This window comes from Rhinopithecus roxellana, chromosome 8 (genome assembly GCF_007565055.1).
Source record: "Rhinopithecus roxellana isolate Shanxi Qingling chromosome 8, ASM756505v1, whole genome shotgun sequence".
Lineage (NCBI taxonomy): Eukaryota > Metazoa > Chordata > Mammalia > Primates > Cercopithecidae > Rhinopithecus > Rhinopithecus roxellana.
Genome location: NC_044556.1, coordinates 11,053,944 through 11,191,745, shown reverse-complemented (window position 1 = coordinate 11,191,745; position 137,802 = coordinate 11,053,944). Strand labels below are relative to the sequence as shown.

The window sequence follows — 137,802 nt, the reverse complement described above, 5'->3', positions numbered from 1 at the left end:
GCACAGACCCAGGCCTGTCTCCAGAAACACCCCCAGCCCATGGACGCGCACAGCACCCCACAGTTCCACAGTCAAGACACTGCTCCTAGGCCGGGCGCGGTGGCTCAAGCCTGTAATCCCAGCACTTTGGGAGGCCGAGACAGGCGGATCACGAGGTCAGGAGATCGAGACCATCCTGGCTAACACGGTGAAACCCTGTCTCTACTAAAAAATACAAAAAACTAGCCAGGCGAGGTGGCGGGCGCCTGTAGTCCCAGCTACTCGGGAGGCTGAGGCAGGAGAATGGCGTAAACCCGGGAGGCGGAGCTTGCAGTGAGCTGAGATCTGGTCACTGCACTCCAGCCCGGGCGACAGAGCGAGACTCTGTCTCAAAAAGAAAAAAAAAGAGACACTGCTCCTTTTTCCAAACTCGGGAAGCCCTAGGGTACTCAGCCAGTGTGGCGCTGGGAGGTCTCAGCTACAGAGGGCACCGCGTATACTATCTCCACAGCCAACTCTGCTGTGGACGTGGCCTCACTGGGCTGCTGGCCGCCCTGGGCGCAGGCCTGGGCCTCAGCCACCAGCCAGCAGGGCAGGCGACCCACTCCATGGAGCCAGCCTCCCTAGCAGCACAAGGCAGGGCCCAGGCAGCTGACCTCACTTCTGGTGGCCTCGCAGGAGAACCAAACTACAGCACCGCCTCGCTCGCTCCCGCAGAGGCCCCTCCCCTCCTGTCTTCCAGCCCCGTAAAGGAAACCCGACCTCCGCCTCTGCACACTGGAGACCGAGGACGAGCCCTGGCCTCCCTGCGCAGTGACCTGGTGGTGCTGTGGCCGTGCCTGGGCCAGGGGAGCTCTACAGCGGCCCCATCATTTCTGACCTGTCCATTTTCTCTCCGGAAACGATCTATTCACTCGTTATTTCTATGTAACTGAATCAACTTCTAGGAAGAATTACACTAGACTGATCCTAGGCTCAGAACAGCAGACGCCCCCCCCCCCCCCAACGCAAGGATTGAAGACACACGTTTATTCAAAGAGTGAAATTGGAGGAGACGTTGGTTACGGCCCTTAGTTACACAGAAAACAAAGCTCAGGTCTGAGGACCTTGGAGCACAGGCGCTTGGTCTGCAAAGCCGGACTCTGCAGGCACCCAGCGCAGCGCCCAGGCCCGCAGGACAGAGCCATCCCAGGGAACAAAGAAGGAGCTTCCATCTCCCATATCAGGAGTGAGGCCAAGAGCCTGCCCCCACCTACTGAGGGGCCCAGGGCCATCGCATCAGAAGGAACTAGTGGATGTCACGCCCTGTCCCCCCTCAGACAGCCCCCAGCTCCATGCGCCCCCATGCCCGGTCAAAGAGCCCCCACCCATGCTGGCCTCCCCGAGCCTGCACTTGGATGGTCTTCCCTTAAGGCCGCCTCCCCTCCACCCACGTTCAGCTCCACTCCTGCCCTGACCCCATCCGGGGCCCTCTGCTGGCCCTGGCTATAGAGCTTCCAGGAAGGAAGGAAGAACGGAAGGACGGAAGGACGGAAGGACGGAAGGACGGAAGGAAGGAAGGAAGGAAGGAAGGAAGGGAGGAAGGGAGGGAAGGCGGGAAGGTGGGCAGGCGGGCAGGCAGGCCTCCAAAGCTTCCCCACATGAGACTCCAGCACCTGCTCCAGGACAGGGAACAGGGCTGCCCCTGCCAATGCGACTTCTAACTGCAGCCTTGAGCCCCCAGGCCAACCCCGCAAGCACCCAGGGCGTCACCAAACAAGCAGTCGAGAAGCCCCGAGGGCTAGAACCAGGAATCGCTCAGGCTCCACAGGCCCGGCGCCCACCCAAATGCCACCTGTCAGTCCCCAAGACTTTAGGATCAAAGAATGAACTGAAGTGTCCACCGTTAGGGAGGCCGAGGTTCCGGCCGGACGCAAATGAAGCCAAATGCTGAAAACAGACTCTCGAGTCCTCTTTCTACTTCCAGAGTCCGGGGCCCTCTGTGAGCACAGGGCGGGGCTGCACAGGCCCAGGGCAAACAGTCAGCAGCCCCAGGTGGAAACCACGCGATCGGAAAACACAGGAGTGCCAGGACGGGAGGATGGGAGGCAAGGTGCACCTGAGACGCAGAGACACAGAGTCTCCAGCCTCCGTTCCCCGTCCCCCGTCCCCCACAGGAAGTCGTTTCCTGTCTCCTCTCCCCTCCAGCTCAGAGGCTGGGGAGCCCAGAAGCCGACCATCTAGGACACCAGGGCTGGTGCTCCCCCGAGCTGGACAGCGGCCAGGCGCCCATGCGGCTCCCATGTGCTAGCTGCACAAACCTTAAAAAGGGCATCTTGGACCCTGTCTTTGACTGGAGTGGTGGGCGGGGCCGTTTCCTCTGAGCAGTCTCCTTGGCCGCCTGCCTGAAGCCCTAATCTCATTCCCATGGGCAAGTGGCCTGGCATGCCCGCAACCGTCTGTGGCAGCAAACCCCACGCCTGCCCGGGCGGCACAGGCCAGCTTGGCTCAGCTCAGCAGCGCCCCAGTAGAACGAAAGGGACACCTGGAGGCTCTGAGGCTCCACAGGGCAGCAACCAGGGTTAGGGAGCTGGGACAGGCGCCTCCACTTCCTTCATAGCAGCCGCCAGACACCCCAGAAGGGTCCCTTCAAGGCACCTGTCCTGCAGCACAGGGACTGACAGGAAACGCCCCAGGACCTCCCAGTGTGCAGCATGGGTCCCAAGCGTCTTCAACCCCACACTGAACAGGAGTTGCTCTGTCCGGGGCTAAAGGACAGCGTGGCCAGGTGTGGGCCCAGGTCAGCTGAGGGTTCCCTGGCGCTGGAGGGCGATCACCGGGGTCAGGGTACTGCCCCGTCCTCCTACCAGGGCCTGCACCCAGCAGGGACCCTGACACCGCCCCGTGGCAAAATCCCTCCCTGCACCAGAGCCCGCAGGCTTCCATCCTGTCCTGGCTCAGCTTCAATGTCCCGGCCATCGAGCCCCCTAGAACTCCAGAGGAGGGCTGCAGGACCCCCCGATGGAAGCTGAGGGCCACTCCAGCTGGAATGCAACCTCACAAAAGCAAGGAAAAGAGAACTGCCTGCAAGCCAGACACATGGAGGGATTGCTGCAAATGCTTCAGATGAAAGTCCCTCTCCCTCCTCCCACACTGAACAAACAGGTTTTATCTCCAGGAAGATGGGGCAGGCAGCCTGTAAAGACAGCAGTCCACTTGGGAAAAACCGAAACCCGGCCCAGGCACCACCGCAGACTGACCAGAAACCAGAGGGCTCAGGCTGCCACCGCTGTGGGCTCACCCTGCAGGAGGCTCTCGGGGGACAAGCCCTGAAGTCGGGAGCCCCTCAACCCACAATGACCAGCACAATCATTAACCAACCACCCCAGCTAAGCGAGGACCACAGCTCCCTCGGAATCACTGGCCTCCCCAGGACCTTATTCTCCAGGTTCTCACCCCCTTTCCTCACACTTGCTTAGCCCCGGCCTCACCCTCCACGGGGAAGCAGTGCCCCTGCCTTCCAGTCCTGGCTACAAGATTCACAGACACGTGAGATCTGGCACATTCGTTTTTCTCTTGCCCCAAACGCCATCTTTGACAGTTTACTGTTGTTCTGACCAGATGCCATCAAAAGACAATGTCAGCCGGGTCTAGTGGCTCACAACTGTAATCCCAGCACTCTGGGAGGCTAAGGGGAGTGGATCATCTGAGGTCAGGAGTTCCAGACCAGCCTGGCCAACAATGATGAAACTCCACGTTTATTTAAAAAATATACATATATACAAAAATTAGCCGGGCATGGTGGTGGGCACCTGGAATCCTGGCTACTCAGGAGGCAGAGGCAGGAGAATCGCTTGAACCCAGGAGGTGGAGAGTGTGGTGAGCCGAGATCGCACCACTGCACTCCTGCCTGGTGACAAAGCAAGACTCCGTCCCCCCAAAAAAAACAACTCAATGTCAAAAGCAACCGGTAAATGCCCATCCCAGCCACTCACACACACTGGGTCTGTCCAGGTCCCTCCACAGCCAGGTGGCTCTTTTCTTATCCAAACCAAGAGTCTCCCCGGCAGCTACAGCAGGAGGTATCCCGCTTAGCTTAACGGCCTCTTCCCTCTTCCCGCCTCAGGGACTGGAGGTTCCAAACGCAGGTATGGGGCACGCAGAGCCCTCGCTGCTGAGAGCAAGAACTGAACAGCGGCTCAGATTCCAGACCTGAGGGGCGGCCAGCAAACCCAAGCCCCCTGGGGCTCAAACCCTACCACCCAACTCCAGATTCCAGACCAAGCGTAGTGTGCCCCTTAGGAAGAGAAAGGCGCTCTCCAGCCAACGCAGCAGCGCTGGGGGGCGGCCCCCGGGGTCAGCACAAGGTCAGAGGAGCGTCACGGAGAAGCAAAGTGAGAAGTGCCTACCTTTGTACCAACGGCTATATCTGGGACAATGCTGTAGAGAGAGAGAAAGGAGACAATGTTAGCCCGGTGGCCGCTCAGCAGCAGGCGCGCCCGGCTGTCCCGGGGCCAGGAGAGCCCGCAGGTCCCTGCAGCCGCCACCTCCGCGGGGCTCCCTCCGGCTGCGCGAGGCCCCGCTAGAGAAAGCTCAGAAGGGCAGGGAAGTGAGCCGTCCACTTGACTGCAACTTGAAAAGGGGCCACCATTGTCCTGTGGCGCCCCTCCCTCCCAGCAGGACCCTAGGCCCCACCTCTGGACCAGGCTCCACAAGTCCCCAAAGACACACCCCTCGGAAGCCCCGAGGATGCTAGATGCCGCTGAGAGGGTTCAGGGGCTGCTGTGTGCTTCCCAAAGTTGGAAACGCCTGAGAAAGGCTGCAGCCGGCAAACTCACAGGCCTGGGCCAGAGCTTCCGCCCGGAGGGGGGTGGCCCCCCAAGAGGGTGACTCTCATCAGAGTGGAGCCCCATCCACCGAGGGCGGGTGGCGGCCGTGGAAACCGTCAATAAAAATAAAAATTAACAGACCGACCAGAACACAGCCTCAGTTACTGATCAACCCGAGCCCTGCCCGACCCGACTCTCCCTCCTCGGGACACCTCGGGGGAAGGTGGGAAGAAAGCTGGGCTGCCCGAGGCCCTCCCTTCAGCCCCGGCCAGCTCCCGACCCAACAGGGAGCTCCCTACGGCGGCTACGGGGCCACTGCAACTCCCGGCGAGGGCCTGAGTGACTCGGAGCGCGCGTCGGAAGGGCAGTCTCCGGGAGGCGAGTGCGCGGCCCCAAGCCCGCGGCGCCGGGACTGGGAGCGCGGAGCCCCCGTCCCGCCGTCTGCAGGACCCACCTGCCCTGACGCATGCTAAGGGCTCAGACCCACTCTAGGGCTGCGCCTCTTCGCTATGACTCCACGGACTGCACGGACCACGTCCGAACAGACTTTTAAAAGTAACTGGGCCCAAGAAAAGCTTCTCAGGAAGACGGAAAGAATGCGAAGCATCTCCAGCCTCTCCCGCTTCCTATTCCCAGGGAGGGCCTCGCGCAGGAAGCGCTCGGCGGGACACGGCCTTCCTGGAGGGGCTCCCACCCCTCCCGGGGAAGCCCGCCCCGCAAAGCCGCCCGGAAAGGCTGCTGCGGCCAGAGAGCCGGGAAGGCCCCTCCCCATGACGGCGCCCGCGGGGGTCCCTGGAGAGGACTCTCCGACCCCGGGGCGGAGGACAGACCCCCGGGGCGGCCGCCTTTCTCCTGAGATCACCGAAACCCTTGGCCACGGCCCGGGTCGCACGGGGAGCCGGGCGGGGAGCGGAGAGCCTCCAGCCCGCGGCGAGGCACCCGCGCCGGCTTTCCCTCCCGGCGGCCGCCCCAGCCCCGCCTGCGCTTCCGGGGCTGCGCCGGGGGCAGAGTCCGAGCGGCGGGAAAGGCGCGCGCCCCCGACGGCAGCCGCGCACGCGCGCTGGAGCCAACGGGGACGCGCGACGAGCTACGCAGGCGCACGAGGGGCGCGGACGGGAGGCGGGAAGGGCCATCCGGGCGGGCGCGCAAGGGCCGGACGGGAAGAGGGAAGGGCCGCGCGCCGCCGAGGCGGGGCAAAGGCGAAGTGCGGAGCCGCGCTCAGAGGGGGAGGGGCGCGGGAGGCCGCGTGCGCTCAGGACGGGGCGCGCGGGGGCCGGAAACGGGCCGGGCGGGGGACGGGAACGGGGACGCGGCCAGATCCCCGGGAAACCCCTGGCCCGCCCCGAGCCCGCTCCCGCCACGCGGAGAGGAAGGGGAGAGCCCGCCGCCCCCTCCCGCCCGGGCGGCGGCGAGATCGGCCCCGGGGAGGCCGGCGCGGCGGCGGGGACAGGGCTGCAGCGCGGGGAGGGCGGCGGGGCGCGGGGTGAGGTGCGACTCACCCGTCCATGGCACACAGAGCAGACCCGCGGGGGACGGAGTGGAGGCGCCGGAATAGCAGGAACCGACCCAACGGCTCCGAGTTATAGACTCACAAAATGGCGGAGACGCCCGCACACGTCCCCCGCGCGCGCTGCCCATTGGCTCTCGCCGTAGCCCGGGGGCGGGGAGAGCCCCGCGGGCCCCCGCCAGCGGCTCCCAGTGGCCAGAAGGTCGTCCGGGGGCGGGACCCAGAGGAATCGAAGGCGCCAATTGGCGGAGGCGGTCATTCGTCAAGGCCGAAGGCGGAAACGGCCTATGGAGTCGGGGGAGGGAGAGAAAGTGGGAGCACGTGACGGCGTCTGAGCCAGTGAGCAAGCCGCCGTCTGGCGCGTGGCTTTGCGGGAGACGCCATCTTGAGATTGGGTACGTGGCGAGTCAGGCGGAGGGAAGCGTGCTTGGCCCAGGCTGCTGCCATCTTGCAAGTGGGCAGGACCCGCCCGCCTGGGCCATGAGGGCAAAGGGAGTCGCGTCGCCATCTTGGAGTCGGGCAGGAAACCCGCAGGGCTCCATGTTGCTTGTGGGCACATGGCCAAAAAGTCCGATTCAAACTGAGCGTTCACGTCTGGGTGATCGCGCGGGGAGGGAAAGGCTGCGTCGCGTCCCGGACTCGCCAGGGCTGTTTCCACAGTGGCCACAGAGACTGCGGACGCGCCATGATTCAGAGTCACCCCCGACCGTCCTTTGTTCGCCCGGAACAGCGAATCCCGACTGCGGGGATAGGGAAACTGAGTCCCGGGCCCCGCATAGTCCGCGGCCGCCTGCCTACAGCTGGGGAAACTGAGGCCTGGACCTTGAACAGTGGGCGGCCGCCCGCCTACAGCTGGGAAAACTGAGGCCTGGACCTTGTACAGTCCGCCGCCCACGGCCTAAAGCTGGGGAAACGGGGGTCCAGGCCACACACAGTCGACGGCCGCCCCGCCTACAGCTGGGGAAACTGAGGCCCAGACCCTGTACAGTCCGAGGCCGCCCGCCTACAGCTAGGGAAACTGAGGCACAGGCCACACACAGTCCACGGCCGCCCGCTTACAGTTGGGGAAACTGAGGCCCAAGCCCCGTGCAGTCCACAGCCCACCGACCTACAGCTGAGGAAACTGTGGCCTGGACCTTGTATAGTTCGAGGCTGCCACCCTACGGCTGGGGAAACAGGGCCGGGCCCAGCAGGGCCACCGGGAGGTTCCCTGCCTCACGGGCCACCATCCCAGCAGCAAAACACCCCAAACTGTATGTTCCCGGGAGCGCTGATCGCATGAAGAGTCGGACAGAGCTGTAGGGATCCCCGTCAGGGAGGCCAGGTCAGCAGTTTGGGAGCCACCCCAGGGTGAGGGGATGACCCCAGCCCTCCACACCTGGAACCCAAACGGGGCTGTGGTTGAAAGCCTCAGATGGTGGGCATCCGGCTGGCGCAGTTCCCAGCCCGGAGTCCACGCCGCTCCCTAAATAGACTTAGCGGGATTTCGTCCATGCTGAAAAGGGGGTTTTTCATTGGCAGCAACCTACGGAGGGAGAAGACATGACAATTGTCCTTTCCCCAAATCCAAGCGAGCCCAGCGCCCTGCCTCTACAGCGTGTTTCAGGCCGGGGCCTGGCGTGGGCCCAGGAGACTTGGAGCCCCGCCGGGCGTCTGGAGCCAGAGGATTCCAGCCGGGATTAGGGGTGGCCGCTGAGCTCCGTGGCGAGGTCCTTTGGCCTGAACCAGCCGGTCCATGGAGACTCACCAAGAGCCGTCTGCAGCCAATCTGGGAGAAGCCCAGTGTGTTACTGTGGATTTGCTCCCCTGGAGACCCCCATCCTCACACCACCAGAGGAAGCCGCTCCTGTCTGTTCTTGGGGTGCCTGGGATGGGCCCCACCCTAAGAGCAGACAGGCAGGGGCCGGGGGTCTGAGTGGCAGCTGGCAGTGGTAGAGACCAACAGGTTCCAAGCCCCGGTATAACCCATCGGAATTGTGTTAAAACCCACTTCCAATCATGGCCCCACCAGGGCTCCTGTCTTGCTCAAAGTATAAGCCCAAGGCCACCCCTTACCCAGCAAGCCCCACATCACCAGCCACCCGTCCAGTTCCTTTTCTTATTTTTATATTTTTTAAGACAGTGTCTGGCCAGGCTTGGTAGCTCACACCTGTAATCCCAGCACTCTGGGAGGCCAAGGCGGGTGGATCACATCTGAGGCCGGAGTTTAAGACCAGTCTGGCCAACATGGAGAAACCTCGTCTCTACTAAAAATACAAAAATTAGCCGGCCATGGTGGTGCATTCCTGTAATCCCCGCTACTTGGGAGCCTGAGGTAGGAGAATCGCTTGAACCCGGGAGGTGGAGGTTGCAGTGAGCCGAGATCGCGCCGTCGCACCCCAGCCTGGGCAACAAGAGTGAAACTCCATCTCTAAAACACAAAAACGAAAACAAATGCCTGTCATGCCAGCACTTTGGGAGGCCGAGGCAGGCGGATCACGAGGTCAAGAGACTGAGACCATCCTGGCCAACATGGTGAAAGCCCATTTCTACTAAAAATACAAAAATTAGCCGAGGATGGTGGTTCGCGCCTGTAATCCCAGCTGCTGGGGAGACTGAGGCAGGAGAATTACTTGAACGCGGAGGCGGAGGCTGCAGTGAGCCTAGATTACGCCACTGCACTCCAGCCTGGGCAACAGAGTGACACTCTGTCTTAAAAGACAGGTAAAAATAAAAAAGAGTGTATGTCCCAGAATTTAGGGTCTACCTGCCTACTCCAGGATGGTCTCATGTCAAGACACCTAATGGTGCCTTCAAAGACTGTTTTTCCACATGAAGCCTTGTTCGTGCGCGTTCTGGGGTTTAGGATGTGGATGTCTTTCTTGGGGGCCGCCCCTCAGCCCCACCCACCACCTGAAGCTTAGAGGGAGATAGCAGGTACAAGCAGGCCCTTTGTTTTTGTCATGGCGGCCTGGTCCCAGGAACCCCCCCACCACTGCCGCCCCACCCAGGTCACCTGAAACCAGTGTCCTTCCTGAGCTGGCCTGCCAGTAACCATGGCTGAGGGCCCAGCGATTGACAGGTCAGCCGTCGTATCCAGAATGCCAGCACGGGAAGACGCCCAGGGGCTCCCGTGGGCACCTGATTGATGCAGTGAGCAGAGGGCCCAGCCTCTGTCTTTTCTCCTCTCCTGTCTCCCATCCCAGCCCGCAGGCCAGCTGCCTCCTTCATGAATGATTCAGGGTGAGCAGCGGGGAGCAGGCTCACCTTGCCTTTGTGTGAGAATCACGTTGGTTTGCTGGTTACCATTTTGAAAATGATCCTCTGAGGCTGGCAGGAAAAACGGGGGGTGGAGTGAGGACATCTGAGGCCCTCAGAGCCACTGAATCTCAGGCAGAGGGCCTGCCAGGGCCTCAGAGCCACCGAATCTCTCAGACAGAGGGCCTGCCAGGGCCTCAGAGCCACCGAATCTCAGGCAGAGGGGCTGCCGGGGCCTCAGACACCTTTCAGTTCTGATGGGGGAGGGAAGAGCTGTGCCTCAGTTTACTCCTTTGTCAACATGAGTGGCAGGGCCAGGCCAGTCCCTCCTCCCCATGGGCAGTTCCATAGATTTCTTTTTTCTTTTTTTTTTTTGTGGGGGTATGGAATCTTGCTCTGCTGCCCCGGCTGGAGTGCAGTGGTGCCATCTCGGCTCACTGCAACCTCCGCCTCCTCAGTTCAAGTGATTCTCCTGCCTCAGCCTCCTGAGTAGCTGGGATTACAGGCATGCCCACCACACCCGGCTAATTTTTGTATTTTTAGTAGAGGCGGGATTTTTCCATGTTGGCCAGGCTGGTCTTGAACTCCTGACCTCAGGTGATCCTCCCACCTCGGCCTCCCAAAGTGCTGGGATGACAGGCCTGCGCCCCCATGGCCAGCGCCGGTTTATTACGTTAATTACAAAAGTGAGGGCTCAGGGATCCAGGGCACAGCCTCGGACCGGTCTCCTGGCTGGTATCCCAGCCTCTCCTGCCCATTTCCTGGATTTCTGTCGAACGGAGCTTGGAGTGGGGGCTCAGTGAGGCCACCCCAAGCCCTGATGGCCAGGACTCGCAGACAGGAATCCACTGCTTTTCCCTGGCCTCACTGTACTCAATGCAGAACCACTTCCGTCCGTGCTCTCTGCTCTGGAAATCAACTATGGCTCAAGGCCAGTCCCACCCCTCCAAGCTGGGATAGCGGATTGGTATAGGAAGTAGGGATCCTAAGGGGAATGGGGGCTTTCTTCATTTTTTTGAGGCAGGGTCTCATGCTGCCGCCCAGGCTGGAGTGCAGTGGCACAATCTCGGTACCATTGCCCCAACCTCCCCGGCTCCGGTGATCCGGCCGCCTCGGCCTCTCGGTAGCTGGGACTATAGGGCAAGTAGTTCCACCGCGCCTGGCTCATTTTTAAAAACTGTTCTGTAGACACAGAATCTCACCATGTTACCCAGGCTGGTCTCAAACTCCTGGGCTCAAGGGATCCTCCCGCCTCCGCTGCCCATAGTGCTGGGATTACAGGCGTGAGCTGCCACACCCGGCCTGAGGGTTCCTTCAACAAGCCCCTCCAGTCTCTGTTTATCCCCCACCCCAAGAAGGACCCCTGCCTCTGAATTATCAGGGTCACTTCTCAAGAGTCTTCTCATCCCAGGACACCTCCCTATGCCCAGACCTCAGGGAGACCAGCCTCTGCCCACCCCCACCCCCAGCCCTCAGGCCAACAGGAAGAGGCCACAGCCGTTATCTGCCCAGACCTACCCTCCCCACCCCATCCGCCTCTCCCCCAGGCCTGGCACCCAGCCTTTCTGTGCTCCCCTCCCCAGCCTGACCCCCGCCCCGCTCACCCCGGGGAGTTCAGCTAGACCTGGGCCCTCCTTCAAGGTTTTCCTGTTTTAACCCTTTAATCCCGTGCCTAGGAAATATTTTCTTCTCCTTTTCCCAGGGAAACCCACCTCTAGAGAGGTGGAATGAGGTGCCTGAGGCCTCTAAGCCTGTAAGATTGCCCGTGGGTCTGAACTCAGGCAGGGGACTTGCTGGGAACTTCCAAAGAGGGTGCCGAGGCCTGTGGATCACTGAGGTCAGGAATTCAAGATCAGCCTGGTCAATGTGGTGAAACTCCGTCTCCCACTAAAAATACAAAAATTAGCCGGGCATGGTGGTGTGGGTGCCTGTAATCTCAGCAACCCGGGAGACCGAGGTAGGAGAATTGCTTGAACCCAGGAGGCAGACGTTGCAGTGAGCCGAGATTGCGCCACTGCACTCCAGCATGGGTGATGGAGCGAGACTCTGTCTGAAAAAAAAGGGGGGGGCTTGGTTATGTGCCAGCAGTGGGGGCTGTTCCTCAGGACCTCGCCCCCCGGCAATTCCCCTCCTGTGCAGACACCTGGGAGAAGGGGAAACACATGTCCACACAGAAAGGCGTACGTGAACGTTCATCATAGTATTATTCATGGAGGCCAAACGTGGAAACAGCCCGAATTCCCATCAGTGGAAGAAGAGACCAACACTGCCCAGGCCGTTCACCGCGGAACACAACTCAGCTGTGAAAAGGATCCAGGCTCTGACCCAGGCCACAGCTCGGATGCTCCGTGAGAGACGCCGGATGCAGAAGGCCACACAGGTTGGGGTCCCATTTATTTTATTTTATTTTTTTGAGAAGGAGTTTTGTTGGCCGGGTGCGGTGGCTCAAGCCTGTAATCCCAGCACTTTGGGAGGCCGAGACGGGTGGATCACGAAGTCAGGAGATCGAGACCATCCTGGCTAACACGGCGAAACCCCGTCTCTACTAAAAAATACAAAACACTAGCCGGGCGAGTTGGTGGGCGCCTGTAGTCCCAGCTACTTGGGAAGCTGAGGCAGGAGAATGGCGTGAACCCGGGAGGCGGAGCTTGCAGTGAGCTGAGATCTGGCCACTGCACTCCAGCCTGGGCGACAGAGCGAGACTCCGTCTCAAAAAAAAAAAAAAAAAAAAAGAGAAGGAGTTTTGCTACTGCTGCCCAGGCTGGAGTGCAGTGGCGCGATCTCAGCTCACTGCAACCCCCGCCTCCCGAGTTCGATCAATTCTGCCTCAGCCTCCCAAGGAGCTGAGATTGCAGGCACCCGCCACCACGCCCGTCTAATTTTTGTATTTTCTTTTTTTTTTTTTTTGAGACGGAGTCTCGCTCTGTCACCCAGGCTGGAGTGCAGTGGTGCAATCTCGGCTCACTGCAAGCTCCGCCTCCCGGGTTCAAGCGATTCTCCTGCCTCAGCCTCCCGAGTGGCTGGGATTACAGGCGCCCGCCACCACGCCCGGCTAATTTTTGTATTTTTAGTAGAGATGGGGTTTCACCGTGTTAGCCAGGATGGTCTCGATCTCCTGACCTCGTGATCCACCCGCCTCAGCCTCCCAAAGTGCAGGGATTACAGGCATGACCCACCGCACCTGGCCTAATTTTTGTATTTTTAGTAGAGACGGGGTTTCACCATGTTGGCTAGGCTGGTCTCGAACTCTTGACCTCAGGTGATCCGCCCGCCTCAGCCTCCCAGACTGCTGGGATGACAGGCGTGAGCCACTGCGCCGGGCCCCGTGTGATCCCATTTCTATGAAATGGCCAAGCCGGGGGTGGTGGCTCACACCTGTCATCCCAGCCCTTTGGGAAGCCCAGGCAGGAGGATCACCTGAGGCCAGGAGTACAAGGCTGTAGTTAGCTGGAATCCCACCACTGCACTGTATCCCAGGCGACAGAGTGAGAGCCCATCTCAAAAAATTAAATAAAGCCAGGCCCAGTGGCTCACGCCTGTCATCCCAGCACTTTGGAGGCCCAAGGCAGGTGGAAAACCTGAAAACCCCGTCTCTACTAAAAATACAAAAATCAGCCGGGTGTGGTGGCGGCGCCAGTAGTCCCAGCTACTCCGGAGGCTGAGGCAGAAGAACTGCTTGAACCCGGGAGGCGGAGCTTGCAGTGAGCCGAGATGGCGCCACTGCACTCCAGCCTGGGTGACAGAGCGAGACTCTGTCTCAGAAAGAAAAAAAAGGAAAAGATGGGGCCAAGTGTGCAGTGGTTCATGCCTGTAATCCCGTCACGTTGGGAGGCCGAGGCAGGATTGCTTGAAGGCCAGGACTTTGAAACCACCCTGGGCAACATGGCAAAACCCTGGCTCTACAAAAAAAGTCAAAGAATTAGCTGGGCATGGTGGTGCACGGCTGTGGTCTCAGCTACTCGGGAGGCTGAGGCCATAGGCTCACCAGCGCCCAGGAGATGGAGGCTGCAGTGAACCGAGATTTTGCCACTGCACTCCAGCCTGGGCAACAGGGCAAAATCCAGTCTCTAAAACAACAAAAAAAGCAAATAAACAAATAAGGAACGGGGGGCAGGGGGCTTTCTATCAAGTGACCACCCACAGCAGCTTGTGGTTCGGAGGGAGACGCATGGCCTACTAGGTCCCTGCTCCTGCTGGCAACGAGCTGTGTTGGAAGCCGGGGTTGCTAACGACGGACGTGAAACAGGTACAGGACAGGGTGCCGCCGGGAGCTGCAGCCAGCCCTGCAGGAAACAGCCGCAGCCAGAGAGAAAGGCAGGAAGGGCCCGGGAGGGTCAGGAAGGCCTCGCTGAGGAGGCTGAATTTGATCTGAGGGGGAAGGGCCGGCCTCTCGGGAACAAGGGACTGCAGAGGAGAGAGCCACAAAGGCAAACTCCCCGGGCTGGGGTGAACTGAGTTCCCTCAAAGATCTGTCTTTACGCTAACCCCAGGCACCTAGAAATGGGACCTTATGTGGAAATAGGGTTTCCGCGGATGTAATTAGTTAGGATGAGATCATTAGGGTGGGTACCACTGCAGTGACAGGCAACTTCAGGAGACAAGGGAAATGTGGACACAGATGCAGAGGAGACGGCTGTGGGGTGGCAGAGGCAGAATTGGGAGGGGAGCGGCCACACGTCCAGCAGGGTCAGAGGCGGCCATCAGCACCGGGAGCTGGAAGAGGCCGGGAGGGTCCTCGCCTGGAGCCCTGCACACCTTCACTTAAGACTTCCGGCCTCCAGAGGCGAGAGTATATTTGTGATATTTGTGTTGTTTTAAGCCGCGTGGCCTGCGTACCTGGTCCCGGCCCCGGAAGCCCGTTCATCCTGCGGGGACTGAGGCCGGCCCCTCGTGCTGGGGCCTCGCGTGGTGATGAGGACGGGAGACAGACATGGGCTGGAGCGCTGGCCCCCCTCCACGGCCTTGCAAAATTTATTAAAAGGAAGATGTCTTGATACGGAGAGGGAACGTGAGCCGGGCTGTCAGTGATCCAGCGGCCATCTGTTCACCAGCCCGACCACGGGGTCACCGGCCAAACCCGCAGAGCGGGGAGGGCGGCGGGGGCAGTGGGGGCACAGAGGGGATGGCGGGCCCCACTCCATGCTCCCCCGGGAGTGGAGACCCCAGCCTTGCAGGCTGCCGCGCCCGGGGCTTGTTCTGGGGAACACCCTGCCTCCAGCGTCCTCCAGACCTCGGAGTTTTATCCACGGCAGGTGGAAGGTCTGCTCTTTGTAAAAAAAAAATAGTAAAGTCAGGCCGGGTGCGACGGCTCACACCTGTGATCCCAGCACATTGGGCGGCCGAGGCAGGTGGATCCCCTGAGGTCAGGCATTCGAGACCAGCCTGGCCAACCTGGCGAAACCCTGTCTCTACTACAAATAGAAAAATTAGCCAGGCGTGATGGCAGGTGCCTGTAATCCCAGCTGCTTGGGAGGCTGAGGCAGGAGAACCGCTCGAGCCCAGGAGGCAGAGGTTGCAGTGAGCCAGGATCGCACTAATGCAGTCCAGCCTAGACAACAGAGTGAGACTCGGTATCAAATAAATAAATAAAAGCAAAAATACACAAATAAAAACCTGGCAGTGCCCCTGACATTCTGCTTCCCCAGAGGTCAGGACTCCATTGTGAGGGATTGTGGGATCCAGATAGGAAGCTAATTTTGGAGGGAACCAGGCCTAGAAGGAAAAAAGCCCCAGGCAGGCCCAGGATGAAGGAGGAGCAGACACCGTCCTGGCCGCAGCTGCCCCGGGCGTCATTACAGGGAACCCAGGACACCGAAGCCGGGAGCTCCCGCAGGTGACTGCTCAGGCATCAATAGTTGATAGCGGGAAAGGACACTTGATCTCAAATCACCCACAGCCGGCTCGGGTAGCCTGGGGCTGGGCCCTGGGGCTGGGGTGGAGGCTGCATCCCAGGTACCAGTTGGTTCTGGTTTTGCTGGGCCTGTGGGCCATGGGAGCTCAGCTGCTTGTCCAAGGAGGGCTTCAGGGCTAGGCGCCGTGGCTCCCACCTGTGATCCCAACACTTTGGGAGGCTGAGGTGGGCGGATGGTTTGAGTCCAGGAGATTCCGACCAGCCTGGGTGACATAGTGAGACTCCATCTCTATTAAAAATTAAAGGCAAGGCCGGGCGCGGTGGCTCAAGCCTGTAATCCCATCACTTTGGGAGGCCGAGACGGGCGGATCACGAGGTCAGGAGATCGAGACCATCCTGGCTAACACGGTGAAACCCCGTCTCTACTAAAAATACAAAAAAAAACTAGCCGGGCGAGGTGGCGGGCGCCTGTAGTCCCAGCTACTCGGGAGGCTGAGGCAGGAGAATGGCGTAAACCCGGGAGGCGGAGCTTGCAGTGAGCTGAGATCCGGTCACTGCACTCCAGTCCGGGCGAGAGAGCGAGACTCCGCCTCAAAAAACAACAACAACAACAACAACAACAACAACAACAACAACAACAACAACAATGGAAAATTGAACACTTCCAGGCTGGTCGCAGTGGCTCCCTCCTGTAATCCCAGCACACTGTGAGGCCGACGTGGGCAGATGGCTTGAGTCCGTTCAGACCAGCCTGAGCAACAGGGTGAAACTCTGTCTCTAAATAAACAGCAAAAGAAAGATAAAATGAAAACAACAAGAAAAGAATAAAAAAATAAAAAAACAAAGAATACATACATAGCAGAAGCGGGAGGATCACTTGAGGTCAATAGTTCAAGACCAACCTGGACAACATGGTGAAACCCCGTCTCTACTAAAAATACAAAAATTAGCCAGGCGTGGTGGTGCCTGTAATGCCGGCTACTCGGGAGGCTGAGACAAGAGAATCCCTTGAACCGGGGAGGCAGAGGTTGCAGTGAGCTGAGATCGTGCCACTACCCTCCAGCCTCGGTGATAGAGCGAGGTTCTGTCTTCCAGGAAACAAAACAAGACAAAACGTAAACTCATGTATATGGGTATATATTTATTTCGATGTATTTTATTGGGATTATATTTTCTCCTTTATTTTCTTTTTATTCTGAGTTGGCTTAGCTAGGAAACATGCTAATATTCTCTCTCTCTTTTTTTTTTTTTTGAGACGGAGTCTCGCCCTGTTGCCCAGGCTGGAGTACAATGGCTTGATCTCAAGCTCACTGCAACCTCCACCTCTCGGGTTCAAGTGATTCTCCTGCTTCAGCCTACCGAGTAGCTGGGATTACAGGCACACGCCGCCATGCCCAGCTAATTTTTGTATTTTTAGTAGAGATGGGGTTTCTCCATGTTGGCCAGGATGGTCTCGAACTCCTGACCTCGTGATATGCCTGCCTCAGCCTCCCAAAATGCTGGGATCACAGGCGTGAGCCACCGCGCCCCGACAGAAACATGCTAATGTTCTAAATTCTGGTGAAAAATTACTAAGTATAATTGGAAGAAATTCACATAATCCGGGAAGAATATAAAATAAGCCTGCCTCACATCCGTGGCCTGTCTGAGGTATGCAAGCTCCTCCAAGTTTGCTGCATTTGCTTCAGGACTTTTTTCAAAGCCTATTTCCAAGCCCCAGAATCTACAAGGATGATACAAATGTTTCTTTTTTCTTTTCTTTTTTTTTTTTTCCTTTTTTTTTTTTTTTTTTTTTTTTTGGAGACGGAGTCTTGCTTTGTTGCCAGGCTGGAATTCAGTGGCTTGATCTTGGCTCACTGCAACCTCCACCTTCCGGGTTCAAGCAATTCTCCTGCCTCAGTCTCCCAAGTAGCTGGGACTACAGGCGCGCGCCACCACGCCCGGCTAAGTTTTTGTATTTTTAGTACAGACAGGGTTTCACTAGGTTGGCCAGGATGGTCTCGAACTCCTGACCTCCTTATCCGCCCACCTCGGCCTCCCAAGTGCTGGGATTACAAGCGAGAGCCACCAGGCCTGGCCGGAAACATGTTTCTAAAATGTTTTACAAGGTAGCAGCCTAGTGTAACTGTCACACATCTGCTACTGTTCATTTCTTAAGTGGTCCTCAAGACTTTTGTATCCGTTTTTTCCGTGATATGCTTGAAGACTAATTTCACATTTCCCAGACTTGTGTAGACCAACATTTAAAAATAAGAGTTGGGGCGGGCACGGTGGCTCAAGCCTGTAATCCCAGCACTTTGGGAGGCCGAGACGGGCGGATCACGAGGTCAGGAGATCGAGACCATCCTGGCTAATACGGTGAAACCCCGTCTCTACTAGAAAATAACAAAAAACTAGCCGGGCGAGGTGGCGGGCGCCTGTAGTCCCAGCTACTCGGGAGGCTGAGGCAGGAGAATGGCGGGAACCCGGGAGGCGGAGCTTGCAGTGAGCCGAGATCGTACCACTGCACTCCAGCCTGGGCGACAGCACGAGACTCTATCTCAAAAATAATAATAGGCCGGGTGCGGTGACTCATGCCTGTAATCCCAGCACTTTGGGAGGCCGAGACAGGCAGATCACGAGGTCAGGAGATCGACACCCTTCTGGCTAACCCGGTGAAACCCCATCTCTACTAAAAAATACAAAAAACTAGCCAGGCGAGGTGGCGGGTGCCTGTAGTCCCAGCTGCTCGGGAGGCTGAGGCAGGAGAATGGTGTAAACCCGGGAGGCGGAGCTTGCAGTGAGCTGAGATCCGGCCACTGCGCTCTAGCCTGGGTGTCAGAGCGAGACTCTGTCTCAAAAATAAATAAATAAATTAATTAATAATAATAATAATAAATAGGCCAGGCGCAGTGCCTCACGCCTGTAATCCTAGCACTTTGGGAGTCCTAGGCAGGCGGATCACAAGGTCAAGAGAATGAGACCATCCTGGCCAACGGTGAAACCCTGTCTCTACTAAAAAAAATACAAAAAATTAGCCGGGCATTGTGGCGGGCGCCTGTAGTCCCAGCTACTCAGGAGGCTGAGGCAGGAGAATGGCGTGAACCCGGGAGGCGGCGCTTGCAGTGAGCGGAGATCGCGCCACTGCACTCCAGCCTGGGCAACAGAGCGAGACTCCATCTCAAATAATAAAAATAAATAAATAATAAAGTAGAGTTGGCAACAAAGGAGAAATCTAACACCCTCAAACAATCTAGAGGTAACAACTGGAGCCTGGCAAACAAGAAAACGCCAGGGCCAGGCACTGTGGCTCACGCCTGTAGTCCGGCAACCTGGGACGTGGAGGTGGGAGAACCACTTGACCTCAGGAGTTCAAGACCAGCCTGGGCAATGTGGCCAGACCCCATCCTGAATTTGTTTGTTTGTTTGTTTTTTAGATGGATTCTCCCTCTGTTGCCCAGGGGCATGATCTCAACTCACTGCAACCTCTGCTTCCCAGGTTCAAGCGATTCTCCTGCCTCAGCCTCCCGAGTAGCTGGGATTATGTTCGTGCCACCACGCCCGGCTAATTTTTGTATTTTTAGTAGAGATGGGGATAGTCTCGAACTCCTGACCTCAAGTGATCCACCCACTTCAGCTTCCCAAATTGCTGGGATTACAGGAGTGAGCCACTGGGCCTGGCTGCTAATTTTTTTTTTTTTTTTTTTTAATTAGCCAGACGCACTGGTGTATGCCTGTGGTACCAGCTACTCAGGAGGCTGAGGCAGGAGGATCATGTGAGCCCAGGAGGTCAAGGCTGCAGTGAGATGTGATCTTGCCACTGCACTCCAGCCTGGGTGACAGAGCAGGACCCTGTCTCTACAAAAATAAAAACAGACAATGGTTCGGGTGCGGTGGCTCAGGCCTGTAATCCCACCTACTTGGGAAACTCAGGCAGAAGAATCACTTGAACCTGGGAGGCGGAGGTTGTAGTAAGTCAAGATTAGACCACTCTCCTCCAGCCTGGGTGACAGAGTGAGACTGTCTCTCAAAACACAAATGAACAGGCTGGGCGCGGTGGCTCAAGCCTGTAATCCTAGCACTTTGGGAGGCTGAGGGGGCGGATCACAAGGTCAGGAGATGGAGACCATCCTGGCTAACACGGTGAAACCCCGTCTCTACTAAAAATACAAAAAATTAGCCAGGCGTGGTGGCAGGCGCCTGTAGTCCCAGCTACTCGGGAGGCGACGCAGGAGAATGGCGTGAACCCGGGAGGTGGATCTTGCAGTGAGCCAAGATCACGCCACTGCACTCCAGCCTGGGCGACAGAGCCAGACTCCGTCTCAAACAAACAAACAAACAAATCAGCAAACACAGTAAACACATTACAGAGGCTCACGCCTGTAATCCCAGCACTTTGGGAAGCCGAGGCAGGTGGATCACCTGAGGTCAGGAGTTCAAGACCAGCCTGGCCAACATGGTGAAACCCCGTCTCTACTAAAAATACAAAGATTAGCTGGGCATGGTGGTGCACACCTGGAATCCCAGCTACTCAGGAGGCTGAGGCAGGAGAATCGCTTGCAATGAGTGGAGATCGCACCACTGCACTCCAGCCTGGGTGACAGAGGGAGACTCTATCTCAAAAAAACAAACAACAACAATGAATAAATCAAATTTTAAGAAAGAGAAAAAACATCCCAGAAACAGAGGGTGATCACATTTTCCTACAGCCAACACCCTTATTTCTTTAAGAAGGCCACACTTGGCCGGGTGCGGTGGCTCAAGCCTGTAATCCCAGCACTTTGCGAGGCCGAGACGGGCGGATCACGAGGTCAGGAGATCGAGACCATCCTGGCTAACATGGTGAAACCCCGTCTCTACTAAAAAAATACAAAAAACTAGCCGGGTGAGGTGGCGGGGCCTGTAGTCCCAGCTACTCGGGAGGCTGAGGCAGGAGAATGGCGAGAACCCGGGAGGCGGAGCTTGCAGTGAGCTGAAGTGAGCTGAGATCCAGCCACTGCACTCCAGCCCGGGCGGCAGAGCGAGACTCTATCTCAAAAAAAAAAAGAAGGCCACACTTACCGGGCGCAGTGGCTCACACCTGTAATCCCAGCACTTTGGGAGGCCGAAGCGGGCGGATCACGAGGTCAGGAGATCGAGACTATCCTGGCTAACACAGTGAAACCCCGTCTCTACTAAACAAAATACAAAAAACTAGCCGGGCGAGGTGGCGGGCACCTGTAGTCCCAGCTACTCGGGAGGCTGAGGCAGGAGAATGGCGTGAACCTGGGAGGCGGATCTTGCAGTGAGCTGAGATCGCGCCACTGCACTCCAGCCTGGGCGACAGAGCAAGACTCCGTCTCAAAAAAAAAAAAAAAAAAAGGCCACACTGAGGCCAGCGCGGTGGCTCACGCCTGTAATCCCAGCACTTTGGGAGGCCGAGGCGGGTGGATCACTTGAGGTCAGGAGTTCAAGATCCGCTTGGCCAACATGGCGAAATGCTAAAAATGCAAAAATTAGCTGGGCGTGGTGGCACCTGCCTGTAATCCCAACTACTAGGGAGGCTGAGGGAGGAGAATCGCTTGAACCCGACAGGTGGAGGTTGCGGTGAGATGAGATCACGCCACTGCACTCCAGCCTGGGCAACAAGAGCAAAACGCTGTCAAAAAAAAAAAAAAGTAGCCGGGCATAGTGGTATATGCCTGTAGCTGCTTAGGAGATTGAGGCGGGAGGCTCATTTGGGCCAGCGGGGTCGAGGCTGCAGCAAACTATGATTATGTCACTGCCCTCCATCAGAAAGAAAAGGAAGGAAGGAAGGAAGGAAAGAGAGAGAAAGGGGAAAGGGAAAGGGAAAAGGAAAGGGAAAGAAAGGAAAGGAAAGCAAGCCACAGTGATCCTCCCCCACCACCCCAAGCTTCTCCATTGAGCCAACAGGGTTAAAATTCCGGGCATCAGCCGGGTGCAGTGGCTCACGCCTGTCATCCCAGCACTTTGGGAGGCCGAGGGGGCGGAGCACGAGGTCAGGAGTTCAAGACCAGCATGACCAACATGGTGAAACCCCTTCTCTACTAAAGAACACAAAAATTAGCTGGGCGTGGTGGCGGGCGCCTGTAATCCTAGCTACTTGGGAGGCTGAGGCAGGAGAATCGCTTGAACCTGGGAGGCGCAGGTTGCAGTGAGCCGAGATTGCACCACTGCACTCCAACGTGGGTGACAGACTGAGACTCTGTCTCAAAAAAAAAAAAAAAAACCGGGCATCTTCCTAGAGGAAAATTCTAGAATCCATTGGGCCACCGCAGGCCCCATTGCCTTCCATCACGCCTGGTTTTCTGGGCAGCTTCTTTTTTTGTGCTTGTAATAAAATAAGTCCTAACAATAAAAGCAAGCATACCCAGGTGCCCATGTTTATCTCCACGGCACAGCCTCCGGGTTCTGGAATTTTCTTGGTCACTTCCAGATATTGTAGAGAATTCCGGAAGAGCGCCGTGGACAGCCCAGACGTTTTCTTAAATCACCAGATTTCGCCACCAACCTGCAAAGTTGATGGTTTTTTCTCTCCGTGGAACTCTTGTCTCTGAAACCTTCCGCGGGGTTCCCTGTACCCTCAGAGACTGAACAATTCAAAGCCTTCAGGACCCCTGCCCAGAGGCCCCCAAATCCCCTTCAGTGAGGGCTGCGGCCGGCAAGGAAGAGAGCTTGACTGTCACCAAAACAAATTCGGCCGCGTCCTTCAGAAACACCGTCTCATTTTCTCCTGTTCTATCTCACAGCCAAGAAGGAGGGAATAAAACAGAGAAGGAAATAGAGACAGGAGGGCTGGGGGCAGTTTCCATGGTTTCTCCAAGCAAAGTTCCTGCAGGGTTCTCTGGTTTGCAGGGAGAGGCTGGAGGCGCCTGGACGTGGGTCCTTGGGGGACCTCCGATTTCTCAGCAGGTCCAGGGTGGCCCTGGCGGGAGGAGGACCCCGCCCACATTCCTGAGATTCCTTCTCTCCTTCCCACATTGTTTGTTTGTTGACTTTAAATTGGACTTTGCCAGGAATTCCTTTTCCTCTTGGGTTTAGTGGTGAGCAGGAAGGACTTAGCGTATCCCAGAGTCCCCGCAGCCGAGCTACCCGGTATCCCGGCCCGCTTCAATTTCCCTCCCTTGTCCTGCTCGAGGACCCCCAGGCCAGGCACCCACACCACGGGGGGCTGCGGGACCCTGAGCCTCACTCTTGCCGCTGGCCACCCCTGCATCTTTCCCGGGGACTCACGCCGCCTCGAGGCCACTCCCTCTCTCCGGATGGATGTCCAGGCCTCCAGCCAGAGCCCAACTCCCGCCCTTCCCTGCTTTGTCTCCAGGGTTGATGGAGGTCGAAAGACCACATTTCTGCCACTTGCAGGGCAGGCTGGGTCCTGATGGACACTGAGGTCTGGACCCAGACGGTGGCCCAGCCTGAACCCCGGACAGCCTGGAACACAGCCACACAACAGCTTCTAAGACAAAACCGTGGTAGGGGTTAAGGTCACCCTCCCAGGCCGCCTGTCTGGAGACCCGGCCCCCTCTGCCCGCCGACCCTGCACTTTGCCCTGCAGCCCCGGGTATGGCTCACAGAGGCACAGCACAGAGGGAGAGACGGACGGGGACGGGGACTTGTGGCTGTCGCAGCGTCTCACTGCCCCAGCCTTGCTGGCCTTGTCTGTAAAGAGGCGATTCGGCTCCTGGTCTGTGGCGACTGTCTGCTGGCCCAGGGGTGGACGCGACTCTCCTGTGAGACGTTGTTTTTCTGAGACAACGCCTGGCGCGATCTCAACCCCCATTTCCCAGGTTCAAGCGATTCTCCTGCCTCAGCCTCCCGAGTAGCTGGGACTACAGGTGCCCGCCACCACGCCCGGCTAATTTTCTGTATTTTAGTAGAGATGGGATTTCACCATGTTGCCCAGGCTGGTCTCGACCTCCTGGGTCCAGACAGTCCGCCCACCTTGGCCTCCCAAAGTGCTGGGATTACAGGCATGAGACACCGTGGTGTGCCTTTGACCTCCTCCCGGGAGGAAAAGTGGGATTAAGTGGGGATGATGTCTGCCGGCTCTCAGCAGGACCATCTGCCAGCGTCTCCACGCTGTGGACCTGAGATTGTTCTCCGGAAGCTGGGCTCAGCCCTGGATCCTCCACCCGGGCCACTGCCTCTCAAGGCAGCCTCTCCCTGCCCTCGCCCCTCCGCCGCCCCACAGGACAGACCTGGGTATGCAAGGGCCCTGTCAACCTTTGTTTCACGAACAAATAAAATAAATGCCTGAATTCAGGGCCCATCTCGGAGTCAGGCTGTTTTGAACACGTCCCCTTTTTCTTTTTGGGAGACGAAGTTCCCATAACATAGAATTCCAGTGTTGGCAGCCGGGCGCAGTGGCTCACACCTGTCATCCCAGCACTTTGGGAGGCCAAGGTGGGCGGATCACCTAACGTCAGGAGTTCGAGACCAGCCTGGCCAACATGATGAAACCCTGTCTCTACTAAAAATACAAAATTAGCCGGGCATGGTGGCGGGTGCCTGTAATCCTAGCTACTCAGGAGGCTTGAGGCAGGAGAATTGCCTGAACCCAGGAGGCAGAGGTTGCAGTGAGTCAAGATTGCACCACTGCACTCCAGCCTGGGCAACAGAGAGATTCAGTCTCAAGAAAAAAAAAAAAAAAATCCCCCCCGGGCAACACAGGAAGACCCCATCTCTATCAAAAATAAAAGGCTGGGTGCGGTGGCTCACGCCTGTAATCCCAGCACTTTGGGAGGTCGAGGCGGGTGGATCACCTGAGGCCAGGAATTTGAGACCAGCCTGGCCAACATGGCGAAATTCTGTCTTTACTAAAAATACAAAAAAATTAGCCAGGCGTGGTGGCGGGCGCCTGTAATCCCAGCTACTCCGGAGGCTGAGGCAGGAGAATGGCGAGAACCTGGCAGGCGGAGCCTGCAGTGAGCCGAGATCGCGCCACTGCACTCCAGCCTGGGCGACAGAGCGAGACTCCGTCTCAACAAACAAACAAACAAAACCCAACAACAACAAAAAAAAAAAAAAGAAAGAAAAAGGGCCGGGCGCGGTGGCTCAAGCCTGTAATCCCAGCACTTTGGGAGGCCGAGACGGGCGGATCACAAGGTCAGGAGATCGAGACCATCCTGGCTAACACGGTGAAACCCCGTCTCTACTAAAAATACAAAAAACTAGCCGGGCGAGGTGGCGGGCGCCTGTAGTCCCAGCTACTCGGGAGGCTGAGGCAGGAGAATGGCGTGAGCCCGGGAGGCGGAGCTTGCAGTGAGCTGAGATCTGGCCACTGCACTCCAGCCTGGGTGACAGAGCGAGACTCCGTCTCAAAAAAAAAAAAAAAAAAAAAATTTAAAAAAAAAAGAAAGAAAAAAAGAAAAAGAAATGTCCAGGACAGACAGACGAAGCCACAGAGACAGGAAGGGGTGCAAGGGTTCCCCGGGCTGGGGAGGGGACGGGGAGTGACAGATGGTAGATGATGCCTCAACTACAAAGGGTGATGGGAATATCCTGGAATTAGAGGTGCAGGCGGCACAGCAGTGTGGAGGCACCAAATCCCGCTGAATTATTCGCTACAACGCTTAATTCTGTTTTCTTTTTCTTTTTCTTTTCTTTTTTTTTTTTTTCCATGATGGAGTCTTTCTCTGTCACCCAGGCTGGAATGCAATGGCACGATCTCGGCTCACTGCAACGTCTGTCTCCCGGGTCCAAGCGATTCTCCTGCCTCAGCCTCCCGAGTAGCTGGGACTACAGGCTCCCGCCACCTCGCCCGGCTAGTTTTTGAATTTTTAGTAGAGACGGGGTTTCACCGTGTTAGCCAGGATGGTCTCGATCTCCTGACCTCGTGATCCGCCCGTCTCGGCCTCCCAAAGTGCTGGGATTACAGGCTTGGGCCACCGCGCCTGGCCTCTTTATTTTATTTTATTTTATTTTTTTTTATTTTTTTTGAGACGGAGTCTTGCTCTGTCGCCCAGGCTGGAGTGCGGTGGTGCGATCTCGGCTCCCTGCAAGCTTTGCCTCCCGGATTCACGCCATTCTCCTGCCTCAGCCTCCCGAGTAGCTGGGACTACAGGCGCCCGCCACCTTGCCCGGCTAATTTTTTGTATTTTAGTAGAGACGGGGTTTCACCGTGTTAGCCAGGATGGTCTCGATCTCCTGACCTCATGATCCGCCCGTCTCGGCCTCCCAAAGTGCTGGGATTATAGGCTTGAGCCACCGCACCGGCCGATGCTGCTGTTTCTGTCCACGCTGGGCTCTTGTAATCCTGCTGCTGTGGACAGCGTATGCTCGTCTATCGGGAGCCGCTGCCTTCGGTTATCTGGGGTGGGCTCCTCGCAGGGGCACCCTGGGGTTAGACGGCGCCGCCCTCTGGCTTTCCGAAGTGCTGGTCCGTGTTTTCCAGGGCGGCTTCCTGCTTCCCATTCCGTCCCAGCAGCCGGCGTGGCTTCTCCTGTGGACCAAACCCAGGGCGCAGGATTCAAACACGGGGGTGAGGCCTCAGCGTCGACTCAGGGCTCAGGGTGTGCGTTCCTCATCTGAAAACCGTGTGCCCAGGAGGGAATTGGGAAATTTCAGCAAGTTCAGGCAATCCTCCTGGAAGCTGCCTCAGACCCGGTGGGCTGGAAAAACTGGCCTGGGATGTCTCCTGCCCCAGTTTTCTGAGTCTGGAAGTTCCTTTCCCTAAGTTAAGTTCCCGCAGGTCGGCGATGGTTTGTGGGTGGTCGCCTGTGCCTTCTTTGTTTGTTTGTTTGTTTTGATTCGAAGTCTCGCTCTGTCGCCCAGGCTGGAGTGCAGTGGCGCGATCTCGGCTCACCGCAACCTCCGCCTCCCGGGTTCAAGCCATTCTCCTGCCTCAGCCTCCCGAGTAGCTGGACCTACAGGCATGTGCCACCACGCCCGGCTAATGTTTGTGTTTTTAGCAAAGATGGGGTTTTGCCATGTTGGCCAGGATGGTTTCGATCTCCTGACCTCAGGAGATCCCAAAGTGTTGGGCCTCGGCCTCCCAAAGTGCTGGGATTCCAGACGTGAGCCACCACGCCTGGCCACACCCGGCTAATTTTTGTATTTTTACTGGAGAAAGGGTTTTACCGTGTTGGCCAGGCTGGTCTTGAACTCCTGACCCCAGGCGATTCGTCCGCCTCAGCCTCCCAAAGTACTGGGATTACAGGCGTGAGCCACCGCTCCCGGACGTGTTTTTTAATTTTTGAGATGGAGCCTCCCTCTGTCTCTCAGGCTGGAATGCAGTGGTGCAATCTCAGCTCACTGCAACCTCCACCTCCCTGGTTCAACCGAGTCTCCTGCCTCAGCCTTCTGAATACCTGGGATTATAGGCACCCACCACCACACCCGGCTACTTTTAGTATTTTTAGTAGAGATGGGGTTTGACCATGTTGGCCAGGCTGGTCTCCAACTCCCGATCCCAGGAGATCCGCCCGCCTCGGCCTCCGCACGTGCTGCGTTCACAGGCATGAGGCACCGCGCCGGCCTGTCTTCTCCTTTTGTTCATTAGGAATCAGGCTGCCTCGAACACGCGTAGGGACCTGCGTTTTCCTTTCTCTGGGTAGAGACCCCGGCGTGGGATTGTTTTGTCGCAGAGGAACCCCCAGGCTGTTTCCGCAGCCTGACTGGCGGCTTTGACATCCTAGAGAGGCTGCCCGGGGCACGGGGAGAGCAAAAGAGGTGGTACCTTGCAGATACGCCCCCTGGGCGGAATCACTGATCCGGCCAATGACTTATTCAGGACAGCAGCTTGGTGGAGCCAGAACTTTCCATGGATTCCAGTTATCAACAGGGCTGGTGTGAGCACCTGGCTGTCGGGCCGGGTGGCAAGTTTGTCCTATGATTGCTGGAGCCCCGGAGTTGGAAGCTGCAGTGAGCTATGATCACGGCACTGCACTCCAGCCTGGGCGGCAGAGGCAGAGCCCATCTCTATTTTAATGAATTAATTAATTTTTTTTTTTTTTTGAGACGGAGTCTCGCTCTGTCTCCCAGGCTGGAGTGCAGTGGCGCGATCTTGGCTCACTGCAAGCTCCGCCTCCCGGGTTCACGCCATTCTCCTGCCACAGCCTCTTGAGTAGCTGGGACCACAGGCGCCCGCCACCACACCTGGCTAATTTTTTTGTATTTGTAGTAGAGACGGGGTTTCACTGTGTTAGCCAGGATGGTCTCGATCTCCTGACCTCGTGATCTGCCCGCCTCGGCCTCCCAAAGTCCTGGGATGACAGGTGTGAGCCACCGGGCCCGGCCTAATTAATTTATTTTAGTATTTATTTATTTTGAGACAGAGTTTTGCTCTGCCACTCAGACTGAAGTGCAGTGGCGTGATCTCGGGCTCACTGCAACCTCCGCCTCCCAGGTTCAAGATATTTCTCCAGCCTCAGCCTCCTGAGTAGCTGGGATTACAGGTGCCCGCACCCACGACCGGCTAATTTTTATATTTTTAGTAGAGATGGGGTTTTGCCATGTTGACCCCACTGGTCTCGAACTCCTGACCTCAAGTGATCAACCCACCTCGGCCTCCCACAGTGCTTGGATTACAGGTGTGAGCCACCACACGCGATGTATTTATTTATTTATTTGAGACAATGTCTCGTTCTGTTGCCCAGGTTGGAGTGCGGTGGTGCAATCACAGTTCACTGCAGCCTCGACCTCCCAGGCTCAAGCAATCCTCTCACCTTGGCCTCCCGAGTAGCTGGGACCACGGGCACCTGCCACCACGCCGGGCTAATTTTTGGGTTTTTCGTGACAGGGTTTTGCTATGTTTCCCAAGCTGGTCTTGAACTCCTGACCTCAGGCGATCCTCCCACTCCAGCCTCCCAAAGTGTTGGGATTCCAGGCATGAGCCACCACTTCTGGCCCCCTAGTTTCCATTATTTTGAGACCCCCCCCAAATATTTAATTCCCAGAGAAGCGGTGACCCCCTGTGGACACACACTGCTGGCTGCCCTTCCAGCACTGACTGACCCCAGGGAAGGCTTGGGAGGCCCCAGATGTGGATCCCGGACAGGGGACTTGGGCAGCCCCCAGCTCAGGCCACCAGTGTGGTCTGGGGGATACAATCCTCACTCTGTACCGCTCTGCCACACGCATGAGTCACCTGCCCAGGCAGCACCCAGAGTGGACAAAACATAGGCCTCCCCTTCTCCAGTACCATCTGTTTGGCTTAGCAGGAAACAGGGTTTGCAACCTCAAATTGAGGGTTCCAGGCCAAACCCGCAGATTTGCTCAGAAATATCCTAACATGGCCGGGCACAGTGGCTCATGCCTGTAATTCCAGCACTTTGGAAGGCCAAGGCAGACGGATCTCTTGAGGTTAGGAGTTCAAGACCAGCCTGGGCCACCTTGGTGAAACCTGGTCTCTACTAATACATACAAAACATTAGCTGAGCGTGGTGGTGTCCACCTGCAATCCCAGCTATTTGGGAGGCTGAGGCAGGAGAATCACTCGAACCCGGGAGAAGTCATCCCACTGCACTCCAACCTGGGTGACACAGCGAGATTCCATCTCAAAAAAATAAATAAATAAATAAATTGCATTTTATTTTAAACAAATGAGTTTGTCCAAAGACACCATTAAGAGACTCAAAAGGGGCTGGGTGCGGTGGCTCACGCCTGTAATCCCAGCACTTTGGGAGGCCGAGGCTGGCAGATCATGAGGTCAGGAGTTCAAGACCATCCTGGCCAACATGATGAAAGCCCGTCTCTACTAAAAATACAAAAATTAGCCGGGTGTGGTGGTGGGTGTCTCAAAAAAAAAAAAAAAAAAAGACTGAAAGGGTAAGTGCTAGACAGGGAGAAGGTACTAGCTAGCAGTGCATAATGCAATCAAGGACTCAGGTCCAGAATATATAAAGAACTCCCACAAATCAACAAGAAAAGAAACAAACCAATTTTTTTTTTTTTGAGACAGAGTCTCATTCTGTCACCCAGGCTGGAGTGCAGTGGTGTGATCTCAGCTCACTGCACCCTCTGCCTCCCAGGTTCAAGCGATTCCCCTGACTCAGCCTCCTGAGTAGCTGGGACTAAAGGCGCCCGTTACCAAACCCGACTAATTTTTTTTTTTTTTTTTGAGATGGAGTCTCGTTCTGTTGCCCAGGCTGGAGTGCAATGGTAGGATCTCGGTTCACTGCATGCTCCGCCTCCCAGGTTCAGGCCATTCTCCTGCCTCAGCCTCCCGAGTGACTGGGACTACAGGCGCCAACCACCACACCCGGCTAATTTTTTGTATTTTTTTAGTAGAGACGGGGTTTCGCAGTGTTAGCCAGCATGGTCTCGATCTCCTGACCTCGTGATCCGCCTGCCTCGGCCTCCCAAAGTGCTGGGATTACAGGCGTGAGCCACCGCGCCCGGCCTTATTTTTTATTTTTATTTTTTGAGATGGAGTTTTGCTCTTGTTGTCCAGGCTGGAGTGCAGTGGCACGATCTTGGCTCACAGCAACCTCCGCCTCCCAGGTTCAAGCGATTCTCCTGCCTCAGCCTCCTGAGTAGCTGGGATTACAGGCATGTGCCATTGCACCCGGCCATAATGTTTTTATTTTTAGTAGAGATGGGGTTTCACCATGTTGGCCAGGCTGGTCTCAAACTCCTCACCTCAGGTGATCCGCCTGCCTTGGCTTCCCAAAGTGCTGGGATTATAGGCCTGAGCCACCTGTGAATTTATTGAGGGTGTCGGGAAATACCAGCCACAGACGAGGATGCCTTGGTCACCTACTCAGGCTAGGATCACCCGCCCCCTCTCCAGGTGAGAGGCTGAGCACAGAGAGGTGGAGAAACTTGCGCATAGCACCGAGGCCATCAGGGGACAGCCTGAGCTCTAACCTGTGCCCAGGGACCCCGGAGCTGGTCTCTCCCTGGCAGATCCCCAGAGCCAGTGCCAGTCCCCAAGCTCCTCAGGACTGTCCCCCCCCCAGCTGGCCATGCCTCACTGCTCCCCATCAGCTGCCGGCTGCCAGGCAGGAAACCAGAGCTCTGTTCTCAGATGGGGCGGGAGGCTGAGGCCAGGTGGATGGAGCACCCAGCCTTTCACTCCCAGGCAGCCCCTTTGCTCCATCCCTTCATCCAGCCAGCATTTGGTCCACACCTGCTGTGTGCAGGACTGGGGCTGGGCAAACCCTCTGGTGGCCTCATTTTGCCATGGGGTTGGTGTCCTGGGGACCCTGATGGGGGGACCCTCCTGCTTCCTTCCCTGTGATTGGGGGACCCTCCTGTTTCCCTGTGATTGGGGACCCTCCTGCTTCCCTGTGATTGAGGGAACCCTCCTGCTTCCCTGTGATTGGGGGGACCCTCCTGCTTCCTTCCCTGTGATTGGGGGGCCTCCTGTTTCCCTGTGATTGGGAGGGACCCTCCTGCTTCCCTGTGATTGGGGGGGACCCTCCTGCTTCCCTGTGATTGGGGGGACCCTCCTGCTTCCTTCCCTGTGATTGGGGGGCCTCCTGTTTCCCTGTGATTGGGGGGGGACCCTCCTGCTTCCCTGTGATTGGGGGGGACCCTCCTGCTTCCCTGTGATTGGGGGGGACTCTCCTGCATCCCTGTGATTGGGGGGGCCCTGCTGCTTCCCTGTGATTGGGGGACCCTCCTGCTTCCCTGTGATTGGGGGACTCTCCTGCTTCCCTGTGATTGGGGAACCCTCCTGCTTCCCTGTGATTGGGGGGACCCTCCTGCTTCCTTCCCTGTGATTGGGGGGCCTCCTGTTTCCCTGTGATTGGGGGGGGACCCTCCTGCTTCCCTGTGATTGGGGGGGACCCTCCTGCTTCCCTGTGATTGGGGGGCCTCCTGCTTCCCTGTGATTGGGGGACCCTCCTGCTTCCCTGTGATTGGGGGACCTCCTGCTTCCCTGTGATTGGGGGGCCTCCTGCTTCCCTGTGATTGGGGGGGACCCTCCTGCTTCCCTGTGATTGGGGGGGACTCTCCTGCTTCCCTGTGATTGGGGGACCCTCCTGCTTCCCTGTGATTGGGGGACCCTCCTGCTTCCCTGTGATTGGGGGGGACCCTCCTGCTTCCCTGTGATTGGGGAACCTTCCTGCTTCCCTGTGACTGGGGGACTCTCCTGCTTCCCTGTGATTGGGGGACCCTCCTGCTTCCCTGTGATTGGGGGGCCTCCTGCTTCCCTGTGATTGGGGGGGACCCTCCTGCTTCCCTGTGATTGGGGGACCCTCCTGCTTACCTGTGATTGGGGGACCCTCCTGCTTCCCTGTGATTGGGGGGGACCCTCCTGCTTCCCTGTGATTGGGGAACCCTCCTGCTTCCCTGTGACTGGGGGACTCTCCTGCTTCCCTGTGATTGGGGGACCCTCCTGCTTCCCTGTGATTGGGGGGCCTCCTGCTTCCCTGTGATTGGGGGAGACCCTCCTGCTTCCCTGTGATTGGGGGACCCTCCTGCTTCCCTGTGATTGGGGGACCCTCCTGCTTCCCTGTGATTGGGGGGGACCCTCCTGCTTCCCTGTGATTGGGGGGGACCCTCCTGCTTCCCTGTGATTGGGGGGACCCTCCTGCTTCCCTGTGATTGGGGAACCCTCCTGCTTCCCTGTGACTGGGGGACTCTCCTGCTTCCCTGTGATTGGGGGACCCTCCTGCTTCCCTGTGATTGGGGGGCCTCCTGCTTCCCTGTGATTGGGGGAGACCCTCCTGCTTCCCTGTGATTGGGGGACCCTCCTGCTTCCCTGTGATTGGGGGACCCTCCTGCTTCCCTGTGATTGGGGGGGACCCTCCTGCTTCCCTGTGATTGGGGGGGACCCTCCTGCTTCCCTGTGATTGGGGGGACCCTCCTGCTTCCCTGTGATTAGGGGGAACCCTCCTGCTTCCCTGTGATTGGGGGACCCTCCTGCTTCCCTGTGATTGGGGGGGACCCTCCTGCTTCCCTGTGATTGGGGGACTCTCCTGCTTCCCTGTGATTGGGGGACCCTCCTGCTTCCCTGTGATTGGGGGGCCTCCTGCTTCCCTGTGATTGGGGGACCCTCCTGCTTCCCTGTGATTGGGGGACCCTCCTGCTTCCCTGTGATTGGGGGACCCTCCTGCTTCCCTGTGATTGGGGGGACCCTCCTGCTTCCCTGTGATTGGGGGGACCCTCCTGCTTCCCTGTGATTGGGGGAGGCCCTCCTGCTTCCCTGTGATTGGGGGGGACCCTCCTGCTTCCCTGTGATTGGGGGGACCCTCCTGCTTCCCTGTGATTGGGGGACCCTCCTGCTTCCCTGTGATTGGGGGGGACCCTCCTGCTTCCCTGTGATTGGGGGGAACCCTCCTGCTTCCCTGTGATTGGGGGACCCTCCTGCTTCCCTGTGATTGGGGGACTCTCCTGCTTCCCTGTGATTGGGAGGGTCCCCTGCTTCCCTGTGATTGGGAGGGTCCCCTGCTTCCCTGTGATTGGGGGACCCTCCTGCTTCCCTGTGATTGGGGGGCCCTCCTGCTTCCCTGTGATTGGGGGCCCCTCCTGCTTCCCTGTGATTGGGAGGGTCCCCTGCTTCCCTGTGATTGGGGGGGGGCCTCCTGCTTCCCTGTGATTGGGGGGCCTCCTGCTTCCCTGTGATTGGGGGACTCTCCTGCTTCCCTGTGATTGGGAGGGTCCCCTGCTTCCCTGTGATTGGGAGGGTCCCCTGCTTCCCTGTGATTGGGGGGCCCTCCTGCTTCCCTGTGATTGGGAGGGTCCCCTGCTTCCCTGTGATTTGGAGGGTCCCCTGCTTCCCTGTGATCGGGGGACCCTCCTGCTTCCCTGTGATTGGGGGGCCCTCCTGCTTCCCTGCACAGCCTGAAGTGTGAATCTAGGCCCCAAGGGCCCCTTCTCTGGTTGAGACCCCATCAGCTGCGTAACCCAGGTTCCTCAGGTGGCTCCCTCGGGGCCTCAGTTTGATGGTCTGTGAAATGGGAATAATGAAAATTTTTTGCTGGGTGCAGTGACTCACACCTATAATCACAGCACAGGTGGGCGGATCACTTGAGGTCAGGAGTTCGAGACCAGCCTGGCCAACATGGCAAAACCCTGTCCCTACTAAAAATACAAAAATTAGCCGGGCGTGGTGGCAGGCGCCTGTAATCCCAGCTACTCGGGAGACTGAGGCAGGAGAGTCGCTTGAACCCGGGAGGCGGAGGTTGCAGTGAGCCGAGATTGTACTGTCGTACTCCAGCCTGGGCAACAGAGCAAGACTCCATCTCAAAAAAAAAAAAAAAAAAAAAACCATGATTTTATTCCTCCCCTGAACACACTAAATAGAGATGGGGTCTCTCTACGTTGGCCAGGCTGGTCTCCAACTCCTGAGCTCAAGTGAGCCTCCTGCCTCAGCCTCCAAAAGTGCTGGGTTCACAGGCTTGAGCCACCGAGCCCTGCCCAGTTATTTATTTAGCCATATTCACTGAGCAAGAGCTGTGTGATGAGGGAGAGTTCACGGAAGCCTTGAAGGAAGTGAAGAAAGGAACCCGGTGGGCACCTGGGGAAGGGGGACCAGGCAGAGGACACAGCCGTGCAAAGGCCCTGGGGCAGGACCCTGCCTGGGGAGGAAAGGCCCTGGGGCAGGACCCCGCCTGGCAAGTTGGAGGAACAGGGAGGAGGCCCGAGTGGTTGCAGCAGAGAAGGAGGGGGAGACAGGGAGGAGGGAGAGAAGACAGGGGACTGGGCAGAGGAGCAGAGCCCTGTGGGCTGCACGGAGGACTGGGCTTCTACCCAGAGGGAGATGGGAGCGATGGAGGACTGTAGGCAGAGCAGGGATACCCCTCGTCAGCCTCACAGGCACCTCTGGCTGCTGTGGAAGAGCCACTGCGCTCAGCTACTTCTGGCTATTTTTTCTTTTTTTTTTTTTTGAGATGGAGTCTCACTCTGTCACCCTGCTGGAGTGCGGTGGCGGGATCTCAGCTCACTGAAACCTCCACCTCCTCCCGTGTTCAAGCGATTCTTCTGCCTCAGCCTCCTGAGTAGCTGGGACTACAGGCGCCCGCCACCACGCCCGGCTAATCTTTTGTATTTTTAGTAGAGACGGGGTAGTCAGGATGGTCTCAATCTCCTGACCTCGTGATCCGCCTGCCTCAGCCTCCCAAAATGCCAGGATTACAGGCATGAGCTGCTGCGCCAGGCCCTGACCAACTATTTAGATGTTGAAAATCGAGCCTGCAGGGCTGGGTGCGGCAGCTCACACCTGTAATCCCAGCACTTTGGGAGGATGAGGCAGGAGAATCACTTGAGGAGTTCAAGCCCAGCCTGGGAAACATGGTGAGAACTCCATCTCTACAAATAATTTAAAAAAAAAAATGGAGTCTTGCTCAGTTGCCCAGGCTGGAGTGCAGTGGTGCAGTCTCAGCTCACTGCAACCTCCACCTCCCAGGTTCAAGCGAGTCTCCTGCCTCAGCTTCCTCAGTGGCTGGGATTACAGGTGACTGCCACCACATCCCGGGTAATTTTTTTTTTTTTTTTTAGTAGAGACGGGATTTTGCCATGTTGACCAGGTTGGTCTTGAACTCCTGACCTCAGGTGATCCGCCTGCCTCAGCCTCTCGAAGTGCTGGGATTACAGGCGTGAACCACCGCGCCCGGCCCTGTCCAAGCTTTCAAGGAGCAGGAAGCAAACCCCATCCCGTTACAGGAATGAGGACTTGAGAGCAGCAGGCACGTTTTCTCCCTGGCCGGGCGAGGGCTGCGGCTGCATCCTTGGTGTTTGCCGCCCTCTGGTGGCAGCGTGCATTGGCTCCTCTCCAGCTCACACCAGAAAGTCACATGGAAGTGGCTCTTAATTTACTTGGTCAACAACAACCAGAACCAACATTCATTCTTATTCCTCACTGATTTTTGCCAGGTGTCCGGTGACCCTGATGACGTCCCCCAGGGCAGGGATGTCAGCGTGACGACTTCACTTACAGATAAGGACACGGAGGCTGGGAGAGGGGTAGGCCTTGTCCAGGGTCCCTCAGGGCCATGTGGCAGAGCTGGGACTCTGTCCTGGGCTTGAAGCCTGAGCTGCCAACACTGAAGGAACCTGGGGATGCTGTATGACGCCTGGAACAAGCTGAGCCTGAAGCTGGCCCTACATTGATGTCTCAGTTATGGGAACCCATAAAGCCTGGTTTTGCCAAAGTCAGTCTGAGTTGCGTTTGCTGTGTCCTCTCCTAAATCAATCTTTCTTTCTTTCTTTCTTTTTTCTTTCTTTCTTTCTTTCTTTTTCTTTCTTTTTTTTTTTTTTTGTGAGACCAAGTCTTGCTCTGTTGCCCAGGCTGGAGTGTAGTGGCGCAATCTCAGCTCGCTGCAACCTCCATCACCCGGGTTCAAGCGATTCTCAGCCTCTTGAGTAGCTGGGACTAGGCACACGCTACCAAGCCTGGCTAATTTTATGTATTTTTATTACTTATTTATTTATTTATTTATTTATTTTTATTTTTATTTTTATTTTTATTTATTTTTTTATTTTTTTTGAGATGGAGTCTCGCTCTGTCGCCCGGGCTGGAGAGCAGTTTTGAGATGGAGTCTCGCTCTGTCGCCCGGGCTGGAGAGCAGTTTTGAGATGGAGTCTGGCTTTTGTTGGCCAGCCTGGAGTGCAATGGTGCAATCTCAGCTCATTACAACCTCCGCCTCCTGGGTTCAAGCGATTCTCCTGCCTCTGCCTCCCGAGTAGCTGGGAATACAGGCGCCTGCCATCGCGCCCGGCTAATTTTTTGTGTTTAGTAGAGACAGGGTTTCACCATGTTGGTCAGGCTGGTCTCGAACTCCTGACCTCTAGGTGATCCACCTCCTGCCTCAGCCTCCCAAAATGCTGGGATTACAGGTGTGAGCTATCATGCCCGGCCCCTGCAGGGTTAATTAAAATGGAGTTGAGGCCAGGTGCGGTGACTCACGCCTGTAACCCCAGCACTTTGGGAGGCTGAGGCGGGTGGATCATCTGAGGTCTGGAGATCCAGACCATCCTGCTCAACACGGTGAAACCCCGTCTCTACCAAAACTACAAAAATTAGCCGGACGTGGTGGCGGGTGCCTGTCATCCCAGCTACTCCGGAGGTTGAGGCAGGAGAATGGCATGAACTCAGGAGGCGGAGGTTGCAGTGAGCAGAGATTGCGCCACTGCACTCCAGCCTGGGCGACAGCGTGAGACTCTGTCTCAAAAAACAAACAAACAGAAAAGAGAATTCTGCTCCCTTTCCCAGCATATCATGATACATGGAGCCGGGAGGAAACCAGGAAAGAATATGAACTCCCTCCTGCTAGCGGTGAGCGCCAGCAGACAGTTATACCCGCCCCACAGGCCTGCTGTGATTGCTGTGACGTCCCAGGCCTTCCAGACACGCTCTCCCGCCCCTGGGAATTTCCCTAGGAATTCATCTAACCTCTCACAGAATACCTTCCGGAATGTGTCTGCTCAGCAGGCAGAATTCTGTCTGATTTTCCAAGAGGCTGACTCATTTCAGGAATTAAACTAAATCTGTTTTTTTTTTTTTTTTTTTGAGACGGAGCCACTGCGCCTGGCCTAAATCTGTTTTTTTTTTTTTTTTTTTTTTTTTTTTTTTTTTTTTTTTTTTTTTGAGACAAGTCTTGCTCTGTCACCCAGGCTGCAGTACAGTGGTGCGATCTCGGCTCACTGCAACCTCCGCCTCTCAGGTTCGAGCGATTCTCCTGCCTCAGCCTCCGGAGTAGCTGGGATTACAGGCGCCCGCCACCAAGCCCGGCTAATTTTTGTATTTTTAGTAGGGACAGAGACGGGGAGACAGATATGGAGAGAGAGGCCTCAACACCAGAGACAGACAGACAGAGAGGAGACAGAAAGGGCCGGGGACCTGGCGTTGGGTCTGGAGGGTAGATTGTGGCCTCTGATCCAGAGTTGTCACTTCCTGCAACGAAGCAGGCAGTTCTTCTCGAACCCAGCACCTGGGGGCAGCGAGGGGCGTTACAGGATCGGGGAGATCCTGCCGAGCCCCTGAGAGCTGGGGCCGCTGTGGGACCATCTCGCCGGCAGGACAATGGGCAGGGTGAGCTGAGGTGTCCAACTGGGAGCAGCCCTTGGTGACGTGGTGTCTGGCAACAGACCACAGCCAGGGCCAGGGACATTGGAGATGGGGACATCGGCCGCGCACAGAGCCTTGCCCTTTGGTCTCGGCAGGGGGCTTGTGCAGGGCACAACCTGTGCAACAGTCCTGGGCAGACCTGAGCAGAGGTGACTGAAGGGTCACGGAGAAGGGGGATGTCGAGATCTTCTGTAGTGCGCAGAACAACGGCCCCAAAGACATCCCTGTCCTAATCCCTGGGACCTGTGGCCGTGTTGCCTCTCACGGCAGAAGCACCTGCAGCTGGGACTGAGTGATGGACCCTGAGACGGGAGAGCATCCTGGGTGACCTGGAGGCCCAGTGTCCTCACAGGGCCCTCACAAGAGGAGGTAGGAAGGTGAGCCTGAGAGAGACAGAAAGAGGGTGCCTTTTTTGGGGGGGACAGAGTCTCACTCTGTCACACAGGCTGGAGTACAGTGGCACCATCTCGGCTCACTGCAACCTCCGCCTCCTGGGTTGGAGCGATTCTCCTGCCTCAGCCTCCTGAGTAGCTGGGATTACAGGTGTGCACCACCACGCCCAGCTAATTTTTGTATTTTTAGTGGAGATGGGGTTTGGCCATGTTGGCCAGGCTGGTCTTGAACTCCTGACCTCAGGGGATCCACCCGACTCGGCCTCCCAGAATGCTGGGATTCAGGTGTGAGCCACTGGACCTGGCCTTTTGTTTTGTTTTTGAGATGGAGTTTCCTTCTTGTTGCCCAGACTGGAGTGCAATGGCGTGATCTCAGCTCACTGCAACCGCCGCCTCCCCAGTTCAAGCGATTCTCCTGCCTCAGCCTCCCAAATAGCTGGGATTACAGGCATGTGCCACCACACCCAGCTAATTTTTTGTATTTTTGGTAGAGCTCAGGTGATCCCCCCGCCTCGGCCTCCCAAAGTGTTGGGTTTACAGGCGTGAGCACCGCGCCCGGCCCTGTCTGCTGTTTTAAGTCATTAAGTGGGTGATTTGTTACAGTGACCAGTGTACTGAGGCTCACACATCCTCAGAGCACAGGGACAGAGGGACATATCATGGGGCATCGGGGGAAGATGGGCTGGCAGATGATGGAGAAACTGATGGGACTCACCCAAGGCTGTGCGTGAGGCCCTCCCCTTCTGCAGGCCCCACGTTCAGTTTTGGGGGCTGGAATAGACTTGCCCTGACATGAAAGAAGTCACCAACTATGGGCACCCAGGCTCCCTCTATGGACACATAATCTGCCTCCTCCATCAGACTGGGGTCTCCCTGAGGGCAGGTGCCTCCTCCATCAGACTGGGGTCTCCCTGAGGGCAGATGCCTCCTCCATTAGACTGGGGTCTCCCTGAGAGCAGATGCCTCCTCCATTAGACTGTGACCCCTCTGTGGGCAGATGCCTCCTCTGTCAGACTGGAGTCTCCCTAAGGGTAAATGCCTCCTCCATCAGACTGTGGCCCCTCTGTGGTTAGATGCCTCCTCCATCAGCCTAGGGTCTCCCTGAAGACAGGGGCTCTCTCTCCTCCCTCAGTCTCTGCTCTGCCCAGACCTAGCCCCTCTGCCCCCTTCCCCAGCCTCCCCACTGCCCAGCTATTTCGGTTCCACATCTGCCTGCCTGGGCCCGGCGTGGGCCGCCTTAAAGATGGATTCTTAAAATACTCACCGCACGGTTTTCCCTGAGGCAGTGCAATGGGCACTGAGCAGCCAAGGAGGGGCCGCTGGCCTGGGTGTAATTAACACCCGCTGCTCCCAGCAGGGCTGGGGGAGCCTGGGGGCCGAGGACTGCTTTGGGGGGTGTCTGAGGACACACCCCTGCCATCAGGCACCGAATCCGACGTCAATGGTCCCCACGTGCTGAGAGCTTTACATAAATTAGCTCCTCCTACTGCCCAGGAGCCTGGTCCTTTCCTTACCCTGTGTGTCAGAGGGAAACTGAGGCATGGGGCAGTGAGAGGATTCCCCCACCCAAGGCCACACAGCAGGCAGCAGAGCCAGGACTCGGGCCCAGCGTCCACACCTCTGACCAGTAGGATCTGGCTTCCCTAGATGTGAGCCTGGTATACATGCAGAGCCAAATTAATGACCCTCCAGCCTCCTCTGAGACCAGAGCAGTGAGGGATTCAGCAAATGCTTAATAAGCACCCTGGGTACTGCTAGGGACCTGGTGAGACGGGGCTGGAGGAGCTGGGCTGGTGAGGTTGGGCCCGGGGCCTGCTGTTGCTAAAGGTGCCTCTCCATGATCAACTGTCAATCACCGAACAAGCATCAGCTAAGCACCTACTGCATGCGGATGCTGGGAACCCCCATGGGAACCTGACAGCCCTACAGGCTCACGGCCTAGCCGGATGGAACCTAATGTCGCCAAGAAAATGAAACAGGCGAGGCCCAGGGGGCTTTGTCCACACCAGGCAGGGGCCGAGGCAAGCAGCTCACTCCAGGTTTATTCCATGGCAGTTTGGGGGTGTGGGACGAAGGCCCCCCCTCCAGCCCCTAAATTGGGCCTTTTTTTCTCCCAGGTGACGGAGACCATCCTCATGGGATCCCGTCGATGTCAGAGCTCTGTGCCCACCAGGTGTGGCTGGGTACACCAAGGTGAAGGATTTGAGGGCTGCACAGGGGCCCCCAGCACTGGGAGTTCGGCCTCCTCCCTCAGACTGGATGGTTTCCCAGGGTTGGAAAGGGGCAGGTCTCCTCCCACAGACCCGCAGCTGCTCACGGTGCTGTGATCTGTGCCTCCCTCTTTGACTGGTCCCTCCGCCCTCAGACTAGCAGAAACGAATTAAGCCCGAAAGTGGAGGAGTGGGTCTCCTTTCTTAGACCCAGAGCATTTGGCACAGTCTCAGAAGCAGAAAGAATCGGCAGGGGTACCATTTCATCCCCAAAAGCATTAGACCCCAAAGACAGAAACATTTCTAAAGGAAGATAGACATGGAAACGAAAAACCCTCCAGTCCCCAATGCGCCCGTGGCGGGATTGTTGGCAGATGAGCTGTGGTTCTCGGATCCTGGATCTAGGACCCATTTCCTAGGGTGGGGGCTTGGCGATGGTCTTGGCAGTTCCCACAAGGGTCAGGGCAGGGCAGGGGGTGGGCGCCCCATCCCGAGGCTCAGTCATCCTCCTCACTGGTGTAGATGCGGGATTCCCAGCGCTCTGCCATGGCGTTCTTGTGACGGGTCACCCGTATGGCTCCCAGGACCTGCAAAAAGGAGGCATGAATTCCCCAGACCCAGGTCCTAGCCACACCCCCAAGACATCTCCTCCAACTGCCAATTCATTAGAGAGGCCTAGAACAGGGGTAAAGTAGGATCCCCTCCTCTGTTTCAGACCCTCTACTCCTAGTAATATGACCAAAGAATATGCCAACTCATGCTGAGCTCCAGGGCAGGAAAAATGTCTGTATTTTGCTTTTTTTTTTTTTTTGAGACGGAGTCTCGCTCTGTCGCCCAGGCTGGAGTGCAGTGGCATGATCTCGGCTCACTGCAAGCTCCGCCTCCCAGGTTCACGCTATTCTCCTGCCTCAGCCTCCCGAGTAGCTGGGACTACAGGCGCCCGCCACCACGCCCAGTTAACTTTTTGTATTTTTAGTAGAGATGGGATTTCACTGTGTTAGCCAGGATGGTCTCGATCTCCTGACCTCGTGATCCGCCTGCCTCAGCCTCCCAAAGTGCTGAGATTACAGGCGTGAGCCACTGCCCCTGGCCAATGTATTTGGCATTTTGGATTCAGCTCAAAGAGGGGTCGGGCATGGTGGCTCATGCCTATAATCCCAGAAATTTGGTGGGCTGAGGTGGGAGGATCCCTTGAATGCAGGAATTCGAGACCAGCCCGGGCAACCTAGTGAGACTCTGTCTGTACAAAAAAATTAAAAATAAACTATCTGGGTGTGGTGGCACATTCCTATGACCCTACTTGGGAGGCTGAGGTGGGAGGATTGCTTGAGCCCAGAAGGTCAAGGCTGCAGTGAGCTGGGATCACATCATAGCACTCCAGCCTGGGTGACAGAGTGAGAGCCTGTCTCAAAATAAATAAATAAATAAATAAAAATTTAATAAAGTAAAGGAAAAGAAAAAGGAGGGCCACACACGTGTGCCATAAACCGACTGGGGGGCTCGGCTTGAACAGTCTCAGATGCATCTCTCCCGCAAAGAAAGTGCCTTTGGCCGGGCGCGGTGGCTCACTCCCGTAATCCCAGCACTTTGGGAGGTGGAGGCAGGAGAATCACCTCAGGTCAGGAGTTCAAGACCATCCTGGCCAACATGGTGAAACCCCATCTCTGCTAAAAATACAAAAATTAGCTGGGTGTGGTGGCAGGTGCCTGTAGTCCCAGCTACTTGGGAGGCTGAAGCAGGAGAATTGCTTGAACCTGAGAGGCAGAGGTCGCAGTGAGCTGAGGTCACTCCACTGCAGTCCAGCGTCGACGACACAGCAAGACTCTGTCCCTCCACCCCCCTCAAAAAATTGCCTTTGTTTGGAGTCTAACCTCACAAACCTTTACCACGTGGTGGAGAGGTGGTGTGTCAACCCTCTTCTCCTAATCCATGCCCATGGCAGACATTACAAGCAGATCACAGCAAAATCCACCTCGAGCAGACACTACCAATTGAGAAGACACCCAATACGATCCCCACACCTGGAGGAAGGGGCTACCACCATTGACCACTGACCTCTGCGTGCAGGGCCACAGATGTGGGGGAAAGACTTGAGTCTTCGTGCCCAGGAGCATACTCACCTCTGAGTTAATACCGTCCGAGGGGTCGATGCCAGCGTACTGCAGGAAAGGAACACAAGTCAGCCCCGGCCTTTCTGCCCTGCCCTGTGCAGAGTCCACCCAGAGCTCCCGCACAGCCCTCTTTGTCACCATTTGCAGAAGGGTGGAAGGCATCCCCTGTCCTCAGTGTTCTCAACACGTGTCCCATGGTCACTCAGACTCACAGCAATCCCCCTCGCTGTTCCCCTCAGTGCAGCCTCTGTCCAACATTCATGATTTTTTTTTTTTTTTTTTTTTTGAGACGGAGTCTCGCTCTGTCACCCAGGCTGGAGTGCTGTGGCCGGATCTCAGCTCACTGCAAGCTCCGCCTCCTGGGTTCACGCCATTCTCCTGCCTCAGCCTCCCAAGTAGCTGGGACTACAGGCGCCCGCCACCTCGCCTGGCTAATTTTTTTATTTTTTAGTAGAGACGGGGTTTCACCAGGTTAGCCAGGATGGTCTCGATCTCCTGACCTCGTGATCCGCCCGTCTCGGGCTCCCAAAGTGCTGGGATTACAGGCTTGAGCCACCGTGCCCGGCCTCATGATTTTATTTATTTATTTATTTGTTTGTTTATTTATTTATTTATTTATTTTGGGTCTGAGTCTTGCTTTGTCACCAGGCTGGAGTGCAGTGGCACGATCTCGGCTCACTGCAGCCTCCACCTCCCGGGTGGAGCCTCCCTAGTAGCCTCCCTTTAGCCGGGCGTGGTGGTGGGCGCCTGTAATCCCAGCTACATGGGAGGCCGAGGCAGGAGAGTTGCTTGAACCCGGGAGGCGGAGCTTGCAGTGAGCCGAGATCACACCACTGCACTCCAGCCTGGGTGACAGAGCGAGACTCCATCTCAAAAAAAAAAAAAAAACCATAATATTCCTCACGGCATTAAATATTCCTCATGTCATGAAAAGCGACGCGAGGAATATTTTCTTTTTTTTTTCGAGACAGAGTCTCACTGTCACCCGGGCTGGAGTGCAGTGGCACCATCTCGGCTCACCACAAGCTCCACCTCTCAGGTTCACGCCATTCTCCTGCCTCAGCCTCCCTAACAGCTGGGACTACAGGCGCCCACCACCACGCCCGGCTAATGTTTTGTATTTTTAGTAGAGATGGAGTTTCACTGTGTTAGCCAGGATGGTCTTGAACTCCTGACCTTGTGATCCACCCGCCTCAGCCTCCCAAAGTGCTGCATTACAGGCGTGAGCCACCGTGCCCGGCCGAGGAATATTTCATATTGACAAAAGGAGCTCTCATCCAAGAGGATAAACATATATGAACAATTTTGGGTCTAACAATAAGGTTCGAAATTCATAAAGTGAAACTCCTAAGGCAAAGCTCTGTGGCCTGTAGGTCCTGGAGTCAAGCCTGGGTTCATGAGCTGCCTAACCCTGGGCATGTGAGACCACCAGGGCACCAACAGTGGGGTTCACTGGAAGCCCCGAGCCAGCGTATGACAGGCACATCCCTCCTTCTCTCCTTCTCCCTCCCTCCATCCCTTCCTCACTTTGTTCCTTCCCTACTTCCATCCCTCCCTCCCTCCCTCCTGCCTTCTCTTCCCCGTTTTTTCTTTTCTTTTCTTTTTTTTCTCTTTTTTTCAAGACAGAGTCTCGCTCTGTTGCCCAGGCGGGAGTGCAGGGGCACAATCTCAGCTCACTGCAAGCTCTGCCTTCCGGGTTTATGCCATTTTCCCGCCTCAGCCTCCCGAGTAGCTGGGACTACAGGCGCCCGCCACCTCGCCCGGCTAGTTTTTTGTATTTTTAGTAGAGACGGGGTTTCACCATATTAGCCAGGATGATCTTGATCTCCTGACCTCATGATCCGCCCGCCTCGGCCTCCCAAAGTGCTGGGATTACAGGTGTGAGCCACTGTGCCCAGCCTCTCTCTCTCTTTCTTAGAAGTAAATATCAGGCCGGGTGCGGTGGCTCAAGCCTGTAATCCCAGCACTTTGGGAGGCCGAGATGGGCGGATCACGAGGTCAGGAGATCGAGACCATCCTGGCGAACACGGGGAAACCCCGTCTCTACTAAAAAATACAAAAAACTAGCTGGGCGAGGTGGCGGGCGCCTGTAGTCCCAGCTACTCGGGAGGCTGAGGTGGGAGAATGGCGTAAACCCGGGAGGCGGAGCTTGCAGTGAGCTGAGATCCGGCCACTGCACTCCAGCCTGGGTGACAGAGCGAGACTCCATCTCAAAAAAAAAGAAAAAAGAAGTAGCCGGGCGCGGTGGCTCAAGCCTGTAATCCCAGCACTTTGGGAGGCCGAGACGGGCGGATCACGAGGTCAGGAGATCGAGACCATCCTGGCTAATACGGTGAAACCCCGTCTCTACTAAAAAATACAAAAAACTAGCCGGGCGACGAGGCGGGCGCCTGTAGTCCCAGCTACTCGGGAGGCTGAGACAGGAGAATGGCGTGAACCCGGGAGGCGGAGCTTGCAGTGAGCTGAGATCCGGCCACTGCACTCCAGCCTGGGTGACAGAGCGAGACTCCATCTCAAAAAAAAAAAAAAAAAAAAAAAAAAAAAAAAAAAAAAAAAAAAAAAAAAAAAAAAAAAAGAAGTAAATATCTGTGACCAGGTGCAGCGGCTCACGCATGTAATCCCAGCACCTTGGGAGGCCCAAGTGGGCAGGCCACTTGAGGTCAGGAGTTCGAGACCAGCCTGGCTAACATGGTGAAACCACATCTCTACTAAAAATACAAAAAAAATTAGCCAGGCGCGGTGGTGCATGCCTGTAATCCCAGCTACTCGGGAGGCTGAGGCAGAAGAATCACTTCAACCTGGGAGGCGGAGGTTGCAGTGAGCCAAGATCATGCCACTGCACTCCAGCCTGGGCGACAGAGCGAGACTCCATCTCAAAATTAAAAAAAAAAAAAAAAAAAAGAAACTAATGCTGGTGATGATGACAAATTGCCACTGTCCTCTTCCTCCAAGCAGAGCTGGTCCTTTGGTCTTTGATCCTGGAGATGACCTCCTGATGGGGATAAAGACGCCAGCTTATATGGCCTCTCCAAGCAGAAGCCCAGAGATAGGAGGGCATCCAGTTTATCATCTTTTACCTGACATCTGCAGGAGACTGAGGAACGGCCAGGGGTGGGGGCAGTAAGGGAGACAGTGCTTGAACCCAGGTCAGGCTTGAGTCCTGCTCGAACCTCCCGTGGCCCTAATAGGGGCTGTCTGATCTCAGCCTGGCCTCTGCAGAGACAGGTTCCAGACTCACCCATTGTTCCTTCTTTCTCTGCCCAGGAGAAGCACTGTCCACTGAATCTTCCGCCGTCCACGCCAGGCTTGAGTGCAGGCGGATGGGGCTGAAGAAGGGAGACTCAGACACGGAGTAACTGCCTGTGATGCCTGTGGGGGGCAGGGAGGGCAGAACACGAGAACATTTGTCAGACCTCTGCTCGGGAGACAGAGTCTCTAGCCAGCAGCGAAGGAGACAGGTGTATGCACAGACAGAGCAGATGACTAGCTGGGAAACTGACAGATTGACCAAAGTAGCCAGTCAGGAGAAATTGGATGCACAGATGTGCTGACATGCAAGGTGAAAAACATTTAAGGTGACACAAGGAATATTTCATATTGATAAAAAGGTGCAATTGTCCAAGAGGATAAACATATATGAACAGGCCAGGTGTGGTGGCTCACGCTTGTAATCCCAGCACTTTGGCAGGCCAAGGCAGGGTGGATCGTCTGAGGTCAGGAGTTCGAGACCAGGCTGGCCAACATGGAGAAACCCCGTCTCTACTAAAAATACAAAAACTAGCCGGGCGCGGTGGCACATGCCTGTAATCCCAGCTACTAGGGAGGCTGAGGCAGGAGAATCACTTGAACCCGGGAGGCGGAGGTTGCAGTGAGCTGAGATCGCACCACTGCACTCCAGCCTGGGTGACAGAGTGAGACTCCATCCCGAAACAAAACAAAGCAAACCACGAAACATATATGAACATTTATGCGCCTAACAACAAGGCATCCAAATCCATAAAGCAAAAGCCCTAAGATAAAGTTGACACTTCTCTCCAAAATCTACATTTTTAATAGACAGACAGACAAACCAGCAGACTGAGGGGATGAACAGTCAGGAGGTGTTGTCTCCCCAACCCCAGCCCTTCCTGACAGCCTCAAACTCCACCTCCCCACCCTCCCCTGCTCCAGCCTCTGCTGCCCTGAGCCAAGCAGCCAGTCCCTGGAGCCCCTTCTCACCAGATGCCTGGGAGGAGCTCCTGGAGTTCTGGTCAGAGTTCTCATCTGGTGTTGGGGAGAAGACCTCTGGGAAGAGAGCATTCCTCCGCTCCTCTGCCACCTCTCGCTCCCGGCGCAGGACACTCTCCCTCTCCCTTTCCAGCAGGTCAGATGACTGGGACTTCTGCAGCCTGAAGGCCGGGGCCCCAGCCACCTCCCAGCCCCAGCCATGGGGAACTTGGGCCTGCTGGGGCTCGTCTGGGGCCCTGAACTGCAGAGGACGCAGGCGGAAGTACTCCCACCTCACGACACCCCTGTTGGCTTGCAGGGATTCCCGAGGAGTCTTTGATGGCTCCTGCTTTGTGCTCAGGGGTTTTCCGGAGGATTCTGAGAGATGCCTCGGGGACATCGTGGCCTTTGGTGAAGTTGTAGCCTTGGCCTCCACTGTGGAGAGGCTGCTGGGCTTGCCAAATGCTCCGAAGGCCGAGAATTCTAGCTGGGGGTTCCCGGGGCTCAGGTACGGCTGGTAGGCATCAGGTGGGATACGGTTTACCTTCCTCAGTTCTGGAGCTGGGTCAGCCGCACGGGCATCTGGGGCCGGACCGAGGATGGAGTCTGAGCTGAGGGCTCTCCGGAGTCCAGGCTGGGGATCCTCCGAGACCCAGTCGGGTGTGGACACCCGGCCCACCTGCAGGCCCTCCCGTCGGTGGTCTTCCTCGCGCTGTGTCTCCTGTACCATGTCCCGCTGCACGTAGAGGGACGGGCGCCCTCTCTCCCGCCGTGGGGTTGTGATCAGGCTCACCTTGGTCAGCAGTGGCCTGGCAGGGATTTCCACCAGCTCCTGGTGGTCAGATCCCCGCCGAAGCCCCCTCTGCTTTCGCAGGTCTGCCTCACGCTCCTGAGCCAGTCGGATCTCCCGCTCGATGGGCGTCTCCTTGGGAGTCTCCGGGGACTCCACTGGGGCCAGGGAGCCAGGGTCATCCACATCTTGGACACTGGCCCAGGTGGGCACGACACGAACCTTGTTCTCTTCCCTGACCACCCCCTTCACCTGGGGCTTGATGGGGACTACATGCCCGTTGGCCAAGTGGGGCTTGTCGAAGGCCTTGGGGGCCTGGCTGACCCCTGGGGATATGCCTGCAGGGGCCCCCCTGGCCAGGGAACTATGAGGGACCTCCTTGTTCGCCTGCTCCAGACTCAGGAACTGCTGTCTTGCTGCCAGGAAGTCAATCTGCTCCCTGTCAACTGTGTTCTCCTCCAGGGGCGTGGACCGAGGTGGGCCAGGGGTCCTGGGGTCTCCGTGGTCAGGGGCGCCCTGGAGCGTGGCCACGGTGCCACTCTTCCTGACTGCCTGGCCCTGGATGATGGCCCAGCGCTCCCGCTCCAGGTCGCATTGCCTCCTGGGGACAGTGTACCCAGCATCCAGGTGGTACATCTTCATCTCCTCGTCCTCCTCGTCCTCTGCGTGGAGGGCCCATGTTGAGCGTCCCTGGTGGGCATCCCTGGCACCCAGGCGGTAAACCTTCAAACCCTCATCCTCCCCGTCCTCCGAGTGGAGTCCCCGTGGGGACGGCTGGCCAGGGTAGGCACGCACGCTGTAGGTCACCCCCAGCCTCCCCACGTCCTGCTGGGCCTTGTGGTCAGTGGACCATGTCTGCGGCTCATTCTGGCCCCAGCCGCTGGCCTCAGGGCCTGTGCACACCAGATGGTATGTGTAGCTGGTGTCTCCATCCAGCACCAGGCCGGTGGCACCATGTGTCTGCGGGATGCCCAGGATGGGGTATCTGGTCACGCGGTCCATCTCCTCCAGGGTCTTGGCCTCTACCTTCCCGTGGGCTGGAGACCTCTGGGCTCACTGAGGGAGGAGAAGGAAATGATGGCCATCAAGTCAGAGCACCTGGGGAGAGGAACAGTTTCCAGTCCCCCAAAGGGCAAAGTGTCCATCAAATGGCCTTTGTGATTGGTTTAGGGGTGGGTGACACAGTTCAGCCAGTCGCAGCCGCCCATCCTCTAACGTCTGTGATTGGCTCAGGGATGAGGAAGTAAACCAGCCTGGCCAATCAGAGCACCCCATCCTCTGGCCTCTGTGATTGGTTCAAGGATGAATAAATGACTCCTCCTGACCAATCAGAGCAGCCCACCCTCTGGCCTCTGTGATTGGTTCCAAGATGGGTAAGTCACCTAGTCCAGCCAGTGAGAGCGTTTCACCCTCTGGCCTCTGTAATTGGCTCAGAGATGAGCATGTGACCCAGTCTAGCCAATGACATGAGACCCTGAGACTTTACACTTAATGCGGAAGATGGGACCCTGTTCCCGCTGGTCTTGTTAGGCTGATGGGATGAGACAGTGAATTGCTGGGGGCAGAAGTGCCCCCCAACGGGTGCAGCTTGCTTCAGAGCAAGCCCAACACCAACAAAGCATCCTGAAGACTTTTAAGCTCCCTGATTCCGACCGTACCTGAATCTCTGAACGCCCCTGTTACTACCCCAACAACTCGCATTACATGTATCTAACATTTGCAGCCCAATAAAATCAGGGTGCCCTGCCCACCTTATCTCCCAGACACACACCCCTGCCATGTGGAGTCCAGCTCAGCCTTGAGTTTTTGTTTTGTTTTGTTTTTTGTTTTTGAGAAGCGGTCTCGCTCTGTCACCCAGGCTGGAGTGCAGTGGTGCCATCCCGGCTCACTGCAACCTCCACCTTCTGGGTTCAAATGATTCTCCTGCCTCAGCCTCCGAAGTAGCTGGGACGAAAGGCGCCCGCCACCACACCTGGCTAATTTTTGTATTTTTAGTAGAGATGGGGTTTCACCATGTTGACCAGGCTGGTCTTGAACTCCTGACCTTGTGATCCGCCTGCCTTGGCCTCCTAAAGTGTTGGGATTACAGGCGTGAGCCACCGCACCCAGCCTTTTTAATTTTTATTTATTATTTTATTTAGAGATCGAGTTTTGCTCTTGTTGCCAGGCTGGAGTGCAGTGGCACGATCTTGGCTCACTGCAACCTCCACTGGGATTACAGGCGTCTGCCACCGTGCTTGGCCAATTGTTTTTTTTTTTTTTTTTTGGATTTTCAGTAGAGACGGGGTTTGGTCACGCTGGCCAGGCTGGTCTTGAACACCCGACCTCAGGTGATCCACCCGCCTCGGCCTCCCAAAATGCTGGGATTACAGGCGTGAGCCACTGTGCTGGACTGATTTTTATTTTTATTTATTTATTTTTGAGGTGACGTCTTGCCTTGTCACCCAGGCTGGAGTGCAGTGGCACGATTTCAACTCACTGCAACCTTTGCCTCCTAGGTTCAACCAATTCTCCTACCTCAGCCTCCTGAGGAGCTGGGATTACAGGTGCCTGCCACCACACCCAGCTAATTTTTGTATTTTGAGTAGAGATGAGGTCTCAGCATGTTGACCAGGCTAGTCTTGAACTGCTGACCTCAGGTGATCCACCCTCCTCGGCCTCCCAAAGTGCCGGGATTACAGGCATAAACTATGGTGCCTGGCCTGATTTTTATTTATTTATTATTTATTTATTTATTATTTTTAAAGACAGGGTCTCCCTCTGTTGCACAGGCTGGAGTGCAGTGGCACAATGTCGGCTCACTGCAACCTCTGCTTCCCAGGTTCAAGCAATTCTCGAGCCTCAGCCTCCTGAGTAGCTGGGATTACAGGTGCCCACCTCCATGCCTGGCTAATTTTTTGTATTTTTAGTAAAGACAGGGTTTCACCATGTTGGCCAGGCTGGTCTTGAACTCCTGACCTCAGGTGATCCTCCTGCCTCAGCCTTCCAAAGTGCTGGGATGACAGGCGTGAGCCACCGCGGCTGGCCTCAGCCTGGATCTTTGAAGCCTCCCTGGGCTGTGCCATGTTTATCTGCGTCTCCTGTGCACAGACCCTTTCCATCCTGAGCTCACTCTGAGACTCCTGGTGCGGGATTTTTCGTCTGACAATTACAGATGGTCCCTTGCTGAGGGATGTCAAATGGAGAAACCGAGGCCCAGAGAGGGGAAGGACTGAGAGCAACTCCAGTTTCCCGGCTCCCACATCCTGGTTCTCCACCCTGCCCTGCCCAGCTGGACACCTCGTCCCATCTGAGACAACAACCCCGCCTGGGTCTTGTCGCCATAAAGCCAGGATGGGCAAAGGAATGCCGTGGACCTTGTCCTGCTGGGCCCAGGTGGGGCCGTGGAGCCTGCGGGTGACACCCTGACCAGTGCCCTCAGGCTCTCGGCCCTCTCCGAAGCGTCCAGGTTGCTGTGGGGCTCAGTTCCAGGAGCCTTCCCGAAGGTCACACACTGCTCGCACGTTTCTGTGGCTCCTGGCATCTGCAGGGCACAGTTCTCACACTCTGCTCCTGGCCTTAGCACAAAACCCCAAATTCTATGGGCACCTCCACCCCAAACCAGACCCTCCTCTTGTACCCCAAACCAGGCCCTCTTCCTCCACCCCAAACCAGGCCCTCTTCCTCCACCCCAAACCTCACCCTCCTCCTCCACCTGCAGCTCTCTCTGCCTCGAGGCCGCCTGTTTCTGCTTCTCCACAGCTTCCTCTGCTGAAGCCCACAGACATCTCCTCCAGGAAGTAACCCAGATTGCCCCTCCCTCAGAGCCATCATCTGAGCACCTCCTTCATGTACCGAGCACCCATCTTAGGCATCGTCTTTTTTTGAGACGGAGTCTCACTCACTCTGCTGACCAGGCTGGAGTGCAGTGATGTGATCTCGGCTCACTGCAACCTCCTCCTCCCAGGTTCAAGCAATTCTCCTGCTGCAGCCTCCTGAGTAGCTGGGACTACAGGCGCCCGCCACCGCACCCGGCTTTTTAGTCGATATGGGTTTCACCATATTGGCCAGGTTGGTCTCGAACTCCTGACCTCAGGTGATTTGCCTGCCTCGGCCTCCCAAAGTGCAGGGATTACAGGCGTGAGCCACCACGTCCAGCAGGCATCGTCTTTTATAGTTGAGGAAAGGAAGGCTCACTTGAGGACACAGGGACCTCAAACGCTTGAGCTTCTCCTGACTTAAAAAAGCACTGTTGGCCAGGCACAGCAGCTCACGCCTGTAAACCTAGCACTTTGGGAGGCCGAGGTGGGTGGATCACCTGAGGTCAGGAGTTTGAGACCTGGCTGACCAACTTGGTGAATTTTAGTCTCTACTAAAAATACAAAAAATTATCTGGGCATGGTGGCGGTGGCACTGGTAATCCCAGCTACTTGGCAGGCTGAGGTGGGAGAATCACTTGAACTTGGGAGGCGGAGATTGCAGTGAGCCGAGATTGTGCCACTGCACTCTAGCCTGGGCAACAGAGCAAGACCCTGTCTCAAAAGTAAAACAAACAAACCCCCCAAAAGCAGGACTGTTGCTCCCAGGCCCACCAAGGCTATTATTTTGATCGGCTGCCTTTATACCAACCAGCAGCATTTTTTTTTTAAGAGACGGGGCAGCCGAGGCGCAGTGGCTCACACCTGTAATCCCAGCACTTTGGGAGGCTGAGGTGGGTGGATCATGAGGTCAGGAGATCGGACCATCCTGGCCAACATGGTGAAACCCCATCTCCACTAAGAATACAAAAATCAGGGGCCGGGCGCGGTGGCTCAAGCCTGTAATCCCAGCACTTTGGGAGGCCGAGACGGGCGAATCACAAGGTCAGGAGATCGAGACCATCCTGGCTAACCTGGTGAAACCCCGTCTCTACTAAAAAATACAAAAAACTAGCTGGGCGAGGTGGCGGGCGCCTGTAGTCCCAGCTACTCGGGAGGCTGAGGCAGGAGAGTGGCATGAACCCGAAAGCCGGAGCTTGCAGTGAGCCGAGATCTGGCCACTGCACTCCAGTTTGGGCGACAGAGCAAGACTCCATCTCAAAAAAAAAAAAAAAAAAAAAAAAGAATACAAAAATCAGCCGGGCGTGGTGGCGGGCGCCTGTAGTCCCAGCTACTCGGGAGGCTGAGGCAGGAAAATGGCATGAAACCAGGAGGTGGAGCTTGCAGTGAGCTGAGATGCACCACTGCCCTCCAGCCTGGGCGACAGAGTGAGACTCCGTCTCAAAAAAAAAGAGACAGGGGCTTGCTATGTCGCCCAGGCTGGGGTGCAGTGGCATAATCTTGGCTCACTACAGCCTTGACCCCCCTGGGCTCAAGCAGTCCTCCTGCGTCAACCTCCCTAATAGCTGGGACCACAGGCATACGCCACCATGCGTGGCTCGTGTTTTAATTTTTTGTAAAGATGGGAGTCTCACTATGTTGCCCTGGCTGGTCTGGAACTCCTGGGCTCAAGTGGTCCTCCCGCCTCGGCCTCCCAAAGTTTGCTGGGATTACAGGTGTGAGCTACCGTGCCCAGCCCCTCAATGTAGTTCTAAAAAGAAAAACTCAGCCCCTCTCTGAACTGGAAAGTGGCATCAAACAGCATAAAGTGGAAGATTGTGGGGAGCTGTGTTTTAACCAACACGTAATGTGTCATGCAATCTTCCACGCGTATCAAATGTCAGAAACGAAAATAGGGGAAACATTGAAAACCAGGCAGCATTGGTGAATAAATCCCACACAAACAGAACTGGGCTTTCCTCCCAAAGCGTGACGCACAGACGGCTCCCCTGACCTGAGGCCTCCTCCCCCATGGACACCGCCTGCCCAGCTCCCTGAAGGCCTTGCCTTCTCCCACCCGAAACTCAGCCCAGGCCTCGCCCTCTCCTGCTGTGGTCACAGGTCAGGATACTTCCTGCAGCCCAGAGTCTGGAATACAGTAGGCGCCTAATACTGACTGAGCAAACACCACTCACCCCAGCTGCTCAGACATGGGGGTCAGGCTCACTGTGGAATGCAGACCGGCCCCATCATGCCCTTCTGGCCCTGAAGGGCTGGGCAGGTCCATGCCCTGCACCCTGGGGCTCCCCGGGGAGGGCGGGTGCAGGAATGTTTGCCGAGTGAGTGGACAGAGGTTTACACAGCGGGATTTATAACCCACATCAGACGTCAACTCTGGGAGAAAGGGAGCCGTCCGCCCAGCCTCAAGCAGGTGCTGGGTCTTCTGGTGGGGTGGGGTGGGGATGAAGGCACGGCATCCTCCGCTCATTCCTCCCCAGTGATTCACTGAAGCCAGCGGGTGGGGCCTGGGTTCCGGCTCTTGGGTTCGAGGCTACTGGGTCCACTCCCCTGCTGCCTGTGCCTCCGTGCCACCCCCCCTCCTTTTTTCTGAGACAGAGTCTTGCTGTGTCACCCAGGCTGGAGTGCAGTGACGCGATCTCCGTTCACTACAACCTCCGCCTCCCGGGTTCACGCCATTCTCCTGCCTCAGCCTCTCCAGTAGCTGGGACTACAGGTGCCCGCCAGCACGCCCTGCTAATTTTTGTATTTTTAGTAGAGACGGTTTTATCGTGTCGGCCAAAAAACCCCAGGATCCACGGTGGCTCTCATGGCTGGCATTCCCCGCTGGAAAGCCCTTGGGGAGCGGCGCTGCCCCTCCGGGGGAAAAGCCCCAGGACGGAAGATGGCCCCTGCAAGGCCCCGCGGTGGTCAAGGACCTCGGCGTCCTGTGACTCCTCCTGCAACACCTTGGAACTGTTTTTGACTCCGGTTTTCAAGAGAGGGAGCTGAGACCCAGAGAGGAGAACCTGCTCATCTGAGGTCACACAGTGATGACACAGCAAGTGTCTGAAGCCAGTTTTCAGACTTTGCTCCAAATCACCTCCTCCTACAGGAAGCCCCCTGAGTTGCTCCTCCCAGCCCCACCCTGTACCCTGTTGATACCAGAATGAAACTGGGTTTATGGACCCTGGTGCCGCACCTCCTTCCTCATCAGCCAGTTGGCCTCCACTCGAGGGGCAAAGGTTCCCTTGCGGGGCCAGGACTCAGGCAAGGAGGCCATGCAGCAGGGAGGGGCCGGCTCCTCTTTCCCATCCCTCAGGGTTGTAGTCATCCCTGACTCATCTCGGCTCCTTGGGCTCCTGGGCGGAGCTCCACGGCAGACGCTGGGCTGAGTCCCTGCTGGCCGCCCGGGATTCCAGGCTAGAACCTTGCCCCCACTCAAGGACCCAGGCCAAGTCCCCAGCCTCAGCCTGAGGCTGCTTCCACCTGCACTCAGCCACCCCTCCTCCGTGTCCCCAAACCAGCCCCCAGTCCCACGGGGGGTGTTTACTGCCCAGAGCCTTCCAGTCAGGGGCCCGGGAGGACAGATAAGCATCTCTCCAGAAGCCTCTGGAATTCCATAGAGGGGCCCCTTTGACCTCTGACCATGAGGGTGCCAACTCGGCCCCTCCCTCGGAGGGTTCTGGGGTTCGGGGTTCAAAAGCCCCAGCAGAGTTCAGGGACAAGGGCCTCTGCTCTCCCAGTGGGTGCCCTTGAGGCCCCAGAGCACCTGGCGGGGGGGAGCAGAGGGAAGGCGACCCAGGGGGGCTGCAGGGGCGATGACCTCTCTGGACCCCAGGTGCCCCCAGGAAAGCAGATCCTGCCCACAGACACACGACGCCCCCACGCCAAATGTGGGTCCAACCACCTCACACAGGACCCCCGCCCGGCCTGGCTCGGGGCGCCCCCAGGCTCACCCTCTGGCTCCTGGCTCCACAGCCTGCAGCCTCAGTTCTGGCGCCTGGATGGGCACAGAGGCCTCCCAGCTCCGCCCTGCCCGCCGGGTTGCCAGGGGACAGAGGCACCACCCAGGGAAGGCAGGTGTGCCCCTCCCCCCAGCCCCACCTGAGCTCAGGAAACGAAGTCCAGAGTAGGAGGAGGGAGAAAGACGATACCAGTCTGGGCGAGGGCGGGTACCGTGCCCGCTGCCGGCTGCCCTTTCACCCCCAGGGCCTCCACGCGGCCCCGAGGAGCCAGAACTCAGCCGAGACCTCCCTTAGCTGCCTGGTCCTCCCGCTGCTTCTCAGCACCGCTCAGAGACGGTCAGCAGGTGCCCAGGATCACACAGCAGCTCAGCGGCAACAACGGCCTGTGTCTCCTGGGGGGTCGGAGGGGCTGAGTCCCAATCCCATCCGTGCCTTCCGGCCCAGCCCACCCCTTGGGGCAACTCCCCTAGACGGCCTCCTTCTTGCATAACCCAGGCTTGGCAGACTCTGGAGGCAGACTCTCCGTGTGGTCTGGGTTCTGATCCCACCTGACCTCTCTTAACCCTGTTTTCTCCTCTGGGACATGGGGGAACATCACGTCCAGGCTCCCTCACGGCTGCTGGGGGAATTCCCCAGGCCCCATCCACATAAAAAACTGTATGAGGGGGCCAGGCGCGGTGGCTCACACCTGTAATCCCAGCACTTTGGGAGGCCGAGGCGGGCGGATCACCTGAGGTCAGGAGTTCGAAGCCAGCCTGGCCAACATGGTGAAACCCTGTCTCTACTAAAAATACAAAAATTAGCGGGGCGTGGTGGCGTGCGTCTATAGTCTCAGCTACTCAGGAGGCCGAGGCAGGAGAATCGCTTGAGGAGGTGGAGGTTGCAGTGAGCCGAGATCAAGCCACTGCACTCCAGCCTGGGCAATAGAGTGAAACTCCAACTCCAAAAAAAAAAAAAAAAAAAAAAAAAAGAACCGCACGAGGCCATCAAAAGATGCAGGCCCCCCTGAAAGATGGGGACGCGGAGCTCTCAAGGTGCCCGTGGTCCTCCTGGATTCTTGATCAAGGCGCAGTGGCCTTGCTGGGACTGTGGGGAGCCCAGCATCTGTGGGGAAGTCAGGCCACTGGGCCTAGTGCCGTCTATGAGGGCGGTAAACACAGCCGAGGGGATGGGGGACTCAGTTCCCCAGCCTGGGGCTCTGTCCTGACCTACCCGCTGGCTGCTTGTGGAGCCGCTCTGAACCTCAGTCTCTTCTTCCAGTAAAAAGGCCCCAGCTCTCAATCCAGCAGGGCTGCTGGATGGGGGCGCCTTTTTTGTTTTGTTTTGTTTTGAGATGGACTGTCGCTCTTGTCGCCCAGGCTGGAGTGCAGTGGCCCGATCTCGGCTCACTGCAACCTCCCCTGTTCAAGCAATTCTCCTGTCTCAGCCTCAGGAGATTACAGGCACCCGCCCCCACATGCAGCTAATTTTGTATTTTTAGTAGAGACGGGGTTTTGCCATATTGGCCAGGCTAGTCTCGAACTCCTGGCCTCAGGTGATCCACCCGCCTTTGTCTCCCAAAGTGCTGGGATTACAGGTGTGAGCCACCGCGCCCGGCCAGGATGGGGGTGTTTAAGGACAGATCTGGATAAAGAACCCACCCCAAAGGATAGCGTGGCACCTAACGCTGCTGGGTGTGTGAAAGCCCAGGGTGTGCGGCCTCCCACCGCCGCCCCCCACCACCGCCTCCCACGACCCCTTCATGTCCTTTCCTCCCTGGCTTGTAGATAGGGAAACTGAGGCACAGAACGCGTAAAATCGCGTCCCAGGAACCGCCCGAGGTTAGGCTGCAATTGGAACCTGAGTTCCCTCATTGATGCCCTCCACCACACTCACCACCTCATTGGGGAAAACTGAGGCCTCAACAGGGTGGAGGCTGGCAGAGGCTGGATCCCCCATGAGCTGGGGGCACTGTGGAGACGTCCCACACCCAGGCTGAGGCTGGCCTCCCCCTCAGGGATCCGAAGGCCTATTTTATTTTATTTGAGACCAAGTCTCGCTCTGTCGCCCAGGCTGGAGCGCAGTGGCGTGATCTCAGCTCACTGCAGCCTCTGCCTCCTGGGTTCAAGCGATTCTCCTGCCTTAGCCTCCCGGGTAGCTGGGACTACAGGTGCCCACCACCACGCCCGGCTAATTTTTGTATTCTTAGTAGAGATGGGGTTTCAATATGTGGCCAGGATGGTCTCGATCTCTTGACCTTGTGATCTGCCCACCACGGCCTCCCAAAGTACTGGGATTGCAGGTGTGAGCCACCGCGCCCGGCCATGAAGGATCTTTTACAGATAGAGAAATTAAGGCCCAGAGGAGGAGGCAGGGACTTCTCCAAGACCTCAGCGTAAGACAGAGTGGGGCTGGGGTGGGGGACACCTTCCCCTGAGCACGACACTGGTCTCTACAGACAACTCCTCCCCAGGCCTCCTGTGTATTTCCCAGGGGCCGGCTTCTCTGCAGAGCTTGTAGGTGTCCAGGGGACCCTCTGTCATCACCCAGGGGCTGTAAGCCCAGTAAAGGGAGGAACCAAAGGACAGGACGGGGCGGCCGCAGAACCCAAGGGCTCCCCGGGAAGCCAGGCCTGCCCCCCAACAGCAGCCCCTTACCGCCAGGCCTTACCTGCACAGTGGGGATTCCAACTCCTCCCACTACCCCTCGGCGCCCAGGGGCAGCCCAGCAGGTGAGCAGGTGCAGGCAGGTCAAGCCAGCTCACAGGAACCCTGCTCAGCCTCCCCTTTATAGCTCTATGGCCGGCAGGCCCCACCCCCCGCCTGGTCACGCCTTCCTCGCCCGGTTGAAAGCCAAGAACTCCAGGAACTGGGGCTGTTCACGCTGTTTATTTGCTTCTCTGGGAAAATCAAGAACATCGGGGACCTCGTCACACACCGAAAGCAGAGGGGGCAGCAAGGGCACTTCAGCGAAGGCTCGCGGCTCGAGGGACTCCGGCAGACTCGAGGGAGGAGGAGGGGGTCCCACGGCGGACGCCCAGGTCACCCCCGAGAGGGCCTCTCCTCCCAGCCACCCAGGGGCAGAGCGGAGGCAGGGACCCAGGCTCCCATCCGAGGCGGCCCCTGTACCTGGAGGCGGCCTGAGCACTGGGCACCAGGCTGGAGGCCCCTGGGGGAGGGACCAAGTTGCGGCCCTGGTTGTCCAAAGCCCACGCGTGAGAAGGTGTCTGTGAGAATGTGCACGAATGTGCCTCTGGGGACGTGTGTGGCTGCCCCCAGGAGGGAGGCCCCTTGCCACTTCCAGTAAGAGGGGGCTGGGGGCAGGCTCACATTGGTCTGGGTGGCAAATGAGGGTCTCCTGCTCCAACCAAGAGGCTTCCTGTCCCAGGCTGTGTCCCGCTCTCCACTGCCCAGCAGAGCTGGCAAGTGGGGCCTGATCTCTGGGGTGTGGTTGGGAAGACCCAGGACCCTGGTCCAAGCAGGTTGGAGAAGAGGCCGGGGGCGGCCCCTGGGGTCCCCAAATTAGCACCAGGAGGAAGGAGGGCCCAGCGGGGGCGGGAGCTCAGGACAAGGAGTGGCTCCCTCGGTCCCTGCCCCATGCAGGGGACAGGTCAATGACCCCTGGTTCGCCCCCTCTAGAAGACAGCCCAGGGTTTGCCGGCCCCTCCCGGGTGGGGGCATGTCCCTGGGTTCCCCCTCCCCCAGACTCCACTGTCCACGGGTTGGGCCCATACAGGGCATGGGGGACACAGCGGAGGGGCCTGTCCTCCACCGAACACTTTGAGCCCCCAAAGAGGCACGGCCTCACCCCAACTGCCTGAGATTGGGGGGCCAGCGCCTTGGCTAGGGAACCCCGTGGAGCCCCACTTCCCGCCCCCGGCTCCCGGGGCCCTCTCTGGCAGGGTGTCCCCTCAGAGAAAGGCACAGGCGGGAGGCCCAGAGGGTGGCAGGCTGGCCTGGGCCACGTGGAGGCCGCGGGTCCCACCCGCCAGGACCCCGGTGGGCGCGAGCCGCGTCTGTGAAGCTGCCGTGACATGGGGGGTCCTCGTTTCGGGAAAAGCGGGTCTGTCCTGTCTCTCTCCTACCAGGCACGAGTGCACGGCCCTGGTTTCGGGGGAGCGTTGGGGCGTGGTGACGGGCGGGGGCCCCTGTCCCTCTTTCCAGTGAAAGAAAACTCGGAAGGAACATGTAACAACGCGCCAAGTCCTGGACCCGTGAGGCTGTAGGTGGAGGGTGGGCAGGCGCCGGGAGGGGCCGGGCTGGTGGGTGTCTGTGGTGTGGGGTGGGGGCCGGGGTCTCAGGGGCCGGCTCACATGATCAAGCAGCATTTGCAACGCTGCTTCTTCATGTCGAGGTCCTGGGGGTCGCTGGTGGTGGCCTCGGGCCCGGCCTGCTTCTCTTCCCTGGAACCAGCCTCTGCAGGAGGCTCGGCGGCACTGCCGTTGGGCGGCGCGGGCTCCTTGGGCTCGGCCGCGTCTTCGATGACCACCAGCTCCGCCGTGATGGTGTCTTGAAGGCCCAGCACCTTCTTGGTCTCGGCCTCATCCTCTACGTTCTGGTAACCCATGAAGATCATGGTGACCGGGGGCTCCTGGCCGGGCTGGATCCCCGGCGGGCCGGACGTGGCCTCGCCTGGCTGTGCCTGCACGCCGGTGATCTCCCGTCTGGAGGGCGTGGTCCGGGCTGCCTCCTCCACAGCCCCCCGGGTCTCTGCCGCCCCGGCCGTGGACCCTGCCTCGCTCAGCGTGACCTCGTCTGCTTTGTGGATGAGTTCGTCCACTTCAGAGGAGCTCAGGGGGTGGACCCCGTTCTCGGCGGTGCCGTCCACAGCATGGACCACTGTACAAGGAGAGACAGAGAGAGTGACCTGGCTCGAGGCAGGAGGGACAGAGAGAGTGACCTGGCTCGAGGCAGGAGGGACACCTGGGCAAGGCTCGTATCCTCCTCGAGGCTAAAGAGGAAATCACGAACTAGATTACACCTTCAGAACTGACAATTAAAGCCCCTGTTGGCATCTGCAGATGCAGCCAAAGCGGTACAATGAGGAAAAAAAATTTTTTTTTTTGAGACGGAGTCTCACTCTGTCGCCAGGCTGGAGTGCAGTGGTGCAATGTCGGCTCGCTGCAAGCTCCACTTCCCGGGTTCAAGCGATTCTCCTACCTCAGCCTCCCAAGTAGCTGGGACTACAGGCACCCGCCACCATGCCTGGCTAGTTTTGTATTTTTAGTAGAGACAGGGTGTCTCCATGTTGGCCAGGCTGTTCTCGAACTCCCAACCTTAGGTGATCCACCCGTCTCGGCCTCCCAAAGTGCTGGGATTATAGGTGTGAGCCACTGTACCCAGCCGACGATGAGGAAAATTTATAGGCACAAAAGTATTTATTAGGAACCAAGAAAGAGTGGAAAGGAATGAATTAGGATTTTTTTTTTTATTTTCTGAGATGCAGTTGCCCAGGCTGGAGTGCAGTGGTGCAATCTCAGCTCACCACAACCTCCGCCTCCCTAGTTCAAGCAATTCTCCTGCCTCAGCCTCCTGAGTAGCTGGGATTACAGGCGTGAGCCAACATGCTTGACTAATTTTTTGTATTTTTAGTAGAGACAGGCTGGTCTCAAACTCCTGACCTCAAGAGATCCACCCATCTCCCCCTCCCAAAATGCTGGGATGACAGGCGTGAGCCACCGTGCCCGGACTGTAGTTCCATATCCTTTAGCCAACTAGCTCCCACGTGATCACCCTGAAAAGTAAGAATTCTTTTCCATCATAAAGATAGCAAAAATGAAAGTTCAAAGAAGGGGCACGACTGGGCCAAGGTCACAGAGCTAAACCCGTTCCTTCCCCGCATCGAGGCCTGTTTCTCCTATACAAGACAGGAGAACCCACCCTGGGGAACTGGAGGTTACACATTACAGTGATTCTTTTTCTTTCTTTCTTTCTTTTTTTTAAATTTGAGACAGAGTCTCGTTCTGTCGCCCAGGCTGGAGTGCAGTGGCGCAATCTAGGCTCACTGCAACCTCTGCCTCCCAAGTTCACGCAATTCTTCTGCCTCAGCCTCCTGAGTAGCTGGGATTATAGGCGCCCGCCACCATATCCGGCTAATTTTTTGTGTACTTTTAGTAGAGACGGGGTTTCACTATGTTGGCCAGACTGGTCTTGAACTCCTGACCTTGTGATCCACCCGCCTCGGCCTCCCAAAGTGCTGGGATTACAGGCATGAGCCACTGCACCCAGCCTTTTTTTTTTTTTTTTTTTTTTTTTTGAGACAGAGTTTTGCTCTTGTTGCCCAGGCTGGAGTGCAGTGGTGCGATCTCAGTTCACTGCAACCTCCACCTCCCAGGTTCAAGCAATTCTCCTGCCTCAGTCTCCAGGGTAGCTGTGATTACAGGTACCTGCCACTACACCCGGCTGATCTTTGTACGTTTAGTACAGATGGGGTTTCACCACGTTGGCCAGGCTGATCTCGAACTCCAGCCCTCAGGTGATCCGCCTGCCTTGGCCTCCCAAAGTGCTGGGAGTACAGGCGTGAGCCACCGTGCCCGGCCTTTACAAGGATTGTGATTTTTTCCATCTATGGATGTATTTGATTGATCTTAAATTAACCTTTTCATTCATTTTAACTTGAGTTAAAGTTTCATTCATTTCTTTTTTGTATTCTAGGAACCACCCTAAAGGCTACGCATTTTCCTCTGAGTTCTGCTTTGGCTGTATCCTACGAGTTAGATGATGTTACTCACTTCCAAGTGTAGATAGTTTTTAATTCCCAGTTTGATTGATTGCCATGGGAAGCCACAATTTATTTAGGAGGGTGTTTTTAAATTTCAGGGAGTAGAGGAACACAGAGCAGAAGATACAAACTCTGTAACAGTCCTGAAACCTCCTTGGCAGCCTGGGTCGTGGTGGTCACTTTCTGACAGTGTTCCGTGTTCGAAAAGAACGTGTATTCTCCACTGGTAGCATTTTATATATATAATCACTCTTGCTAAATGTGCTTCCCAAGTCTTTCCAAATTTCCTTATCTGTGTCTGACTTGACACTTTTCGAGCTCTGTTGGACTCTCCAAGGGCCGGATTTCAGCCCCACAACTCCCTGCTATGATCTGATGCCAGCCCTAGCTCACAGCCCTGCAAATTCCTTCTAGAATCATGTCTGCCTGGGCTACGCTGGGAGTTGGAAGGCACGCAATGGGGGGGCCCCAGGGACTCGCCTCCTCCCAGCCAAGGGTCAGGGCTCCCGTTCCTGGCTACAGGCCAGAAGGAAAGTGTTCTCCACTTTCAGTTTTGAAGTCTCCAGGGAGGGGAGTCCATGCTTCAAGGCCTCTCAGTGACTTTGGGCTGGAGGCCCGGAGGGTGGGGTGTGTCTGGATCAGGCGAAACTGAATTCAGTGTCTCCCCCTGGCCGCTGTCCCAAGACAGGAATCGGAGCCCTCAGCTGCCATGGAAACAGATCACCTGCCCGTGGCTAAGCAACAAGTGTCCGGCCTGGCGGGTTTGGAATCCCCAGGGGCCAGGCTGAGGAGGGTGGAGTGACCGGGGGGGAGGACCTCGTCCGGAAGACGAGGCATGGGGACTTCCCAAGGCCACACAGCTGGGGAGGGCTGGAGCTGAGATGCCACCAGGGCCACACCCCAAGGCCACCCCAGAGCTGGGCTGTGGGGGCCTCTGTGACAGCATCTGGGGCACCGCAGAGGCCAAGCTGCCTGAGAACAGAAGGCTTTAGGAATGCAAACCACAGGGAGGTCCCCGTTCATGCCACCAGGATGCCACGAGAATGGGCTACAGGCGTTGGCGAGGACGTGGAGAAACTGGACCCTTGTCCATGACCTGTGGGAACGGGACGGTGCAGCCGCCGTGGAAAATGGCAGGTCCTCACCGAACTCAACACAGTCACCTCAGGACCCAGACGTTTGCTCCTAGGTGTACACCCAAAGGCCTCTAAAGCAGGGGCGGAAACAAATACTTGCACACAAATTCCCCAGCATGCTACTCACAGCAGCCAAAGGGTAGCAACAGCCCACATGTCTACAGATGGAAGAAGGTCCACCCAACCCGTGGAATAGTAGTCAGCCACGAAAAGGAGCTGGCTCCGACCCAGGCCACAGTGCCGATGCACCTTGGGGATGTCACGCCAGACACAGAAGGCCACGTGCAGTGTGTGACCCCATTTCTTTTTTTTTTTTGAGACAGAGTTTCGCTCTTGTCGCCCAGGCTGGAGTGCAGTGGCACGATCGCGGCTCACTGCAACCTCCGCTCCTGGGTTCAAGTGATTCTCCTCCTTCAGCCTCCCAAGTATCTGGGATTACAGGCGTGTGCCACCACATCCGGCTAATTTTTGTATTTTTAGCAGAGACGGGGTTTCTCCATGTTGGCCAGCTGGTCCCGAACTCCTGACCTCAGTTGATCTGCCCACCTTGGCCTCCCAAAGTGCTGGGATTACAGACGTGAGCCACCGCGCCCGGCCGTGTGATCCCATTTCTATGAAATGTCGAGGACAGGCCAATCCAGAGAGACAGGAAGGGATGTGTGGGTGCCAGTGCTGGGGAGGGGACGGGGGGTGACAGCTGATGGGGACGGGGCTTTTTTCTTCTTTTTTGAGACAGGGTCTTGGTGTGTTGCCCAGGCTGGAGTACAGGGGTGCCATCTCAGCTCACTGCAGTGTCCCGGGCCCAGGTGAGTCTTCCAATAAGGTGGAATTTTATGGTCTGCAAATTATATCTCACAAAGAAACAGAGGCCGGGTGCGGTGACACACCTGTGGTCTCAGCATTTTGGGAGGCCGAGGCAGGAGGATCGCTTGAGCCCAGGAGCTGGAGGCTGCAGTGAGCTGCAATGGCATCGCAGCACTGCAGCCCGAGCGACAGAGTGAAACTCTTCCTCCAGAAAATAAATCAATAAAAATAAAAGAGAGAGAACGAGAGACACTGGGGCTTTTGTGTGGACTTCCCTCCTCCTCCAGGGACCCCTGGCATCTCCCACAGCCTGTTTGCCTCTTGACCAGGAGGAGCCCTTAAAACCACATCAGACCTCAGCACCGTCAGGACCCAACCCACCCGAGGCTTCCCAAAGCCCTCAGGACACGGCCCTGCCTGTCCCTGTCCCCCTGCCTCCAGGCAAAGCACCCTTCTCCTGCATGAGACCAGTTCCTCAACTCCCTGATCAACTGAGTTCCCCTCACCCCTGCAGCCCGGCTCCCCTCACCCCTGCAGCCCGGCTCCCCTCACCCCTGCAGCCCGGCTCCCCTCACCCCTGCAGCCCGGTTCCTCTCACCACTGCAGCCTGGTTCTCCTCACCCCTGCAGCCCATCTCCCCTCACTTCTGTAGCCCACCTCCCCTCACCCCTGCAGATGGGCCCCTCTCACCCCTGCAGCTCAGTTCTCATTTCTGCAGCCTGGCTCCCCTCACCCCTGCAGCCCATCTTCCTTTCCTCTTGCAACCCATCTCCCCTCACCCCTGCAGACTGGCTCCTCTCACCCCTGCACACTGGCTCCTCTCACCCCAGAAGCCCGGCTCCCCTCACCCCTCCAGCCCAGCAAACTCCATCCAACCTCAGGGCCTTTGCAGGGGCTGTGGCTCTGCCAGGTGTGGTTCCCATGCACTGAGGGCCTCTGATGAGCCCCTGCTTGCCTCCTCTGGGAAGCCCACCCCACCCCATCCTCGCCCTGTGAGACCCTCTCACAGCCCCCTGGATGTGAATTTTCTGTAGCTTTTATCACACTAGCAATTCTTTTTTTCTTTTTATTTTTATATTGTTAAGAGACAGGGTCTCACTCTGTTGCCCAGGCTGGAGTGCAGTGGTGTGACCACGGCTCACTACAGCCTCAACCTCCTGGGCCCAAGGGATCCTCCCATCTCAGCCTCCCAAGTAGCTGGGACCACAGGCACGCACCACCATGCCAGGGTAATTTTTTTTTTTTTTTGGTAGAGACGGGGCCTTGCTAGTGCTGCCCAGGGTGGTCTCAAACTTCTGGGCTCAAGCAATCCTCCTGCCTCAGCCTCCCAAAGTGCTGGGACTACAGGCGTGAGCCCCTGTGCTAGCAGTAATTTAAATGAATTATGTGGAGCTCCAGATGGAAGGGCCTGGTTTGCCACCAGGTGAGGACAGAAGCTGAATCTACCTCCAGATTTCCCTCCAGAGCCCGGCTGGGTACCTGGTGCCCAGCTCAGCTTTCAGGCAGCTTTCTGGAGTGGACGAATGATTGGGCAGCGGGCGCAGGGCTGAATGACCTCTGAGCCCAGCCGTGGGCTGCAGCGGGGTGAGGCCCTGGCATGAAAGCGTCATCTGCTTCACGTCCGGACTCCGGGGCAGACGCTGGGCCCACACACCAGGAGCACACTCATTCAGGGCTCCGGCCCGGGCGGAGGGAGGGCAGGGGCCGGGGTGCTCGTACCTTTGGTTTCGTCCTCGTAGACTTTGATGCCCTGAGGGAACGGCTGCCGAGGGAGCAGCGTGGTGCTGGACAGCACCCTGGTCTCCCCTGTCACCTTGTCCTTCTCCACAGTGATCTCAACCGAGTACATGGCTGGCACAAGAGTCACGGGGTTACGCCACAGCCCGCCCGCCCCCGCGCCCCCCGCCAGGCTGCGGCCAAGCCAGGGAGGGGGGAGCCAGCAGCACAGAGCCAAGCAGCGATGGGGCAGGAGGAGCCAGGGATGCCGGGGCACCTTCTCGACGTGGACCTCCCCAGCTCTACATCCCTCCATAGCTCCCCAGTACCCGGGGCGACCGGTCTGAACACCTCTGCTTGGCGTTCGAGGCCCCATCCTGCTGTCCGCCCAGATGGTCCCCATCCCTGTCCTCTGCACTGTGTCCTCTGCTTGGCCACCAAACTCTTTGTCAAGCTCAGATTCCAGCCCAGCCCATCTGGAAAGGCTTCATTGTTTCCAGATCTTTCTAATTTTTTTTGAGATGGAGCCTCGCTCTGTCGCCCAGGCTGGAGTGCAGTGGTGTGATCTGGTTCACCTCCCGGATTAAAGCGATTCTCCTCTCTCAGCCTCCTGAGTAGCTGGGATTACAGGCACGCCCCACCACGCCCGGCTAATTTTTGTATTTTTAGTAGATATGGGGTTTCTCTATGTTGGTCAGGCTGGTCTCAAACTCCTGACCTCAGGTGATCCGCCTGCCTCGGCCTCTCAAAGTGCTGGGATTACAGGCGTGAGCCACCGTGCCCGGCCTATTATTTAAATCGATAGAGGGTCTCCCTCTGTCGGCCAGGCTGGAGTGCGGTGCCACGATCACAGCTCACTGCAGTCAGGACCTTCCTGGCTCAAGTCATTCTCCCACCTCAGCCTCCCAGGTAGCTGAGACCACAGGTGTGTGCCACCACGCCCGGCTAATTTATGTTTTCTGGAAATGGGGGTCTCACTATGTTGCCCAGGCTGGTCTCAAACTCCTGGGCTCAAGCAATCCTCCCACCTCGGCCTCCCAAAGTGCTGGGATTATAGACGTGAGCCCTCAAGCCCCACCATTCCTGGTTTCTCAGAGGGGCAGGTGAGTCTCAGGGAGACCCTGCCTTGCCTGGGGTCATGGCCAAGATTGGGGCTCAGTCTGCAGACCCACAATCCCCAGCCCGACCTCTGCCCCGCCCCCACCACCCAAGCTCCCAGGACTCAACGCCTCCTTCCAGCTGACTGTTGGACGTGCCATCGTCTGTTCAGACTCAGAGAATGAAAGAGATCCTCATGGGATAGTTGGACGTTGCTACTCATCAGGGCCCTAACTCCATAGCCAGCTCCTCGTCCCCTGCTCTGTAAAAGTCATTCCCACAGAAACCACAAAGAGCCTGCGTCCTAACGGCGACTGGTGGCCGCCCGCACCCCAGGCCTGCTCGAAGATGTCGAGCACCGGGGGTCATCAAGCACCTCCCAGAGACCCCGCCCCGCAGTGGGAGCTGAACAGGGCTGCCAGGACTACTGGCCTGACCCATGACACTGCACCCCAGCTGCGGCCCGGCCTCAGGGCCTCTGCACGGGCTGTTCCCAACGCCTGGCACACCCTTCCCCCAGACAGCTGTGTGACCTGCTCCCTCGCCACTTCTGAGGGGCCGTCGGTCCCCATTGTGGGCAGCCCTGCGATCGCCCGGCCTCTCGGCCCCCCCACAGCCAACTCGTTTCCCTCCTCCCACCCCACCTCGACGCTCAGGCCCGGCTGCCGCCCTGGACTCCGCTCCGGGGACCTCGTCCAGGCACCGGGCTCCAATCTCCTGCACGCCCATCCCCACCGGGACCTTGGCCTGGATTCAGCCTCTATCCACAGAAGCCCCATTCTCACATTCCATAACACCACTCCCCATCTGCCCGTACGCCTGCCCCCACCCTGGCTCTTCCCACCCGCTGGGGGCAGCTCAGTCCTCCTTGATTTTTTTTTTTTTTTTTTTGAGACAAAGTTTTGCTCTTGTTGCCAAGGCTGGAGTGCAGGGGCACGATCTCGGCTCGCTGCAACCTCCGCCTCCTGGGTTCAACCGATTCTCCTGCCTAAGGCTCCCAAGCAACTGGGATTATAGGTGCCTGCCACCTCGCCCAGCTAATTTTTTGTATTTTTAGGAGAGACGGGGTTTCACCGTGTTAGCCGGGATGGTCTCGATCTCCTGACCTTGTGATCCGCCCGCCTCGGCCTCCCAAAGTGCTGGGATTACAGGCTTGAGCCACCACGCCCGGCCAGTCCTCCCTGCCTCTTATCCCCACGCCCTGTTTCTCCTCAAACCCTGGGGGCTCCACCTTCAGAACACAGGGAACCACCCACTGCTCGCCGCTCCACGGCCCATCCCAGGCTCCTTCCCCAGCAGGCCTGTCCCCTCCACCTGGCACCGTCCGCGGTCTGTTCTCCCTGCAGTCACCAGAGGGCGTGAGTGACCACGGAGTCGGGGCGGTCCCGGCTTTGCCTACAGCCCCCCATGGTTCCCGCCTCCCTCCGGGGAAAAGCCCAGGTCCTCTCCCATCCTGCCACAGGGCCCTGAACAATCTCTCCATCATCTCCCCTCCTCCCTCTCCCTCTCCTCACGCTGCTCCAGCCACACCGGCCTCCTGGCTGTTCCTCCAACACCCCAGGCCCTGTCCTGCTCTGGGGCCTTTGTTCTGGCCGTGCCCTCTGCCTGGAACACCTTCCTCCAGATAGCTGCGTGCCTTGCTCCCCCAGCACCTTTGGGTCTTTACTCAGACGTGACTCTTGAATGTTGAACGCTCCCCTCCCGAGCCCTGTGGTTCAAATCCTCCTTCCTCCAGCTCAACGTCCTCGGCCTCACTTTTCTACTGTAGTAGAGGCTGTGGCCCTCATTAGAACACCTGCTCCCCTAATGCCTGGCACACAGCAGGCCCTTGATAAGCATGTCGGGTGAAGGGACGACTGTTTTTCAACCCTATAGCCCTGCACAGCCTCAGCCCTCCACCCCAGACAGCTAGTCCAGAGCTGCCCACACTGTTGAGCAGGTCGCGCACTGCACAAAGTCAGTGGCCATGGGGACCAGCGGGGGACCTGGACCTCGGTGTCTGCCAGGGCTGGTCTCACTGGCACAGAGGCCCACAGACATCACCTGCTCTGACAAATGCCTCTGCTGCATCCTGGGGCAACCCCCACCCTGGACCGTGCTGGAGACCTGGGCCTCCGGGTGGCTCTCCTTCCTTCCAGCCCTGTCCTGTCCCGGCCAGCCACCCCAGAGTCTTTCTTCACTTCCCTGACTTGCTGCTTTTTCTGAGACAGACTCTTGCTCTTGTCGCCCAGGTTGGAGCGCAGTGAGGCGATCTCAGCTCACTACAAACTCTGCCTCCTGGGTTCAAGCGATTCTCCTGCCTCAGCCTCCCGAGTAGCCGGGATTATAGACGTGCACCACCACGCCCTGCTAATTTTTGTATTTTAGCAGAGACGGGGTATCACTAGGTTGGCCAGGCTGGTTTTGAACTCCTGACTTCGGGTGATCCACCCACCCTGGCCTCCCGAAGTGCTGGGGTTACAGGTGTGAGCCACTTCACTGGGCCCTCTGCCTTGCTTCTGTGCTGTTCCAGCTCACTCACACCACAGTGGTTTTGCCGACTGCGATGACTTTCCATTACTGGGCTCCTGTCCTGTGCCAGGCCCCAGAATGGCGTACCGAGGTCCCACCCCTCTGGCAGGTGGAGAAATTCAACACACCGGCACCACGTGGCACACCAGGGGTTCCAGCCTGACTTGAGCATCGTGTGGCATCGGCGTCAACCCCGACCTTCCCCTGCTTCTCGGAAGCGCAGCAGCGCCGGGGACCTGGCTTGGTTGCCTCCAGGGACGGGGCGCCCACTCTCTCTCCCGGGGCAGCCGGTCCTACTGCCCAAGAACCGGAGCAGGTGAGATTTGCAGCTAGCGTGCTCAGGCGTGTTCAGGCGTGAGCGCCACCCCCCGTGGGCCCCCAGGAGGGAGCCGTGAGGTTAGGGTGGAATGAAAGCCGTGGGGTTGCGTCAGTTAGAGCCGCCATGCGTGGGGCCCGTCTTCTCAGGGAAGCATGGGCCGGCGTGGGACGAAGACACAAAGCACGGGGGGCCCCACCCCAGGCTCGGGGCCTCGGCTGTGGTCCAGCCGTCACCCCCACAACCACAGCCCGGCCAGACGCTGCGGAGAGCAGGTCGGTGTCGCCCCCACCCCGCCCGGCCCTCTAGGACCGAGACTTGGCCCCTGATGGCGGCTGGATCTGGGGCCCAGAACCTGGGGGACTAACCCACCTGCCTTCATCATGGGGGAGCCGTCAACCGTCCTCACGGGCGTGTTTGAGACTCGCTTGTCTGCACAGGAGGCGGAGGTGGAGAGAGAGATGGGGGTTAGAGGAGAGGTCACACGGACCCCCCCAGGCAGCCCAACACCCCTTCCACAAGTGCATCCGGACCCCCACATGCACCGGGGCCCCTGACCCCACCCAGACCCCGCACAGACACAGGCACCTAGGCCCCCTAGACCCTCAGACCCCGCACAGACACAGGCACCTGGGCCCCCTAAACCCTCAGACCCCACACAGACACAGGCACCTGGGCCCCATAGACCCTCAGACCCCACACAGACACAGGCACCGGGGCCCCTGACCCCACCCAGACCCCACACAGACACAGGCACCTAGACCCCCAGACCCTACACAGACACACGCACCAGGGCCCCTGACCCCACCCAGACCCTGCACAGACATAGGCACCTGGGTCCCCTAGACCCTCAGACCCCACACAGACACAGGCACCTGGGCCCCCTAGACCCTCAGACCCCACACAGACACAGGCACCAGGGCCCCTGACCCCACCCAGACCCCGCACAGACACAGGCACCTAGACCCCCTAGACCCTCAGACCCCACACAGACATAGGCACCTGGGTCCCCTAGACCCTCAGACCCCACACAGACACAGGCACCTGGGCCCCCTAGACCCTCAGACCCCACACAGACACAGGCACCTGGGCCCCCTAGACCCTCAGACCCCACACAGACACAGGCACCAGGGCCCCTGACCCCACCCAGACCCCGCACAGACACAGGCACCTAGACCCCCTAGACCCTCAGACCCCACACAGACACAGGCACCTGGGTCCCCTAGACCCTCAGACCCCACACAGACACAGGCACCGGGGCCCCTGACCCCACCCAGACCCCGCACAGACACAGGCACCTAGACCCCCTAGACCCTCAGACCCCACACAGACACAGGCACCTGGGTCCCCTAGACCCTCAGACCCCACACAGACACAGGCACCTGGGTCCCCTAGACCCTCAGACCCCGCACAGACACAGGCACCTAGACCCCCTAGACCCTCAGACCCCACACAGACATAGGCACCTGGGTCCCCTAGACCCTCAGACCCCACACAGACACAGGCACCTGGGCCCCCTAGACCCTCAGACCCCACACAGACACAGGCACCTGGGCCCTCTAGACCCTCAGACCCCACACAGACACAGGCACCTGGGCCCCCTAGACCCTCAGACCCCACACAGACACAGGCACCAGGGCCCCTGACCCCACCCAGACCCCGCACAGACACAGGCACCTAGACCCCCTAGACCCTCAGACCCCACACAGACACAGGCACCTGGGTCCCCTAGACCCTCAGACCCCACACAGACACAGGCACCGGGGCCCCTGACCCCACCCAGACCCCGCACAGACACAGGCACCTAGACCCCCTAGACCCTCAGACCCCACACAGACACAGGCACCTGGGTCCCCTAGACCCTCAGACCCCACACAGACACAGGCACCTGGGCCCCCTAGACCCCCAGACCCCACACAGACACAGGCACCTGGGCCCCCTAGACCCCCAGACCCCACACAGACACAGGCACCTGGGCCCCCTAGACCCCCAGACCCCACACAGACACAGGCACCTGGGCCCCCTAGACCCCCAGACCCCACACAGACACAGGCACCTGGGCCCCCTAGACCCCCAGATCCCACACAGACACAGGCACCTGCGCCCCCTAGACCCCCAGACCCCACACAGACACAGGCACCCAGACCCCTCCAGACCCCTAGAAAATCCCACAGCCACCCCCACAGTTCATTCCTCATCCTCAGCCCAGTGATTTTCACAAAATCCCTGAGAGGCCTGCCTAGATTTTTTTAATGATTAATTTTTAATTCTACAGTAAGACAAGGAGACACTCCCTTATGAATAATTAACACACACAAACCAGGACAGAGGCACTTCAGACGCCAGCGTCAACCCTGGCTGCTGGCTGTCCCGCTATCGAAATGAAAGTGGACACCTTCCGTGAAATGCATTTTACAGACAGGTCTCGCTCTGTCGCCCAGGCTGGGGTGCAGTGGTGCGATCACAGCTGACGGCCGTCTCAACCTCCTGGGCTCAAGCGATCCTCCCACCTCAGCCTCCCCAGCAGCTGGGACTACAGGCATGCAGCACACCTGGCTAATTTTTTTTGTATTTTTAGTAGAGATGAGGTTTCACTATGTTGGCCAGGCCGGTCTCGAACTCCTGACCTCAAGGGATCTACCTGTCTCAGCCTTCCAGAGCGCTGGGGTCACAGGCCTGAGCCACTGGGCCTGGCCGGCAGCTAATTTTTTTATGTTTGACAGAGACAGGATCTCCCTGTGTTGCCCAGGCTGTTCTTGAACTCCTGGGATCAAACGATCCTCCTGCCTCAGCCTCCCAAAGTGCTGGGATTACAGGCATGAGCCACTGCACCCGGCTAATTGTTTTTGTATTTTTTCACTAGACACTGAGTTTCGCCATGTTGGCCAGGCTGGTCTCGAACTCCTGACCTCAGGTGATCCACCCGCCTTGGCGTCCCAAAGTGCTGGGATCACAGGCCTGAGGCCCCAGCACCTGTTACTTTGTAGCTGCATTCCCCGCCCTGCCATCCCCTCTCTGGCCACCAGAGTGCGCCCAGGCCCCACGAGTTCCTTCCAGAAGCCCTACCTTTGGGTGTGCCCACCGGGGTCTGCAAGAAAGAAGAGAGAGGGGTCAGGGGTGTCAGGGGTGTCAGGGGAGCCCCGGGGTCAGGAGCCTGGGAAGGGCTGGCACAGTGGGTGAGGTCACACGTGCCCGCCTCTCATCCCATCCTCTTGGGACTCTAGCCAGAAACACGGAGGTCATCTTTCTTTTTTCTGAGACAGTTTTGCTCTTGTCGCCCAGGCTGGAGTGCAACGGGGCAATCTCGGCTTACTGCAGCCTCCATCTCCCGGGTTCAAGCGATTCTCATGCCTCAGCCTCCCCAGTAGCTGGGATTACAGGCCTGCGTCATCACACCTGGCTAATTTTGTATTTTTAGTAGAGACGGGGTTTCTCCATGTTGGCCAGGCTGGTTTCGATCCCCTGACCTCAGGTGATCCGCCCACCTCGGCCTCCCAAAGTGCCGGGATTACAGGCGTGAGCCACCACTCATTTCTCATTTCTTTTCTCCCTCCCCTCATGCCTCTGCATCAGTGGCTCCCGCAGGCCGCCCTGAATCCAGCCGGCTCCTCCGTGCCCCTTCAGTCTGGTCTTGAACTCCTGCTCTCAAGTGATCCTCCTGCCTTGGCCTCCTGGGAGCCACTGCGCGAGGCCCAGGGTCTAGCGTCTCCTGCCTGAGCCGGTTCTGCCCTGCATGGTCAGACCCTGCACACAGGCCCCTCTCCCTGAATGGTGCCCCAGCCTCCCTGGTCTTCCTGCTGTTTCTGGGACACACTCTTGACTCACGGCCGTGGTGTCTGATGTTCCCTCACTCCACTCTCCCCCATCACGTCACCGGGTGTGCCCCTCAGGAAGGCAGGGACCGTGCATGTGTACTGCTGGGCCTCCCACACCAGCTCTAGTCCATGCTCAATCACCCTTCAGGGAAAAGCGCCTGCAGAACTCCTATTCAACCTTCAAAACCCACTTCCTTGGCCAGGCGCAGGGGCTCATGCCTATAATCCCAGCACTCTGGGAGGTCAAGGTGGGCGGATCACCTGAGGTCAGGAGTTCAAGACCAGTGTGACCAACATGGCGAAACCCCATCTCTACTAAAAACTAAAATTAGCCAGGCGTGGTGGCGCGTGCCTGTAATCCCAGATACTTGGGAGGCTGAGGCAGGAGAATCACTTGAACCCGGGAGGCAGAGGTTGCAGTGAGCCAAGATCATGCCATTGCACTCCCGCCTGGGTAACAAGAGTGAAACTCTGTCTCAAAAAAAAACCACAAAGAAAACACCCCACCTCCTCCAGGACGCCCGCCCAGCCCTCCCACGACATCCACCTCCTCCAGGACGCCCGCCCAGCCCTCCCACGAATGAGGAACTTCCTTGGGGATTCCACGGCGCCTTGGGCTTCCCACCTCTTCGGCCTGACCACCCTCCCTGGGTGGTTCCTGACTCATGGCCATCTTCCCACCTGACATGAGCTCAGTGAGGTCCGCGACTGTGCCCAGAACCAGGTCTTTTTTTTTTTGTTTTTGAGACAGGATCTCACTCTGTCGCCCACGCTGGACAGGATCTCTCTGTCGCCCAGGCTGGAGTGTCGTGGGATCTCGGCTCACTGCAACCTCTGCCTCCAGAATTCAAGCGATTCTCAGCCTCCCGACCAGCTGAGATCACAGGTGCCCGCCATGACATCCGGTGAATTTTTGTATTTTTAGTAGATACGGGGTTTCATCATGTTGGTCAGCTTGGTCTTGTTGAACTCCTGACCTCAAGTGAGGTGCCTGCCTCTGCCTCCCAAAGTGCTGGGATTACAGGCGTGAGGGGCCAAGTCCGGCCAAGGGTCTGGTTTTAACATAGTCTGTCTTACATGGCAGATGCCAGATTCAACAGCTGAGACCACTAAGGACCACTCAGCTGCGTGGCTTTGAGCCAGCCCCTCCACCTCTGTGGGCCTGGGTTTTTACTCCCGTCAAACGGAGATGCTGTTCCCATGAGAAGGGCTTTCTGGAGGCTCAGCCACATGAAACAAAGCAGGGGTTCAATAGAAACCATGACAACCCCAGCCTGGGCAGCAGAGGGAGACCCGTTTCTACCAAAAAGACAGAAATTAGCCGGGCGTGGTGGCGTGCGCCTGTGGTCCCAGCTACTCGGGAGGCTGAGGCAGGAGGATTGCTGGAGCTGGGGAAGTTGAGGCTGCAGTGGGCTGTGACTGTGCCACTGCACTCTGGCCTGGGTAAGAGCAAGACCCTGTGTCGAAAACAAAAACAACAACAAAAAACAGGTCAAGTAAGGTGGCTCCTGCCTGTAATCCCAGCACTTTGGGAGGCTGAGGGGCGGGTCACCTGAGGTCAGGAGTCTGGGACCAGCCTGACCAACATGGGGAAACCTCGTCTCTACTAAAAATACAAAAAAATTAGCCAGGCGTGGTGGCGGGCGCCTGCAGTCCCAGCTACTCGGGAGGCTGAGGCAGGAGAATCGCTTGAACCTGGGAGGCGGAGGTTGCGAGACTGCACCACTGCACTCCCGCCTGGACAATGGAACAAGACTCCGTCTCAAAAACCAACAAAAACCAAAACCAAAAATCACTATGGCCAAACCCACCAGCATCTCCTGCGGTTCCCTGAGCCCTCCGATGCCCCCAATGGTGGCTGCTCCCCTTACTCCTCCGTCTTACAGATGGGGAAACCGAGGCCCAGCGAGGTGAAACCATGTGTCACGGCTCACATAGCTGGGAAGTGGCTCCGGTGAGCTTGAAATCGAATGCCTGGCTCTAGTCTGGGCCTGTCCCCTCAGCCGCGCTGACATGGAAGGGCTGGGGTCTCGCTCTGGGGCCAGCGGGAGTGGAGGCCTGGGGATCCGCCCCCCGGTCACCCCCTTACCTGCTGTGAATTCATCACCACCTCTGTCTTGCGCTCCTCCTTGGCTGGACTCGGGGCCGGGGCCCGGACCGGGCTCAGGGCCACCGCGTTCTCCTTGGCCGCGGCTGGGGCGGAGTCTCCATGCTCCAGCACCTCAATTTCCTTCTCCAACCTGGGGAGAGGGTGTGCGTGAGGGTGACTCCTGTATCCCCCGCAGGGCTCTGGGCACCTTTTGTACGACAGCTCCCAAATTTCTTTTTTTTGAGACAGATTCTCGCTCTTGTTGCCCAGGCTGGAATGCAATGGCTTGATCTTGGCTCACTGGAACCTCCACCTCCCGGGTTTAAGGGATGCTCCTGCCTCAGCTTCCCGAGTAGCTGGGATGACAGGCACGCACCACCACACCCGGCTAATCTTTTGTATTTTTAGTAGAGATGGCGTTTCTCCATGTTGGCCAGACTGGTCTTGAACTCCTGACCTCAGGTGATCCGCCTGCCTCAACCTCCCAAAATGCTGGGATTACAGGCGTAGCCACCGCGCCCGGCCCAGCTCTCTGGATTCAAGGCTCCCAGGCAGCCTCGAGAGGCAACCCCATGGTGTTCATGGTGGGGGAAACTGAGGCACGGAGTGCAAAAGCCTCAGAGCCAGCAGGTAGCAGAGGCGGGATTCAAACCAGGGCTGGCTCCCCGTGTCCCCTGACTCCCGGCCTGTGCTGTTTATGTCTCTATCTGTATCAAACGAACTCTCCTTTCCCGCTCAAATCTGTGTATTTTAACAGGAAACTTTATCTCACCGGGAAACTGGAAAAACCATGTCACTTTCCAAGTGTTAGAAGATAACGGGACAAACAGATCCAGGAAAACAAAACCGGGAGATGAAATCCCAGCCCCGGGCTTTGGCAAGGGCGGGCGGCACTCGTGGCAGCTCAGCCCCAGCCCCAGGACACGGCAGACTGAGGCTGAGTCCGTAGGTCTAACAAGGTGGGCTCAGGCTGGCAGGCTGGACACAGAGCCAGACCCACGTTCCCCTCCCCCCAACAAGAAGAGGGGTCCAGCCCACAGTCAGCCTGGAGGGCTTCCTGCAGGAGGTGTCTGGGCAGAGCCCGAGCTGGCAGAAGGTAGTGGAGACCCAGAGCAGCTCAGTTTCAGCACTTGAGAAGCGGGTTTCCCCGGGGAGGGGTGAAGCTGAGGCCTGTGAAAGCAAACTAGGCCTCAAGCCAGGTCTTCACCTTCCATCAAGGGGCCTGAGCCTGTGCCCACTAGGGCCGCGTGAAAAGAATCCCAGTGTGCCCAGCCCCCATGGACAGTAACTCCCACTGCCTTCGCCCAGGTGTCTGATCGTCCACCTCTCTGCAAACAGGGCCAGGCCCGTCTCAGCCCCACCTGTCTGAACATCCCGTTCAGCCCAGGGACACAGCTGGTGCTTAATGGTTGCTGGAATTAAGATGCACAGTGGGGCTGGCTGCGGTGGCTCACGCCTATAATCCCAGCACTTCGAGAGGCCAAGGCGGGCAGATCACCTAAGGTCGGGAGTTCGAGACCAGCCTGACCAACGTAGAGAAACCCTGTTTCTATTAAAAATGCAAAATTAGCCGGGGGTGGTGGCGGGCGCCTGTAGTCCCAGCTACTTGGGAGGCTGAGGAAGAAGAATCGTTTGAATCCAGGAGGCAGAGGTTGCAGTGAGCCGTGATCACACCACTGCACTCCAGCCTTGGTGACAGAGCAAGACTCCGTCTCAAAAAAAAAAAAAAAAAGAAGGCCGGGCGCGGTGGCTCAAGCTCAAGCCTGTAATCCCAGCACTTTGGGAGGCCAAGACGGGCGGATCACGAGGTCAGGAGATGGAGACCATCCTGGCTAACACTGTGAAACCCCGTCTCTACTAAAAAATACAAAAAACTAGCTGGGCGAGGTGGCGGGCGCCTGTAGTCCCAGCTACTCGGGAGGCTGAGGCAGGAGAATGGCGTGAACCCGGGAGGCGGAGCTTGCAGTGAGCTGAGATCCGGCCACTGCACTCCAGCCTGGGCGACAGAGTGAGACTCCGTCTCAAAAAAAAAAAAAAAGACACACCGTGGGATTTTTGCCTCCCTGGTCCACAGGTGAGGAAACTGAGGCCCAGGAAGTCGGTAACACTCAGCTCATTCCAAGGCCCCAAACCCACCAGAACTGCCCCACCCTGTCCATACCTTCCATTTTTCTTTTTCCTTTTTTTTTTTTAGATGGAGTCTCGTTCCATCTCCCAGGCTGCAGTGCAATGGTGAGATCTTGGCTCAAGGCAACCTCCGCCTCCCAGGTTCAAGCGATTCTCCTGCCTCAGCCTCCCGAGTAGCTGGGACTACAGGCGCCTGCCACCACGCCCGGCTAATTTTTGTATTTTTAGTAGAGACTGGGTTTTGCCATGTTGGCCAGGCTGGTCTCAAATTTCTGACCTCATGATCCACCCACCTCCGCCTCCCAGAGTGCTGGGGTTACAGGTGTGAGCCCCCACCCACGCCCAGCACGTCTATGCCTTCATTGATTTTTTATTTTTATTTGTATTTGTTTATTCATTTATTGAGACAGAGTCTTGCTCTGTCGCCCAGGCTGGAGTGCAGTAGTGCGATCTCGGCTCACTCAAGCTCTGCCTCCTGGATTCACGCCATTCTCCTCCCTCAGCTTCCCGAGTAGCTGGGACTACAGGCACCCGCCACCATGCCTCGCTAACTTTTTGTATTTTTAGTAGAGACGGGGTTTCACCGTGTTAGCCAGGATGGTCTCGATCTCCTGACCTCGTGATCTGCCTGCCTCGGCCTCCCAAAGTGCTGGGATTACACGCATGAGCCACCGTGCCCGGCCTATTTATTTTTATTGAGCCTGCTGTTGCCCAGGCTGGAGTGCAGTGGTGTGATCTCGGCTCGCTGCAACCTCTGCTTCCCAGGTTCAAGCCAGTCTCCTGCCTCAGCCTCCCGAGTACCTGGGATTACAGGTGCATGCCACCACGCCAAGCTAATTTTACATTTTTAGTAGAGACGGGGTTTCTCCAGGCTGGTCTCAAACGTCTGATCTCAAGTGATCCTACCGCCTCGGCTTCCCAAAGTGCTGGGATTACAGGTGTGAGCCACTGTGCCCGGCCTGTCCATGCCTTTGAACGTCCTGCCAGGGAGGGGCCCCCACGGGGGTCAGAACCCAGCATCCAGGCGGGGCCTGTGAGGTCCGAGTGACTCGGCCGGCCGGCCTCCCGCCTCTGGGCCCTTCCCTGGCCAGGGCAGACTCTGGAATCCTGGTTGTCATTTCCCTCCGCCCTGACCCTGCTGCCCCGAGCAGAGCCTGGGCCTCCCGCCCGCCGGAAACTCCAGGCCTTTGGTCCCAGCCCCCACAGGGATGGCCACTTTCCCCTTCCTGTCCCCATCCTGCCCCCGCCCGAGCTTCCTGCGGGCCCAGCTGCTCTGTGTCCCTGTTCGCACCGCGGGAGAGCTCATCCGCCAGCTGGGCTGGCGCCAGGAAGCCCCCGGGGAGGCCAATGCCCAATGCCGGCAACACCCAGCCCCAGGGACCCGTGAGCTCGATCTCATATCCCTCGCTGGCTCAAACGGAGGTGGCGGGAGGGGAAAGGGGCCACTCCCTGCCTGAGGCCACGCAGCCAGCCTCTGCCCCCAGCATGCTGCCCCAGGCCCAGGTGGATGCCCCGGCCTGCCCCGGCCTGCGTCCCCCTCAAAGCACGTTGAGTCCTGGCCTGCCCCGTTCACACATACCCCTCAAAGCACACGGACGACTCTTCCCACACCCTCCCGGGAGCCTGTGGTCCCCGAGGCCCCTTCAAGCCGGTCGCACCCACGCTGTGGCCCTCACCTGGACACCGAGTCCTCCAGCAGCCCCTGAGGCCCCGCCCAGCCTGGTCGCACGCACGCTGTGGCCCTCACCTGGACACCGAGTCCTCCAGCAACCGTGTCTTCTGCTCATCCTCCTGCATCTGCCTCCTCAGGTCCTCGTCCCCCTCCGAGGCCGAGGACGGCGTCCCCTCCAGCAGCCAGCGCTCCCGCAGTGCCTTGGACTGGGCAGCAGGGGTCCAGGTCAGAGTTGGGGGCAGGACCAGGGTCAGGGTTGGGGTCAGGATTAAGATCGAGGTCAGGGTCAGGGTCAGAATCAGGGTCGGGGTTGGGGTCAGGACCAAGGTTGGGGTCAGGGTTATGGTTGGGGTCAGGTCAGGGTCAGAGTCAGAACTGAGGTCAGGGTCCGGGTTGGAGGCAGGGTCAGGTGGGGGTCAAGGTTGGGGTCGGGGTTAGGGTCAGGTTTGGGGTTGGGTTTGGGGTCAGGGTCGGGGTCGGGGTCAGGGTGGAGGTCAGGGTCAGGGACGAGGTCAGGGTCAGGGACAGGTTTGGGGTCAGGGTCAGGGTCAGGTTTGGGGTCAGGGTCAGGGTTGGAGTCGGGGACAGGGTTGAGGTCGGGGTCAGGGTCAGGGTCAGGGTTGGTGTCAGGGTCAGGATTGAGGTCAGGGTCAGGGTTGGCGTCGGGGTCAGGATTGAGGTCACGGTTGGCGTCGGGGTCAGGATTGAAGTCAGGGTCAGGTTTGGGGACGGGGTCAGGTTTGGGGCCGGGGTCAGGGTTGGGCAGGGGTCCGGGGCTGGGTCACCTCCGCCTCACTGCCGCCCGCGCTCCCTAACCCTGGGTTCCGGCCCCGGCCACCCGGACCTTCAGGTGCTGCAGCTGCCTCCGCTCATCCTCCAGCTGCCGGCGCTTGTTCTCGATCTCCGCCTGCCGCTTCCGCTTCTCCTGTGGGGAGGGCCGGGTGGGGTCGGGGCTGGGCATGGGGGCCCCGGAGACCCCCCCACACCCACACAAGGCTCTGCCCAGCCTGACCCTGCTTCCTCCGTCCGTGGATCTGCGTGGCCCACTGGCTCCCAGGTGACAGCGGTTCGCACCACTGTACTCCAGCCCGGGGCCGCAGCGCGAGATCCTGTCTTGAAAACGAATGACTGGCCGGGCGCAGCGGCTCACGCCTATCATCCTAACACTTTGAGAGGCCGAGGCAGGAGAATCACCTGAGTTCAGGAGTTCGAGACCAGCCTGGCCAACACGGAAAAACATCATCTCTACTAAAAATACAAAAATTAGCCCAGCGTGGCGGCGCGTGCCTGTAATCCCAGCTACTTGAGAGGCTGAGGCAAGAGAATCACTTGAACCTGGGAAACAGGCCACATCCCAGGAGGGTCGGGTCATGGAGAGGGTCTTTAGACCCCAAAGGGGCCTTCTTGGGCTGGAGACCACCAAGACGGCACCAGAGCACATCTGTGCTCCCACCACCAAAGCTTATTTTCCTGCAGGACGAGGGCAAGGCTCCAGGGAAGGCCAGGCTCAGATTCCCCGCTGACCCATCAGGCAGAGGGAGGCCGGGGGTCCAGGAGCTACGGACTCAGGGGGTCTCCACTTTCCTTCTCTGCAGGTCAGCAGGACTCAAGTTTCCCAAGCAAATAACCCAGGACAGGCCCAGGGCCCGAGACCCCAGGTCCCCCCACCTCCCCACCCTGACCACACTGTCTGCGGGGTGGCGGAAACTCACTGCGATGGCCTGCAGCCGCTCCTGCTGGGACGTGGTCTCTGCCACCAGGACCCTGCGGGAGGGAGATAAGGTCAAGCTCTGGTTCACTGAGCCCTGCCGTCCGTCAGACGTGGCTCAAATCCCAGCTCTGCCTCTTCCCCTAGGGGTAACCAGGGCAAGTGATTTCATCTCTGAACCCCAGTTTCCCCTTCTGTAAAGTGGGACCCTCCCTGTCCCCTCAGCAGCCAGGACAGGAGGGGACGAGGCTCTGCCTAGCGACCAGGAAGTGTTTGGGGAGAAGGGGACATTGAGACAGGGCCACCAAGGATGCATAGGCGTTCACCAGGCATCAAAGGCCAGAGAAGGGTGTTTCAGGAAGAAGGAAGGGTATTACCTCCTGGCGTAGACCAGAAGATGGAGCGGGACAGTCCTCTCCGCACCCTCCTGCCCACCTAGACCTACTCCGCAGCCCCAGGAGGGCCAAACAGGATGAAAGATCCAACAGCCCCACCTCCTAAGCCTGGGCTTGCAAAAGCCCAGAGAGGGAGATAAGCCTCCTGAGGACACACAGCAAAGAAGCCAAGTCCGGATTCAACCCCAGACTCGCTGTCATCCAATTGTTGTTGTTTGTTTGTTTGTTTGAGACGGAGTCTCGCTCTGTCGCCCAGGCTGAAATGCAGAGGTGCGATCTCAGCTCACTGCAGCCTTCGCTTCCCAGGTTCAAGCGATTCTCCTGCGTCAGCCTCCCGGGTAGCTGGGATTACAGGCACCTGCCCCCATGCCCAGCTAATTTTTTTTTTTTTTTTTTTTTTTTTTGAGACGGAGTCTCACTCTGTCGCCCAGGCTGGGGCCCAGGCAGTGGCATGATCCCCGCTCACTGCAAACTCTGCCGCCTCCCGGGTTCCGGCCATTCTCCTGCCTCAGCCTCCCTAGAAGCTGGGACTACAGGCACCTGCCAACAGCCCGGCTAATTTTTTTGTATTTTTAGTAGAGACAGAGTTTCACCATGTTCGACAGGATGGTCTTGATCTCTTGACCTCATGATCTGCCCGCCTCGGCCTCCCAAAGTGCTGGGATTACAGGCGTGAGCCACCGCGCCCGGCCAGTTTTTGTTTTTTTAATAGAGAAGGGGTTTCGCCATGTTGGCGAGGCTGGTCTCGAACTCCTGACCTCAGGTGATCCACCTGCCTGGGCCTCCCAAAGTGTTGGGATTACAAGCATGAGCCACCCTGCCGGGCCCAATCATTGTCTTTTGAAAACAGCCCACCCAGTGCTGCTGTAGCCTCACCTCCCAGGGCTGGTATGCAGTAGGCACTTAACAAATATCAGGGGCAGCTGAGGCAGGCAGATCACTTGCGGTCAGGAGTTCAAGACCAGCCTGGCCAACATGGTGAAACCCCGTCTCTACCAAGAAATACAAAAATTAGCTGGGCATGGAGGCTGAGGCACAAGAATTGCTCCCAGCTACCCAAGAGGCTGAGGTGGGAGAACTGCTTGAACCTGGGAGGTTGAGGCTATGGTGAGCCGAGATCACACCTCTGCCCTCCAGCCTGGGTAACAGAGTTAGACCCTGTCACATATCAAAACAAAACCAGAACCACGGCTGCTCACGCCTGTAATTTTAGCACTTTGGGAGGCCAAGGTGGGAGGATTTCTCCAGCTCAGGAGTTTAAGACCAGCCTAGGCAATCTGGTAAGACCCCATCTCTACCAAAAATAAAATAAATAAATTATCCAGGTGTGGCAGTGTGCGCCTGTAGTCCCAGCTACTCGGGAGGCTAAGGCGGGAGGATCGTTTGAGCCTGGGAGGTCCAGGGGGCAGTGAACTGTGACCCCACCACTGTACTCCAGCCTGGGCAGCAGCATGAGACTGTCTCAAAAAATGAATGAATGAATTGCCGGGCGCGGTGGCTCACGCTTGTAATCCCAACACTTTGGGAGGCCGAGGCGGGCCGATCACCTGAGGTCAGGAGTTCTAGACCAGCCAGGCCAACATGGTGAAATCCCGTGTCTACTAAAAATACAAAAAGTAGCCGGGCATGGTGGCGGGCACCTGTAATCCCAGCTATTCGGAGGCTGAGACAGGAGAATCGTTTGAACCCGGGAGGCGGAGGTTGGAGTGAGCCGAGATCGCGCCACTGCACTCCAGCCTGGGTGACAGAGCGAGACTCCGCCTCAAACGAACAAACGAAATGAATGAATGAATGAATGAATGAATGAATGAATGAATGAATGAACACCAGTGCTGCTGGATACGCCTGAAGGGACAGAGCTTCCCGTCTCAAAGATACAGGGGCCTCTGCGGTGTGGGAAGGAGATCCAGGAGCCGAAGGCCTCGCCACCCCACCAGGCACCCACCACACGCTCACTCGCCCAGGAAGGAACCGAGGAATTCTGTGGTTCTCTGACCTCCCCACAGCAACCTCACCCTGCAGCTCCAAAAGCTGCAGCAGAATCCGCCTCCTCACCCCTCTGCAGGCCCGTGGTCCACACCCCGAGTTCAGGGTACCCTGCTCCCCTGCTTTCTCGCTTCCCCTCCCACCTGCCAGAAGAGGAGCTTTGCCACCCAACCCCTCCCCTCCCTGGTCTGTGGGCCCTCGGAAAGCTCCACGTAGTAGATGCTTAGTAAAATACAAGGAGCAGGCCGGGCGTGGTGGCTCACGCCTGTAATCCCAGCACTTTGGGAGGCCGAGGCAGGCGGATCACGAGGTCAGCAGATCGAGACCATCCTGGCTAACACGGGGAAACCCCGTCTCTACTAAAAATACAAAAAATTAGCCGGGCGAGGTGGCGGCGCCTGTAGTCCCAGCTACTCGGGAGGCTGAGGCAGGAGAATGGCGGGAAACCGGGAGGCGGAGCTTGCAGTGAGCTGAAATCCAGCCACTGCACTCCAGCCTGGGTGACAGAGCGAGACTCTGTCTCAAAAAAAAAAAAAAACAACAAAAAACAGCTACTTGAGGAGCTAAGGCAGGAGAATTGATTGAACCCAGGAGGCAGCTGCAGTGAGCAGAGTTCACGCCACTGCACTCCAGTCAGGGCAACAAAACAAGACTCCATCAAAAGCACGACAACAAAAACGCAAGGAGCACCGAAGCCCTAGACTGAGGCTGAGCTTAGCCTTGACTGCCAAGGACCCTCAGGCTTCCAGAGCTGTTGCAGTGAGGCAGGGAGAGGACGGCAGGGGTTGGCAGTGGGTGTCCCAAACTCAAGTAGGGGATTTCTGGAGAATCGGCCCCATGTCCCGAACAATGCCAGCGCTCTGGGCAGCATCCACAGGGGGCGGCCTGGGCTGACGGGCAGGGCCTGGCGGGAACCAGAGGTGTGGGGTGGGAGACAGGTTCCCCCAGTCCCCCATCTTCCCAGAGACTGAACTTACAGCCCGCCCTTTGTGCCTGCCGCCACCCACAGCCCTCTCAGCCTGGTGTCAGGGCCCAGAGCCAGCCCTGCTTCCAAAGAGCTCCCACGCCTCTCTGGGCCTCAGTTTCCCCATCTGCACAAACATGGAGGCACAGATACCTGCAGCTCCAAGGCCTCCTATGACGTCCCCCTTGTGCTGCCGTCCCCTCCCCTGCTTCAGCAGAGAAAATGAAACTGCACAATGCACTGGCGCCGCCCAGGAGGCTGCTCCGGGTCAAGACCTCCCTGGAGCCCGAGGCGCCCCGCCTGCCCACCCCACTCGGGTTCGGTTTCCTGGCCCTGCTGAGGCCTGTGAAGTTGTCCGGCTCCCATGCCCCAGAGGCGACCCCACCGGCTCCTCCCTTCCTGGCAGGTGACACCTACCCTTCCCAGTGCCTCCCAGGAGCCCAGGAGCACGAGTTGTGCCCTCTCTGGCTTCCCCTTCTCCCGCCTCAGGGAGGCTGGGTTCAGCTGCATCCACCGGGTGGGGTTCAGGAAAGGCTTGATCCAACTTTCTGGCTTGGGGGTCCTTCCTGAATGGCCAGATCAGCTGGAGTTCTGGGTCAGTCCCACATCAACGGGTGAAGCAGGCAGGGAACCATCTGAGGCCCGGGCCCTCGCTTCCTGCCCACCCCACATTCCGCACCCTAGCCCAGGCATCTAGTGTTCCCTCACAACTCCCTGCCCCTCACAGCTCCCTCTCCACCCGCCAGCCAGAGGCAGCTTCTCAAAAAGAGAATCAGACCCTAGGCCAGGTGTGGTGGCCCAAGCCTGTAATCCCAGCACTTCGGGAGGCCAAGGCCAGTGGATTGCTTGAGCCCAGGAGTTCAAGACCAGCCTGGACAACATAGCAAGATCCTGTCTCCACATAAATAAATAAACGCATGCCAGGTGTGGTGGTATGTCCCTGTGGTCCCAGCTACTTGGGAGGCTGAGGTGGGAGGGTCACTTGAGCCCAGGAGGTTGAGGCTGGGTCGAGCCGTGATTGTGCCACTGTCTCTGGCCTGGGTGACAGAGCAAGACCTTGTCTCAAAAATAAAAATTTAAGGCCGGGCGCGGTGGCTCACGCCTGTAATCCCAGCACTTTGGGAGGCTGAGGCGGGCGGATCACGAGGTCAGGAGATCAAGACTATCCTGGCGAACATGGTGAAACTCCATCTCTACTAAAAATACAAAAAATTAGCTAGGCGTGGTGGCGGGCGCCTGTAATCCCAGCTACTCGGGAGGCTGAGGCAGGAGAATGGCGGGAACTCGGGAGGCGGAGCTTGCCATGAGCCAGGATCGTGCCACTGAACTCCAGCCCGGGCGACAGAGCGAGAATCCATCTCAAAAAATAAATAAATAAAAAATAAATAAATAAATAAATATTTTTAAAAATGGGTCAGGCATGGTGGCTTACACCTGGAATCGAGCACTTTGGGAGGTCAAGGTGGGTAGATCACCTGAGGTTGGGAGTTCGAGATCAGCCTGACCAACATGGAGAAACTCCATCTCTACTAAAAATACAAAATTAGCTGGGTATGGTAGAGGGCACCTGTAATCCCAGCTACTCAGGAGGCCAAGGCAGGAGAATCGCTTGAACCCGGGAGGCAGAGGTTGTGGTGAGCCGAGATCACTCCATTGCACTCCAGCCTGGGCAACACAAGAGAAACTCCGTCTCAAAACACAAAACAAAAAAATTTTTTAAAAATTTTAAAAAGAAGGCCAGGTACGGTGGCTCATGCCTGTAATCCTAGCACTTCGGGAGGCCAAGGTGGGCGGGTCACTTGAGGTCAGGAGTTCAAGACCAGCCTGGCCAACATGGCAAAACTCTCCCTATTAAAAACACAAAAATTAGCCGGATGTGGTGGCGCGTGCTCGTAATCTCAGCTACTGGGGAGGCTGAGGCAGGAGAATTCCTTGAACCCAGGAGGCAGACGTTGCAGTCAGCCGAGACCGGGCCACTGCACTCCAACCTGTTCATCAGAGTGAAACCCTATCTTAAAATAATAATGATAATGAGACCCTGTCCCTCTCCCGCTCTAGACGCTCCTTGGCTCCCATCAGCCCTTGAAGGAACCCCCCGGTGGGCCCCTTCACTTCCCCCTTCGTCGGTCTATTCCTGCAGGGTTCCTCTGGCTGTGCACAAGCTCTATCCCAGGGCCTCTCACACACGGTTCCCCCTGCCCGGCACCCTCTTCCCATGGCTGTAAGCCACGTCCAGGGAGGGCACAGGCACAGACTAGAACAACCGACCAGCCCCGGGCCACCCCACAGTCCTGGTTTCCAGCTGTAAGCGGGCTCGGGGCCAACCCGGAGAGAGCAGAGCTGGGGCGGGAGGTCTGCAAAACGGCGGGACCCCTGGGTCCCAGGATCAGGCCGGCCGCCGCCCGCCCAGGGCCCGTCCCCACCCGGCAGGCAGGTGGCCGCTCGGACCAGACCCTGGGACAGAGTGTGGCTGTGTGGCGGCCCCCAGGCTGGAGACAAGGCGGTAGTGTCTGTCCTCGGACAGCTTGTCCCTGCCGGGCGGGCCAGGGCGGGGAATGTCAGGCGCGCGGGAAGCTGCCTCAGGGCGCAGGCCCCTCCCCAGGAGGGACAGGATGCGCCCCCCTCGCCCTCCCCAGTCACAGGCGCCCCCTCGCCCTCCCCAGTCACGGGCGCCCCCTCGCCCTCCCCAGTCACAGGCGCCCCCTCGCCCTCCCCAGTCACAGCGCCCCCTCGCCCTCCCCAGGCCGGGCGCCCCCCTCGCCCCTCCCCAGTCACGGGCGCCCCCCGCCCCTCCCCTCACGGGCCCCCCTCGCCCCTCCCCAGTCACGGGCGCCCCCCTCGCCCCTCCCCAGTCACGGGCGCCCCCCTCGCCCTCCCCAGTCACGGGCGCCCCCCTCGCCCCTCCCCAGTCACGGGCGCCCCCCTCGCCCTCCCCAGTCATCGGGCCCCCCTCGCCCCTCCCCAGTCACGGCGCCCCCCTCGCCCCTCCCCAGTCACGGCGCCCCCCTCGCCCCTCCCCGGCCGGGCGCCCCCCCTCGCCCCTCCCCAGGCCCGGGCGCCCCCCTCGCCCCTCCCCAGGCCCGGGCGCCCCCCTCGCCCCTCCCCAGGCCCGGGCGCCCCCCTCGCCCCTCCCCAGTCACGGGCGCCCCCCTCGCCCCTCCCCAGGCCCGGGCGCCGCCGCCCCGGGTGATGGATGGCGCGGCCCGCGGGAGGCGGTCGCCGTGGCAACCGCGCCGTCCCCATGGCAACGCCGAGGCCCGGAGCGCGGGGGTGGGGCCGGCGCAGCATCTCCCGCCCCCGCCCCTTGGGGGGAATTGGGGGGGCCCGAGGCTTCGGGCCTGGGGCGGCCTAGAGGGGCGGGAGGGGTCGGGCATTTCTCCCCCGCGCTGCGTCTGGGAGAGGGGAGAGGGGTCCCGTCTGGGCGTCCGGGGGGCGCCCGCCCAGGAAGGGGCTTCCATCCGGGAGGGGTGCGGACCCGCCCCCGACGCCGGGTAGCCAAGGTCAGGCCGACAGAACGCTCCACGTCACAGATCCAAAAAATCAAGCGAAATAGGGCCACGACTCACGGATCAAAACGGCCACAAACCGAGAACGCCCCCCCCCGCGCTCACTCCCTCCTGCGGCCCAGTTCACAGATGGGGAAACTGAGGAAACGGCCACAAACCGAGAACGCCTCCCCCCGCGCTCACTCCCTCCTGCGGCCCAGTTCACAGATGGGGAAACTGAGGAAACGGCCACAAACCGAGAACGCCTCCCCCCGCGCTCACTCCCTCCTGCGGCCCAGTTCACAGATGGGGAAACTGAGGAAACAGCCACAAACCGAGAACGCCTCCCCCCGCGCTCACTCCCTCCTGCGGCCCAGTTCACAGATGGGGAAACTGAGGAAACGGCCACAAACTGAGAACGCCTCCCCCCGCGCTCACTCCCTCCTGCGGCCAGGTCAGCCCCATTTCACCAACGGGGAAACTGAGGCCGAGCAGGGCGGTCCGCAGATGGGCTTCGCCAGGCGTTCGTCCTCCTGCGGGCGGGGCCCGCCAGGCGCGGGGGAGTCTCGTTCCCGTTTGATCAGCGAGGCCGGGACCAGGACCCCGGCAGGGGCTTCCCGGGGTCGGCGGGACGGCGGAGGCTCAGGCTCCCCGGGGCTCACGGAGGGAAGCAGAGGTCAGATCACAAAAGGTCTTACATGCTGTGCGGAGGAGCTGAGTCCGGGGCAAAGGCGTGGAAAGGCTCGGGGCGGCGGCGGTCCTGGTGCTGCTGGGGGTCCCGGGGCAGGTGCTGGGTCTCCGAGCCTCCCTGGCTCCCGGCAGCCGCGCAGAGCCCCTGGAGCGCCACACCCCCCGCCCGACGCCCACCCCGGCGCGCACAGGCCTCCCGTCCCCGCGATGCTTTTTACGGCGCGTGGCGGTGTGGGCGGTTCGGGGCCCGGCGAGGGCGTCGTCTGGAGCGCGTGAGATAATCCGGCTCCCGGAGATGAGTGACTGAGGCCCAAACCCCACGAGAGCCCCGCAGAGGCCTCTGCGATGCGGGGCGTTGGTGCTGGAAGGGTCCAGAGAGGTTACGCAACGGCCAAGGTCACCCAGCGAGCAGGGCGGGCCCTGTCCGAGGCGGGAGGGGCGAGTGTGGGATGGGGGCGTCGCACTTGTCCTTCCAGAACCCACGCCCGGGCAGCTCCAGCCAGAACGAGGGGGTCCCTGCCCGGGCAGGCGCCGAGCCCAGCGCCGGGAACATTCCTGCTGCTAATTGAAAGGAAAGAGCTGACGGTGACCTTGGCCATGGTGGGGGGTGGGGGAGTCACGCGGGGCTGCGAGGTGTGGGGTGAGGGGGGAGCAGGGCGGCCCCTTCCCCCACTGGGTAGGGGATGGAGTTCCGGGAGTCTGGACCCCAGCTGCTTCCCAGTCCAGGTGATACTCGGTCCTCAGAGCCTGTATTTGCCCTGAGCGCTGGCGCCCCCGGCCCTGCTTCCTCCACCGCCCTGCCCTGCTCCAAGCCCTAGTGTCAGCCCCTCACCCTTCATCAGCTCCCAGCTTCCCCTTTCCCTTCTCCACTGCCAAGATCAGATCCAGCACAGCCACCTCCTCCAGGCAGCCTTCCAGGAAGGAACCTCCTCCCAGCCCTCCCAGGATACAGCACGGAGGCCCCCAGCACCACCGCTGTCTCTGGGGCACCAAGAACCCTAAATGGGTTAAGGCAGAGAGGCATCACCCCGTGGGGAGAGAAGACGGAGGTCAAAGCAGGCTACAGACGTACAGAAGCAGACCTGTTGCCTATTAACCTGGGGTAGGAAAGGAGAGAAGCTGGACCCTGCCCGGGTCCTCACAGGAAGATGGGGCAGTGACGCGTGAACGGGGCCTTCCCTGGCTTTCGGCAGGGTCTCAGGGCAAACCCTGCTGCAGGGGCCCCAAGGTCCCTCCCCACCCGACAGCACTGCAGCCACACTGCTGAGACACCCCACAGAGCTCCCACCGCAGGGCCACTGCGCTGGCTGCACCCCGGCCTGCGACCTCCACAGGCCTCATGCCCAAGGCTTCTGCAGACGTGACCTCCTCATTTAGGCCTCTTCCGGCCTAATTTTCAGCCCCAAGCACCCCCCTGCAGCCACCTCCACCCGGATCACTTTACTTATCTTTTTCTTTTTTTTGAGATGGACTCTCCCTCTGTCGCCCAGGCTGGAGTGCGGTGGCACGATCTCGGCTCACCGCAACCTCCGCCTCCTGAGTTCAAGTGATTCTCCTGCCTCAGCCTCCTGAGTAGCTGGGATTACAGGAACCCACCACCACGCCCCGCTAATTTTTGTATTTTTAGTAGAGACGGGGTTTCACCATGTTGGCCAGGCTGGTCTCGAACTCCTGACCTCAGGTGATTCACCCGCCTCGGCCTCCCAAAGTGCTGGGATTACAGGTGTGATCTTGTCTTCCCACCAGGACAGCAACTGTGCCATTTTTGTCCCTGCCACATCCCTGGGACCAGGCATACAGTAGGTGCTCAATAAATGCTTGCTGCCCCAGGGAGTCAATGTGGGTCTTTCCATCTTCAGAGGAAGCCCCCATCCAGAGGTCCCCCCAACCCCAGCCCCCTCTTCTCACGCTCCCGCCACTCCCAGGGCCACCTGTCATCTGATCACTTCCTCTTCTTTTTAAAGAAACTCACTGTCACGACTTACATTTCTGTAAAGCAGGACCCGGACTCCTCAGTGTGAACGGAGCAGAAGCTCCAACCACCTCGGGGGGGAACCACAGATTCACAGATAAACCAACCCCGGCGTCCATCCACAGATGCTTTGGTAAACGCAACATGGCTGTCCACACACTGGAACACGACCCGGCCGTGAACAGGAGTGAGGCTCTGACCCAGGCCACGGCACAGATGCACCTTGAGGACGTCACACTCAGTGAGAGACGCCAGACACACCAGGCCACGCAGTGTGTGATCCCATGTCTATGAAATGTCCAGGACCTGCTGATCCAGAGACAGGAAGGGGATTGGCTCCCTGGGGGCCGGGGAAGGGGATGGGAGGGGACACCTAATGGGGACAGGGCTTGTTTTGGGGGTGATGAAAGCGTTCTAAAATTGCGGTGAAAGATACACAACCCTGCTGGGCGTGGTGGCTCACACTGGAATCCCAGCACTTTGGGAGGCCAAGGCAGGTGGATCACAAGGTCAAGAGATCGTGACGATCCTGGCCAATAGGGTGAAACCCCGCCTCTACTAAAAATACAAAAATTAGCCGAGCGTGGTGGCACGTGCACCTGTAATCTCAGCTACTCAGGACGCTGAGGCAGGAGAATGGCTTGAACCCGGGAGGTGGAGGTTGCAGTGAGCCAGGATTATGCCACTGTACTCCGGCCTGGGTGACAGAGAGAGACTCCATCTCAAAAAAAAAAAAAAGAAAGAAAGAAAGATACAACCCTGTTAGCGTACTAAAAACGACTGAGCTGTACACTTTAAACAGCCAGACTGTGTGGCATGTGAGTTATATTTTAATAAACCTGTTAGGAATTACATACGTAGAGACGTGTATATATACCTGTGTGCGTGTGTAATGGGAATGCCAGCCTTCTCAACAAGGGCCGGGCCAGGGCAGGGGCTGGGGTCCTTCCCAACCCCCATGGGGCGTTGAAGCCCCTGCTGGTCCTGCCCTGAGACTTTCTATGGTCGGAAGCATTTGAATACAAACTGATGAGGACATCAGCTTCTTGCTCCCCGATGGGGTCACTGAAGCACTCCAGGCCTCTGTCCCGCCCTGGCCTTCAGGGTCCCGCATCACTGCCTCCATTGCTCACAGCCTCTGCCCACCCAGGCGGGGCTCCCAGGCCTGGCCCCATCCCACCACCAGTGCTGACCATGCAGTGCCTCCCGCTCAGCGAACCTCACTTTGGTCCTAATCTAAGTCTTTTTTTTTTGAGAGAGAGAGTCTCGCTCTGTCACCCAGGCTGGAGTGTAACGGCACAATCTTGGCTCACTGCAACCTCCGCCTCCTGGGTCAAGCGATTCCCCTGCCTCAGCCTCCTGAGTAGCTGGGACTACAGGCGCCCACCACCATGCCCAGCTAATTTTTGTTATTTTTAGTAGAGACAGGGTTTCACCATGTTGGCCAGGCTGGTCTCCAACCCCTGACCTCAAGTGATCCACATGCCTCGGCCTCCCAAAGTGCTGGGATTACAGGTGTGAGCCACCGCGACTGGCCCTAATTTAAGTCTTGCCCATCCCAAGGCCTGCTCCTCTGGCTGGCTCCCCTTTCCTCTCCCCACCCAGTCCAGGCTCTGTCCTGGTGACCGGCTCTGACGGTCCCTGAATTCCTGTTTGAAACCCTGGGTCAGGAGACAGCCACTCTGGCCTGATTTTACACTCCTCAGACACCAAGACGTCCACTCAGCCATCCTCCCAGAGGGCCCCCTCCATCCCCTCATGTATCCAGGGTCCAGGCCACCTCTCCCTGGCCAGGGTGCCCTGTCCCTGTGGGCATCGCTGACCACACACAGTTCTGGAATCCTGTGTTTGCCCTCCTAGACATGGGGTCCTGCCCCCTCTGGCTCTGCCATTTCTCTTCATGTGGCCCCCGTGGCCACAATCAAGGCTTGGCCATGACTTGCTCCTCCCTGGTCTCACCCCTCAGCTGCCAGAATCTTTTTTTGATGACCAGGTCAGCCATTGCTCCTCCCCTGCCCACACACTATCCATGACTCCCCATCCTGGCACTCAAGGCCCAGCAGGAACAAACACCAAAGAGTATTCTCCTCTTCCAATGCTTTCCCACCTCTAGTCCCTCCACAAGGTGCATCCTTCTGCCTGCCTGGATGAACCCTGAAACATCCTTCTCAGAAAAGGTTCATGGACTGGAGCAGGAAGCCTTTCTCACACTTCAGAGAAGGCCCTCTATGGCCTTCCAGACCCTTCTGATCCTGCACAGCACGAGGATGGTGAGGAGGGAGCATTTGTTTGATAAAAAAATGACAGGTTTCCTAGATCAAGAAAGGATGAGAAGAAGGAGGGGCCCACACTCAGAAAAAGGTGATACAATTTTTTTTTTTTTTTTTTTTTTTTTTTTTTTTTTTTTTTTTTTTTTTTGAGACAATCTTGCTCTGTCTCCCAGGCTGGAGTGCAATGGTACAATCTTGGCTCACCAAAATCTCCGCCTCCCGGGTTCAAGCGATTCTCCTGCCTCACCCTCCCGAGTAGCTGGGACTACAGGCACCCGCCAGCACACCCGGCTAATTTTTCGTATTTTTAGTAGAGACGGGGTTTCACTCTGTTAGCCAGGATAGTCTGGATCTCCTGACCTTGTGATCCTCCCGCCTTGGCCTCCCAAAGTGCTGGCATTACAGGCATGAGCCACCACGTCCGGCCAACACAAAGCTTTTAAAGAACATCAGGTTGGGTGCAGTGGCTCACACATGTGTAATCCCAGCACTTTGGGAGGCTAAGGTGGGAGGATTGCTTAAGCCCAGGAGTTTGAGACCAGCCTGGGCAATGCAGGGAGACCCTGTCTCTACAAAAACAAAACAAAATAATTAGCTGGGTGTGGTGGTGGCAACTGTAGTCCCAGCTACTCAAGATGCTGGGTGCAGGATCATGTGAGCCCGGGATGTTGAGACTGCAGTGAGCTATGATCACACCTCTGCACTCCAGCCTGGGGGACACAGGGAGACTCAGTCTAATAAAAAGAAGGCCGGACGCGGTGGCTCATGCCTGTAATCCCAGCAGTTTGGGAGGCTGAGGTGGGCAGATCACAAGGTCAGAAGACCAAGACCATCCTGGCTAATACGGTGAAATCCCGCCTTTACTAAAAATACAAAAAAAAAATTAGCTGGGCGCGGTGGTGGGCGCCTGTATTTCCCAGCTACTCAGGAGGCTGAGGCAGGAGAATGGCGTGAACCTTGGAGGCAGAGCTTGCAGTGAGCCAAGATCACGCCACTGTACTCCAACCTGGGCGACAGAGCGAGACTCCGTCTCAAAAAAAAAAAAAAAAAAGAAGAAGGCTGGGTGCAGTGGCTGACGCATTTAATCCCAGCACTTTAGGAGGCTGAGGAGGGCATATCACAAGGTGAGGAGATTGAGACCATCCTGGCTAACACAGTGAAACCTCATCTCTACCAAAAATACAAAAGTTAGCTGGGTGTCGTGGTGCACGCCTGTAGTCTCAGCTACTCAGGAGGCTGAGGCAGGAGAATCACTTGAATCAGGGAGGCAGACATTGCAGTGAGCTGAGATCGTGCCACTGCACTCCAGCCTAGGTGACAGAGCGAGACTCTGTCTCAAAAATGAAAGAAAGAAAGAGAGAGAGAGAGAGACAAAGAAAGAAAGAAAGAAGGAAAGAAAGAAAAGAAAGAAAGAAAGAAAAGAAAGAAAGAAGGAAAGAAAGAAAAGGAGGCCGGGCGCGGCGGCTCAAGCCTGTAATCCCAGCACTTTGGGAGGCCGAGACGGGCGGATCACGAGGTCAGGAGATCGAGACCATCCTGGCTAACACGGTGAAACCCCGTCTCTACTAAAAAATACAAAAAAAAACTAGCCGGATGAGGTGGCGGGCGCCTGTAGTCCCAGCTACTCAGGAGGCTGAGGCAGGAGAATGGCGTAAACCCAGGAGGCGGAGCTTGCAGTGAGCCGAGATCCGGCCACTGCACTCCAGCCTGGGCGACAGAGCGAGACTCCGTCTCAAAAGAAAAAAAAAGAAAAGGAAGGAAGGAAGGAAGGAACGAACGAACATAGGCTGGGCATGGTGGCTCATGCCTGTGATCCCAGCACATTGTGAGGCCAAGGCAGATAGATCACTTGAGGCCAGGAGTTCGAGGCCAGCCTGGCCAACATGGTGAAATCCCGTCTCTACTAAGAAACATACAAAAAATTAGCCAGGCGTAGTGGCGCATGCCTGTAGTCCCAGCCGATTGAGAGGCTGAGGCATGAGAATCATGTGAACCCAGGAGGCAGAGGTTGTAATGAGCCGAGATAGCACCACTGTGCTCCAGCCTGGGTGACAGCGAGACTCTGTCTCAAACAAACAAACAAACAAACAAACAAACAAACAAAAAGAACATAAGCCCATTTCCTAGCTTCAAAATCTGAGGCCCTTGAGGATGAAACTGGCTAAGGGGGTAGAGGCAGAGATGCCCCCACTGCGTGGTGCTCAGAGGGTCCAGGCCCATAAAGCACCTGGCCCTCCTCTAACCCTGCCTCCCCCAAAAATGGCAGTCATGTCCCCATTCGCCAGATGAGAATAGTGAGGCCCAGAGGAGAGTGACATGCCAAGGTGCGACGGGGAGTCAGGACACCCCCTCTCCACACTCCTCTCCCAAATCACAGAACGGTGTGGGTGGGCACAGAAGCAGGGCAGATGCCCCACGAGCCAAGACCACTGACAAGGCCAACTTATGTGTTTCTCAGTAAACACACCACGATTGAAAGCCGACACCAGGATGCCTGATATCCAGAACACCATGCCCCACAAGACCACAACCCCCAGACACAGGTACCAAAAACCCGCCTCTATCCCCGACCTCGGCGGCTTAGAGGGAGCACGCTCAGACCACCCAGCAGCAAACTCCCACCCATGCCTCTGCAGCTGTGTGTCCTTACACGTGCCACTGGACCGCCCTGTACCTCAGTTTCCCTCTCTCACAGGGCTTCCATAAGGATCAAGGGAGTGGCTATGCACGGTGCCTCACACCTGTAATCCCAGCATTTTGGGAGGCCCAGGTGGGCAGATCACCTGAGGTCAGGAGTTTGAGACCCGCCTGCCCAACATGGCAAAACCTCATCTCTACTAAAAATACAGAAGTTAGCTGGGTGTGTTAGCGGGAGCGTGTAATCCCAGCTACTCAGGAGGCTGAGTCAGGAGAATCGCTTGAACCCAGGAGGTGGAGGTTGCAGTGAGCTGAGATCGCACCACTGCACTTCAGCCTGGTTGACAGAAAGAGACTCTGTCTCAAAACAAACAAACAAACAAACAAACAAACAAAAAAACAGTCAGTCATGGTGGCTCACATCTGTAATCCCAGCATTTTGGGAGGCCAAGGCGGGCGGATCACGAGGTCAGGAGATCAAGACCATCCTGGCTAACATGGTGAAACCCCATCTCTACCAAAAATACAAAAAATTAGCTGGACATGATGGCATGAACTCAGGAGGCTGAGGCAGGAGAATCACTTGAACCTGGGAGGCAGATGTTGCAGTGAGCCGAGATTGCACCACTGTACTCCAGCCTGGGCGACAGAGCAAGACTCTGTCTCAAAAAAAAGGATCAAGGGTCAAGGGCGCTTTCACCCATAAAGCACTCTTAACAGGGCCGTGGAAAAGGCAAGTGCCGGCCGGGCGCGTGGCTCACGTCTGTCATCCCAGCACTTTGGGGAGGCCCAGGCGGGTGGATCACCTTAGGTCAGGAGTTCAAGACCATCCTGGGCAACATGGTGAAACCCTGCCTCTACTAAAAAATACAAAAATTAGCTGGGCGTGGTGGTAGGCGCCTGTAGTCATGGCTACTCGGGAGGCTGAGGCAGGAGAATTGCTTGAACCCAGGAGGCGGAGGTTGCAGTGACTGGAGATCATACCGCTGCACTCCAGCGTGGACAACAGAGAGATACTCTGTCTCCAAAAGGAAAAAAAAAAAGCATCAAAGGAATTCACACACATAGAACACTCAGAACAGGGCCGTGGAAAAGGCAGGTACCCATTTAATGGTTGCTGAGTGAACAAATTACATAAATTATGCCTACACTTCTCAAACCGCCTTCCCATGCAGTGATACGCACCTGTCGTCCCAGCTACTTGGGAGGCTGAGGCCGGAGTTCCAGACCGGCCTGGGCAACATCCAAAAAAGAAAGAAACCACCTTGCCAATTTCCACTGCCTCCCGGACAGTATCTGTCTATTCCTTGCCTTCAAAGCCACTCAAATTTAAATCAGATCACCTTGTTTTAGAAAGAAACATTATACTGTGGTCAAGACTGAGCAAACCAGAACCAGAAGCCACCTCCATAAACAAGAAAACACGGAGGAAGAAACAGATACAACGAAAATAAAAGCTTGCTATTAAATTCAATTATCACTAGATACTGTTACCTTTTAACAGGCTCTGCCTCTCAATAAAAAGCGAAATTAGCAAGTGTGAAGGAGCGTTAAGGACCCAGTTAGCACCCAAGGGAGACTTTCCTCTTCAAAATTTCCAGGTCTGCGAGCGGGGAGGAGTCTGGGCCGGTCTTGACCATCTGTCCAGGCCAAGTCTGTTCTCCTCCCCATCCTGGGGGTTTGAGCCTTGCCTTTACCCAGGACGGGGCTGTGGGTGCTGGAGAATAGTTGCTCCAAGCCCAATTATCTTTATTTTACCAGCTAGACCCTGTGTCACTCAGGGGCCACACAAACCCTCCCAGACCACAGAGATTCTCCCCAACTCCTTCCTGGACGGTCTCCTCACCCCAGCACCCTGGCAGCATCAGCCCTGTGGTTAGCAACCCACTAGTTTTCCTTAAACCCTCACATTAACAAAAAATTATTTAACCTGTTCTTGAATGACATTTAAAATTCTTTAAATGCTTAAATTCATTTGTGAAACTTTCCAGCGAGACAGGCACCACCATAAACCACAGCCAGCTCCCGTGTCTTTGACTGGAAAATCTGTGGAAACGGGAGGAGACAAGCGACCACGTTCTAGCGGACGGGGCCTTCGTGCCTGAAGCCCGCTCGGGAGAATAACGAAGGGGCAGGTGTCCAAGACCGGCCAGCACCAGATGGGCCTGTCCCCACCCATTGTCAGCCCGGGAACCGGGGAGAGAGGCATCCTCGCATGGCGACTCACAGCTGGTTAACGCTGGGTGCCTGTCCCATATGTGTGTCCCCAAAAGCAGTGATGACCCAATGGGGGACCTGTGGACCACCTGTGACGCAGGACGGAGAAGTCGTGGGGCAAAGCAGGAGGCACCGAGCCCCCCCCACCAGGCTCTGTGTGACGCGGGCGGCGGCGGGGGGGGGGTGGCAGCAGCTCCTCTCTGGGCCTCAGTATCCCCCGTGGGAAAAGGAAGGGGTGGCAAAAGGAAACAATGGACCCGGAGTGTTCCCTGACACCCCTCCTCTGGGTGGGAGATCTCGGTAGTCCTCCTAGGCAACCCCCTCCCCACAGCCACACCCTGCCCAGGCCTGGCTGTCGGAGGCCCAGAGGCTCCCCGGGGGCCTGGAGAGCAGGGCAGATAAACAAGGCTGCGGGGTGGGGGTGTGGACCAGGCAAGTCTGGGCCCTGGCTCCCCTGAGCCCCTGGCTGAGCTCCCGGGGCGGGGTGACTGGGAGCGGGGTCAGGCCTTTGTCTGGGTTTTCAAAAGCGGAGGACACTGGGTGTCTCACTTTCCCAGGGAGGGAGGGAGGCAGCGGCCCCCACCCAGCCGCGGGCGTGGCGGGTCAGGGGTGAGTCCCCCGGGGAAAGTTGGCGGCTTAGAAAACACGCTCAGTGGGAAGGGCAGGGGGCCACAGGCGGCCTCCAGATCCGGTCTTCTGTCCTCGGGTTGGGGTGAGGACCCGGGCCCCAGCAGGGCAGCTGGCCCCCCTGTCCTGAAGTGGGCAGGTGGGTGACCCCAGGAGGCGCCTCCTGACCCCTGCCCGTGCAGTGCCCACCTGTGGGAGTGAGGGGCAGGGGGGCACTCGAGCACCGGGAGGAGGGGACCGGCCCCTGAAATGACCATGCGCCCTCGCTTGGTACCTGCTGTGCAAAGGAACCCTCCACTGCCCACCACCCTTGACCCCACACAGGCACAGGCATGCGGGGGTCCAGGGATCCCAGCCCGGGGCCAGCCCACTCCTGGAGCTACACCATTGGAGCCCCAGCTCTGAGACACTTCCCCGAGAGGGCATCCGACCCAGGCGCCCCGCTGCAAAACGCCGGTTCCTCTCCCTTCTCACACATCCCGGAGACCCGGGAAGCCGAGGGCAGCCCCTCTCCCTCCAGCGGTAACTCGGGACCTGGGCCGTGGCGGGGGGCTCGGGACACCCCTGGAGGCCTTTGGGAAGGGCGGGGGTGGGGGAGCACCGGCCCGCGCGCGCGTCCAGGGCGTCAGGAGCGGTGCGCTCAGGCTGGGGCGGGGGAAGGGTGCGTGAGCGCGAGGCCGGACCGCTGCAATCCGGGGAGGGGTCGCTCCATCCCCCCGGGGCCACCCACAGGTGGCCGAGAGCCGAGGCTCGCCCTGGAGACGCGGGCGGGGCGCGGGCGGAGACTCGAGCCTCCCCCTCCCCGAGTCCTGCACTGGCCCGAGCCGCCGCTGCCCGGGTCCCCACGCGCCGGTGGGTGGGCAGCCGGGGTCGGGGAGCGGGGAGGCCTCCCGTCAGGCGCGGCCCAGCCCGAGTCTCTTCCCGGCTGAGCTGCGGCCCCAGCAGCTCCGCGCCGCCTCCTGCTCCTCGCGGGGGCCGCGACGCCCCCAGTAGGGGCGCGAGAGAGGGGGCCTCCCCCCTCCCCAGCTCCCGGCGCTCCGGGCCCCCAGCCCCGCGGCCCGAGCGCGCCTACTCACTCCATCTCCCCGCCGAGGTCCGGGTGGGTCCGCGGTGCCGGGCGGGGGCGGGCGCGGGAGGTGCGCGGGGGAGGGGAGGGGAGGGGGACGCGGCCGGGCGGGGGCCGGGGAGGGCTAAGGCCTGGCGGCCGGGGCTGCGCGGCGCGGGGGCGGCGGCACCGGCTCGGGCATCGCCCCGCGCAAAGCGGCTGTTTATTGTCCGGGCGGCGGCGGGCGCGGGGGGTGGGCTGGGCGCGCGCGTCTCCGGCGCGCTCCCCTCTCCCTCCCGCCCGCCCGGCTCCCCGCCCCGCTCCCCTCCCACCTCCCCGCGCTGCGAGCGGGCGCTGCGCCTCCTGCCGGCCGTGCCGCCGCCCCCCGCCCCGCGCGCCCCGCCCCGGGGCACCCCGAGAAGGGCCTAGGTCTGGGCGCGGCGCTGGGACCCGGCTGTCACCAAGTCCCGCCCCTCCCCAGCTCCCGGGCCCGAGCCGGGACCCTCGCGAAGTCAAACAAGCAAAGGCCTTTCCCGAGAGCCCAGGCGCCGAGGGGGACACACATTTCAGGGCGAGCGAGGGGATCGGGGGGTCCTGGGGAGGCCGCTGCGAGAAGCTGACAGCTCCCTGCACCCCCGGCCCGGCCCGCAGGGTCCCCAGGCCTCCTTTGCGGGAGTATTTGGTGGAGGGCGCTGTGCCTGCAGAGGCCGGCGGTTGGGTGGGAGACAGCCGCAGGTACTGATGTGTCTGGGCCCCGGCTGGGAGCTGAGCCTGGTCCCCGGGCTCCCACGGCACACTCAGTGAAGGCCCAGCGACCAGACGACCAGAGTGAGCGAGAGGGACGATGGAGGATCAGGGAGCGCTCAGGCTTTGTCCTCAGAGCACTGGGGAGCCACAGCAGGAGACAGGCAGGACCTGTCTTCCCCAACATGTAGGTCGTGGGCCCAGCCTCCCGGTTTCCCGTGAGAACACTGCAGCCCAGCCCCAGCACACCTACTCCTGGGGGTCCAGGGTGGGCAGGAAGGAAGGATTCTTCCCAACTCCTTAGAGTTCTTATAAAACGGTTCTCCTCTGCCCATGTTTGCTGAATGGCTGTAGATTTAAAGGAAAGTAGCCCTGGATGAGCTGTAGAGAAAGATGTACCCCAGGCTGAAGAGGGCCATCAACACCTTTTCTAGAGTCCTCTCTTTTTACAGTGCATGTGTATTCCTTTTATAGCATTTAAGACAATAAATTAGCAAAGGTAAACAAAGCAAAGATCCTATGGATTATCAGGGGTCCTGGGTCTGATTCTCAGCTCACCCACCTCCAAGCTGTGTGACCCTAGGTCTGTTTCTTAACCTCTCGGAGCCTCATTTCCCGCCCCCCCCCCCCCCACACTTAGGACTGTGGGAGGGTTAACTGAGTGAGTACACACAAAGGGCTTGGCACAGGGCCCAGCACACACTCGCTCAGGGCTTGGCAAACTTTTTCTGTAAAGGGCCAGAGAGTAAATATTTTCAGCATTGCAGGCCACAGTCTCTGCGGCAATGACTCTGCTCTGCCATTGCAGTGTGAAAGTAGCCAGAGGCAATATGTAAAACCATGGGCACGGCTCTGTGCCCATAAAACTTTATTTACAAAAATAGGCAGTGGGCCAGAGCTGATCCGAGGGCCATAGTTGACTGACTCCTAAACTAGGCACCCAATAAAACTGACCTGTGAATCATTTCTTCACTGCCCCTTGGCCTCTGTGTTCTTTTAGTCTAAAGTGATTTATTGAACATCTACTGTATGCCTGGCACCGTTAGTCACCTGTGATGCAGAAGTTCTGTTTTTGCGGCCAGGCGCGGTGGCTCACGCCTATAATCCCAGCACTTTGGGAGGCCGAGGCGGGTGGATCACGAGGTCAAAAGTTTGAGACCAGCCTGGCTAACATGGCAAACCCCTTCTTTCTTTCTTTTTTTGGGGGCCGGGAGTGGGGGACAGAGTTTCACTCTTGTTGCCTAGATTGGAGTGCAATGGCGCAATCTCAGCTCACTGCAACCTCCATCTCCTGGGTTCAAGCGATTCTCCTGCCTCAGCCTCCCCAGTAGCTGGGATTACAGGCATGTGCCACCACCCCTGGCTACTTTTGTATTTTTAGTAGAGATGGGGTTTCTCCATGTTGGTGAGGCTGGTCTCAAACTCCCAACCACAGGTGATCGCCCCGCCTCAGCCTCCCAAAGTGCTGAGATTACAGAATGAGCCATTGCGCCCAGGCGGCGAAACCCCTTCTCTACTAAAAATACAAAAGTTAGCTGGGCATGGTTGTGTGCACCTGTAATCCCAGTTACTCGGGAGGCTGAGGCAGGAGAATGGCTTGAACCCGGGAGGCAGAAGTTGCAGTGAGCAGAGATTGTGCCACTGCACTCCAGCCTGGGCGACAGAACAGGACTCCATCTCAAAAAAAAAAAAAAAAAAAAAAAAGTTCCGTCCTTGGAGAAACAGTGTTTTTTGTCCCCTACATAGATGATTCAGGGTGAATGAAGTGACTCTTACCTGTAATTCCAACACTTCAGGAGACTGAAGCAGGAGGATCACTTGAATCCAGGAGTTCAAGACCCTGGGCTACATAGTGAGACTCCCATTTCTACAAAAGATTAAAAATTAGTTGGGCATGGTGGTGTGCACCTGTGGTCCCAGCTACTTGGGAAGCTAAGGTGGGAGGATCGCATGAGCCTGGGAGGTTGAGGCTCCAGTGAGCCGTGATCATGCCACTGCACTCCAGCCTGGGCAACAGAGCCAGACCCTGGCTCAAAATAAAATAAATGAATCAAGGCCAGGCACAGTGGCTTACACCTGTAATCCCAGCACTTTGGAGGCTGAGAAGGGAGGATCACTTGAGCCCAGGACTTTGAGATCAGTCTGGGCATCATAACAAGACCCCATCTCTACAGAAAATTTTAAAAAATTAGCCAGGTAAGGTGTCATGCACCTGTAGTTCCAGTTTCTCACAGGCTGAGGTAGGAAGATCAGTTGAACCCGGGAGATTGAGGCTGCAGTGAGCTGTGATAGCACCACTGCACCCCAGCCTGGGTGACAGAGCCAGACCCTATCTCAAAAATGAAATTAAAAAAAATTAAAACTAAAATAAATGATTTAGGGTTTGAAGGTGGTGGATGCATTTTGTGTAAAAATAAGAGGACGTGGAGGAGGCCGTGGGGAGGCAAAGGGACTGCGGGATCATTTCTCCCACCATCCCAGCTCTAAACCTCCAGGGCTCACACCTCCCTCCAAGCAAAAGCCAAAGTCCTCCTGCCACTCTCAAGGCCCAGCACGAAAAACACGCGCCGCCCACACCTCCAGACTCAAGCACACAGAGGCCTGGAGGTGGTGCCACACGAACCGGGGAACTAGGCCGGGCAGAAAGTGGAGGGAGACATTCCAGGTGGCCGGAACGGCCTGGGCAAAGGTGTGGAGGTGGGACAAGGTGGGGTGTGTAGTGGACCCGAGACAAGCTGCCTCGGGATGACCTTCACCGCCCTCACTTCCACCGCCTCACTGCGCTCACCCACCCACAGGCACTGCAGAGCCTATCCGCGTCCTGGGGCGAGCAGTCACTGCACTGAGGATCAGTCCGCTGCACCTCGGACGCCCCTCCCAGCTTCCGAAGCAATGTCGGCCCCGCCCCCAGCACGCTGGCCCCGCCCCTGAACCTCGGACCCGCCTCCCGGGCAATCTGGGCTCCGCACCCCGTCCCTGGCCCCGCACTCTGCACCCTGGTCCCACCTCCCAGCAGCCTGGGCCATCTCGGTCCCGCCCCGACCCCGCCCCATGCACCATGGCCTCGCCCCCGACATCGGCCCCACCTCCCAGCAGCCCAGGCAATGACGGCCCCGCCCCCTGCGCCTCGGCCCCGCCTCCCAGGCAATGTCGGCCCCGCCCCTGCACCTCGTCCCCGCCTCCAGGCAATGTCGGCCCCGCCCCTGCACCTCGTCCCCGCCTCCCAGGCAATGTCGGCCCCGCCCCCTGCGCCTCGGCCCCGCCTCCCAGGCAATGTCGGCCCCGCCCCTGCACCTCGTCCCCGCCTCCCAGGCAATGTCGGCCCCGCCCCTGCACCTCGTCCCCGCCTCCCAGGCAATGTCGGCCCCGCCCCTGCACCTCCCCGCCTCCCAGGCAATGTCGGCCCCGCCCCCTGCGCCTCGGCCCCGCCTCCCAGGCAATGTCGGCCCCGCCCCTGCACCTCGTCCCCGCCTCCCAGGCAATGTCGGCCCCGCCCCCTGCGCCTCGGCCCCGCCTCCCAGGCAATGTCGGCCCCGCCCCTGCACCTCGTCCCCGCCTCCCAGGCAATGTCGGCCCCGCCCCTGCACCTCGTCCCCGCCTCCCAGGCAATGTCGGCCCCGCCCCTGCACCTCGTCCCCGCCTCCCAGGCAATGTCGGCCCCGCCCCTGCACCTCGTCCCCGCCTCCCAGGCAATGTCGGCCCCGCCCCTGCACCTCGTCCCCGCCTCCCAGGCAATGTCGGCCCCGCCCCTGCACCTCGTCCCCGCCTCCCAGGCAATGTCGGCCCCGCCCCTGCACCTCGTCCCGCCTCCCAGGCAATGTCGGCCCCGCCGCTGCACCTCGTCCCCGCCTCCCAGGCAATGTCGGCCCCGCCCCTGCACCTCGTCCCCGCCTCCCAGGCAATGTCGGCCCCGCCCCTGCGCCTCGGCCCGCCTCCCAGGCAATGTCGGCCCCCGCCCCTGCACCTCGTCCCCGCTCCCAGGCAATGTCGGCCCCGCCCTGCACCTCGTCCCCGCCTCCCAGGCAATGACGGCCCCGCCCCTGCGCCTCGGCCCCGCCTCCCAGGCAATGTCGGCCCCGCCCCTGCGCCTCGGCCCCGCCTCCCAGGCAATGTCGGCCCCGCCCCTGCACCTCGTCCCCGCCTCCCAGGCAATGTCGGCCCCGCCCCTGCACCTCGGCCCCGCCTCCCAGGCAATGTCGGCCCCGCCCCTGCGCCTGGCCCCGCCTCCCAGGCAATGTCGGCCCCGCCCCTGCGCCTCGGCCCCGCCTCCCAGGCAATGTCGGCCCCGCCCCTGCCTCGCCCCGCCTCCCAGGCAATGTCGGCCCCGCCCCTGCACCTCGTCCCCGCCTCCCAGGCAATGTCGGCCCCGCCCCTGCACCTCGTCCCCGCCTCCCAGGCAATGTCGGCCCCGCCCTGCACCTCGTCCCCGCCTCCCAGGCAATGACGGCCCCGCCCCCTGCGCCTCGGCCCCGCCTCCCAGGCAATGTCGGCCCCGCCCCTGCGCCTCGTCCCCGCCTCCCAGGCAATGTCGGCCCCGCCCCTGCACCTCGTCCCCGCCTCCCAGGCAATGTCGGCCCCGCCCCTGCACCTCGTCCCCGCCTCCCAGGCAATGTCGGCCCCGCCCCTGCACCTCGGCCCCGCCTCCAGGCAATGTCGGCCCCGCCCCTGCACCTCGGCCCCGCCTCCCAGGCAATGTCGGCCCCGCCCCTGCACCTCGGCCCCGCCTCCAGGCAATGTCGGCCCCGCCCCTGCACCTCGGCCCCGCCTCCCAGGCAATGTCGGCCCCGCCCCTGCGCCTCGGCCCCGCCTCCCAGGCAATGTCGGCCCCGCCCCTGCACCTCGGCCCCGCCTCCCAGGCAATGTCGGCCCCGCCCCCTGCGCCTCGGCCCCGCCTCCCAGGCAATGTCGGCCCCGCCCCTGCACCTCGGCCCCGCCTCCAGGCTTCTAGAGTGTTGTTGGTCCGACCCCTTCCTGGACTCACGGACAGGGGAGGACTGAGGTTTCCCGGAGGACGCCCCTGCCCTTCCTACCTCCCCAGAACTCCACCCCAGGGCTCCACCCCCCACACTTCCCCACTCCTTGCAGATCTGGCCACCCTCTGGAGGCTTGGACGACCGGAAGCTCTAGTGGGGCCCCAAAACCTCACGCTGCCCCTGTCCGCGAGTCAGAGACCCCCTCGCCTTTCCCCAGTCGTGACTTTAGCTGAGGCCTTGGGGCCCCCACCCCAACCCTGAGCCGTGTCACCTCCAGGTCGCCCCACCTCCTCTCCCCACTCCACTCTTTCACCAGAGAAATATGCCCTGGCCTGCCCCAGCTCAAACACCATCTATGGCTCCCCAGTGCCCTGCAGCCCCACAAGGCAGAACTGAGACCAGACAATCCCGTCTCTTCCCTGTTTACCTCTCCTTGCCCCACAACCAGCTTGGGCTTCAGCCGTCCAGACACCTGCTGTTAGACTCCTTGTGTGCTCCTCTGGGAAGAACTTCCCCAGCTTCCGGGTTGTCACTGGGTTCCCTCAGTACCCTTTTTATTTTTACTTTTATTTATTTTATTTTATTTTATTTTATTTTGAGACAGAGTCTTGCTCTGTCACCTGGGCTGGAGTGCAGTGGCCGGATCTCAGCTCACTGCAAGCTCCGCCCGCGAGTTTACACCATTCTCCTGCCTCAGCCTCCGGAGTAGCTGGGACTACAGGCGCCCGCCACCTCGCCCGGCTAGTTTTTTTTGTATTTTTAGTAGAGACTGGGGTTTCACCGTGTTAGCCAGGATGGTCTCGATCTCCTGACCTCGTGATCCGCCCGTCTCGGCCTCCCAAAGTGCTCGGATTACAGGCTTGAGCCACCGCGCCTGGCCCCCTTTTTATTTTTAGTTTTTTGAATAAGATAGGGTCTCACTCTGTCACCCAAGCTGGAGTGCAGTGACGTGATCTTGGCTCACTGCAGCCTCGACCTCCCACATCAGGTAATCCTCCCACCTCAGCCTCCTGAGTATCTGGTACTACAGGCATGCACCACCACATGTGACTTTTTTTTTTTTTTTTTTTAGATAGTCTTGCTCTGTTACCCAGGCTGGAGTGTGGTGGCACAATCTTGGCTCACTGCAATCTCCACCTCCTGGGTTTAAGCCATCCTTCCACCTTAGCCTCCCGAGTAGCTGGGATTACAGGCGCCCACCACCACGTCTGGCTAATTTTTGTATTTTTAGTAGAGACGGGGTTTCACCATGTTGGCCAGGCTGGTCTGGAACTCTTGACCTCAGGTGTTCTGCCTGCCTCGACCTTCCAAGGTGCTGGGATTACAGGCGGGAGCCACTGTGCCCAGGCCAGCCTTGCTGAATTCTCACCAGCAGTCTCGGTGTGGCCCCAGGGTCACCCGTTCCCTAGATGAGAAAACCAAAGTCAGAGAGCTCTGGAGAGGAGGGCCTTTAGGCAGCTCAGGGACCCCCTAACAGCGGCCAAGCCAGCCGTCTCCAGTCTGGCTGGAAGGCAGACAGTGTTGGGTTGTGCTATGTGTATTTTTTTTTTTTTTTTTTTTTTGAGACAGAGTTGAACTCCTGATCTCTTGGTACCCGCCTGCCTCGGTCTCCCAAAGCGCTGAGATTACAGGCGTGAGCCACTGTGCCCAGCAGTGCTATGAGTATTCTTCTTTTTTTTTTTTTGAGACGGAGTCTTTGCTCTGTCACCCAGGCTGGAGTGCAGTGTCCGAATCTCAGCTCACTGCAAGATCCGCCTCCCGGGTTTACACCATACTCCTGCCTCAGCCTCCCGAGTAGCTGGGACTACAGGCGCCCGCCACCACGCCCGGCTAGTTTTTTGTATTTTTAGTAGAGACGGGGGTTCACCCTGTTAGGCAGGATGGTCTCGGCTCCTGACCTTGTGATCTGCCCGTCTCAGCCTCCCAAAGTGCTGGGATTACAGGCGTGAGCCACCGTGTCCTGCTCTTTTTTTTTTTTTTTTTAATTACCCTGGTGGTTTTGTGAGCCTGTGGTCCCAGCTACAGGGAAGGCGGAGGCAGGAGGGAGAGGCTGCAGTGAGCTGTGATTGCACCACTGCATTTCGGTCTCAGCGACCAGGCAATATCTTGTCTTGAAAAACAATGTTTTGCAGGGGAGGGGCCAGGTGCGGTGGCTTACATCTGTCACCCCAGCACTTTCGGAGTCCGAGGCAGGTGGATCACCTGCGGTCAGGAGTTCAAGACCAGCCTGACCAACATGGTGAAACCCCATCTCTACTAAAAATACAAAAAATTAGCCGGGTGTGGTGGTGGGCGTCTGTAGTCCCAGCTACTCGGGAGGCAGGAGAATGGCGTAAACCCGGGAGGCAGAGCTTGCAGTGAGCTGAGATCCGGCCACTGCACTCCAGCCTGGGTGACAGAGCGAGACTCCATCTCAAAAAAAATAAAAAATATAAAAAATAAAAAATAAAATAAAATGAATATTTAAAATTAAATACAATAAATGAAGCTGTTGTCACCACTGCTGTTGACTCCTTGCAGTGGCTGGCGTCTGAACTCCTGAACCGTCCCTCAAATCCACCATGGAGAGGCCCTCCGGGAGAATCACAGTCCAGCAGTTCATGCACCACACCCTGTACTGTGCGGCCCCAGACAAATCGGCTCCCCTCTCTGGGCCTCAGTTTGGGAAGTGGCAACAACGGCCCCCACTCAGCCCCCTCCTCAGAGCTGCCAGGAGCTCGGTTTTCTGAGATGCCGGAGGACGGTTATTTATTTCACAACTGTTCACCAAAAGGGAAGGAAACGGCCCAGCTCTGGGTAGAATCGGCCCTGACAGGCAGTGGGAGCTCCTCTGAGGCTGCAGCCCTGGCCCCCTGGCTCCTGACTGTGTGGCGGGGCTAAGGCGCTTACCCTCTCTGTACCGTGTCCCGTCAGCGGCCGGGAGAGGGACAGGTGCTTACTCTCTCTGTACCGTGTCCCGTCAGCGGCCGGGAGAGGGACAGCACCCTGGGGGAACAAAGTTCCACAGTCCTGCAGCTTCAGGCAATTCTCCTTCTGAGGCCTGTGGAGCTGGGGCCGTTTTCCAGGTCTCTGCCTCGGTGCTCCCCGACGGAGGGCAGCAGGAGAGGTAGGAGGAAGCCCAGGGGACCCACTAGTGCTGACGCGATGACCTGGAGACCAGAGTGCCCGCTGTCCAGTCGTTCAACCGTATTGACGGACAGCTGGGCGCGGTGGCTCACGCCTGTACTCCCAGCACTTTGGGAGGCCGGGGCAGGCATATCATCTGAGTTCAGGAGTTTGAGACCAGCCTGGGCAATATGGTGAAACCCCATCTCTGCCAACAAAACAAAACAAAACAAACCAAAACAACACAAAAATTAGCCGGGCGGGGTGGCGGGCACCTGTAATCCCAGCTACTCAGGAGGCTGAGGCGGAAGGAATCGCTTTAACCCAGGAGGCAGAGGCTGCAGTGAGCCGAGATCGAACCACTGCACTCCAGCCTGGGCGACAGAACGAGACCTTGTCTCTAAAAGATAAAAACAAGGCCAGGCGCAGTGGCTCACACCTGTAATCCCAGCACTTTGGGAGGCTGAAGCAGGTGAATCACCTGAAATCAGGAGTTCAAGACCAGCCTGGCCAACATGGCGAAACTCCGACTCTACTAAAAAATACAAAAATTAGGTTGGGGGTGGTGGCTCACGCCTGTAATCCCAGCACTTTGGGAGGCTGGGGCTGGTGGATCACGAGGTCAGGAGATCCAGACCATCCTGGCTAACACAGTGAAACCCCGTCTCTACTAAAAATACAAAAAACTAGCCAGGCGAGGTGGCGGGTGCCTGTAGTCCCAGCTACTCGGGAGGCTGAGGCAGGAGAATGGCAGGAACCCGGGGGGCGGAGCTTGCAGTGAGCTGAGATCTGGCCTCTGCACTCCAGCCTGGGCGACAGAGCGAGACTCCGTCTCAAAAATAAATAAATAGGCCGGGCGCGGTGGCTCAAGCCTGTAATCCCAGCACTTTGGGAGGCCGAGACGGGCAGATCACAAGGTCAGGAGATCGAGACCATCCTGGCTAACACGGTGAAACCCCGTCTCTACTAAAAAATACAAAAAACTAGCCGGGCGAGATGTCAGGCGCCTGTAGTCCCAGCTACTGGGGAGGCTGAGGCAGGAGAATGGCCTAAACCCGGGAGGCGGTGCTTGCAGTGAGCTGAGATCCGGCCACTGCACTCCAGCCCGGGCGACAGAGCGAGACTCCGTCTCAAAATAAATAAATAAATAAATAAATAAATAAATAAATAGAAACAGAAAAGAAAAAAAGAAACAAAAATCAGTATTAGGCTGGGCATGGTGGCTTACATCTGTAGTTCCAGCACTTTGGGATGCTGAGGCAGGCGGATCATGAGGTCAGGAGATCGAGACCAGCCTGGCCAACACGGTGAAACCCTGTCTCTACTAAAAATACAAAAATTATCTGGGTGTGGTGGCGGGCGCCTGTAGTCCCAGATACTCGGGAGGCTGAGGGAGAATCGCTTGAACTCGGGAGGCAGAGGTTGCAGTGAGCTGAGATCACTCCAGCCTGGGGAACAGAGCGAGACTCTGTCTCAAAAATATAGATAGATAGATAGATAGAGCATGACCCATGCAGTCACAGCAGTGCCAGACAGCCCAGTAGACCAGAGCAGAGCGGGAAATGGTCCCCAAGCACACAGACCCTGAGCTGGGGTCCCACCTGTCCCCAAGCCCTGGAAAGAGCTTCCTATTTTCCTCTTTCCTACAGCTGCTGTAACAAACTCCCAGAAACACAGTTGTTAAAAATGACACCAACTTAGGCCAGACACGGTGGCGCACACCTGTAATCCTAGCACTTCAGGAGGCCGAGGCTGGAGGATCGCTTGAGGCCAGGAGTTCAAGACCAGCCTGGGCAACACGGCGAAATCCTGTTTCTACAAAAAGTGAAATAATGAGGCGGGCGTGGTGGCAGCAGGTGCCTGTGCTCACAGCTACGTGAGAGGCTGAGGTGGGAGGATGGCTTGAGCCTAGGAGGTCGAGGCTGCAGTGAGCTATGCTTGCACCACTGCACTCCAGCCTGGGCGGCAGAGCAAGACCCTGTCTCCCTATCTCAAAATAAATATATAAATAAGAAATGAAATGGCACCAGTTTATTCTCTGACAGTGCTGGAGGTCAGAAGCCCATACAGGCCTCGCTGAGCTGCATTGAAGGCATCAGTAGGGCTGGCTTTTCCTGGAGGCTCCAGGGGAAAACTCGTATCCTGCCTACATCTCGCAGATCCCGAGTTCTTTGTGGGACCTTTATACACCTTCCTTTCGATGCGTTCCTGTTGCTTCATTTCACTTCCTTCTTTACTGGGAACACTTTACATTTGGTAAAACACAGGTCTGGAGCGTTCACCGGTGACTTCTTTTTTTTTTTTGAGATGGGCCTCGGGTGATCCACCTTTTTTTTGAGACTCTGTCTCCCAGGCTGGAGTGCAGAAGCACGATCTCTGCTCACTGCCACCTCTACCTCCCAGTTTAAGCGATTCTCCTGCCTCAGCCTCCCAAGTAGCGGGGATTACAGGCACGCACCACCACACCCTGCTAATTTTTGTATTTTTAGTAGAGACGGGGTTTCACCATGTTAGCCAGGATGGTCTCAAACTCCCCACCTCAGGTGATCCGCCCGCCTCGGCCTCCCAAAGTGCTGGGATTACAGGTGTGAGCCACCGCGCCCTGCCCCAGCCGTTCCACTGTTAAGCACTGACAAGCACCACACTGCCAGCCACCACTGTGAATGCCATCACCCAGCTGTGTGAAATGCACTTTACGACCTGAGCTTTGCCACTAACAACACTCCCACTGAAGGGTGAAGACCTGCCAGGCCGGGCGCGGCGGCTCACGCCTGTAATCCCAGCACTTTGGGAGGCTGAGGCGGGTGGATCACCTGAGGTCAGGAGTTCGAGACCAACATGCTGAAACCCTGTCTCTACTAAACACAAAATCAGCCAGGCGTGGTGTCGGGTGCTGGTAATGCCAGCTACTAGGGAGGCTGAGGAAGGAGAATCGCTTGAACCCAGGAGGCAGAGGTTGCGGTGAGCTGAGATCATGCCATTGCACTCCAGCTTGGGCAACAAGAGCGAGACTCCTTCTCCAAAAAAAAAAAAGAAAAAGAAAAAGAGGCCAAGCACGGCGCGGTAGCTCACACCTGTAATCCCAGCACTTTGGCAGGCCAAGGCAGGCGGATCTCGAGGTCAGGAGATCAAGACCTTCCTGGCTAACACGGTGAAACCCCGTCTCTACCAAAAATACAAAAACAAAATTAGCCAGGCATGGTGGCGGGCGCCTGTAGTCCCAGCTACCCGGGAGGCTGAGGAAGGAGAATCACGTGAACCCAGGAGGTGGAGGTTACAGTAAGCTGAGATTGCACCACTGCACTGCAGCCCAGGCAATAGAGCGAGACTCCATCTCAAAAAAAAAAAAAAGAAAGAAAGGTGAAGACCCCCACCTACAGCCATGTCCCACTGGACTCCGGACCCCACAGAATGTCAGGGCTGCAGGCTGGGTTTCCGTCACTGCCACATCCTCACCTTGTAGCATGAGGTCTGGTGTACACTAGGCACTCAATAACTGATGAATAAAGGCAGAAATCTGCCAGGTGCAGTGATGCTCTCCTGTGATCTCAGCACGTTGGAAGGCCGAGGAGGAAGGATCGCCGGAGCCCAGGAATTCGAGACCAGCCTGGGCAACATAGCAAAACCCCATCTCTTAAAAAAAAAATAAAATAATGCCGGGCACGGCGGCTCACGCCTGTAATCCCAGCACTTTGGGAGGCCGAGGCGGGTGGATCACAAGGTCAGGAGATCGAGACCATCCTGGCTAACATGGTGAAACCCCATCTCTACTAAATATACAAAAAATTAGCCGGGCGTGGTGGTGGGCGCCTGTAGTCCCAGCTACTCGGGAGGCTGAGGCAGGAGAATGGCGGGAACCCGGGAGGCGAAGCTTGCAGTGAGCCAAGATCGCGTCACTGCACTCCAGCCTGGGCGACAGAGCGAGACTCTGTCTCAAAAAAAAAATAACAATAATAAAATAAAGGCAGAAATCATCAGAGCTTCCCAGGAGACCGGCCTTCCTCATTGTCCCCACAGTCCTGAGGTGGGCACTGGGGTTGGAGATGGGAAGACTGGGGTTTGGGGGGTGGGGCCCGGAGGGGAACTGCAGGGTCTCCAGTGCCGCTGTGACCTCGGCTCTTCAGAAAGCTCCCCACACATGCTGAGCTGTGTTGAGGCTGGGTAAACTGAGGCACAGAGGGGTCGAGCACCTTGCTGAGGTCACTTGCAGCCCCAGAGCTGTCTCCCCCACCCCCCGTTTCCGGCCCGAGGAGGCAGTGATTATTATCAGCATGATTATTATCAGCCACCACCTGAGACCATCGATTTCCCAGAAACGGCCAGCTGGGCTTCAGGCGTTGCTGGTGGGGCCTCCTGACCACAGGCCACAGTCAGGCTCCCCCTTTCCGGCCGTTGGCTGAGGGTGGGAGCCACGGCCCGAAGACCTCTGCAGGGAGACACCAGCCCGCATCTGCCATGGGGCCTGGGTCGGGGGGCTGGGGACGTCCGCTGCTGACCGTGGCCACTGCCCTGATGCTGCCCATGAGGTCCCCCGGTGAGAAGCCCCCCGGATCCCCACTCAGGCCCCTGCCAAGTCCCCGTAGGGCAGCCACATCCAGGAGCCCCAGTCCCCGGAAACCCTGGGGAGAGCTCCACCTGCTCCATCTGCCAAGCCCCCGTGGCTGCCTCTGCTGGAAATGGGTGCAAATCCGACGGGGGTCTCCGGCCGGCCCGCCCTGGATCTCCCGGTCTCGGGAGCCCCTCCCAGCACAACTGGGGGGCTTGTCTGGGCTCTGTCTCCAGCTCTCTGTGTCTCTCCGTCTCGCATCTCACCCGTCTGTGTCTCGGCCGCTCCTTCTCCCCCTGCCCTGACCCCAGCCCTTCCTCCTGCCTCGTCCCTGACTCGGGCTGTCCCTCCAGCAGGCTCCTGGGGAGCCCAGATCATCGGCGGCCGCGAGGTGACCCCCCACTCCAGGCCCTACATGGCATCCGTGCAGTTCGGGGGCCAGCACCACTGTGGAGGCTTCCTGCTGCAAGCCCGCTGGGTGGTCTCGGCCGCCCACTGCTTCAGCCACAGGTGAGCTCACCTGTCGGGCCCCTTCTCTGCGGACACCGTGTCCCAGCGTGAGGGGGACTCCTGGCTGGCGGGGGAGCTGGGGGCGCGGCAACCCAGGACCGACCCATCCCTTGCCTGCGGGGGCTCCTGCAGGAGGGGGCGTCTCAGCGGGGGTTGGATTTAAGGGGCAACAAAGGGAAAACAGGAGGAGAAGTCAGGGAGGCAGAGGAAGCACAGAAGCGGCACCAGGGGCAACAAGTATATATTCTGTTACTGTAACTGTTACTATGTTCTTTTTTTTTTTTTTTGAGACAGTCTCTGTCCCCCAGGCTGGAGTGCAGTGGCGAAATCTCAGCTCACTGCAGCCTCTGCCTCTCAGGTTCAAGCGATTCTCCTGCCTCAGCCTCCCAAGTAGCTGGGATTACAGGCACCCACCACCACGCCTGGCGAATTTTTGTTATTTTTAGTAGAGACGGGTTTCACTATGTTGGCCAGGCTGGTCTGGAACTCCTGACCTCAAATGATCCACCTGCCTCTGCCTCCCAAAGTGCTGGGATTGCAGGTGGGAGCCACCGTGCCCGGCCTCATTTTAAATATGTTGTTATAATAACTATTAAGATGAATATTGGGGCCAAGGTGGGTGGGCTCCCTCCTGCCAGAGCCCCCACCAGGCAAGGGATGGGTTGGTCCTGGACTGCGGTGTCCCCAGCTCCCCCACCAGCCTGGAGTCCCCCTCACGTTGGGACACGGTGGGTTGTTTGAGGTCAGGAGTTCGAGACCAGCCTGGCCAACATGGTGAAACTCTGTCTCTACCAAAAATACAAAAATTAGTCGGGCGTGGTGGTGAGTGGCTGTAACCCCAGCTACTCAGGAGGCTGAGGCAGGAGAATCACTTGAACCCGGGAGGCAGAGGTTGCAGTGAGCTGAGATGGTGCCACCTCACTCCAGCCTGGGTGGCAGAGCCAGACTCCATCTCAAAGGAAGAAAAAAAGAAAGGAATATTGGGGCTGGGCGCAGACAGTCACATCTGCAATCCCAGGGCTTCAGGAGGCCAAGGCAGGAGGATCACTTGCCTCCAGCAGTTCAAGATCAGCCTGGGCAACAAAATGAAACCCCCTGTCTCTACAAAAAATACAAAAATTAGTCAGGAGTAGTGGTGTGCTTCTGTGGTCCCAGCTACTCAGGAGTTCGAGACCAGCCTGACCAACATGGTGAAACCTTGTCTTTACTAAAAATACAAAAATTAGCCGGGCATGGTGGTGTGTGCCTGTAGACTAGCTGCTTGAAGGGCTGAGGCAAGAGAATCACTGGAACCCAGGAGGCAGAGGTTGCGGTGAGCCAAGATCACACTCCAGCCTGGGGGGACAGAGTGAGACACTGTCTAAAAAAAAAAAAAGAAAAAGAAAAAAAATATTAAGTTGGTGCAAAAGTAATTGTTGTTGTTGTTGTTGTTGTTGTTTTTGAGACGGAGTCTCGCTCTGTGGCCCAGGCTGGAGTGCAGTGGCCGGATCTCAGCTCACTGCAAGTTCCGCCTCCCGGGTTCACGCCATTCTCCTGCCTCAGCCTCCCGAGTAGCTGGGACTACAGGCGCCCGCCACCTCGGCCCGGCTAGTTTTTTGTATTTTTTAGTAGAGACAGGGTTTCATCGTGTAGGCCAGGATGGTCTCGATCTCCTGACATCGTGATCCACCTGCCTCGGCCTCCCCAAGTGCTGGGATTACAGGCGTGAGCCACTGCGCCTGGCAAAGTAATTTTTTTTTGAGACAGAGTTTTGCTCTGTCACCCAGACTGGAGTGCAGTAGGGTGATCTCGGGTTCAAGTGATTCTCCTGCCTCAGCCTCTTGAGTAGCTGGGATTACAGGCACCTGCCACCACGCTGGGCTAATTTTGTATTTTTGGTAGAGACAGGGTTTCACCATGCTGGCCAGGCTGGTCTCGAACTCCTAGCCTCGTGATCCGCCCACCTCGGCCTCCCAAAGTGCTGGGATGACGGGCGTGAGCCACCGCGCCCGGCCTGGGTCTCTGTTTCATAGATGAGTGGACCGAGGCCCAGGACAGGCAGCCCCTCACCCCCGTCTCGCCCACCCCTTCCTCCCCGCAGAGACCTCCGCACCGGCCTGGTGGTGCTGGGCGCCCATGCCCTGCGTACCGCAGAGCCCACCCAGCAAGTGTTTGGCATCAGTGCTGTCACCACGCACCCCGACTTCCACCCTGTGACCCATGTCAACGACATCTGCCTGCTGCGGGTGAGCCCGGGGTGGGGGTGGGGTGGCCCATAGGAGTATCTGACATATGTTTGGTTTTTGAGACAGTCTCACTCTGTCACCCAGGCTGGAGTGCAGTGGCGCCATCTCGGCTCACTGCAAGCTCGACCTCCCTGGGCTCAATCGATTCTCTCACCTCAGCCTCCCGAGTAGCTTCAATTACAGGCGCCCACCACCACGCCTGGCTAATTTTTATATTTTTGGTAGAAATGAGGTTTCACCACTGGATGCAGTGGCTCATGCCTGTAATCCCAGCACTTTGGGAGGCCAAGGTGGGTGAATCACGGGGTCAGGAGATCGAGACTATCCTGGCTAACACGGTGAAACCCCGTCTCTACTAAAAATACAAAAAATTAGCTGGGCGTGGTGGCGGGCCCCTGTAGTCCCAGCTACTCAGGAGGCTGAGGCAGGAGAATGGCGTGAACCCGGGAAGTGGAGCTTGCAGTGAGCCGAGATCGCGCCACTGCACTCCAGCCTGGGTGACAGAGTGAGACTCTGTCTCAAAAAAAAAAAAAGAAAGAAGTCCCTGGGTGGAGTTTTCCAGGTGGGAAGCTGCTCTTGCCACACGTGGTGCATCTATGCAGACCCGCCTGGCCCCCTCCTGCTCGAGGGACGACCCCCTTCCCTGAAGCTTCTACCCAAAGTCCCCAGATTAAATTCTGGAGGCTGAGGCAGGAGAATCGCTTGAACCTGGGAAGCAGAGGCTGCAGTGAGCTGAGATTGCGCCATTGCACTCCAGCCTGGGCGACAGAGCAACACTCAGTCAAAAAAAAAAAAAAAAAAAGGGCCTGGGCGCGGTAGCTCACGCCTGTAATCCCTGCACTTTGGGAGGCCGAGACGGGCGGATCACGAGGTCAGGAGATCGAGACCATCCTGGCTAACACGGTGAAACCCCGTCTCTACTGAAGATACAAAAAAATTAGCCGGACGTGGTGGTGGGCACCTGTAGTCCCAGCTACTCTGGAGGCTGAGGCAGGAGAACGGTGTGAGCTCGGGAGGCGGAGCTTGCAGTGAGCTGAGATCGGGCCACCGCACTCCAGCCTGGGTGACAGAGCGAGACTCCGTCTGAAAAAAAAAAAAAAAGAAAACAAGAAAGACGCTTTGGGCAGCCGATGGTGACCCTGGAGACCCAAGGGGTAGGGGCTTGTGTTGGCAGAAGGAACGGGGCCTCCTGACCCAGCCTCATGGTGGCCACCATTGATTTCGCTTCACAAGGGCAGGACCAGGGGTCCCATGGATAAACTGAGGCAGGAGCGGGGGTGGGGAGGGAGCCTGGTGGCCTGAACTCATGCTCTCCCTGCAGCTGAACGGCTCTGCTGTCCTGGGTCCTGCAGTGGGGCTGCTGAGGCTGCCAGGGAGACGGGCCAGGCCCCCCACAGCCGGGACACGGTGCCGGGTGGCTGGCTGGGGCTTCGTGTCTGACTTTGAGGATCTGCCAGCTGGACTGATGGAGGTCGAGGTCCGAGTGCTGGACCTGGACGTCTGCAACAGCTCCTGGAAGGGCCACCTGAGCCGTACCATGCTCTGCACCCGCAGTGGGGACAGGCCATAGGCGAGGCTTCTGCTCGGTGAGATCCCCTCCCCGCTCCACCCACTTACTGTATGGGGAAACCAAGGCCCAGAGAGACAGTCAGGGCCAGGAAGAGCCTTGGGAACTGAGTCCCATTGATATTGGACCAGATGGAGAAGTTGCGGCCCAGGAAAGGCAGGGAGTTGGCAAGGGTCATGCAGGGCTGTCATGTTCAGTTGTGCACTGCACAAAGAGCCACACACTTGTGTATTTGCACAAGCAGTGTTCAGTAGAGGGTAGTAACAGATTGAGAGGAAGCAGCTCCCACTCCTAAAATCTTGTCGGATAAACGATCCCCTGGTGCTAAGGGAGACACTGGGCTGGAAGGTCTTTTGCAGGCAAGAGAGCGACTTGGTTCAGGACACACGTTCTGGAGCCCGGCAGCCCAAGCCCAGGAGAAACGAAACTGTCCACTTTCCCAATGTGTGACCTTGGAAAAGTCACTTGATTTCTCTGGGCCTCTTTTTCTCCATCTGTAAATCTGCCACCCAAATAGTATCTGGTGTCAGAGTGGATTCCAGATGGCAGTTAGGAGGGTAGGATGAGGGATTTTAGGGTGAGTATTCGGGGAGCCCTCTCCAAGGAGAGCACCTTTGAGCTGAAACTTGAAGGAATCCTTAGAAGATTGGAGGAAACACATGCAAGGCAGAGAGATCCATTACTGGAGGGCGGCCGCATACAGTTGTGCAGGTTGTGCACTGCCCAGAGCACTGCAGACTCGAATGTACATAGGCAGCATCCAGCACAGGGCAGGAACAGGCCTCCAGGCTATGCAAAGGCTGGAGCACCGAGGAGGCTGGCAGGGGGAGGCGGGCAGAGAAGTGGGTGGGGGCCGAGTCTTCAGGGCTTGGATGGCAGAGATGAGTTTACTTTTTCCTTGGAGAGCAGTAGGGAGCCACAGAGGGTTCTGAGGCAGGGAGGGCGGTGGAGAGATGTGCCTGCAGCAGCTCCCAGAGGCCCTGACCTCACTTCTCCTTTTACTCCAGGCCGACTCCGGGGGGCCCCTGGTGTGCAGGAACCGGGCTCAGGGCCTCGTATCCTTCTCTGGCCTCTGGTGCGGCGACCCTAAGACCCCCGATGTGTACACGCAGGTGTCCGCCTTTGTGACCTGGATCTGGGACGTGGTTCGGCGGAGCAGCCCCCAGCCTGGTCCCCTGCCTGGGACCACCAGTCCCCCAGGAGGAGTCGCCTGAGCCACAGCCTTGCAGCATGCAAATGAGGTTGCTGCTGGAGGCCTGGAATGTTCCATGGCTGGGGCAGGGGGTTCTTGGGGCCCCAGACACCGGGAAGCCTGATGTTCAGGGTTGGGGTGGGACGGGCAGCGGCGGGGCACACCCGTTCCATATGCAAAGGGCAGAATCTAACCCAGTAAAATGTTAACTGACTTCCAGCCTCACCGGCGGGCGGTCAGCGGCAGGGTCCACCCGTGTTTGTGTCACGGCTCCTTGTCCGCAGCCCCTTTCCACCTTCCTAAGCCCCTAGCTGTGAACCCCTCTGGGTCCACCCCCACACACGTGCAACCCACACTCCTGCAACCTCCCACCTGGAACGCTGTTCCTCCACCTCCCTCCAGCCGGCTAGCCACAGCACAGATGAGTAGGCTGGGAAACGGAGCTAGGAAGCCCTGAGCTCCCTCTGCAGGGCGCGGGGGCCGCTGGACACCAGTGCTGGCTTGCCCCGGCCACACCACAGAATCCCAAGAGGGTCTGGCCTCCCATCCAGCCTGGCCTTCATCCTCTGAAAAGCACGGAGAATAGCGCCGGGTGCACGGCAAGTCCCAGCTGATGTGACTGTCACAGCTTGTTATTGTGTTATTTTTTATTTTTTAATTTTATTTATTTTCTTCTTATTATTAATTTTTAAATTTTATTTTATTTATTTTATTTAATTAATTTATTTATTTTTTTGAGACGGAGTCTCACTCTGTCGCCCGGGCTGGAGTGCAGTGGCCAGATCTCAGCTCACTGCAAACTCTGCCTCCCGGGTTCACGCCATTCTCCTGCCTCAGCCTCCTGAGTAGCTGGGACTGCAGGTGCCCGCCACCTCGCCCAGCTAGTTTTTTTTTTTTCTTTTTGTATTTTTTAGTAGAGATGGGGTTTCACAGTGTTAGCCAGGATGGTCTCGATCTCCTGACCTTGTGATCCGCCCGTCTCAGCCTCCCAAAGTGCTGGGATTACATACAGGCTTGAGCCACAGCGCCCGGCCTATTTTATTTTATTTTATTATTTATTTTATTTAATTTAATTTTTTTTTTTTTTTTTTGAGACGGAGTCTCGCTCTGTTGCCCAGGCTGGAGTGCAGTGGCCGGATCTCAGCTCACTGCAAGCTCCGCCTCCCGGGTTCACGCCATTCTCCTGTCTCAGCCTCCCGAGTAGCTGGGACTACAGGCTCCGCCACGTCACCCGGCTAGTTTTTTGTATTTTTTAGTAGAGACGGGGTTTCACCATGTTAGCCAGGATGGTCTCGATCTCCTGACCTCGTGATCCGCCCGTCTCGGCCTCCCAAAGTGCTGGGATTACAGGCTTGAGCCACCGCGCCCGGCCTTTGAGCCACCGCGCCCGGCCAATTTAATTTTAATTTAATTTAATTTTATTTTTTTGAGGCGGAGTCTTGCTCTGTCGCCCAGGCTGGAGTGCAGTGGCCGGATCTCAGCTCACTGCAAGCTCCGCCTCCCGGGTTCCCGCCATTCTCCTGCCTCAGCCTCCCAAGTAGCTGGGACTACAGGCGCCCGCCACCTCGCCCGGCTAGTGTTTTTTGTATTTTTAGTAGAGACGGGGTTTCACTGTGTTAGCCAGGATGGTCTCGATCTCCTGACCTTGTGATCCGCCTGTCTCGGCCTCCCAAAGTGCTGGGATTACAGGCTTGAGCCACCGCGCCCGGCCTAAATTTTATTTTTATTTATTTTTTTGAGACGGAGTCTCGCTCTATCGCCCAGGCTGGAGTGCAGGGGCACAATCTGAGCTCACTGCAAGCTCCGCCTCCCGGGTTCACACGATTCTCCTGCCTCAGGCTCCCGAGGCTGGGACCATGGCGCCCGCCACCATGCCCGGCTAATTTTTTTTGTATTTTTTAGGAGAGACGGGGTTCCACTGTGTTAGCCAGGATGGTCTCCATCTCCTGACCTCGTGATCCACCCACCTCGGCCTGCCAAAGTGCTGAAATTACAGGCAGGAGCCACCGCGCCCGGCCTTTTTATTATTATTATTATTATTATTATTATTTTGAAACAGAGTCTCCTTCTGTCACCCAGGCTGGAGTGCAGTGGTGCGATCTCGGCTCACTGCAACCTCCTCCTCCTGGTTTCAAGCGATTCTCCCGCCTCACCCTCCCATGTAGCTGGGATTACAAGCGTGTGACACCACAGCTGGCTAATTTTTTTTTCTTTTTTTTCAAGATAAGAGTCTTGCTCTGTCACCCAGGCTGGAGTGCAGTGGCACGATCTTGGCTCACTGCAACCTCTGCCTCCCAAGGTTCAAGCAATTCTCCTGTCTCAGTCTCCTGAGTAGCTGGGATTACTACACCTGGCTAATTTTTGTATTTTTAGTAGAGACAGGGTTTCACCATGTTGGCCACGCTGGTCTCAAACTCCTGACTTCGTGATTCGCCTGCCTCGGACTCCCAAACTGCTGGGATTACAGGTGTGAGCCACTACTGCTGGCTGATTATGCTATTATTATTATTTTAGAAACAGAGTGTCACTCTGTCACCCAGGCTGGAGTGCAGTGGTGCCATCATAGCTCACTGCAGCCTTGACAACCAGCTTCCTGAGTAGCTGGGACTACAGGGGCACTTGACCTTTTTTTTTTTTTTTTTTTTGAGATGGAGTCTCGCTCTGTCGCCCAGGCTGGAGTGCAGTGGCCGGATCTCAGCTCACTACAAGCTCCGCCTCCCGGGTTCACGCCATTCTCCTGCCTCAGCCTCCCAAGTAGCTGGGACTACAGGCGCCCGCCACCTCGCCCGGCTAGTTTTTTGTATTTTCAGTAGAGACAGGGTTTCACCGGGTTAGCCAGGATGGTCTCGATCTCTTGACCTCGTGATCCACCCGTCTCGGCCTCCCAAAGTGCTGGGATTACAGGCTTGAGCCACCGCGCCCGGCCTTTTTTTTTTTCTTTAATGTAGATACGGGGGTCTCACTATGTTGCCCAGGCTGGTCTGAAACTCCTGGCCTCAAGTGATCTGCCCACCTTGGCCTCTCAAAGCACTGGGATTACAGGGGTGAGCTACCCCGCCCCGGCCCTAATCCTGTTATTATTATTACTGCTATTGTTCACCCAAGTCCTTCAAGGCTGGGCCTCCATTTCTGGGCCCAGCTGGCGTCTTAGGGCTGCCCTAAGCCATCTTGTCTGTCCTGTGTGCCCGCCCAAAAGGCCTCTCCCTCCCCTCCCACACTGCCTCAGCCCCTTCTGGGCTTGGCCACTGCCTGGAGAGGCACTGAGGCCCAGAGGTGGCCAGAGGCTGCCCAAGGACTAAGGCTAGGTCTTTCTTCTGGTGCCTCCAGAGCCCCCACGCAGCACCCCAGGCCCCAGGCCCCAGGCTGCCAATCTCACAGCTGAGGGGGTGGCCTGAAGCCCTGAGATAGGAGACAAACTGAGGCCTGGACACCCCAAAATGGCTTCTTTGAGTCTTTATTTCTTTGGTGAGGCAGGGCCCCAGGGTGGGGAGGGCTGCCTGGTTGAGGCTCCCGTAGACCCACCAGCCGAGGGGCACTTTTCTGGGCACCACAGGTAAGGCACTGCCTGAGGGCTGGAGGAGGCTGGAGGAGGATGCCCAAGCTCCCGGCACTCCTCACCCCAGACCGGGGAAGCTGGATTTCCTCTACGTTGTCCCCTCCCCATAGCTGGTCTGAGGCTCTGGTTTACACGCAGGCACAGGTAGGCAATTCTGAGCGACAACCCAGATGGAGGGGAGGAAAACTGGCCCAAGACCAGCACCTGGCTGGTGTCGCCAGCTCCGGCTGTGCTGGTGGGTGAGGCAGGTCTGGCATGTAGCCGGGGCGGGCTATATGTAGGGGGGACCGAGGAGCCCTGGGTGTGAATTCTACTGTGGAGGCAGCAGGCACCTAGTGGTGCCACTGGGACACCCAGCTCCAGGACTCCAGATGCCACACATGTGAGTCTTGGCGTCTACACCCCCCTCGGGGCCAGTGGGTGGGCGGGGGTCCGTGGTCCCTGCCGGAGTCCCCCCAACATGGACTGGGCTCCGCTGGACACAGTGCCCTGCTCTGAGCTGCCGCTGGCTGCTCCATGTCTGAGACCATGTGATGGCGCCTCATGAACTGACGTGGACGGCAGCAGGGGAGGCGCTGGGCCGTTCTGTGGCTGAGCACTGCCCGTGTCAGGAGGACAGGCCGTGCCCTTTCCCATGGGTCACACTGGGCATTTCTCAATGGCCTTCGCAGGACGGGAAGGGGCATACAGAGGCAGTGGGGAAGCTGGAGTTCTTGGGCTGGCAGGGAACAGTGGCAGCCTTCTTGGCCTTCATGAAGGGCCTGGCTTGCTGGACTGAAGTCAGTGTTCTGAGGTCCCCACACGCACTCAGACTAGACCCTCCGTGCACACCCAGGCTAGACCCTCCGTGCATTCACCCAGGCTAGACCCTCCGTACACACCCAGGCTAGACCCTCCGTGCACACCCAGGCTAGACCCTCCGTGCACACCCAGGCTAGACCCTCCGTACTCACCCAGGCTAGACCCTCCGTGCACACCCAGGCTAGACCCTCCGTACTCACCCAGGCTAGACCCTCCGTACTCACCCAGGCTAGACCCTCCGTACACACCCAGGCTAGACCCTCTGTATTCACCCAGGCTAGACCCTCCGTGCACACCCAGGCTAGACCCTCCGTGCACACCCAGGCTAGACCCTCTGTATTCACCCAGGCTAGACCCTCCGTACACACCCAGGCTAGACCTCCTCTGCTCCTCCTGGCCTGAGCCCAAGGCCCCTGTTCTAGGACGCTTGGGGCTGAGAAAAGCAGTCATGCCTCTTCAGGAATTACCAACAGGGAATGCCCAGCCGTCTTAATGGTAGCAATAATTAACAGGTTTATCCCCAAAGGAGCAGAAGTGTGGCGTCCTCCCCAGCAATAGGTCTTAGGGTAGGGGCTGGGGCTTCTTAGAGAAGGGCCCTAAATCAGGCGCTCAGTGTCCGGAATGCAGCCTATCCCACCCACCAGCCAGCCCCCAGGCCTCCCTTCCTCAGTCCTTCCAGGATATCGTTAGGGGGGTTCTGGGATCCCCAAGTGGTCCGAATCCAGGCCCTAGGGAATGTCCGTGGGATATAAATTAGACTCTGCTGTGGCAATAAATAACGGGGTGGGGGGCGGCCTCGGGCACCAGGCCCAGGCCTGTCCTGCAGGCTCACACGAAGTTCTCTTCCTCTTCCTCCGACTCACCATCTGGCGGCTCCTCAGGGGTGCCTGCAAGGGTGGATAAGAGCATTGAGAGCAGGACAGTGGGTTCTCCGGCCCCCAGGACAGGCCTGTGTCCTCGCCCTGCGTTTGCACCTGCGCAGCTGCCCGCGTGGCGCACACCGATGGAGCGGCCCAGGAAGCAGGTGGCCTGGCGCAGGTGGCACAAGGAGATGTAGGTGATGTTGTTGTTGCCGCAAAGCTCCTGGCCGGGGCTGGAGGGCACAGGGCAGGGTGCCGCCCGACACACCACGCAGTGGGCGCTGCCCGTCTGGTCCACGACGCACGACTGTGGCTGCGGGCACACCACGCGCTCACAGGACCCTGCAGGCCGGGTGCCAGGGACAGTTCAGAAGACATCTCGCTGAGAACCCCGCAGGGCTCTTGGCCCCAAGATCTGCCCTTAACCCCCAAGTTGAGAAAACCCTCTGGTAGGACACAAGCCCCGGCACCTCCCCGTGAGCCCCCCTCTTCATCCCACCCGTTGAGCTCCACCCACAAGCTCTGCCCCTCCAATTGTACCAGGAGCCACACCCCTTCCAGGAGCCCCGCCCCTTATGTTACCCACAAGTTCCACCCCCTAAAGCTCCAACAAGCCCTGCCCCCGATTGTACCCAGGAGTCACTCCCCTTCCAGAAGCCCCACCCCCTTACCACCACAAAGCCCCGCCCACAATCAGGCTCCACCCAGAAACCCTGCTCCTCCCACGAGCCTCGCCCCTTGTTACCCTGAAGTCCAACCCCCCATAGAACTCACAAGCCCTGCCCCTTCGATTCTACCCAGGAGTCTCTCCCCTTCCAGAAGCCCCACCTCTTGCTTTAGCCATAAGCCCCACCCTCTTACCACCCACAAAGCCCCGCCCCTCCACGAGCTCCGCCAACACCTCAGGCTCCACCCACAATCCTTGCCCCTCCCATTGTACCCAGGAGCCACACCTCCTCGTAAGCCCCCAACCCTTGTTACCCAAAGCCCTGCCCCTCCGCGACTGCGGGGCCGCCCACCCCAAGCACCACCCACAAATCCCCGCCCATCTCCACCCAGAAACCACGCCCCAGTCAAGAGCCCCGCCCCTTCCATGACCCAAAGTTTCACCCCCTGGTTCCATCATGCCCCTCTGGTTACACCCACAAGCCCCTCGCTGAGTCACACTCCCGCTCTGACCATGCCACGTACGTCTCGCCCAATGTGAGCCCCAGAGGCCCACTACTTTCCAAGTCCCAACCCTACAAAAGACCCCACCCCGTAATACCCCCTCGGAAGTGTAAACGCGCCCTTAATTAGGCCCCACCGCGACCCACGTGACATATACTGGGCTGGAGGCCCCGCCCCTACGCACTGCGGCAGCGGCCCCGCCCCTCCAGCAGGCCCCGCCCCCGGAGGCCGGGCCGTCACGCAGGCCTCGTCCTCACGCATTGCAGCAGCAGCCCCGTAACGTGACGCTCAGGTCCGGGTGGCCCCGCCCCAGGCCCCGCCCCCACGTACTGCGGCAGCAGCCTCTATACATGACGCGCAGGTCTGGTAGGTCCCTGCCCCGCCCCAGGAACGCCCCGCCCCTCCACGGACCCCGCCCCTCCACAGACCCCGCCCCCACGTACTGCGGCAGCGGCCCTGGTACATGACGCGCAGGTCCGGGTGGCCGCGGCAGCGCACGGCTCGCAGCTCGCACTCGTCGCGGTAGGTGGCGCCGTCTGAGCCGCAGACCTGCAGCCGCGCCGGGAGCCCAGAGCAGTTGGGCGCGCACTCGCAGCGCGGGCGGCCCCCCAGCATGCGGCACTCCTTGCCCGGGCCGCACTCCACGCCGTCGCACGAATCTGCGGACACAGGACACGCGCGTGGGGCCGGGCACGGGAGGTTCCCGGGCGTGGGGCCGCGCGAAGGCCTCGGGGCCCCTCCCTGCGCCCCCTCTGCAGGGCGGAGGCGAGGGCGCCGTCCCAGGTCAGGGTCAGTCGGAGTCGGGGCGTTCGGGTTCCCAAGGGCAGGGCTCTGGGTCGGGGCGCGGGACCGGTGGGGCTGGGGGCGGGGACTGGGCTCGGTGCGCGCAGGCCGCGGGGTCTCTGCCCGGAATCGGGGTCCGGCGGAGCTACGCAGCCTCGGGCCGCTCCTCCTTGTAGCTGGCTGACGTCTGCCCCCGATGCACGCGCTTCTCTGGGAAGGCCGAAGGGGCCCCAGCTGCGTCAGCCTGGGGTGTTCCGCCTTTGCCAGGCGCGAGTCTGGGGCTGCCAGAATCTTTCCCCAGGAGGCGTCGGGGAGGGCGGGGCGCTGGACGCCCCTCCTGGCCTGGGGAGCGATTCCAGGGGAGGGGGCCGCCCACAGCCCTAGGCCTCTGAACCAGGAGTTGCCACGCAGCCCCACTGCTCAGGCAGGGATACTGAGGTCCTGCTAGGGAAACTCTCTCTGGGGTCCACGCCCCCGCTTTTTTTTTTTTTTTTTTTTTTTTGAGACGGAGTCTTGCTCTGTCACCCAGGCTGGAGTGCAGTGGCCGGATCTCAGCTCACTGCAAGCTCCGCCTCCCGGGTTTACGCCATTCTCCTGCCTCAGCCTCCCGAGTAGCTGGGACTACAGGCGCCCACCACCTCGCCCGGCTAGTTTTTTGTATTTTTTTTTAGTAGAGACGAGGTTTCACCGGGTTAGCCAGGATGGTCTCAATCTCCTGACCTCGTGATCCGCCCGTCTCGGCCTCCCAAAGTGCTGGGATTACAGGCTTGAGCCACCGCGCCCGGCCGTCGTCCCCCGCTTTTAATGTGATGTTCATCGCCACCTAGGCTCATTGCATGCTCCCAAGTCATCATTTTACAGATGGGGAAACTGAGGCCGGGTCGCAGCTATGAGTGCAGGGGGCCCAAGCACCTCAGCTTGAAAGCTGCAGCCATGACCCAGATGACCGATCCCCTTTCTGTTGTCTGTGGGTCTGGTGGGGCTTCTGAACACAGCTGTGGTTTATGTGTCAGCCTCAGTTTCTCTGTGTGTAAAGTGGGGCTGGGCTGACGGGGGACCCCACTTACAAGGCAGTCAGGCACTCCTTAGAGGATGGCCAGCGCCCCCCACGCAGCCCTGCAGGGCATGTGGGCCGCACCTGGGCAGCCCCCGCACAGCAGCTCACAGGCACATCTGGAAATGCTTGGCCAGGATGGCTTTCATGCAAGCGAGAACGGAAGGGGGCCTGATATCCCATCCCCAGGGCCAGATGAAGTTGGGGGTGGGGGGTCCTGGGCCGTCTCATGCCCAGGCCAGGCACTTTTTGAAGTCTGTCCTTCTCCCAGAAGCCAGAGGGGGGTCTGGAGGGAGCCAGGGGTATGTGGCAGTGAGTTCAGGACCACCCAGTCAGGCTGATCTGGGATTAATCACATCTCAGAGGCTAAGAGAGTTCCTCGGCCTGGACTTCGGGTTGCACCCCTCAGCTCCAGCCTCCCCCTGGCTCCTCTGACTGACCCCACCCACCAGGACCTAATCTCAAGCGATGTTCTCTCCTGATCCCCTCTCCCATACCGGTTCCATCTGGCAGACTCCTAGACATCCCCCAACACCCCAGCTGTAATGCCCACCTCCTTCAAGTTGTGCCCCAACAGGCCAGGCATGGTAGCTCATGCCTGTAATCCCAGCACTTTGGGAGGCCAAGGCTGGCAGATCACTTGAGGTCAGGAGTTTGAGACCAGCCTGGCCAATGTGATGAAACCCATCTCTACCAAAAATATAAAAATTAGCCAGGCGTGGTGGTGCACACCTATAGTCCCAGCCACTGGGGAGGCTGAGGAAAGAGAATCGCTTGAACCCAGGAGGCTGAGGCCGAGGTTGCAGTAAGCCAAGATCGCACCACTGCACTCCAGCCTGGGTGACAGAGCAAGGCTCCGTCTTAAAAAAAAAAATCGTTCTCCAGTGTGGAGAGTATATCTTAACTCATCCATTCTTTCTGTGCCACCCAAGAGCCCCTCGTTTGATGAGGGAGGCATTGTCTCCGAAGAGGGTCCCGAGTGGCCGGGCGCGGTGGCTCACGCCTGTAATCCAGCACTTTGGGAGGCCGAGGCAGGCGGATCACCTGAGGTCGGGAGTTCGAGACCAGCCTGACCAACATGGAGAAACCTCGTCTCTACTAAAAATACAAAAAATTAGCCTGGTGTGGTGGCGCACGCCTATAATCCCAGCTACTAGGGAGGCTGAGGCAGGAGAATCGCTTGAACCTGGGGGGTGGAGGTTGCAGTGAGCCGAGATCGTGCCATTTCACTCCAGCCTAGGCAACAAGAATGAAACTCCATCTCAAAAAAAAAAAACAGGGTCCCAAGGCAAATGCTTGTTAAACATGCAGCTGTAACCCTACCACAGACCCTGGAGTCTGCAGTGAAGGTCCCTGGTGTAGACATTTGGGGTCACAGACCAGAATGGCAAACCCACTTTCCCAGGAGCTAGGTATAAGCCAGACATTTATCGACCAGGTGGGAAGAGCCACCCAGGCAGACAGCTCAGCCCCAGCAAAGGCTGGAGCCACGTGGGGAGTCCTCAGAGCCCCTTCCTGCGTCCTAAGCTGCAAGAGGCTGAAGCCTGGGAACTGGGAAGTACCCCCAGTCCCTCTCTGAGGCCAGGATCCCCCCTGCAACCCCTGTGACAGGCTCAGTCCCGCATGTTTGGCCCTCGACCACCATGACTGTTTTTGGCTGGTCCCGAGCTGAGATGCCTGCCCTGCTTCTAGCCTGGGGTCTCACCTTTGCAGGGAAGGCAGTGGACAAGGCCCAAGAAGCCAAGGAGGTTGATCTTGTTCCCCGGGTGAGTGAGGTTGGACCAGGCGGTGTCAATGTTGCCGGAGGCACAGCACTCGGCCCGGGTGACGTTAGTCCGGAGCACCAGGCTGCAGGTGGCCTCCTGGCCCTGCTGGAGCCAACAAACACCACCTGCGGGCCACGGGACGGGGTGCTCTCCTGGGCCACTCCTGACACCCAGCTTCTGGCCCACCCACAGATGCATGCAGGTGGTGCTCAGTAGTTACGCACGGGATGATCTACCCCAACCCAGGAAGAGGGGCAGAAAACCATATGGGTGTCCCCACCCTGGCTCCGCGTCCCGGGAGCTGCCTCCTCCCCTCTAGCTCTGTGCCGCCTCTACACCCTCACCACCAACCCTCACCCATCCCAGGAGGTCCCCCCTCGTTCCCTCCGAGCCCCCAGGCCGGGGGTGGCACCCCGCCCAACCCGTCAAACACCACCCAACGCCAGGCACTGGGCAGGTCAGGGTCAGCAGGGCCCTGGAACCGCTTCTCCTGCCTCTGCCCTCTGTCTAGACAGCACCCGAGGGCGAGGGCACGTGGAGCCCCGCGCCTGGCAGCCCCCCCACCGCCTGGCCCGCCTCTTACTCACTCCAACTTGGGAACATTCCCCTTGCATGAGCTCACTGTCTCCCCAGGGACGTGGCCTTCGGGGAGGGGGCTCTGCTCTCCCTTTGGCGCGGGGCTGGGGTGGGGTGGGGCTGCAGGGATGGGGGGTGGGGAGCCAGAGAGCCCCCAGTTTCTTCCCCCGTCCCTGGGGGCAGGACCGGCCACAGTCCCCTTCCCAGAGCACTCGCTGGTTCACAGACACTGCCAGGGACCAGCTTGGGGAGCGCAGCACCTTGGCACCCATCATAGGGGAAACTGAGGCCAGGAGTGGGGCCGTCTCCTGCCTAGCGCCTCCCGGCAAGTCCCAGGTGTGAGTCTCCATGCCTGGTCTACCCAGGACCCGGGGAAGCTCTCAGCCCCAGCTGGAGGGCCTGGCTCCAGACACCCAGCGCTGCCTCTCAGGGCACCAGGACCGACCCAGACGGTCGCGGCTAGAACCCTGGCTTTGCCGCCTACAGTCTGTGTGACGCTGAGCCTCAGTTTCCCCATCTGGAAGACGGAGATGAAGAGAGCTCCGGCAGTAGAGGGATGGCACGGGTTCTGGGAGGGGAGAGGTAGACACTAAGCGCTCAATAAATGTCAGCGGTCATTGTGATTAGGAACCTCTGCTCTGCTGACCTCCTGGTGACCCCCCTTCAGACCCTCCCGGCTCCAGCTTGCGCTGGACACCGCCCTCGCCCCCACCGCCGCCGCGCCCCCCGACGTCTCCCCGGCCGCATTCCGGGCAGCCCCACGTGGGTGGCCCGCCCCGCCCGCCCCTCTGGCCTCTCCACTCACCGGGCGCGGGGTCCCCCGAGCCCATGGAGCCCACGAAGCCCACGGCCCAAGCCAGGGCCCCCCAGGGCAGAGGCCAGAATGGCCCTGGCGTCCCGGGACGCATGGCGAACGCAGAGACGGCAGCGGCACCGACTTCCCAGCGCGCGGCCGGCGCTCCCTATAAAGGTCCCGCGGGCCGCGGGCGGGGCGGGGCACGGGGCGGGGCGTGGCGCGGGAGTGGCGGGGGCGAGGCCGTGTCCCGCGCGGGGTGGGCAGGCGCCGGGCCCGGCCGCTGCGGGGGGCAGCTGGGGGCGCGCGCCCGGGTCCCCTCCCGGAGCCAGAGAATGCATCTGGGGAGATGTGGCTGGAACCAGGGCGGAACTGGGACAGGGGTGTGGGTTCGAGGTGGTGGCAGCCTTTTGGGTGGATCGAGGCGCCGTCTCCAGGAGTCAAAGTGGGTTTGGGGCTCTTCAGTTGCAGGGGTGGTGGTGAGCTAGCGGGGACCCACGAGGAGCACGTCTGTGGATCCCTGCACCCCGTTTCTGTGATTTGCATGTGGTCACTTTCATAGTCTGAGCCCCCCAACCCGGCCTCCTTGGTCCCGACCCGCCCCACACACCCAAAACCTCCACTGGATGTGGTTCCCTCCTCACAGCGCTGGCCGCCCACCCGTCCACCTGGCCGCTGGAGCTGGCCTGTGGGTGGGGAGAGGTTGGGTGTGGGACAGAACGGGGTGCGGCCGGGACAGACCGAGACACAGCTCCTTCCAGCATCGTGGACAACAGCAGGCCTCGCCCAGCCAAGGCCCCCAGGGAGGCCACTGTCTGCGTGCGTGTGTGTACGTGTGTGTGCGTGAGTGTGTGCATGCCAGGCCTTTGTCCTGGGCCCCTGGGCAACTCTGCCCCCCACAGCCCTCTAAGCCTTTGGGAACGTTCCCCCAGGTCACATCAACAAGAATGTTTACCAGGTTTTTTTTCCTCTCCCTCCGAGATTCAGCGAACACTGTTTCCAGCAGAGGCGTTTCCCACAATTTATGACAGCGACATCTGCGTGGGCCTGGAGGCGCTGTGCCCGGGGGGCTTTGCTGCAGCCAGACACAATTCCTACTTGGGAGCTGATGCTGTGGTGGAGGCCTCCGGATTTGTCAGGGCGCCTGTGGCGAGCTCAAGGGTTCTGCGGAGCCCCTCTGTTCCTGCTTCTAAGGAACCATCAGTGAACATCTCCTGTTGGCCGGAGGGGCCCTGCAGGGTGCTGGGGTGCCATGGTGACCAAGGCAGACCCCATCGCACCCTCACCGAGCTCCTGGTTTGGAGGGGCCATAGACAGCAAAATGCAGAGACAAATTAATCTGTAACTTCAAAGAGTGGTAAATGCTTTCAGGAAAATAAAGAAGGTTGAGGAGGTAGAGAGCAGTTGGGTGTCTCCTGGGGATGCCTGTGTCTGGCCACTCAATGTTCCGGCATTGCCCGTCCCCCAGGTGTGGAAACGGAGGCGTCCAGCAGCCCCACAGCACAGCCCCTTCTCTGGCATACGTGAGACCTGCGCCCACGGAAGACACCTGTACCCTCTCCTCCACCTCAGCTGCCCAGCCTGACTGTGTCCCCTAGCAGCCAGTGGCCAGGGGCCGAGTTCCTGCCCTAGTGGCCCTGAGGGGGACACCCTGCCGTCTTGACCTGGCCTTGGCCTCTGGCATTCCCCTGGGAATCTCCCCGGGTTGGGGAGCGGGGCAGGGACAGGACCCTGTGTTCTCACTGAGGGTGTGCGGGGGCTGGACAGTGTGACCTTGGCCAAGACCTGACCCCGCTGTGGCTCAGTCACTACGGCCTGGGCTGTGCGAATCAAAGGGTCATTGTCTGGCTGGCGTGGGTTCCGGCCCTCTCCGGGGAAACCGAGGCCAGCTGCCAGTGGCCTCCTGCTCCCGGCTCTGTCTTCCTCCTTAACCCAAAGGCTCTGTGCAGGGTGACCTCAGACAGGTCACTGGCCTTTTCTGGGGCACCGCCTCCTCCTGAGACCCCAGTGACGACCTCCCCTCTCCCGGCTCTGCCCCCTCCCCACCCTATCCAGGCCCGAGGCTCATCCTAGGACTTCCGCCCGCAGCCTGGCCCCTGTGGCCCACTTCCTACCCCAGCTGCCACAACACTTCTCCCTGACTCAGACACCCACCGTGGCTGCCGTGGCCTCTGCTCACTCCCCCAAGCTTCTGTCTCGTCAAGGTAAATCCTGACAGGTAAACAGTAACAATCCAGTGTTGTTCTGTGGTAGAGGATGCCCAGATAGCAGAGGTGCCCCAGGCCTGACGCAGGCCTGGGGGAGACTGAGGAAGGCTTCCCAGAGGAAAGGGATGTTGAGGTTGAGACGAACGTTGGTTGGAACGGCAGGGGTGTGCGCTGAAAACAGACGCTTGTGCTGTGAGTGAGTGGAAGTGCGGTTGGGGGTGGTCAGCAGAACGGCGGCCCCAGAGACCACGGGGCCCTCATCCCTGGAACCTGTGGGTGTCCCACCCTCCTTGGCCAAAGGGGTTCTGCAGGCGGGACTGAGTTGAGGACTTTCACACAGGGGCCCATCCTGGGTTATACAGATGGCCCACGGTCCTCGAAGTGTCCATAGGAGAGGAGATGCCTGGCCGGGCGCGGTAGAATCCCAGCACATTAGGAGGCTGAGATGGGCAGATCACTTGAGGTCAGGAGTTCGAGACTAGAGTAGCCAACATGGTAAAACTCTGTCTCTACTAAAAATACAAAAAAAAAAAAAAAAAAAAAGTGGGCATGGCGGCGTGTGCCTGTAATCCCAGCTACTTGGGAGGCTGAAGCAGGGGAATCGCTTGAACCTGGGAGTCGGAGGTTGCAGTGAGCTGAGATCGTGCCACTGCACCCCAGCCTGGGCAACACAGCGAGACTCCATCTCAAAAAAAAATAAACAAAAAGAAAGAAAAGGAGACGCCTGCCCTCTATGGTTAGAGATGGGATAAGAGAAGGACTTGGCTGCCATTGCGGGATTCGGAGATGGAGGAAGGGGACTGGAGCCAGGGAATGTGGGCGGCCTTTAGGAGCCTGGAAAGGCGCAGAACAGATTCTCCTTGGAGCTGCCAGAAGGAACGCAGCTCTGCCAGCACCTCGATCTTCCCCCAGCGAAACCCGTGTGGAGCTTCTTTTTTATTTTTATTTTTTGAGATGTAGTCTCATTCTGTTGCCCAGGCTGGAGTGCAATGGCACAATCTTGGCTCACTGCAACCCCCGCCCCCCGGGTTCAAGCCATCCTTCTGCCTCAGCTTCCCGAGTAGCTGAGATTAAATAGGCACCCGCTACCACAATTGGCTAATTTTTGTATTCTTAGTAGAGACAGGGTTTCACTGTGTTGGCCAGGCTGGTCTTGAACTCCTGACCTCAGGTAATCCACCTGCCTTGGTCTCCCAAAGTGCTGGGACTACAGGCATGAGCCACCGCACCCTGCCCCCATGTGGGACTACTGACCTCCAGAACTTGTGCAAGAGAAAAAATTGTGTGTTTTACTTATTTATTATTATTATTATTATATTTATTTTTTTGAGACGGAATCTCGCTCTGTTGCCCAGGCTGGAGTACAGTGGCGCGATCTTGGCTCACTGCAAGCTCTGCCTCCCGGGTTCACACCATTCTCCTGCCTCAGCCTCCCGAGTAGCTGGGATTATACGCAAGCACCACCGGGCCCAGCTAATTTTTTGTATTTTTAGTAGAGACGGGGTTTCACCATGTTGGCCAGGCTGGTCTCGAACTCCTGACCTCAGGTGATCCAGCCGCCTTGGCCTCCCAAATTGCTGGGATTACAGGCGTGAGCCACCGCACCCGGCATATGCCTGTTTTCTTATCTGTAAAATGGGCACAGACCCCAGTGCTACAGGTTCCAAGTGGGATGTGGACAGTACCGGGCGCACAGTAGGGCCACAGCAGGCATGCGTGAATTCCTGTTAATCACCTAGTTAATGGGTGCTCACCCAGGATGGGACCATGGTGAGTCCCCTTTGCTGCTTGCCGGGAGGCTGTAAGGCAGGCACCCCATTTATAGGGGGCAAATGAGGTTGGAGGGTGGGAAGTGACTTTCTTGGAGTCACATAGCCCTGCAGAGTCAGGACTAGGGTCAGCGCCAAGTTCACAAACTTCCAGGACCCGTGTACCTCCCATGCACGATGAGGGCCAGCCCAGGGCTGGTTTTCCCTTCTGCTCCAAGCACCATATTTTCCTCTGGGGAATCATCTCCAATCGTCCCAGCACAAGGGACCCCAGGAGTGGACACCCACGCACGCCCAGCCAGTGAGTGAGGCTTATCTGACACTCAGAAAACCAGGCTGGGTGTGGTGGCTCCCGCCTATAATCCCAGCACTTAGGGAGGCTGAGGCAGGCGGGTCACTTGAGATCAGGAGTTTGAGACCACCCTGACCAACATGGTGAAACCCAGTGTCTACTAAAAATACAAAAATTAACTGGGCGTGGTGGTGCACGCCTGTAGTCCCAGCTACTCAGGAGGCTGAGGCGGGAGAATCGCTTGAACCCAGCAGGCGGACCTTGCACTGACCTGAGATTGCGCCACTGCACTCCAGCCTGGGTGACAAAGTGCCACTCCATCTCAAAAAAAAAAAAAAAAAAAGAAAGAAAGAAAAGAGAAAACAAAGCAAAACCACCAGGACGAGTCAGCCCTGGAATTTTTTTTTTTTTTCAAGACGGAGTCTCACTCTGTTGCCCAGGCTGGAGTGCAGTGGCGTGATCTCAGCTTATTGCGACCTCCACCTCCCAGGTTCAATCTATTCTTCTGCCTTAGCCTTCCGAGTAGCTGGGACTATAGGCGTATGCCACGACATCCAGCTAATTTTTGTATTTTTAGTAGAGATGTGGTTTCACCATATTGGCCAGGCTGGTCTCGAACTCCTGATCTCGTGATCTGCCTGCCTCAGTCTCCCAAAGTGCTGGGATTACAGGTGTGAGCCACCATGCCCAGCTAACAGCCCTGGAATTTTGCTGGGAGAGGAACAAGGACACCTGCTTCCTGCTGGGGCTGGAAGGGTGTGAGCCTGAAGTTGCAAGTGGCTCTCTCTGATGGCTAGGGAGAGGCCAGCCCCGTGGGCCACAGAGCCAAAAGGGACAGCAACAATTCCCAGTGACACTGGAGGTTGCTGGATCCAGCTGTGCCTGAACTCCTCCTCCGCAGGGAGATGAAGCCAGTTTAAAGCAAGTTTCTGTCCCTTGGAGCTGATAATAATAACCACCTTTGCAATTAGTAGGTTTGCATTTATTCAAGGGGAGCCTTTAAGACCCAGAGCAGCAGGTTCTGCAAGGCCCTAGGGGGCTCTCTTTGCTGTACCAGCTTCGGCCTCCAGGATGGGATGTGGCTTGGTACAGAACACTCAGAGACACCTGGTCCCACCTTCCTGAGCCCGAAGATACTTGGCATTGGCTCACTGTCCATTGTCTGCAGCCTCTGAGCTAGAGCTTGCCACCCCCTGGGCTCCAGGAAGCAAAGCCTTGCTGGTCTCTCTGGCACCTGCGATGCTGATAACCATGGCTCAGGCCTGAAGATCTGGCCTGGTGGGGGGTGTGGGAACTCTGGGAAGTGAGCTGAGTCCAAAAACATCCCCATCGGCAGGGTGCGGTGTGAGCCTGGGCGTTAAAGCAACCCCACTGGCCGGGCGCGGTGGCTCACGTCTGTCATCCCAGCACTTTGGGAGGCTGAGGTGGGCGGATCATTTGAGGTCAGGAGTTTGAGACCAGTTGAGTTGAGACCAGGCCAACATGGTGAAACCCTTTCTCTACTAAAAATACAAAAAAATTAGCCGAGTGTGGTGGTGCACGCCTGTATTCCCAGCTACTCAGGAGGCTGAGGCAGGAGAATCACTTGAACCCAGGAGGCAGAGGCTGCAGTAAGCCAAGATCACACCACTGCACTCCAGCCTGGGCGACAGTGAGACTTCATCTCAAAACACAAAACGGCCAGGCGCGGTGGCTCATGCCTGTAATTCCAGCACTTTGGGAGACTGAGGCAGGTAGATCACTTAAGGTCAGGAGATCGAGACCAGCCTGGCCAACATGGTGAAACTCCATCTCTACTAAAAATACAAAAATTAGCTGGGCGTGGTGCCAGGTGCCTGTAGTCCCAGCTACTCGGGAGGCTGAGGCAGGAGAATTGCCTGAAGCCAGGAGGCAGAGGTTTCAGTGAGCCGAGATCACACCACTGCTCTCCAGCCTGGGTGGCACAGTGAGACTGTCTCAAAAAACAAAATACAACAACAAAACAAACAGACAAAAAACACCCCCTTCAGAGGTACTTCCACAGCTCAAACACCACCCATGGCTCCCGATGGCCATGGGACCAGTCCAGGTTTATTGGCCTGGGTTCCTTCCTGCTGAACCTGCTCAGTCCAGGCCTCTTCCCACAGCAACTCTCCATGCTGGCCCCCAAGCATCCCCACCCCATAGCTGGCTGTTCCCTTTCCCTGATGAGGGACCTGATTTTGTGTGAGATTCAGGCAGCCAGATTTCTAACAGAAGGTAGGGCCCTGCCTCAGCCCCAGAGGTGAATACTGATGGTTCAGAAAAGATCACAGTGATGTCAGTCATTCCTCTTGCTAGTCATTGGTTCAGGCACAACCATGTGACCTCGCTCCGGCCAATGACAGAAGGGACCGCCTGCAGCTTCGAGGCTTCTGGGAAACCCACAAACACCCAGACTGACTGGTCTCGACTCATTATAGCTTGTTGTATGAGCATGCTATCTGCTGCTGTAACAAATGGACCCAGAGGTAGCAGCTGAAAACAGCACAGATGAATTACCTGATGGTTCTGGGGATCAGAAATCTGACACGTATCAGGGGAACCCACCCCCAATATTTCTTTTCTTTTTTTTTTTTTTGAGATGGAGTCTCGCTCTGTCACCCAGGCTGGAGTGCAGTGGCATGATCTCGGCTTGATCCCAGGTTCACGCCATTCTCCTGCCTCAGCCTCCTGCATAGCTGGACTACAGGCGCCCGCCACCACACTTGACTAATTTTTTGTATTTTTTAGTACAGATGGGGTTTCACCATGTTAGCCAGGATGGTCTCGATCTCCTGACCTTGTGATCCGCCCGCCTCGGCCTTCCAATGTGCTGGGATTACAGGTGTCAGACACCGCGCCCACCCCCACCCCCAATATTTCAACATAGGTTCTTTCTATTTTCCATAAGCGTCAGCCGGCTGAGAAATAAAGAGAACGAGTATAAAGAGAGGAATTTTACAGCTGGGCCGCCAGGGGTGACATCACATATTGGTAGGACTGTGATGCCCACCTGAGCCTTAAACCAGCAAGATTTTATTAAGGGTTTCAAAAGGGAAGGGGGTATAAGAACAGGGAGTAGATCACATGCTTCGAAAGGCAAAAAGCAGAACAAAGATCACATGCTTCTGAGGCAACAGGACAAAAGGCAAAACCGAACTACTAAGGGTCTATGTTCAGCGGTACACGTATTGTCTTGATAAACATCTCAAACAACAGAAAACAGGGTTTGAGAGCAGAGAACTGGTCTGACCACAAATTTACCAGGGTGGAGTTTCCCAACCCTAGTAAGCCTGAAGGTACTGCAGGAGACCAAGGCATATCTCAGTCCTTATTGCAACCACGTAGACGGACATTCCCAGAGTGGCCATTTATAGACCTCCCCCAAGGAATGCATTCCTTTCCCAGGGTATTAATATTAATATTCCTTGCTAGGAAAAGAACCTAGTGATATCTTCCCTACTTGCACGTCTGTTTATAGGCTCTCTGCGGGAAGAAAAATATGGCTCTTTTTGCCCGACCCTGCAGGCAGTCAGACCTTATGGTTGTCTTCCCTTGTTCCCTAAAATCGCTGTTATTCTATTCTTTTTCAAGGTGCACTGATTTCATATTGTTCAAACACACGTTTTACAACCTATTTATACAGTTAACACAATTATTACTGTGGTCCTGAGGTGATGTACATCCTCAGCTTATGAAGATAACAGGATTAAGAGATTAAAGTAAGACAGGTGTAAGAAATTATAAAAGTATTAATTTGGGAACTGATACATGTCCATATTAAAATGAAATCTTCACAATTTATGTTCCTCTGCCATGTCTCCAGCTGGTCCCTCCGTTCGGGGTCCCTGACTTCCCACCACAGACATGAGTCTTGCTGGGCAAAAATCAAGTATGTTTGGGGACTTTATTTATTTATTTATTTTGAGATGGAGTCTAACTCACTCTGTCTCCCAGGCTGGAGTGCAGTGGTGCAATCTCAGCTCACTGCAACCTGTGCTCCTGGGTTCAAGTGATTTTCATGCCTCAGCCTCCTGAGCACATGCGGGCACCACCACACCTGGCTATTTTTTTTTTTTTTTTTTTTTTTGAGACGGAGTCTTGCTCTGCCACCCAGGCTGGAGTGCAGTGGCCGGATCTCAGCTCACTGCAAGCTCCGCCTCCCGGGTTTACGCCATTCTCCTGCCTCAGCCTCCCAAGTAGCTGGGACTACAGGCGCCCGCCTCGTTGCCCAGCTAGTTTTTTGTATTTTTAAGTAGAGACAGGGTTTCACCGTATTAGCCAGGATGGTCTCGATCTCCTGACCTCATGATCCACCCGTCTCGGCCTCTCAAAGTGCTGGGATTACAGGCTTGAGCCACTGCGCCCGGCCGCTATTTTTTTTTTTTAATGAGACAATGTTTTGCTCTTGTTGCCTAGGCTGGAGTGCAATGGCATGATCTTGGCTCACTGCAACCTCCGCTTCCCAGGTTCAAGTGATTCCCCTGCCTCAGCTTCCCGAGTAGCTAGGATTATAGGCACCCGCCGTCACACTGAGCTAATTTGTTGTATTTTTAGTAGAGGCCAAG

The 137,802-nt window shown here is 58.1% G+C and overlaps 5 protein-coding genes across 9 annotated transcripts in view; 1 reads left to right on the top strand and 4 right to left on the bottom strand.

The window, feature by feature from the left end:
- Positions 1–6,405, bottom strand: part of PTBP1 (polypyrimidine tract binding protein 1) — a 15,551-nt gene extending 9,146 nt beyond the window's left edge. For both annotated transcript variants that reach the window (XM_010374930.2, XM_010374931.2), the window contains exons 1-2: positions 6,287–6,405; positions 4,368–4,398 (exon numbers count right to left, since the gene is read on the bottom strand). In XM_010374930.2, the coding sequence (XP_010373232.1) occupies positions 4,368–4,398; positions 6,287–6,294 (39 nt within the window). In that variant the 5' untranslated portion in view covers positions 6,295–6,405. The remainder of the gene's footprint in view (positions 1–4,367; positions 4,399–6,286) is intronic.
- A 33,328-nt stretch (positions 6,406–39,733) lies between these two features.
- On the bottom strand, positions 39,734–57,486 carry MISP (mitotic spindle positioning). 2 transcript variants are annotated; one of them, XM_010374933.2, is made up of 5 exons: positions 57,416–57,486; positions 46,248–48,081; positions 45,268–45,398; positions 42,039–42,077; positions 39,734–40,505 (listed from the first exon to the last, which is right to left on the bottom strand). In XM_010374933.2, the coding sequence occupies exons 2-5, from the start codon at positions 48,025–48,027 to the stop codon at positions 40,416–40,418; spliced, it is 2,040 nt and encodes a 679-aa protein (XP_010373235.2). In that variant the 5' UTR covers positions 48,028–48,081; positions 57,416–57,486; the 3' UTR covers positions 39,734–40,415. The 2 variants fall into 2 exon arrangements, with proteins under 2 accessions (XP_010373235.2, XP_010373234.2); XM_010374932.2 differs by lacking the exon at positions 57,416–57,486 and adding an exon at positions 54,758–54,800.
- Positions 57,487–57,614: 128 nt separating this feature from the next.
- On the bottom strand, positions 57,615–99,042 carry PALM (paralemmin). Of its 3 annotated transcripts, none has more exons than XM_030937056.1 (9): positions 98,777–99,042; positions 80,462–80,513; positions 79,594–79,674; positions 78,825–78,955; positions 74,951–75,101; positions 72,113–72,134; positions 69,419–69,478; positions 65,125–65,256; positions 57,615–59,583 (listed from the first exon to the last, which is right to left on the bottom strand). In XM_030937056.1, exons 1-9 carry the CDS (start codon positions 98,779–98,781, stop codon positions 59,054–59,056), a joined length of 1,164 nt encoding a protein of 387 aa, XP_030792916.1. In that variant the 5' UTR covers positions 98,782–99,042; the 3' UTR covers positions 57,615–59,053. The 3 variants fall into 3 exon arrangements, with proteins under 3 accessions (XP_030792916.1, XP_030792917.1, XP_010373236.1); XM_010374934.2 differs by lacking the exon at positions 98,777–99,042 and adding an exon at positions 87,986–88,353 and having other exon boundaries at positions 59,054–59,583; XM_030937057.1 differs by lacking the exon at positions 65,125–65,256 and having other exon boundaries at positions 58,939–59,583; positions 98,777–99,041.
- Positions 99,043–111,913: 12,871 nt separating this feature from the next.
- PRSS57 (serine protease 57) lies at positions 111,914–118,075 on the top strand. Its single transcript, XM_010374936.2, is given in 6 exon segments — positions 111,914–112,101; positions 112,467–112,623; positions 114,704–114,848; positions 116,170–116,409; positions 116,411–116,434; positions 117,423–118,075. Coding segments are annotated over 6 exon segments (852 nt in total). The 5' UTR covers positions 111,914–112,022; the 3' UTR covers positions 117,630–118,075.
- Positions 118,076–121,044: 2,969 nt separating this feature from the next.
- On the bottom strand, positions 121,045–129,148 carry FSTL3 (follistatin like 3). Its single transcript, XM_030937058.1, has 5 exons — positions 128,979–129,148; positions 127,537–127,722; positions 124,438–124,653; positions 122,939–123,166; positions 121,045–122,851 (listed from the first exon to the last, which is right to left on the bottom strand). Exons 1-5 carry the CDS (start codon positions 129,079–129,081, stop codon positions 122,793–122,795), a joined length of 792 nt encoding a protein of 263 aa, XP_030792918.1. The 5' UTR covers positions 129,082–129,148; the 3' UTR covers positions 121,045–122,792.
- Positions 129,149–137,802: the final 8,654 nt, after the last annotated feature.

Excerpts from the sequence above, each read along its gene's own strand:
- MISP (XM_010374933.2), bottom strand. The coding sequence starts at position 48,027 with ATGGACCGCGTGACCAGATACCCCATCCTGGGCATCCCGCAGACACAT. Across the intron at positions 45,399-46,247 it reads GAGCTCCTCCCAGGCATCTG|GCATCACAGGCAGTTACTCC; the intron begins GTGAGAAGGGGC and ends TGCCCCCCACAG. Across the intron at positions 40,506-42,038 it reads CGGACGGTATTAACTCAGAG|GTCCTGGGAGCCATACGGGT; the intron begins GTGAGTATGCTC and ends TCCTTTTTGCAG.
- PALM (XM_030937056.1), bottom strand. Across the intron at positions 75,102-78,824 it reads CTGGAGGACTCGGTGTCCAG|GTTGGAGAAGGAAATTGAGG; the intron begins GTGAGGGCCACA and ends CCCTCTCCCCAG. Across the intron at positions 72,135-74,950 it reads TGGTGATGAATTCACAGCAG|ACCCCGGTGGGCACACCCAA; the intron begins GTAAGGGGGTGA and ends TCTTTCTTGCAG.
- FSTL3 (XM_030937058.1), bottom strand. The coding sequence starts at position 129,081 with ATGCGTCCCGGGACGCCAGGGCCATTCTGGCCTCTGCCCTGGGGGGCC. Across the intron at positions 127,723-128,978 it reads CTCGGGGGACCCCGCGCCCG|GTGGTGTTTGTTGGCTCCAG; the intron begins GTGAGTGGAGAG and ends CGTGGCCCGCAG. Across the intron at positions 122,852-122,938 it reads CCACGCGGGCAGCTGCGCAG|GCACCCCTGAGGAGCCGCCA; the intron begins GTGCAAACGCAG and ends CCACCCTTGCAG.